Source organism: Melanerpes formicivorus, unplaced genomic scaffold, assembly GCF_026170545.1.
Source record: "Melanerpes formicivorus ecotype bairdi unplaced genomic scaffold, bMelFor1.0.p_v2 SCAF_99, whole genome shotgun sequence".
Taxonomy (NCBI): Eukaryota; Metazoa; Chordata; class Aves; order Piciformes; family Picidae; genus Melanerpes; species Melanerpes formicivorus.
The window spans coordinates 781,878-926,056 of NW_027142451.1; the positions used below are offsets into that span (position 1 = coordinate 781,878).

At 45.5% G+C, this 144,179-nt stretch overlaps 1 protein-coding gene across 5 annotated transcripts; it reads right to left on the reverse strand.

Annotated features, from left to right (window-relative positions):
• Positions 1–34,792: 34,792 nt before the first annotated feature.
• PTBP2 (polypyrimidine tract binding protein 2) lies at positions 34,793–105,133 on the reverse strand. Of its 5 annotated transcripts, none has more exons than XM_068166272.1 (14): positions 104,990–105,133; positions 103,294–103,324; positions 93,230–93,305; positions 68,383–68,555; positions 67,840–67,983; positions 63,073–63,237; positions 62,886–62,996; positions 52,442–52,637; positions 44,539–44,678; positions 42,963–42,996; positions 42,251–42,343; positions 40,239–40,455; positions 39,487–39,564; positions 34,793–39,350 (listed from the first exon to the last, which is right to left on the reverse strand). In XM_068166272.1, exons 1-14 carry the CDS (start codon positions 104,995–104,997, stop codon positions 39,218–39,220), a joined length of 1,599 nt encoding a protein of 532 aa, XP_068022373.1. In that variant the 5' UTR covers positions 104,998–105,133; the 3' UTR covers positions 34,793–39,217. The 5 variants fall into 5 exon arrangements, with proteins under 5 accessions (XP_068022373.1, XP_068022376.1, XP_068022375.1 ...); XM_068166275.1 differs by having other exon boundaries at positions 34,793–39,347; positions 104,990–105,073; XM_068166274.1 differs by having other exon boundaries at positions 34,793–39,347; positions 44,539–44,693; positions 104,990–105,073.
• Between the last annotated feature and the right edge of the window lie 39,046 nt (positions 105,134–144,179).

Consider the following 144,179-nt stretch of genomic DNA (forward strand, 5'->3'; position numbering starts at 1 on the left):
GGGAGAAGACAGGCTCTGCTCAGTTGCACCCTGGGATAGGACAAGGGGCAAAGGATAGAAACTACAGCACGGGAGGTCGAGGAAGAACTTCTTCCCTGGGATGGTCACAGAGCACTGGAACAGGCTGCCCAGAGAGGTTGTGGAGTCTCCTTCTCTGGAGACTGTCCAGCCCTGTCTGGATGTGTTCCTGTGTGAGCTGTGCTGGATTCTATGGTCCTGCTCTGGCAGGGGGGTTGGACTGGAAGATCTCCAGAGGTCCCTTCCAGCCCTTAACACCCTGTGCTCTTGCTGTGACTCCCATGACAACGATATGCTAAAATGCAAGCTGTGGGCACAGTATCTAGGGCAGAGACACAGACTTGCTTCACCACCTATATGTGGAGGTGTTCAGTATTCAGTATTCAGTATCACTAAGGTTGGAAGAGACCTCAAAGATCATCGAGTCCAACCTGTCAGCACAGACCTCATGACTAGTGTAGGGAGGACACTACTGCCCACGCAGGCTTGAACTCACGACCTTCCCATTAAGGGTCTTATGTGGCCAAGACATGTAAGTAACATTTACATTCCTGAACACCGTGCATATCTGTCTCCAGGTGCCAACTGGAGACTGGAAATCAAACCAGGAAGGGCATAGCAGTGCAGTCTGACATATTTAGCTAGCTGGAAACGCACAGGTAGGCTTTTGGCTCACACATAAGGCGAGCAGGGAAACTTTGCTAAAAGACAATGAGCCCTTTGTTAGTTTCCTCTGTGCAGATCAAACATTTCATTTTTTCAGGCACATGTCTGCAGTTAGGACACATTTGAAGAATAATCATTGTTCTCAGAGGCCTTCAAAACACATTCATCTTGCTGCACAGTCTGCTCTAGGGTGAGTTCATCAGGCAGCAGGATAAAAGCTGTCAGCTGCCTCAACGCTGCTGTGGCTATTTGAAACAAAGCCTTTCCCTGGTGTACAGCTCTGGCATTTAAGAGTGCAGTAGTGGTTTGGTGTGAGCAAAAGCTATGAGGATCCATGGAAAGCTGTGGGAAAGGCTGTTGTGGAAACAGGGAGGCAGCGTGGGGAAGGATATAGGTTCACAGAATCACAGAACGGGTTGGCTTGGAAAGGACCTTAAAGATCACCCAGTTCCAATCCCCCTTGCCTAGGGCAGGGACACCTCCCACCAGCCCAGGTTGCTCAAGGCTTCATCCCACCTGGCCTTGGACACCTCCAGGGAGGGGGCATCCACAGCCTCCCTGGGCAACCTGTTCCAGTGTCTCCCCACCCTCACTCTAAAGAATGTCTTCCTAATCATCTCCAGTCTAAACCTGCCCTCCTTACGCTTCAGTCCGTTTCCTCTCATCCTATCACTACCTCAGCCAAGGTCAGCTCTCTTTGCAGACAAGAACAGTTTCACTTACTTGCTCTTCCAGTTTTCCTTAACCAAATCAAACCAAACCAAACCAACCCAAACCAACCCAAACCAACCCAAACCAAACAACAAACCACAACAAAACCCAAGCAAACAAAAAGTTTACCGAAAGCAGGACTAGAAGTCAAAGAACAAGCTCTGGAGAAATAAAGAGGCAAAACCAAAACAACCAGGAAAAAAAAACCCAAACAAACACTCAACCCCCCAAAAAGCTGCCAAATGTCAAGGAATCTTTACAAAAAAATAAAGGAAAATCCAGAAACTAGTGTTGGGTATCCAGCCATGCTATCTTTTATCTCCCTATGCCATCAAGGACTCAGTGATACCTATTGTAGTGGCCTAAGATGCACTTGGGATGTAGGAAACCTTTTGAATCATTTGCAATAAATTCAAATGAAAAATAACCTGACAGAACAGATTTCCTTTTGAAGTGCTTATGATATGGAAAGCATCAGCACTTCAGCAAGAATCAAATCCATGAAGGGCTGCTGAAGGAGGCTATTTCACTTACTGAACGAGTGCATTATTCATTGAAAATAAAACAAATAGGAAAGTAGTTTACAGAACCACAGAACTGTCAGGCTTGGAAGGGACCTCAAGGATCAGCCAGTTCCAACCCCACCTGCCATGAGCAGGGACACCTCACACTTCAGCAGGCTGCTCACAGCCACATCCAGCCTGGCCTTCAAAACCTCCAGGGATGAGGCTTCCACCACCTCCCTGGGCAACCTGTGCCAGTGTCTCACCACCCTTGTGGGGAAGAACTTCTTCCTGACATACAATCTAAATCTCCTCTTCTCTAGCTTGGATCCATTCCCCTGAGTCCTATCATTCCCTGACACCATAAAACGTCCCTCCCCAGCTTTCTTGTAGCCCACTTCAGATACTGCAAGGCCACAAGAAGGTCTCCTGGGGGCCTTCTCTTCCCCAGATGGAACAGCCCCAACTTTCTCACTCTATCTCCATAGCAGAGCAGCTCCAGCCCTCTGCTCATCCTCCTGGCCCTTCTCTGGACACCTTCCAGCACCTCCAGATCCTTCTTGTAATAGGGGCTCCAGAACTGGGTGCAGCCCTCCAGGTGGAGTCTCACCAGAGCCATGTTGAGGGGGAGTTTGCAATGACTGGGATTTAATTCTAATGAATCTGTTCTCAACCACATATTTTCTTATTTCCATTCTGGAAAAAAAAAAAAAAAAAAACAAAAACAAAATAAAAGAGAAAAAAATAATGTTGTAGTCGTGTATAAAGGGACTGAGTGACTGGGGTGTTGCTGCCTTTTTTTTACCCTTCCTCTTTTTTTTTCCTTTTATTAAAAATGCCCTTGTGAAGATGATGAATGCACCAAGGCTCTTAAAATGCAGCACAGTACAAGCCTGTGAGAACATGATATGTCCAGGGTACCTGTGGCTATCACACTACCTGTCATGGTAGGGCCAAACCAGCCCCAGCACAAACCCAGACAGACCCTGACATGTCTAGACATGGTCCCCACCTTCCCCTCCTTCCTGAAGAAGTCAGGGCAATGTGGGAAAAGGAACAAAGGGGACAGGACCATGTGTGTCTGGTAAACAACCCTGTATCTGGGGTAAGGGCACCTGTGCTGGCACTGCTCCTGCCTGACCAGGCTATGTTGCTGCCTTCTATGGCCACAGCCTGGCAGTGTCCCTTCTCATTGGGTAACTATGTGCTGGCTTCAGTTGTCCTATTGGCCCAACTAAATCTGGGGCAAGATTTATATACAGGCTGATTGCTGGTTGCCTTGCCTTGCTGGAACCTGCTTGGACCTGTCTGGCTGGAAGTTGCCTCGAGATGCATTGCCTTGATTGCCTGGTCCAGAGCCTGGGATATAGCCATGAGCCTACACACTGCAAGCTATGAGAGAAGCCATGACCTTAGAATCAATCATAGAATCAATAAGGTTGGAAAAGAGCTCAAGGATCATCAAGTCCAACCTGTCACCCAACACCTCATGACTATTAAACCATGGCACCAAGTGCCACATGAAATCTCCTCTTGAACACCTCCAGGGACAGTGACTCCACCACCTCCCTGGGCAGCACATTCCAATGGCTAACAACTCTCTCTGGGAAGAACTTTCTCCTCACCTCAAGCCTAAACTTCCCCTGGCACAGCTTGAGACTGTGTCCTCTTGTTCTGGTGCTGGTTGCTTGGGAGAAGAGGCCAACTCCCTCCTGGCTACAGCCTCCCTTCAGGTAGTTGTAGAGGGCAATGAGGTCTCCCCTAATCCTCCTCTTCTCCAGGCTAAACAATCCCAGCTCCCTCAGCCTCTTCTCATATGGCTTATGCACGAGGCCTCTCTCCAGCCTCGTTGCCCTTCTCTGGACACGTTCAAGAGTCTCAATGTCCTTCTTAAATTGAGGGACCCAGAACTGGACATAGTACTCAAGATGTGGCCTAACCAGTGCTGAAAGGAGTCAGAGCCAAGCCAAGCCTGCTTCCCCTTGCAACCAGGATTTTGCTGTGCCTCAAAGCAAGCACCTGTTGCAAGAAGCATTGTAACCAGCCTGCCATCCGCTGAAGCCAGAGCAGCCATCAACTTTTGGGCCCCATGAAATGGCTTGTTAAGACAAGGTCACACAACTGACACAAACAGGGATGGATATAGGCAGGGATCTGGAAGTGTTCAATCTTCAAAGTTGCATACCTCTCCCCCTTCCTGTATAAGGTTTTGTCTCCCACAGCATCCTTGCAGCTAAACTGAGACAGTGTGGTCTGCATGACTGGGCAGAGAGGTGGATGGGAACTGGATGAAGGAAAGAAGTCAGAGAGTTGTGGTCAATGGGATGGAGTCTAGCTGGAGGCCTCTGTCTAGTGGAGTGCCTCAGGGGTCAGTACTGGGACCAGAGCTGTTCAGTGACCTGGATGAGGGCACGGGGAGTACTGTCAGCAAGTTTGCTGAGGACACCAAACTGGGAGGAGTGGCTGACACAGGAGGGTTGCACTGCCATTCAGCCAGATATGGACAGGCTTAGAGCTGGGAAGGGAGAGGCTGAATGAAATCCAGCAAGGGCAAGGGGAGAGTCTTGCACCTGGGAAATAACAACCTCATGGAGCAGTACAGGTCGGGGACTGACCTGTTGGAGAGCAGTGAAGGGGAAAAGGACCTGGGGGTCCTAATGGATGGTAGGTGAGCCAGCAATGTGCTCTTGTGGCCAAGAAGGCCAATGCCATCCTGGAGTGGATTAGACGGGCTGTGGTTAGTAGGTCGAGAGAGGTTCTCCTCCCTCTCTACTCTGCCCTAGTGAGGCTGCATCTGGAATATCGTGTCCAGTTCTGGGCTCCTCAGTTCAGAAAGGACCTCAGGGAACTGCTTGAGAGAGTCCAGTGATGAGCCACAAAGATGATGAAGACAGTGGAACATCTTCCGTACGGGGAGAGATTGAGGGAGCTGAAGGCTCTTCAGCTTGGAGAGGAGGAGCCTGAAGGGTGACCTCATTTATGTTGAGAAAGATGTGCAGGGTGAGTGCCAGGAGGATGGAGCAAGGCTCTGCTCTTCAATTCCTGTGTGATCTGCTCTAGGTGATGCTGCTCTGGCAGGGGGCTTGGACTGGATGAGCTTTCGAGGTCCCTTCCATCCCCTAATATTCTGTGAGTCTGTAATAGGTTTTAAAAGGTTTCAAACAGCAAAGTCTGACCAGCCCTTGTCCTGCAATGAAGGCTTACATGCAGGTGAAAGGCAAGTCTGGGGGAGATGTTACAGCATACCACACCTGCCCGTTCCTTTCCCTCCCTTCTACCCATCTGACACTGGAACCTTTCTGAGTACAGCAGGAGTCCAAGCAATTGTTTTGATTTGTGCTGTGCCATTTGTGAGACCTTTCCTAAGATTTTACCAGATAATGAGCTTTTATATTGCAAGCATTCTTCCCTGCAAAAATCACACATGAGTCACTCTGCATTATTTGGATTGGTTTCTTTTCATGGTCACTGTTGATTGCCACGCAAGCAGAGGGAGTTGGGGCTGTTAAGCCTGGAGAGGAAAAGGCTCCCAGGAGACATTATTGTGGCTATCCAGTATCTGAAGGGGGCTACAAGAAAGTTGGGGAGGGACTTTTGAGGGTGTCAGGGAGTGATAGGACTGGGGGGAATGGAGCAAAACTAGAAATGGGTAGATTCAGATGGGATGTGAGGAAGAAGTTGAAATGATCAGTCAAAAGGCTACTAGTGTCTGGTCATGCCCAACCAGGACAGAAGTTCTTCCCCATGAGGGTGGTGAGACACTGGCACAGGTTGCCCAGGGAGGTGGTGGAAGCCTCATCCCTGGAGGTTTTTAAGGCCAGGCTGCCTGTAACTGTGAGCAACCTGATGTAGTGTGAGGTGTCCCTGACCACAGTGGGGGGGTTGGAACTAGATGCCCCCTGAGGTCCCTTCCAACCCTAACCATTCTATGACTCTATATTTTGCCTAAAAAGCAGACAACCCCACCCAGTCCTGGTTTTGTCAAGGTATGTCTATGCACTTCCTGGAGTTGACATTTGCAGCTACACACTTTCAACTGCTTTGCTCTTCACTGTTGGGTTTATTGATCAAAATGCCATTTGTTCTGTGGAGATAAAAGCAACGTGGCTTGGCCTGTTTCTGCTTATTAAGATGTGGCCAAGCAGCAATTTCATTTCATTAAATGAAAAAAAAACCCTCAGATATCACTTTCCTTGCACTTGCTTCATAGATATACACTGTTTAAAATTCTGAAGAGGATCATTACATAATGCATTCATTCACCTTCTGCTTAGTGGAATCACTTCTATTAGCATAATGGCTTCTGCAACCCTCTGCTAATAATTATTCTGTTGTTTACACACTGTTTGCATGTGTGTAAGCTGTACTATTAGCTTTAACTAACTCCCCTAAGCAACAAAATGACAAAAAAAAAGAAGAATAAAGACAGCAGAAAATAGCAAAGCACAGGAAACTCAGGAATGTCAGAGGCTTTCAGGATGCAGGCCTTTACTCAACTCTAAACTCAATCAAAACCTCTTCAATTGCTCTGGGTAAATAGGATTCATCCCCCCCTTTAGGGACGGCAATAGAGGCTTCTACTCTTAATAGACAACAAAGTGGTTTGAAGTTCAGACTGCATGGCTTATAGCCATTAATAACTGGTGGTCAAGAGATCATTAAACCAAGAAATAAAGTCTGTATTTTAGTTGTTAAGGCAGAACTTCCCATATAGGGGAAGTATCCCAGGGACAAAACATTCCCAGCTGAGCAATAAGGCAGAATATCACAAACTCAAGAGGTGTGAGAAGCTGCTGAAATCACTTTCCCACTACCAGAAACTACTAACTTGAAGAGAGCTCTGGAGGATAGTGGGATAAATAACACCAGACAAGACCTGAGGCCATACCATGGTCAGTTTGGGCACCTACCAGACAAAAAAAGAGAGAGGAGCCAGAGGAGGGCCACGACAGTGAGAAAGGACTGGGCAGGCTGCTAGGTGAGAAGAGGCAGAGAGAATTGAGAATGAAGGCTTAGGGAAGCCCTTACCAACATGTCCCAGTACTTTTAAAGGATTGCTACAAAGAAGCTGGAGGGTTCCCTTGTTGAAGGGTGGTTGTAGACAGGAAGGGGTTGGCCTCTTCTCCCAGGCAACCAGCACCGGAACAGGAGGACACAGTCTCAAGCTGCGCCAGGGGAGGTTTAGACTCGAGGTGAGGAGGAAGTTCTTCACCGAGCAAGTCATTCGGCATTGGAACGGGTTGCCCAGGGAGGTGGTTGAGTCATTGACCCTGGAGGCGTTCAAGGGGAGATTGGACGTGGCACTTGGTGCCATGGTCTAGTCATGGGGTCTGTGTTGATAGGTTGGACTCGATGGTCCTCGAGGTCCTTTCCAACCTAAGTGATACTGTGATACTGTGATACCGTGAAAAGAGTCACCTGGAAAGGACAGGGAGCAGTGGGCACAAGTTACTGCTGGGGAGACTCTGGACTAGAGGAAAGATTTTCCTAGTAACAACAGTCAGCCACTGGAATAATCTCCCCAAGGAAGTGGTTCCTATTCCCCAAGGTTTACAGGCTCACAGGAAGTTAGGGGGTGGAAGGGTGCTCTGGAGATCTTCCAGTCCAACCCCCCTGCCAGAGCAGGACCATAGAATGCAGCACAGGTCACACAGGAACACATCCAGACAGGGATGGACAGTCTCCAGAGAAGGAGACTCCACAACCTCTCTGGGCAGACTACTCCAGTGCTCTGGGACCCTCAGGGTTGGACACTTAAGGTTCACCTGGAGAGGTGCTGGGCCAATTCGTCCAGAAGGTGCCTTTGCCAAGAGGGGTTGGACCAGATCATCTTTGAGGTTCCTTTCAGCTTTGGTGGCTCTCTGAATCAGGGCAGTAGAAGGCATTGTTTAAGCTGTTCTAAGTGTTAATATTGCTTTGACTTCAGAGGGATCAGTCAACAGCCATAACTGAGTTAAGAATGGACTGTGCTGTTTGTGTGTGCAGATCCATGACACTAGCTGTTGTGCTCCCCTACAAAAGGTGGTTCTGATCTTCAGTTTAACTCCAGTCAATGAGACAAATGACTGTCAGCCCCTAATCCTTTGGCAATGAAATGCAAATTTAAGTTAGCATAAAGCCTTTGTGATCCATCCACAATTAGAAGTTTGGAAGTGAGTGTTGCACACACATCCTTCCCCCCATTTGAATCTTCAGCCATCTGTGTAAGGACTCAATAAAGAAAGCTATTCATCCTCTTTTGTCAAGCAGTAGTCCTCCAGTCTCCAGCTATAAATGAACAGCACAATAAATTAAAGGTTTGACAGGGAAGATGTATGGCTTCACAATACTGCTTGATCTATGTTCTTAAGGAAAAAAAAGAAACAAACCAAAACCATTGAAACCCACAGCCCTGGCTGATGCCATTGATTCCTGTGGGGGGTGGGGTGGAAATATGTTTAAATGAAAAATACAGAATGTCTCTTTTTCTTTTTTCACTCAACCTTGGAAAGGATTTTAACTCACAAGGTGGTTGTAGCCAGGAGGGGGCTGGTCTCTTGCCCAGAGAGTGGTGGTGAATGGTGCCACATCCAGCTGGCAGCCAGTCACTAGTGGTGTGCCCCAGGGATCAGTGCTGGGCCCTGTGCTCTTTAACATCTTTATTGAAGATCTGGATGAGGGAATTGGGTCCCTCATCAGTAAATTTGCAGAAAACACCAAGCTGGGGGCAGGAGTTTACCTGCTGGAGGGTAGAGAGGCTCTGCAGAGGGACCTCAACAGGCTGGACAGATGGGCAGAGTCCAAGGGCATGAGATTGAACACATCCAAGTGCCAGGTTCTGCACATTGACCACAACAACCCCATGCAGTGCTACAGGATGGGGTCAGAGTGGCTGAGAGCGGCCAGGTAGAAAGGGACCTGGGGGTACTGGTTGATGGTAGGCTGAACATGAGCCTGCAGTGTGCCCAGGCAGCCAGGAGGGCCAATGGCATCCTGGCCTGCATCAAGAAGAGTGTGGCCAGCAGGAGCAGGGAGGTCATTCTGCCCCTGTACACTGCACTGGTTAGGCCACACCTCGAGTCCTGTGTCCAGTTCTGGGCCCCTCAGTTTAGGAAAGATGTTGACTTGCTGGAATGTGTTCAGAGAAGGCTGAGGAGGAGTTTGAAACACAGCCCTATGAGGAGAGACTGAGGGAGCTGGGGTTGCTTAGCCTGGAGAAGAGAATGCTCAGGGGAGACCTTACTGCTGTCTACAACTACCTGAAGGGAGGTTGCAGACAGGTGGAAGTTGGTCTCTTCTCCCAGGCAACCAGCACCGGAACAAGAGGACACAGTCTCAAGCTGTGCCAGGGGAAGTTTAGGCTGGAGGTGAGGAGAAAGTTCTTCACTGAGAGAGTTATTTGCCATTGGAATGTGCTGCCTAGGAATGTGGTGGAGTCACCATCCCTGGAGGTGTTCAAGAGGGTATTGGACATGACACTTGGTGCCATGGTCTAGTCATGGGGTCTGTGGTGACAGGTTGGACTTGATGATCTTTGAGGTCTCTTCCAACCTTGGTGATTCTGTGGAAATAAGAGGAAGCCATGCATATATATATATATGCACACACACATATATATACATACACACATATAACAGCATATATGCATACACACATAAAACACCATCAAATCCAGTTTGGTGCTACAGGTATCCCTTCAGGATAAAAAGGAAGGATATTGGTACCTCAAGTTGTCAAGATCCTTTTTGCAAGACCCAGCAAAACAGAAGCTTCCTTCACCTGCCTGTCCAAAGTCAGTAAATTAGGTCAGAACCAGTGGAGAGAAACAGTTACTGCAGACAAGACTTAACCTCCTATCTCTGCTAGAAACCTATCTTTACACAGGTCAGCCTGTCCTGTTGAGCTGCTTATCTCTGATGACTAATTTTGAGACTCCAGCAGATGACTGGTTCAGATGAGGTGGCTAATATCTAGGCAGCTGCGTTTAGAGGAGATGAATCACCCTGAAGAGCCTGCCTGGCTGCTGTTAAAAATAAATGGGAAGACAAATTTTCTGTGGTGGCGCAGTACAGAGCGGCCATTTCAGCAACTCACTCATGCTTCCATCTCGCTGGGATGTGCCACACCAAACCCTGCAATAACTGAGCTGTTTGAAACACTGCAGGATGCCTCTAATGCAGGTGAAGCAGAGCTGTCTGTACTTATCATCTGTGGGAAGTTCCAGCCCAGGAAACCATTGATGTGAGCAGTTTGACTGGGTTGGTAGAATGGCTTTCAGACACAGGAAAGTTTGTGGTTAGCCATTAAAAATCAGCAGAGCTGTAGAGTACAACCTGCATTTGGAGGAGCCTGTGTCCATGATGGATATAGAATCACAGAACGGGCTGGGTGGGAAGGGACCTCCAAAGCTCATCCAGTCCAATCCCTCTGCAGCCACCAGGGACATCCTCCACTAGGTCAGGTTGCCAGAGCCCTGTCCAGCCTCACCTTCAATATCTCCAGGGATTCGGCCTCAACCACCTCCCTGGGCAAACTCTTCTAGTGTTCCACCACTTTCATAACAAAGAGCTTGTTGCTCACATCCAATCTCAACCTGCTCTGCTCTAGTTTGGAGCCACTGCCCCTGCTCCTGTCACTGAACAGTCAGTTTGAGCAAACAGAGAGCTACTTTACCCTCCCCACCCCAAGAAAACTAAAACAAACATGCTCCACACAATTGGAAAGTGAAATGGAAATACAGTTCACAAGGGTACACAGCAGTACCAAATACACAAATCCATATTCAGCCTCAGCCCAGTCCTCCAACCTGAGCTTACCCAAACCTCACTACGCCACCACCTCCCAAAACCTTGCCCACAGCCAGGCCTCCGTGCCCCCAACTCTCCAGCCCACCAACCCCCATGCCTCCCTGCTTCCCTCCCAACCTAGCTGGGCCTGAAGTGTGCAGCTAAAAATTGGCTTTGCCAAGGCTGCAGAAGGCCTCAAACCTCCCCTGCAAGAGATAAGAGCCCTGCTGGGAGCAGCAGAGGGGGAGAATAGGGAAGAACAAACTGTGAACCTCCTTTAGATAGGGAAGATGCAGCAAGATGCAGCTACACAGTGAGGGGGATGGAGCCCTGCAGCAGGCTGCCCACAGACCTTGTGGAGTCTCCTCTCTGGAGACTTCCAAGCCCCACCTGGATGCATTCCTGTGTGGACTGCCCTGGGGGATCCTGCTCTGGCAGGGGGGTTGCACTGGGTGATCCCTGGAGGCCCCTTCCAACCCCTACCATTCTGTGATTCTGTGCTATGGAGCTGCTGCTATGGAAATGCTCTGGGTGAATGCTGCTGCTGCTGCTGCTATGGAAATGTTCTACCTTCAAGCTGCTGCTATGGCACTGCTCTACCTTACAGCACAGCTTGGTCCATAATAGAGAGCACTCTACTGCATGGTTGAGAGAAACCTGCCAATAATTGGCACTCAGGCATGAGCTCCACACCAGGAGATCAGGAAAAGTGCCCTGCAGGGCTCTTGCAACCTTCAGGTGGACTTCACCCTGCACTGGGCTTCAGTGTCCCAGGACAGGCAGGCCCAGACTGAGTGTTGTGTCCTTCTCCAGCAGCATCATCCAGTGCAGATTAAGCCAAGATGAGATCTGCACAAAAGGTGATCAATCCCCTCCACAGGGCAGCACAGGGATGTCTCTCCTAGGTGAATGTCTGCTGCAAAACGCTTCCTCTTCTCTCCATGTCCATCTTCTCCTGACATATGAACTTTCAGCAGCCAGTGCTGTGTGAAATAACTGTGATTTTCCTTCCAGCACCTCTCAAGAGTGATGAGCTGGCAGATGGGGAGCACGTGATCGGCCCACTCAGCTCCCTGCCTACCTGCCAAAGCAAGGCTGCCACAGAACAGAACCTGCCCTCAGCTTAGGATCCTTTCTGGAGAAGCTGCTGTGAAAACTCTTGGAACATGGGGAGAGCAATAAGGAGAACGGGTAGCAAACAACTGGGGAGGTGTCAGCAATCCCCTCTGCAGTCAGCAGGGACATCTCCAACTAGATCAGGTTGTTCAGAGCCCTGTCTAGCCTCACCTTGGATATCTCCAGGAATGGGGCTTCAAGCACCTCCTTGGGCAACCTGTTCCAGTGTTCCACCACCCTCATGTTGAAGAACTTCTTCCTAACATCCAATCTCAATCTGCTCTGCTCTAGTTTGAAGCCATTGTCCCTCATCCTGTTACTGCATGCCTTCTCATACAGCCTCTCTCCAGCCTTCTTGTAGCCTCCTTTAGGTACTGCAAGGTCAGTTAAGTAGGGAATCTGGTTTCAATGAGCTGACAGAGATGTTGTCTTAAAGTTAAAAAAATAAAAAGAAAATACAATCTCACTGCTAGTAAACAATGAAATCATTCATTGGTTGAGAGAAACAAGATCAGGCTTTGCTTTTGAGAGCTGTCCCTGCTGGGGAACAGCCTTGCAAGGCCAACAGCAAGTAGGTAACCCTGTCAGTCACACCACGTCAGGCTGAGATTGCCTAGGAAATTGTGTCAGAAACACCAGTCTGGGGCACAGAAGCCAGTAAAAATGGCCCCAGTGGGAGGAAAAGTCATCAGGGGCAGGTTGTTTATTTTGTGGGAAGAGGAAAGAAGGTCAAACTATGGGGAGAAGGATGCCAAGGCGTGCACAGCTCCTCCATCTCACTGCAAGAAGCAGGAATTGCCTGGAGGAGAAGAGCTGCAGGACGCAGCCAGAAAGGGTGAAGTTGGATGCAGGACTGAATATTCAGGAGTGAAAGTAACCTCATGGTTTGAGAGTTCAGGTTGAGTTTGCTTAAAAATTAGCACTGATCTTCTGGAGCTCTTGAACAAGCCATCAAGAAATTATCATATGATAAAGAAATAGTTTTCCAGAAGTTGCTTTCAGTGCAAGGACACTGCTGGCCCTGCTGGTTCTCGAGGTGCTCAAGAGGGGATTGGATGTGGCACTTGGTGCCATGGTTTAGTCATGAGGTCTTGGGTGGCAGGTTGGACTTGATGATCCTTGAGGTCTTTTCCAACCTTATTGATTCTATCATTCTATTCTATGATTCTAATAAGCAGCTGGCAGCAAGGGCAGCCTGACTGACACTGCCTGAGCTTCCCCAGAGCCTGCAGCTCCAGCCACTAGCACAGAACCAAAGAAGCACTCTCTCCCAGAAGGGCACTGAAGGGCTGGAGAAGGTCCAGAGAAGGGCAGCAAAGCTGGGCATGGATCTGGAGAACAGGGCTGGGGAGAAGCAGCCAAGGGACCTGTGACTGTTTCGTCTGGAGGGGATGACTCGTAGCTCCTTACAGCTCCCTGAAAGGAGGCTGGAGCCAGGTGGAGGTTGGGCTCCTCTCACTAGTATCCAGTGATAGAAGGCGAGTAAATGGCCTGGAATTGTGCAGGAGGATGGTTAGGTTGGATATTAGAAGAAGCTTCTTCACTGAAAGGTCTTTCTAACACTGGAACAGGTGGTTGAATCCCTATCCCTGGAGGTGTTTCAAAGAGGCAGAGATGTGGTGTTGAGGGACATGGGTTGCCATAATCCTTGGTAGAGTTAGAGAGTGGTTGGACTGGACGATCTCAAAGGTCTTTTTCAACCAAATGATTTTGTGACTGTGTGACACCACCTTGAAAGAGCAGTGAGAGACTGCAGAGTGGCAGGGGTAGAAGTAGCATGGGTCTTGCCCACAGATCCACCAGAGTCCAACCTCTTGCTTTTCCCTCTTCAGACAAGAGAACAGATCAGGCCAGTGCTCTTCATGAGCAGAAAGGGTCTGAACTATACTTTCAGTCACTGACTATCCCCGGAGGATTATTAGGATGATTGCAGGATCATTTGGTGCCTCTCTCTCATAAGGCACCTTTGAACCCAGACTGCCTTCATCTAGTTGTGAATAGAAGTTAATTTAGAGCTATTCAGAAGCTAATTTAGAGAGATTTCCTCAGCTTTCCTCAGAGGAGCAGTCTTTTAGGGCCCTATTTCGAAAGAGTGGTGGGTTTTTTTTCTCTTTTTACTGTGAGTTACAGGCTCTGCTTCAAGGAAAAATGCCTTGGTTGCAGCACTTCAGATGGTGGCTGCTTCATACCTTTTAAGCAGTGCTTAGTTCTTCTGAAAACACTAACAGGACCTTCACAGAGCACAAGGACAACTCACACCTGCCATATCTCTGTGGCTCTTGACCCCACCGGTGTAGGCAGATACCAACAGCAGGTTGGGGAGGACTCCTGGATTGCAGGAATCTCTACCGTTGCCACCCTGGTTACATACATCCCACCCATTGCCACCTTACTACCAAGCAAGCTCCTGAAGCCCAGGGATGCTGCTCACACAGACCCTTCACAGAATCACAGAGCATTAGAGGTTGGAAGGGAGCTCCAGACATCATCGAGTCCAAGCTCCCTGCCAAAGCAGCATCACCCAGGGAGATGTTTCCTCTCTCTTCCTCTTGCTCCTGCCCCTCACCTGCCCAATAGACCTTCTGCTGCTCCTGCTATTACCATGTGGTGAGACCTGCACCATGCTGCATCCAAACTCCTAGGGACTGCATCTAAAGAGAATCCACACTGCATACAGGGAAATCCTTTGCCACCTGGGCCTGGCTTTGTATATTTGAGACTTTGTCCTCTTGTTCAGGCAACCAGCACCAGAACAAGAGGACACAGTCTCAAGCTGCACCAAGGGAGGTTTAGGCTGGATGTTAGGAGGAAGTTCTTCATAGAAAGAGTGATTGGCCATTGGAATGTGCTGCCCAGGGAGGTGGTGGAGTCACCATCACTGGAGGTGTTTAGGAAGTGACTTGATGGGGTGCTTGGTGCCATGGTTTATCTGATTAGATGGTGTTGGGTGATAGCTTGGACTCGATGATCTTGAAGGTCTCTTCCAACCTGGTTAATTCTATTCTATTCTATTCTATTCTATTCTATTCTATTCTATTCTATTCTATTCTATTCTATTCTATTCTAGTCCAGTCCAGTCCAGTCCAGTCCAGTCCAGTCCAGTCCATTTCTTCATTTACCTTTCTTCGTTCATACCTTTGCACTTCCCTTTTACTCCAATGCCTTTTCTATTTTGTTAAACTTACCTTTTCACTTCCAAATTGATTCAAGACTGTTTCTTTTGTGATTTTACCTCTCTTTTCTTCTGCCTGCTTTTGTAGGGAAGGGAAGAAGGGGAGAGGGGGAAGGCAATCTAAATTGGTTCATTTGGGCTTTTGGGCTCCGAGAAATCTTAAACCACAACAGCCTGGGTCTGAGCTTGGCAGCATTCAGAACAAGAGGACACAGTCTCAAGCTGCACCAGGGGAAGTTTAGGCTGGAGGTGAGGAGAAAGTTCTTCACAGAAAGAGTAATTGGCCACTGGAATGTGCTGCCCAGGAAGGTGGTAGGGTCACCATCACTGGAGGTGTTCTAAAAGGGATTGGATGTGGCACTTGGAGCCATGGCTCTGTTGTCAGGAGGTGTTAAGTATTAGGTAATAGGTTGGACTTGATGATCTCTGAGGTCTTTTCCAACCTGTTTGATTTTGCAGGGAGTACATCAGCTGTAAGTACTGCATGAAGCAAGAGGTTACCCTGACCCAGTGCACTTCACTTGGTCACCACTTTCTTGATGGAGTTCAGGATGTTCTTGGGGGGGGGGGGGGGGGGGGGTGTGACAGGTGGGAGTTTGATTCTTGTCTCCAGCCAGAACCTTCTACAGACAAAAAAAAGAAAAGAAGAAGGATAAAAAAGCAGAGAAGTGAGGTTGGGCTGAGGTATTGTCTTTCTGTGTCACTTCCCTCCTCCCCTCAATCAGGTAACCAAATTGATTAAAAAGCTGTTTTTAAAACAGTGGATTACTCAGTCTTTTGTAGTTCCTTTGCAAGGGGGGAAAAAAAATAAACCAGCAGTGCCAAATAAAAGGGAACGTAAAGTTTCCAGTAGAGAGCTGAGCCTGTAATCTTTGTGTCTGTGTGTGGGAAGCACTTGAAAATTACCTCCTACAGACAGATTAGTGACTTGCTGGTGGAGGGAAGTTTCTTTAAAATTCTGCTTTGCATAAACTTTAAGTTGCAGAAAACATCTGCTTCCCTGAGAGCTTCATGCAGCAGGTACTACCTGGAAGAAATGCCAGGCTGACACCTCCCCAGTTGTTTGCTACCTGTTCTCCTTATTGCTCCCCCCATGTTCCAAGAGTTTTCACAGCAGCTTCTCCAGAAAGGATCCTAAGCTGAGGGCAGGTTCTGTTTTGTGGCAGCCTTGCTTTGGCAGGTAGGCAGGGAGCTGAGTGGGCCGATCACGTGCTCCCCATCTGCCAGCTCATCACTCTTGAGAGGTGCTGGAAGGAAAATCACAGTTATTTCACACAGCACTGGCTGCTGAAAGTTCATATGTCAGGAGAAGATGGACATGGAGAGAAGAGGAAGCGTTTTGCAGCAGACATTCACCTAGGAGAGACATTCCCTGTGCTGTCCTGTGGAGGGGATTGATCACCTTTTGTGCAGATCTCATCTTGGCTTAATCTGCACTGGGTGATGCTGCTGGAGAAGGACACAACACCCAGTCTGGGCCTGCCTGTCCTGGGACACTGAAGCCCAGTGCAGGGTGAAGTCCACCTGAAGGTTGCAAGAGCCCTGCAGGGCACTTTTCCTGATCTCCTGGTGTGGAGCTCATGCCTGAGTGCCAATTATTGGCAGGTTTCTCTCAACCATGCAGTAGAGTGCTCTCTATTATGGACCAAGCTGTGCTGTAAGGTGGAGCAGTGCCATAGCAGCAGCTTGAAGGTAGAACATTTCCATAGCAGCAGCAGCAGCAGCATTCACCCAGAGCACTTCCATAGCAGCAGCTCCATAGCACAGAATCACAGAATGGTAGGGGTTGGAAGGGGCCTCCAGGGATCACCCAGTGCAACCCCCCTGCCAGAGCAGGATCCCCCAGGGCAGTCCACACAGGAATGCATCCAGGTGGGGCTTGGAAGTCTCCAGAGAGGAGACTCCACAAGGTCTGTGGGCAGCCTGCTGCAGGGCTCCATCCCCCTCACTGTGTAGCTGCATCTTGCTGCATCTTCCCTATCTAAAGGAGGTTCACAGTTTGTTCTTCCCTATTCTCCCCCTCTGCTGCTCCCAGCAGGGCTCTTATCTCTTGCAGGGGAGGTTTGAGGCCTTCTGCAGCCTTGGCAAAGCCAATTTTTAGCTGCACACTTCAGGCCCAGCTAGGTTGGGAGGGAAGCAGGGAGGCATGGGGGTTGGTGGGCTGGAGAGTTGGGGGCACGGAGGCCTGGCTGTGGGCAAGGTTTTGGGAGGTGGTGGCGTAGTGAGGTTTGGGTAAGCTCAGGTTGGAGGACTGGGCTGAGGCTGAATATGGATTTGTGTATTTGGTACTGCTGTGTACCCTTGTGAATTGTATTTCCATTTCACTTTCCAATTGTGTGGAGCATGTTTGTTTTATTTTTCTTGGGGTGGGGAGGGTAAAGTAGCTCTCTGTTTGCTCAAACTGACTGTTCAGTGACAGGAGCAGGGGCAGTGGCTTCAAACTAGAGCAGAGCAGGTTGAGCTCTGGGTGGGATGTATGAGCTCTTTGTTATGAGAGTGGTGGAACACTAGAAGAGGTTGCCCAGGGAGGTGGTTGAGGCCCCATCCCTGGAGATATTGAAGGTGAGGCTGGACAGGGCTCTGGGCAACCTGACCTAGTGGAGGATGTCCCTGGTGGCTGCAGAGGGGTTGGACTGGATGAGCTTTGGAGGTCCCTTCCAACCCAGACCATTCTGTGGTTCTTACTGCATGACTGAGGCTTGACTTAAGGAAACACTGACTCCACACTCTACATTTGCTTAAGAAATGAGCACCTGTAGTGCTCAATATAAATCATGAAGGAGTAGCAATTATGATTAATGATCACTATTAAAAAACCTTCAGTTTTAGAAAGGCATTAAGGCAATAGCTTGTCCCCACAGAACACTGCCTTGGCGTGAATAGCATCCTGAATGGCTTACTCTCCTGCACTGATGTGAAGAGTTGTTACATGGAGATGGTCAAACCCTGCAGAAATGCAAACATTTTCATGACCATGTACTGCAATTCAAGGAAAGCTGGTTTTGTCCTGGGATAATATATCTCCTTTAGATACCTCGAGGATGATCAGAGGGCTGGAGCTCCTCTCCTGTGAGGACAGACTGAGGCAGTTGGGGTTGTTCAGTCTGGAGAAGAGAAGTCTCTGAGGAGACCTTATTCTGGCATTCCAGTATCTGAATGGGGCTACATGAAAGCTGAGGAGGGACTTTTCAGGATGTCAGGGAGTGATAGCACTGGGGGGAATGGAGCAAAACTAGAAATGGGTAGATTCAGATTGGATGTTAGGAAGAAGTTCTTCCCCATGAGGGTGGTGAGACACTGGAACAGGTTGCCCAGGGAGGTGGTTGAGGCCCCATCCTTGGAGATATTCAAGGTTGGCTGGAAAGGGGTGTGGGCCACCTGATTGAGTTGGGGATGTCCCTGCTGACTGCTGTTGGACTGGATGAGCTTTGGAGATCCCTTCCAACCCAGACCATTCTGTGATTCTATGCTAAGCACATTTACTCTTTTATTCCAAACACTGTGCTTAACACACATGAAAAGGGGAAAAAAAGAGCCAATCAGGCTTGTTTTCTGTGCAGGAACTCAGACACCAGCAGCCCTAAAGTTAATTCCAAAGACACTTGGGTGCGTTCCATGAGAAGAGGAAATACCTAGCAAACTTTCAGCCCGGGAGATTGAGGAACAAGTTCTGCAGAATGGTATTTTCAATTAGCACCTTACATGCTTCCCCTGTCCACCGCAGGCTGAAGCTAACGCCTGCTTCCTCGCACCCCTCTGCTGACTTACAGGAGCCAATCTTGACCAGGAGGAGAGGCAAACTGAGTAACTTCTTCCTCTCTATTAGAATAAACCTTTATTAGAATAAACCAAACCAGGTTGGAAGAGACCTTCAAGATCATCGTGTCCAACCCATCAACCAATCCAACCCACCCAAACAGCTAACCCATGGCACCAAGCACCCCATCAAGTCTCCTCCTGAACACCTTCAATGACGGCGACTCCACCACCTCCCCGGGCAGCCCATTCCATAGCGCAATCACTCTTTCTGTATAGAACTTCTTCCTTCTTCTCACCTTGGCACCAGCTGTAAATACCTCCAAGCAGAAATTCACTGAAGGCAAGCATTATGCGCTTGGAAGCGGCGCTGCTGTGCTGCTCCCACAATGATGCTCTAAGCCTCTGTGAATTTTCCGCTGCTCCTGACACGGGGTTTTGTTTAGTTTGGAACAATCCTTCCTGTGAACCTGAGCGCTGCAGCTGATTATTCTTTTCAGATGGCTTCCTGCACTAACGTCCCAAGACTTAATTCTTGTTACAGTACTCTCTCTACCCTGGGGAGCACATTTCCTATTGACCAATACTCTGCTCAATACCGATGGTAATTGTAAAGGCACTGCGCTGAGATTAAACCTCCTACTTCCACATCTCATGCGCAGCAATCTGAGAGGGTTATTAAAACAGACTCCCTTCTGATCATCTCTGTAGACATTTTAATCTTACATTCAGTGTTTTTATATCCAAACCTTGCTCCTCACACACAGAGGAGAGGGAATTAATTGAATTGAGTGGGAGGTTGATCTGGTGGAGTCTATTGGAACCGAGCAAAAGCCTATCTATTGAAAAGCACTTATCCTGAATTCTAACAAAATAAGCCCATTTTTAAACTGCTCACTTCAAAGGGAAGAGTGGGAATTGCTCATGCTCTGTTTTCCCCCACTGGTGGTTCTATTATCCTCTTTTTTTTTTCCTTTTCATGACAAACAAAACAGGCACCTGGGAAAGGATGATAGAATTGCAAGGTATGGAGTGGAGCACATCTGGGGGATACTGTTTTGCCTGTTGAAGTTACTTCTAATACAGAAACGTGGAAGGCCTTTCAGTGGAGTCACTCTAAGGGAGACAGTGAGCTAAGCAGTTAACAGCCGTTCACTTTCTCTCTCTGCTTCCTGTGTGAGGTCAAATGGTCTGGGTTCACTCAGTGATTTTCTCATGGCTTCCTGATTAGATGTAAAGGAGACAAAAAGCAGCAAAAGCAGGAAAAGGCATTTCTTAAAGCCTCCACTCAGATGTCAGTGCACAACCCCATGCGGTGCTACAGGCTGGGGTCAGAGTGGCTGGAGAGCAGCCAGACAGAAAGGGACCTGGGAGTACTGGTTGATAGTAGCTGAACATGAGCCAGCAGTGTGCCCAGGTGGCCAAGAAGGCCAATGGCATCCTGGCCTGCATCAGAAACAGTGTGGCCAGCAGGAGCAGGGAGGTCATTCTGCCCCTGTACTCATCACTGGTTAGGTCACACCTTGAGTCCTGTGTCCAGTTCTGGGCCACTCAGTTTAGGAAAGATGTTGAGATGCTGGAAGGTGTCCAGAGAAGGGCAACAAAGCTGGGGAGGGGTCTGGAGCACAGCCCTGTGAGGAGAGGCTGAGGGAGCTGGGGTTGCTTAGCCTGGAGAAGAGGAGGCTCAGGGCAGACCTTATTGCTGTCTACAACTCCCTGAAGGGAGGTTGTAGCCAGGTGGGGGTTGGCCTCTTCTCCCAGGCAAGCAGCACCAGAACAAGAGGACACAGTCTCAAGCTGCACCATCCACAGCCTTCCCCACATCCACCAGGCAGGTCACCTGATCAGAGAAGGAGATCAGGTACAGGGGGGCTGTGCTGTTGTTAAGCTGTCCATACAGATGTAACTACACCTTGTAGAGGCTTATTGGGGTTTTGTATACTTTTATATTTAGTCTCTTTTGTAAATACAATTCCATTTTCGCTTCCAAATTCTGAGCATGGTAAATTTGCTCTTCAGGGAAGGTTTAAAAATGTTAGTGTGTGTGTAATCCAATCCAATCTAACTCATGAGAAGATGGCACACTGGAAGGTAATGATTTTTGGGTTCAGCTTTAGATCTATTCACCCCTCACCAGGTCAGCCCTGGGAAGGGAAGACAAGAGGTTTCTGAAGCTTTGCCCAGCAGCTCCCACCATGCTTACATCTGCAGAGAGCCGATGGGGTTGCCAGAAGACCATGACACCTTCATTCAGCAAAGGGAGCCTGCTGTAAGTGCACAGAGACCGTGCATGGAAGGATGGTGCCCATAGGAAAAGGAGGCAGTGAAGCCAAGAGAACATAGGGCACAGTGAAGGGGCACTGGAGAGGGAGCAGATCCAGAGAGCGGCTTGCAGAAACATGCAGGGTGCAAACAGAGTAAGTGCTCTAAAATCAGGGCAATGAGAGGCAGCTGTAGTAAAGAGAAGCTGTCACTCTGCTTAAGGTTTGGTGCACTCAGCCTGAGCTAGATGGGAAAATGGAAAACCAGAGAACTCGAGATCAGGTGTAAACTGGCTCTAGCAGAACATTGTCCTGCTTTTAACATTCAGTCTTCTGGGCTCCCCAGTTCAAGAGGGACTGAGATCTACTGGAGAGAGTCCAAGAGAGGGCTACTAGGATGCTAAAGGGACTGGAGCACTGCTTGGTGAGGAGAGGCTGAGAGCCCTGGGGCTGTTTAGTCTGGAGAAGAGAAGACTGAGGGGATCTGATCAATCTGAGGGCTGGGGGTCAGGAAGGAAGGGACAGGGACAGGCTCTGCTCACTTGTGCCCTGAGATAGATAAAGGGGCAATGAATATAAACTACAACACAGGAGGTTTCACCTCAACATAAGGAAGAATTTCTTCACTGTGAGGGTCCCAGAGGCCTGGAACAGGCTGCCCAGAGAGGCTGTGGAGTCTCCTTCTCTGGAGCCTTTCCAGCCCTGTCTGGATGTGTTCCTGTGTGACCTGTGCTGGATTCTATAGAACTGCTCTGACTGGGGGGTTGGACTGGAAGATCTCCAGTGGTCCCTTCCAGCCCCTAACATCCTGTGATCATCCTGTGACTCTAAAGAACAGAGCTGTAAGTAACCTTCAGAAAGGTGGCACAGGAACCAGTCTAGGGTTAACTCTGCAGCGTGTAGCCAGCTGCATGACCTTGCTTATCAGCTGTTTTACTGGCTATAAACAGAAATACTTCACTCTGTTCCTTGAGAGCCTCCATTATTACAGCTTCTTAAAATACTTCCATGGTACTGACTCAGTTTGGTGCAACAGCTTTATTCTTGGCTCAGTTTCTTTGACGCCCAGATCCCAGATCCATGTTGATACACATGGCAATTATGTTCCAACTAGAAATGCCACAATATTGTACTTTCTTCATTACTACATAAATATGTAGATTCATGTGCATGGCTCCCAAGCAGTAAATATTACCATTATCTGTCACCATAAACCAGTAAAAGCCTGTCTCATGAAGTATCACTTCCTTGCCTTTCTCCTTTTACACTACAGTGAGGAAAAAACCCAACCCAACCAACCAAAAAAGCCAGAAAGCTCACCCAGTCCAACCCCCCTGCTACAGCAGGAGCACCTAGAGCAGATCACACAGGAATATACCCTGGTGGGTTTTGAGTATCTCCAGAGAGGGAGGCTCCACAACCCCCCTGGGCAGCCTGTTCCAGGGCTCTGTCACCCTCACAGGGAAAGAATTCTTCCTCCTGTTTCCATAGAACTTCCTATGCTCCAACTTCCACCACTGCCCCTTGTGCTGTCATTGGGCATCACCCAGCAGAGCCTGGCTCCAGCCTCTTGGCACTCACCCTGCACATCTTGATCAACAGGATTGAGGTCACCTCTCAGGCTCCTCTTTTCCAAGCTCCAGAGCCCTTAGCTCCCTCAGGCTCCCCTTGTGAGGAAGATGTTCCACTCCCTTCATCGTCTTTGTAGCTCTGTGCTGGACTCTTTCAAGCAGTTCCCTGAGGTCCTTCCTGAACTGAGGGGCCCAGAACTTGGCACAATACTCCAGGGATGTAAAAGAAAGCCTTTGCCCCATGAAACTTAGAAGCAGAAATATCAGCACAAGTCCACACTCCATTCACCTCATGATTAACAAGGAACACATTGTTTCAAGACACCACTTCTAAAAATGAAAGAAGAAGAAAATCCCACTGAGATGACCACCAGAGCTGTGCCTGAAAGCAGCCTGCTTGGACCAAGGGCACCCACAGCAGAAACACAACAAAAGTGGCCAAAAGTAGAGAAAAAAAACTCTGCAAACCCTATCCCCCATCCCCCCCCTTGCCCCCAAGCTCATGCAGAATAATCAGCATCTCAGAGATCAGCAGATGACACCAAGCTGGGGGGAGGAGTTGATCTGCTTGAGGGTAGGCGGGCTCTGCAGAGGGACCTTGACAGGCTGGACAGATGGGCAGAGTCCAAGGGCATGAGATTTAACACATCTGAGTGTCAGGTTCTACACATTTGCCACAGCAACCCCATGCAGTGCTACAGACTGGGGACAGAGAAGCCAGGCAGAAAGGGACCTGGGGGTACTGGTTGACATCAGCCAAACAAAAGCCAGCAGCATGCCCAGATAGCCAAGAAGGCCAATGGCATCCTGGCCTGGATCAGCAATAGTGTGGCCAGCAGGAGCAAGGAAGTCATTCTGCCCTGTGCTCAGCACTGGTTAGGCCACACCTTGAGTCCTGTGTCCAGTTCTGGGCCCCTCCATTTAAGAAAGATATTGAGATGCTGTGTCCAGAGAAGGGCAACAAGGCTGGGGAGGGGTTTGGAGCACAGCCCTGTGAGGAGAGGCTGAGGGAGCTGAAGGTGTTTAGCCTGGAGAAGAGGAGGCTCAGGGGAGACCTTATTGCTGTCTATAAGTACCTGAAGGGAGGTTGTAGCCAGGTGGGGGTTGGTTTCCCAGGCAACCAGCACCAGAACAAGAGGACACAGTCCCAAGCTGTGCCGGGGGAGGTTTAGGCTGGATGTGAGGAAGAAATTCTTCACAGCAAGAGAGACTGGCCATTGGAATGTGCTGCCCAGGGAGGTGGTGGAGTCATCATCCTTGGAAGTGTTTAAAACAGCCTTGATGAGGCACTTGGTGCCATGGTTTAGTTGATCAGATGGTGTTGGGTGGCAGGTTGGACTTGATGATCTCAAAGGTCTTTTCCAGCCTGGTTAATTCTGTGATTCTGTGATCATTAATCCATGCTTATATATATGTTTTCCTGTCTCCTTGAAGGAAAAAAACCCATGAAGAATTTAAATAACTGTACAGAAGCAAAACACTGAAGACCCTGAAGCTGCTGCAGTGCTGTAGCAGCTTGTGGCAAACCATTTCACAAGGTGCTGCTCCGAAGTGCTGTGTTTGTTACGTTCATTTACAGTGTGTTCTAGACACAATTACAGAAGCAAAGACATTTGTACAGACATTTAGATCAAGGTGTGTCATAGCTTCAGTCATAGAGCTGCTTTCTACCCGTGTTTAAAGTCCATTCCAGTTCAGCCTCAAGGGCTAGAATGATTATGGCACAGAGCTACAGGATCACAGAATGGGCTGGGTTGGAAGGGACCTCCAGCGGTCATCCAGTCCAACCCCCTCTGCGGGGACATCTTCAACTAGATCAGGTTGCCCTGAACCCTGTCCAGCCTCACCTTGAATATCTCCAGGGATGGGGCCTCAAGCACCTCCCTGGGCAACCTGTTCCAGTGTTCCACCACTCTCATGGTGCAGAGCTTGTTCCTCACATCCAATCTCAATCTGCTCTGCTCTAGTTTGAAGCCATTGTCCCTGGTCCTGTCACTGCAGGCTTTTGCAAACGATCTCTCTGCAGCCTTCCTGTAGCCCCCTTCAGGTACTGGAAGGCTGCTATTAGGTCTCCCTAGGAACACCCCCAGGTCCTTCAGTCTGTCCTCATAGCAGAGCTGCTCCAGCTCCCCGATCATTTCTGTGGCCCTCCTGTCAGCACGGACTGTTTGAGACCTGCTATTTCCTTACATTTTTACTGCCATTTGACTTCTGTTGAAGCAGGCAGTCCTGTTTCCTCCCCTTCCCCCAGGTGTATGCTCCATCTACTTTGGCATTTCTCTAACAGTTCAGTGACCAGGGTCAGTCTGCTCAAGATAGAAAGCTAATACCTAAAAGGGGAGAGAGAAAGAAGGGAGAAGTTTGACTGTTGTGATGCGGGGCCTGTCAGTTTAGCAGGCTGAATCATCCAGGTCTCTTCCAACCTTATTGATTCTATGATTCTAATAAAAAGAGAGGCATCAGAGATAGCAGAGGATCACTTAGCCAAGAATGGAAGGAGCAGGACTGATCCCTTCAACAGCATCAAGCTGTAAGAACAGCCCAAGCATAAACTGAAAGCACTTCCTGGACAATTCCTGGCTCCTGGAAGTGCGAGAAGAGCATTTAGGACACTTCCTGTCCTTGACAGCCACATTAACAAAGGGACAGGAGAGGTATTTAGGTCATGTTTTCAGTGTCAGTGTATTTCAAGTGTTCAGCCTCCTGTGTGCATCTAAAGCTTTCCTCTAACCATCACATCTGGTTTGAGGAATCAGGCAGCTGATGCGTTAGAGTCTTTCAAAATCCATTTACCATTTGGTAAGCATTAAGCATATTACTTATCCCTTCCTCTTACCTGTTCCTTACCAGAGCAGCCCTGGGGAGAAGGACCTGGCAGTCCTGATGGACAACAAGTTCTGCATGGGACAGCAATGTGCCCTTGTGGCCAAGAAGGCCAATGGGGTCCTGGGGTGCATTCAGAGGAGTGTGTCCAGCAGAGCCAGGGAGGTTCTCCTCGCCCTCTACTCTGCCCTGGTGAGACTTCACCTGGAATATTGCATCCAGTTCTGGGCTCCCCAGTTCAAAAGGGACAGGGATTTGTGAGAGAGAGTCCAAGGGAGGGCTACAAGGATGCTGAAGGGACTGGAGCACTGCTTGGTGAGGAGAGGCTGAGAGCCCTGGGGCTGTTTAGTCTGGAGAGAAGCCCGAGAGGGGATCTGATCTATGTCTATCACTATGTGAGGGCTGGGGGGCAGGAAGGAAGGGACAGGTACAGCCTCTGCTCACTTGTGCCCTGAGATAGATAAAGGGGCAATGAATAAAAATTACAACACAGGAGGTTTCACCTCAACATAAGGAAGAATTTCTTCACTGTGAGGGTCCCAGAGCACTGGAACAGGCTGCCCAGAGAGGTTGTGGAGTCTCCTTCTCTGGAGCCTTTCCAGCCCTGTCTGGATGTGTTCCTGTGTGACCTGTGCTGGATTCTAGGGTCTGGCAGGGGAGTTGGACTTGGAAGATCTCCAGAGGTCCTTTCCAACCTCTAACATCCTGTGATCCTGCAAAACTGTCAAATTCAGGGGAAGAATAATGAAATCAGTCAGGAAGCCCCATGAAGCAAACCCATCAGCTCTTTCTCTGTGGCAATACTTGTTAGTGCCTCTGAAGAGCAGAACAGCAGCTAGGAGGCATTCTGGCTCTTGATGCAGAAGCACTCAACAGTTACACAAAATACACTCTAGACCCTCGCAGCCCAAAGATCAGTTGTGACAACTAATGACAAGCATCAACTGGTTAAAGATTTGAGTCAGATCAACAGCCTGCAAAGCCTCAGCTCAGGTCACAGGGTTCTTAGATGCTCTCCACTTTTCCAAGTGAATTCCACCAGGCCCTGCAGTGATGCACAGCTCCTCTCCAGAGTGCTGCCTGGCAAATTTAAAGATTGTGCAACACTGCAATTAAAAACAAACCAACCAACCCCCCTGAAAATTCATTTCTGAAATTGAAAAGCAAGGGAGAGTTCTTATCAACAGAGCTGTGGTGTCACAGGGTGAAACTGGCTGCTCTAAGGCCACCTGCCCTGCAGAGAGTGACGTTTTGCTGGGTAGGTGTAGGCAGAGCTCTCAGCTACTCTCTCATCTGTGGAGAGCAATTTAGTATTTACACAAAATTCTCTCCAATGCCTTTTCCCACACATCCTCAGTCACTACATCTGGATGAACTTTTTCTTCTCCCTAGAGACATGGTTTTGGCAGGGCAGAGCAGATGTCTGCCAAAGTGAAAATCTCAGCCTCCAGCAGCAGTTGCTTAGACAGAAGTGCCTAAATGGCAGAATCACAGAAACATTCAGGTTGGAAAAGACCCTCAGGAACACCAAGTCCAACCCTGAACCCTACTCTAAAAGGGTCACCCCCAAACCATATCCCCAAGCAACACAACCAAACCACCTTGAAACACATCCAAGCTTGGGGACTCCACCACCTCCCTGGGCAGCACATTCCAATCCCTGACCACTCTTGATGGGAAAAAATTCTTCCTGCTATGCAGTCTAAACCTGCCCTGCTGCAGCTTGAGGCTGTTCCCTCTTCTTCTATCACTAATCACCTATGAGAAGAGACCAGCACCAATCTCTCCATGACCTCCTTTCAGGTAGCTGTAGACAGCCAGAGTCCAAGGGCAAGAAATTTAACACATCTGAGTGTCAGGTTCTATACTTTGGCCACAGCAATCCCATGCAGCGCTACAGGCTGGGGACAGAGTGGCTGAAGAACAACCAGGCAGAGAGGGACCTAGGGGGTGCTGGTTGGCAGTAAGCTGAACATAAGCCAGCAGTGTGCCCAGGTAGCCAAAAAGACCAATGGCATCCTAGCCTGCATCAGGAACAGTGTGGCCAGCAGGAGCAGGGAGGTCATTCTGCCCTGGACTCAGCACTGGTTAGGCCACACCTTGAGTCCTGTGTCCAGTTCTGGGCTCCTCAGTTTCAGAAAGATGTTGAGGTGTTGGAATGTGTCCAGAACAGGGCAACAAAGCTGGGGAGGGGTCTGGAGCACAGCCCTAGGAGGAGAGGCTGAGGGAGCTGGGGTTGCTTAGCCTGGAGAAGAGGAGGCTCAGGGGAGACCTTCTTGCTGTCTACAACTACCTGAAGGGAGGTTGTAGACAGGTGGGGGCTGGTCTCTTCCCCTGGGTGGCCAGCACCAGAACAAGAGGACTCAAGCTGTGCCAGGGGAGGTTTAGGCTGGGTGTGAGGAAGAAATTCTTCCCAGCAAGAGAGATTGGCCATTGGAAGGGGCTGCCCAGGGAGGTGGTGGAGTCATCATCCTTGGAAGTGTTTAAAACAGCCTGGATGAGGCACTTGGTGCCATGGTTTAGTTGCTTAGATGGTGTTGGGTGATAGGTTGGACTTGATGATCTCAAAGGTCTTTTCCAACCTGGTGAATTCTGTATTTTGTGTTAGAAGCATTTCAGCAGGACAGCTGGGATGGGCAAGGGCTGCTGCTGCAGTGCAAGGAACTGGAGGGGATGGGGTCAGCACAAAGGACACTGGAGCACCATTCCATGGAATACAGTTGGTCAGAAATTTCACAGCAGCCATCTTTTTCATCAGAAATCAGCAATTCTAACATGTGTCACTTCCCAGGACTCCTCTAGATGCCTCTAGCTCACTCTATCTCTTTGGCAAGCCATCAGTGTCAGTCATCCTAAGCCACCCTGACAGGCAACCTATCCTAGGGTGAGTGGCTGCAGGTTTCAGGCTTGCTGGCTTCCAAGGATGCCATCCTGGGAAAACCTCCTTCTGCTGCAGCCTGTGTGCAGCTGCTAAGATCTGCCAGCTCTGTACCTGTTTAGAAGTGACACCACCTCACACTTGCTGCTTGTGATCAGATTTGTCTGGCAATAATCATAGAATCACAGAATCAATAAGGTTGGAAAAGACCTCAGAGATCATCAAGTCCAACCTGTCACTCAACACCTCATGACTACTAAACCATGGCACCAAGTGCCACGTCCAGTCCCCTCTTGAACACCTCCAGGGATGGTGACTCCACCACCTCCCTGGGCAGCACATTCCAATGGCTAACAACTCTGTCTGTGAAGAACTTTCTCCTCACCTCCAGCCTAAACTTCCTCTGGTGCAGATGGAGACTCTGTCCTCTTGTTCTGGTGCTGGTTGCCTGGCAGAAGAGACCAACCCCCACCTGGCTACAACCTCCCTTCAGGTAGTTGTAGAGAGCAATGAGGTCTCCCCTGAGCCTCCTCTTCTCCAGGCTAAACAACCCCAGCTCCCTCAGCCTCTCCTCGTAGGGCTTGTGCTCAAGGCCTCTCCCCAGCCTCCTTGCCCTTCTCTGGACATGTTCAAGAGAATCCTCCAAGCAGAATTCAACCAGAGACTCCCTCAGCACCAATGATTTCTAAGAGCTCTTTGTCAACACAGCTTGGAGACACCTGCTGAGACTCCCTCAACGCTCCTCTGCTCCACACTGCTCCTGCTGCAGAGCTTTCCTCCCGTTTCTCATGCACTCCCCAGGCCCCATCCTGCTTTCCACCTGCTAGAGAGAACCACCTGCATGCCCATTGGATAATTCCTGCCAAAGTGAAACAACAAAAGGCAGCAGATTTGTTTCCTTTCCGTCTCCACAGCACTGAAATGTCTGTGCTAATGGCTAGTCCTGAGGCTTGACCTAGCAACTCTCCTGACTGATCACAAGCATAGAAATAGTAACACCTCCATACAAGAGACCTCTGTTCTCTCTGTCTGACAAGAAAGCAGCCAAAGGCTGCAGGACTCCAGGAGGGGCCAGGAGGGTCTCTAGGGAACAGGACATTTCCATGGAGACAGTGCAATTAATTATGTACATCTCATTTCCTAATGAAGCTGGGCTGAAACTCATAAAACCTGCAGAACTCTCCAATTCTAGCAATACTGTTTGCAGCTGGCTTTTTGTTTTGGTTTTTTCCAAGGGGTTGGGGCAGATCTATATATTAAAGCCAATCCACATAATTCTCCTTTTCCCAAGGAAAAGAGGTTCTGTGTTTTTCCTTTGCTGCCTGCACGCAGAACTAATCAGAACCTAGGTTTTAAACATGCCATGCAGTGAACTTCGAAGTGGGATAAACCCAAGCAACGTCATCCTTGCCCAAAGTCAGCTGCTTCATCAGAGGGAAGGGCAAGGAACACAGAAAACTACAACACAGGTGGATCATGCAGTGAAAATGAACTTTTTGAGGGTGAAGCAGGAGTTCACCAATTTCTTCTGACAACCATCACAGAATGTTAGGAACTAGGAGGGACCTCGAAAGCTCCTCCAGTCCAACCCCCCTGCCAGAGCAGGGTCACCTAGAGCAGGTCACACAGGAACACATCCAGGTGGGTCTTGAATATCTCCAGAGAGGGAGGCTCCACAACCCCCCTGGGCAGCCTGCTCCAGAGTTCTGTCACCTTCACAGGGAAAAAATTCTTCCTCATGTTCACAATGAGCTTCCTATGCCTCAGCTTCCACCACTGCTCCTTGTGCTGTCATTGGGCATCACCCAGCAGAGCCTGGCTCCAGCCTCTGGGCACTCACCCTGCACATCTTTATCAACATGAATGAGGTCACCTCTCAGGCTCCTCCTTTCCAAGCTCCAGAGCCCTCAGCTGCCTCAGGCTCAGCTTGTAAGACACCAAACACATGCACATGTGTGTAGATGTGCTGCAGTTTTCAAAGCTGAGGAGACTCAGGTTAGGCAACTCTAAATAGATTCTTTTATTGAAAGCAAAACAGCAGTTAAATTGTCTACAGTCTCATCGTTGTGGCACGCAGCTCCTCAGCAGCGCAGGCACCTTCTCACTGCTTCTGGCAAGCTAAGTGTGGACTAGCAGAGTAATTCTTAACAGATTATCACTCTCTGCAGATAGATTACTGCAGCCAATGACTAACTTTCCCAAGGCCCACTAAGCAGAAGACAGTACGCCAGATTCCACGGGGAGAGGAAGAGCAGTCTCTCCTTGTCCTCTCCATGGATCAGAACCTCACTGCAGGCTGCAACTGCTCCGCAAGGGAACCAGCAAGGTGAAGAGGATTGCAGATATTTTATGACCAAAATCTGGGTGAATTTGAGCTCATGACCTGCAAGGAGCACATAAGGGAGCTGGGGGTGTTCAGGCTGGAGAAGAGAAGGCTGAGGGGAGACCTCATGGCTCTCTACAGCTCCCTGAAGGGAGGTTGGAATGAGGAGGGGGCAGCCTCTGCTCCTTGGTGGCAAGAGACAGCACCAGAGGAAATGGTTCCAAGCTGCAGCAGGGGAGGCTCAGGCTGGATGCTAGGAAATACTTCTTCCCAGAGAGGGTTCTCAGCCATTGGAATGGTCTGCCCAGGGCCATGCTGGAGTCACCATCCCTGGGGGTGTTCAAGGAGCCTGTGGAGCTGGTACTTAGGGACATGGTGTAGCGTTGACCCTGCAGGGGTGGTTGGAAGGCTGGACTGGATGAGCCTGTGTGACCGTTTGAGGCTGTGCCTTTAAGAAAGGGATACTGTGACTGAATGTTTTAAACAAAAGACAGGTCTAAACTAATTTCATTGGTGGGTTGGTAGAGTGCAGCTTTAAGCTTTGAGCCCAGCAGAGACTTTTCTCACTTTGCACTTCCTCCTTTTCGCAGCTTGCGGCTTCTGGGCTCTCTACCAGACTGACCTTGGACTGATAAGCGTGAGGCCTGCAAACCTACTAACATTCTGCTCTAATTTACAACTGCTTTTAATTAACAACTGCTCCTTTTCTCTCTTTCTAACCCTCTCTGGGGAAAAAAGGGAGAGACGGGGGTACAGGGGGGGAACCCTCCTCCAATTAGGGGGAGGGGAGTTTCATTTCTGTGTTACTTTGCTGCATAGAATAGAATAAACCAAGTTGGAAGAGACCTTCAAGATCATCGCATCCAACCTATCATCCAACACCACCTAATCAACTAACCCATGGCACCAAGCACCCCATCAAGTCTCCTCCTGAACACCTTCAGTGATGGCGACTCCACCACCTTCCCAGGCAGCACATTCCAATGGGCAATCACTCTCTCTGTGTAGAACTTCTTCCTAACATCCAACCTGAGCCTCCCCTGGCGCAGCCTCAGATTGTGTCCTCTTGTTCTGGTATTGGCTGACTGGGAGAAGAGACCAACCTCTGCCTGTTTACAACCTCCCTTAAGGTAGTTGTAGAGAGCAATAAGGTCACCCCTGAGTCTCCTCCTCTCCAGGCTAAGCAACCACAGCTCCCTCAGCCTCTCCTCACAGGGCTGTGTTCCAAGCCTCTCACCAACTTTGTTGCCCTTCTCTGGACTCGTTCTAGCAAGTCAACCTCCTTCCTAAACTGAGGGGCCCAGAACTGGACACAGGACTCAAGGTGTGGCCTAACCAGTGCAGTGTACAGGGGCACAATGACCTCCCTGCTCCTGCTGGCCACACTGTTCCTGATCCAGGCCAGGATGCCATTGGCCCTCCTGGCTGCCTGGGCACACTGCAGGCTCATGTTCAGCCTACCATCAACCAGCACCCCCAGGTCCCTCTCTGCCTGGCTGCTCTCCAGCCACTCTGACCCCAGCCTGTAGCACTGCATGGGGTTGTTGTGGCCAATGTGCAGTACCTGGCACTTGGATATGTTCAATCTCATGCCCTTGGACTCTGCCCATCTGTCCAGCCTGTCGAGGTCCCTCTGCAGAGCCTCTCTACCCTCCAGCAGATCAACTCCTGTCCCCAGCTTGGTGTCATCAGCAAATTTACTGATGATGGACTCAATGCCCTCATCCAGATCATCAATAAAGATGTTAAAGAGGATGGGGCCCAGCACTGATCCCTGGGGGACTCCACTACTGACTGGCTGCCAGCTGGATGTGACACCATTCACCACCACTCTCTGGGCTCGGCCATCCAGCCAGTTCCTAACCCAGCTCAGAGTGCTGCTGTCCAAGCCTTGGGCTGACAGCTTGGCCAGGAGTTTGCTATGGGGGACAATGTCAAAGGCCTTGCTGAAGTCCAGGTAGACCACATCCACAGCCTGCCCCCATCCACCAGGCGGGTCACCTGCTCGTAGAAGGAGATCAGGTTGGTCAGGCAGGACCTGCCCTTCCTAAATCCATGCTGGCTGAGCCTGATCCCTTGGCCATCCTCTAAGCGCTGTGTGATTGCACTCAGGATGACCTGTTCCATGATCTTGCCTGGCACTGAGGTCAGGCTGACAGGCCTATAAATATTTCTGTGTATATCTTGTAAGTACTGTAAATTGTGTCTATCTACTTTGCATACCCTAAGCCTTTGTAAATACAGCAATTCTTTTGCTCATCCGGCTGGGGGTAGCTGTGGTAATTTTTTTTCCTTCACTTTGTGGGGGGGGAGAAGGCTGAGGTCCTCAACCCACGACAGCTTGGAGGGCTCTTCCAAGCAGATGTTTCATGTGACTACAATTGAAAGGCAATCTTGAGCACATTCCCAGCTTGTCCAGCCTCCTGCACACAGCCCAGGATGACAGGAGATGGGGCATTCTGTCCCATGACTGAAAAGTGTGTTCACCTCAGCAGAACTCCGAACTTTAGGCTGTATTTTCTTCCAGATACTGAGACAACCTAACAGCCTTGCCTTATTCCTATCTAACACAGTCTCTTTTTAAGAGCCCTTACTCCTTGTAAAACATTTAATACAGGGAAAACCATTTCTTGTGATAGGTGAGTGGACTGAGGTACCTGTTTGCAGAGGAAAAACAACCCAAACTAGTTTTTTGTAGTGTTTCAACAGAACTGCTCACTGTTGAAGCAGAGAACAGAACACATTATCTGGAGTAAACTGGGGTGTCAAATTGCAGCACCTTAAAACCTGCAAAGGGTACTAAATATAGGGCTACAGGGTCACAGTATGCCAGCTTGGAAGGGACCTCAAAGATCATCTGGTCCAACCCTTCCAGGAAACAGTCGAGTTGAAATGAGCTGGCCCAGGACCCTATCAAGCTGAGTCTTAAAACTGACCAATGTAGGGGATTCCACTTTTTCCCTTGGGAGATGATTCCAGGGTCCATCTGTTCTCATAGGGAAACATTTTCCTCTGGAGTCCAGTGGGAATCTCCCCAGCAGTAACCTATCCCCATCACCCCTTGTCTTTGCCATGGGGCTCCTTGTCAAAAGGGAATCTCCATTCCCTTGGTAGCCACCCTTTCTGTGCTTGTACATGGTTATGAGGCCTTTCCTGAGCCTTCCAGGCTGAACAAACCCGGCTCTCAGCCTTTCCTCACAGGGCAAAATGTGAGCCTGAGCAGCCCTGAGTCCCAGCTTGATATATCCTTAAAAAATGTGTTATGTTTATTATAGTCTATTGCAGCATGAAAACAAACACAAAGGAAACTTACAATCTACCAAAGGAACTTTTCCCTACGATGGCTCATGAAGCTGAAACTGATATAAAACACTCAACCCAGCAATCTACAAGTAGTCATAGAATCAATAAGGTTGGAAGAGACCTCAGAGATCATCAAGTTCAACCTGTCACCACAGACCTCATGACTACTACACCATGGCACCAAGTGCCACGTCCAATCCCCTCTTGAACACCTCCAGGGACGGTGACTCCACCACCTCCCTGGGCAGCACATTCCAATGGCTAACAACTCTCTCTGGGAAGAACTTTCTCCTCACCTTGAACCTAAACTTCCCCTGGTGCAGCTTGAGACTGTGTCCTATCAGCTACTATTCCTGCAGGGCCAAGGTGCCTTTTAGTAACAACACAAATATTTCCAAGTGCCTTCACTTGACTGTGAAGCTTTGCCACAATTTTGATGCAGAAGGCCAGCAGGTTTGGGATGACTTCATTTACGTATTTTATTTCCCAGTGGACACTGAAGGAAATCACAGGAACATGCAGATTGGAAAAGTCCCTCAGGATCACCAAGTCCAACCCAAAACCATACTGTGCAAGGGTCAGCCCTACACCATAGCCCCAAGCACCACATCCAAACCACCTTTAAAAACACATAAAGGCTTGGCGACTCCACCACCTCCCTGGGCAGCACCTCCCTCAAAGAATCATTTTTTGGACTTCAAAAAATTTCATTGCTCCATTAACAGAAAAAAAAATAAAATCTAATAACTCCCAAAGAAAAACAAATGAGCAACCACCTGCTGTCAAAAACAACCACCCACGACCCAGCAAATCAACCCTAGAATTACGTTAAAAACTGGGAACTTGAGTTTGGAGCAGCAGCTTGCCTATGGCAAAGGTAACCTGAAAGCTGACATTTGATGGGAGCGTAAGAAGTTATTCATAAATCTGATTTTTAGCAAAATTTTAATAATAAAAAGGATGCTTTGCATTTTGACAGTCTGAAAGACTAGAAGGAAAAAAAAAAACAAACTTATTTACAGTTCTTATAACAAAGGTGTACAAACTGCTATACAAAATGCAGTACCAAGAGGCAAAAAAAAAACCCAAAACCAAGCCTTTGAAAGTTCTAGCAGGTAGGATATCAAACCTGTATCCTCTGAGGAGATTCCACTTTAAGACTAAGTATCAATAACTGAAGAGTGGTGTTGTTTTTCCTTCTTCACTGAGTGGATCAGAAACAGCTTCCGTGACAATTATGACTCTCAGTGCTTTTAATTTTGGCTGATACAAATATAACCTCTGAGTAAAGGTACTGAATTCATAAACAAATCAAGTGCAACCCCAGAGGAAAGGTACTGAGTTTGCAACAAACCCCAGAGAACCTCAGAGGTACTGAGTTTGCAACAAACCACAGAGAACCCCAAAGGTACTGAGTTTGCAACAAACCACAGAGAACCCCAAAGGTACTGAGTTTGTCACAAACCACAGAGAACCCCAAAGGTACTGAGTTTGTCACAAACCCCAGAGAACCCCAAAGGTACTGAGTTTGTCACAAACCACAGAGAACCCCAAAGGTACTGAGTTTGCAACAAACCACAGAGAACCCCAGAGGTACTGAGTTTGCAACAAACCCCAGAGAACCCCAAAGGTACTGAGTTTGCAACAAACCACAGAGAACCCCAAAGGTACTGAGTTTGCAACAAACCACAGAGAACCTCAAAGGTACTGAGTTTGTCACAAACCACAGAGAACCCCAAAGGTACTGAGTTTGTCACAAACCACAGAGAACCCCAAAGGTACTGAGTTTGCAACAAACCCCAGAGAACCCCAAAGGTACTGAGTTTGTCACAAACCACAGAGAACCCCAAAGGTACTGAGTTTGCAACAAACCACAGAGAACCCCAGAGGTACTGAGTTTGCAACAAACCACAGAGAACCCCAAAGGTACTGAGTTTGCAACAAACCACAGAGAACCCCAAAGGTACTGAGTTTGCAACAAACCACAGAGAACCTCAAAGGTACTGAGTTTGTCACAAACCACAGAGAACCCCAAAGGTACTGAGTTTGCAACAAACCCCAGAGAACCCCAAAGGTACTGAGTTTGTCACAAACCACAGAGAACCCCAAAGGTACTGAGTTTGCAACAAACCACAGAGAACCCCAGAGGTACTGAGTTTGCAACAAACCACAGAGAACCCCAAAGGTACTGAGTTTGCAACAAACCCCAGAGAACCCCAGAGGTACTGAGTTTGTCACAAACCACAGAGAACCCCCAAGTAAAGGTAGTGAATTGATAACAAACCAAATCCAATGTACATTCTTTTTTCCCCTTGAGGGTTTTGCCACAGCTTTTCAAAACAAGAAAAGGAGCATAGAAACTTTTTTGTTGTTGTGGCAAGGAAATAAGCCTGGCAAGAAAGGATTAAGTTACAGTTTTACCAAAGCCTCTGTGTTTGTAAACAGTGAACACTGCAGATGGATAAAGTCCTCTCAGAACTAGACACAGAGCGATCACTGTAGGGCCATCAGATACAGATGCTGTCAACTGAAAGCAGATCAGCACAAGCTGAACCCAGGGAATGGTCGGTTGCAATTCACGTTTCTATGGGAAACATGCAAGCACATTCTGATATGCAACAGGAAATCAGACACATTTTCACTTCTAGAAGGCTGGAACAGGAAAATTGGCTCGGGTGGACCCTGAGCTACTGCTCAACTGGGAGACAGGCACAGCAGTGCATTTGGGTGCCTGAGTTGTAGAGAGGTGTTGACTTGTGAGTGTCATGTATGGATGAATGTGATACTACTAGAATCCCAGCCTGGGTGACCAGTGTGGTATCTGGAGTACAGCTGAAGTCATCTCTTGGCTTCATTTCTGACACAACAGGGGAAAACCTAACACACTTTATTTTATGTAGTGAAGACTAACACAAGCCTCCTATGCTATACTGTGACTTTTAAAGCTGACAGCTATTTATTGATTTGAACACCAACCCCCAAAGAACAGAAGTCATCTGACATCAGTAAAACTACAGTAGTTGTACTGGAGAAAAAAATGCTTCCAATTGAACAGTGACAGATTTTACCAAAGCCAATGCTTCAAGATCACAAAGTTACTCTTAAAAAGGGACTGTGTAGAAGTTTGAAGCCTGTTTCTGGTCAAGGTGGGGGGAAAAAAAGAAACAAAACCCACAGCAATCAGCTCAAATCAATATGGAAAACACACTATTAAAGTGCTCAAACTGGTTTTACATTCATTTGAACCCATGGCTCTGAAAAGATGAAACATCCTGGGCTGGCATATGGATGGTCCACTAACTAACTAACATTGAACACTTGGTTACTTTCAATCCAGGAAGATACTATATGATTAGTAGAAAAATCTTTAGCAGACAAAAAAAAATGAAAGATGAAACTGCAGCAAGAGAGCATGGCAAACCTGAGAGATCTATTAGTGCATAAAACTGCTTCAAAACTGAAAAGATAGAAAGAGAGAGCTAACAAACTACAATAAAAGTTATGTCTTTAAAGCAGTAAGTTACAACAGGGTGGGAAACGTTTAATATGCACACATATGCCTGCAAAGGGGTCACTAGCTTTCTGCAAATGAAGAGCTGGCATTTTTCACAGCACCAGATTCATGGTGAAAAAGACAAATTGTGGGTTTTTAATATTATGCTTTTCCCACCCTGGCAGAGAATAAACATGAATTTAGAAGCACAGTAGAAGAGAAAAAACAAAGGAGAGAAGAGATAGGAAGCAGCAGAGAAAGACAGAAAAGGTGAATACAGAGCTACAGAAGTGTTTATTGAGCATGCTACAGAGGTAAGCAGAGTACACACAAACAGAAATTAAACAACCATCAAACCTCCCAACTTTGTTAGAAAATTAATTTTTAATTGTGCCACTTTCAAACTATGCTGAACTTTACAATTCTAAAGATGTAAAAACTCAACTAATAGAAAATATACATGACCATTTGTTTGGTTTTCTTCTTTGTTTGTTTTTTTTTCTCCTCTACATAGTAACAGAATCTATGGATCTCCAAACTAAGTACATCAACTTCAAAAAGTATTGGTCATTCGAAACAGAAGCGAGGTAGCAGTTCACGCTGACAGAACTGCCTGCAAATTAACTGGATCTGTAGATTCTGAGTCATGTTCATAGTAAAGTCAGATCAGTTTTCTAAATACAAAATAGTCTGAAGAGATTTATTAAAACTGAATATTACAATGCAAGGTAAATTAAGACTAAAGGCACATAAACTTTGGTCCCACCTGGTTGTCAGTTTCAGAAAAACTGCCACAAAGTTTCCTGCAAGCACTTGCAGCCCGCTTCCTTCAGCACTGAAAAATACATGCACCATGTCCTCGACTAGCTTGACCGGTCTGTACATGCTCAGAAATCCACAACCATATTCCATATCTTAATTACAAACTAAAGATGCCAAGATATATTGAAATGCACGTAAGTCATGTCAACTTCAAAAAACATCTATGAAAAATATTCAGCCACAAACAAGGACATTACTTAGTGCTGACATTTATATGATACATCCCACAAGAGTGTGTACAAAAAGGTTAAGATTCCACAACGCTCTTCACGTAGGGCTCAAAGTCACAGAAGTCGCTTTCCGTCCTTGAAGAAATTAATGTTCTGTACCTTGTTAACTTGAACTAATGCCTACATTCAGAACTGAATCTAGACCAGAACCATGAAATACAAAAGGCTTTAAAAGAAAAACAAAAAAAAAAAAAACAAAAACAAAACAACAAAACCAAACCCAAAAAGAGCACAAAGCAAAAAAGTAGCAGAACTCAAACAGCCTCATTTCAATCCCTCGGCGGACCTTACTCCAAGAAAAATAAGTGACCAGCCAGCAGATAAAAGAAATCTATCAAGCAGGAGAAACAAAAGCTTAACCTTTTTACACACTCCTGCCTAAACATATTTAAATTATCGTGTAACAATGTGCCCCAGACAACCCAATTTGCTTTTTTTGTTTTTTCCACTAGTGATGCAATTCCAGCAGTACTAGTTTTCCTTTTTTTTTTAAGGCACGTTGAAAAACTGTGGTATCAACTTGAAAACTCTTTGAAACAAAACGATGGTGTACCTAAACAACAGCTGAGGAACAGCAGCTAGCATCGCTGCTGCTTCAGAGGTTTAATTCTATTTGTTAAAACCAAGGAATGGTAACGGAATGAAAAACAAAATAAAACCAGAACAAAACAGAAAAGGAAAAAAAAAAAAACCAAAAACCAAACAAACCCAAAAACAGAAGACAAACTCTGGTCCCCACTTTCCTGAACAGTCAATAGGTGACAACACCAAACAATGCAATAAACCCTCCTGTTCAATCCGCCTTTTTAAATAGTCGACTTGGAGAAAGAAACTCTCAGATGGTGATTTTCTCCCAGATCGTAATTGTGAAGATCAATCAAAGCCTGAATAGCTTCTTCCACTGTCGACATCTGAAGAAGAGCCATCTTGTGATCTCTTCTGAAACAAAAGAGTGCATTAGGAACTCTGAACGGTACAGGGGTGGTGCTTAACGATCGCTATCCTCTATGCGGGCTTCCTTCAGACGAGCGGCAAAGCCATTGCCTTAAAAGTTAAGGGCAGAAAGATTACTTACTGGAAAAATTTAAATGCTTTCACAGTGCCTCCAGTGTTAGCAAACAGTGTGCGGAGATCCTCTTCTGCTACCGATGGTCTACAGAAAGACAAAAGCATAAGCAAGGAACTGTCAGTCACAGAATGGTAGAGGGACCTCCAGATATGGTGAATAGAATAGAACAAAACAGGTTGGAAAAGACCTTTGAGATCAAGTCCAACCTATCATCCAACACCATCTAAATCAACTAAACCATGGCACCAAGCACCCCATCCAGTCTCTTCCTAAACACCTCCAGTGATGGTGACTCCGCCACCTCCCTGGGCAGCACATTCCAATGGTCAATCTCTCTTTCTATGAAGAACTTCTTCCTAACACCCAGCCTGAACCACCCCTGGTCCAGCTTGAGAATATCATCCAGTGCAACCTCCCTACCAGAGTAGAATCACCCAGGTAGTCCACACAGCAATGCAGTCTCCAGAGGAGACTCCACATCATCTCTGGGCAGCCTGTTTCAGTGCTCCATCACCTTCACTGTAAAGAAGTTTCTCCTCATGTAGAGGTGAAACCTTCCATGTTCAAGTTTGTGTGCATTGTTCCCTCTCTTACTACTGTGAACCACCCAAAAGAGCTTGGCCCCCTCCACTTGACACCCACCCCTCAGACACTTATAGACATTGATCAGATCCTCTCTCAAGCCTCCTCTTCCCAAGTCAGTTCCATGTGTTGCGGTTCACACTCATACCCCTGGCTCAGGAAGAGCCGACACTTACGGAATATTGGAGAGGTGCAGCGTTGCAGAAGGAGGGAATATGTTCTGAAAGTTTTTTGAGCCTGGCTTTTTGAAGCGATGCAGAGGTGAATTACCAAAATCTTTTGTCAGTCCTTGGTCGTCAAGCCCCTCCCGAGGTAGTTGCACTGTCTGGTGTTTAGAAAGGGTAACCCGAATAATCTTCCCGTACATCTTTTGTCCGTTCAGATGGCTCATGGCTGGAAAAGACAAGTTGTTCACTCCGTTCAGTCTCACTTCTGCCTAGTTTGTGGTGCACCACATGAGCAAACACAAGGACACCCACACAAAGAAAAGGGTCAAGGTGCTGAAAGACCGGAATCAAGAAACAGGTAGGTGCTGGCCTGTGCTCACGGTGCTGTGGTGGTGGGGATGGTGTGGCAGGGAAAAATGACACTTAAAAGGTCCAGGGAATGGACCAGGAAATTGTAACTTCGTTACTTATAGAATCAATACGGTTGGAAGAGACCTCAAGGATCATCAAGTCCAACTTGTCACCACAGACCTCATGACTACTAAACCATGGCATCAAGTGCCACGTCCAATCCCCTCTTGAACACCTCCAGGGATGGTGACTCCACCACCTCCCTGGGCAGCACATTCCAATGGCTAACAACTCTCTCTGGGAAGAACTTTCTCCTCACCTCCAGCCTAAACTTCCCCTGGCGCAGCTTGAGACTGTGTCCTCTTGTTCTGGTGCTGGTTGCCTGGGAGAAGAGACCAACCCCCACCTGGCTACAACCTCCCTTCAGGTAGTTGTAGGGAGCAATAAGGTCTCCCCTGAGCCTCCTCTTCTGCAGACTAAACAATGCTAGCTCCCTTAGTTTCTCCTCATAGGGCTTGTGCTCAAGGCCTCTCAGTCCCATTCAATCCCATAAATCCTGCATCTCTAGAAATTTGGTTGCAATGTTACTGTCTTTTTCTTCCCTTGCTTCTCCCTGGATGCAGTGAGCTACCTTAGCTGGTGTGGAGGAGGATGGTTCCAGTCTTACTGGTGGCCTTCAGGGCCTAACTAATTTTTACTGCACAATCTTGGCCTGTTTAGGTCTAATGCCAGGGACCAAGGGGAGGCAGTTTCAGCCCTGGCCAGCCTGAATCCAGCCTAGCAATGGGGAGGAGAAGAAAAAGCCCTGGGGCGGTATGTTAGAGGTGAGGAGAAATGAGCAACTGAAGATTTGTGGTTTAGCCTGCTCGGGAGAAGGTTTTTTGGGGGTTTCCATGTATCCTGCACACGGATTAGGTGTTAAGGATTCACGCATTCTGTATTTTCCTGCATATTTTTGAATACAACTTCTGTATTTCTCTCCAATTCAACAAGAGCCTCTTTATTCTACTTCCTTTGGGAGTAAAAGTATTTCTGTCCGCTCTTTGAACTCAGAGACAAGTGCAAGGTGATGAGGTTTTGGATCTGGTGAGCAACAAGGACACAAGACAAAAGCACCAAATAGAACCACCATTAAGTTCACCTGAATGTTGCAGTTTCAGCTGGGTGCTCCCCTGCAGTGTTTACTTCCTGTGTCCAGAAGTCCAGCCCAGAGGGGTGGACACAGGAAATTATGTAGTATTTCCTACCACAATCCTTTGCACCACTATAAGATGCAGTGCGGAGTCTAGCACGCTCTCTTCTCTTCCTCCTCCGTCAGACAGTAACTGGGGGAGATGTCTCCTGACTTTGGGCCTGGCTAGGCCCAAGGCCATGGGGGGATGGGCAGTCTCAGACCTGGCCAGCTGAGACTAGCCTAGCAGTGGGAGGGGGAAGAAGGAGCCCTGGGGGTCTTGGGTGTACCCTCAGGTGGGGATGAGATCTCTCTGGGTCTGTTTTGGGATTTTTCTTTGTCACTGTGCTTTTGGCTTTCTTTAAATAGAAAGCAGTGAACTTTTACACTTTCCATCACTTTTGCAATCCATTTGTCTGAGTGTTTATTGTTGCCAGGGGTGGGGAAGGGGGCCGCCTCAACCCAGCACACAGGAGCACAAAAAGAAAACGAATCTTACCCAGCTGCGACTGGTTTCCATCAGCCATCTGTATAAGAGCACTGTCTTTCTTATTGTACAAAATCTTCACACGCTGCACATCACCATAAACACCTTTTCAAAGCCAAAGGTAACCCAAAAGAAAAAGTGCATTTTAAAGCTGGTCATCTAAGCAACGTCTCTTCTGACATATCAATGGAACACTCAGACGGCAACGAGATCACTCGCTCAAACTCAACACTCTCACAAATGAATAAAGGAGATAAAGATTTCGAATAGTGAATTTTGAAAAGAATAATTTCTGATAAACCCTCAAAGCTATGTGAATGATATTAAATTAACAACCATGCAAAAATATATTAGCATGCATTAGAAGAAAAAAAAAACAAACAAACCAACCAACCAAAACCAACAAAACAAACCAACAAAACAACCAAACCAAAAAAAAACTGTGTCTATGGAGAGTTTTAAACAGCAAAAAGAAAAACAGCAACAGATTTACTATTCAACTTTAAGCCAAAGTGCTAGCTACAAGTAAGAATTAAGATGAAACAAAATAAAAGCAAACAAAAAAACCAAAACAAAACAACAACTAAACAACCAAGGAAAAAAAAAAATAGAACAACCAAAAAAAAAATAAAAGAACCAAAAAAACCAAAGAAAACCAAAATCAAAGCAAACCAAAAACCAAAGCCAAATCAATAATAAAAGTATAGTGCTAACAATAACATACCGAAGAGGGTAAACAGACTTTGGGGCGTAACCATCTTTAGAAGGAGAGAAGAGCAAGCAGCGTAAGACAAGAAGAGAGAAGAGTCGAGGAAGAGCGGAGATGAACAGATCATCCATAACGAAGGGTGGTTCCCGCAGAATGGTGAGGTGGTCATGGATCATGGTTTCAAGGCGGTTAATTGGGGCAAGTTGGTCCGAGGAACATTTTGTTCAAGCACAGAAGCATGAACATAGGGAATGAAAGACAGGGAACGTAGACAAAGACGAGGAGAAGGGTAAGACAGGGAAGGGCATGGGAATTCGGGTAAAGACAAGGAAAGGGAAGTTGAACACAAAGGGAAAAGGATGAAATGGGGAAGGGAATACAGCAATGCAGAAGAAAAAAAAATAAGGAAGTGGGGAACAAAAAAACAAAATAAAATATAGGTCAGTACATAGGAAATGCAGGAATTTGGTCAGAAAATGGTTGGTTTATGTACTGTACAAGAAAAACTGAGTAAAATGTAGTCACCCAAGACAAATATGGGTAAAGTACATTCATATAAAGAGTCAACTACAGCATTTCATCTCAACGTGAACATAAATTAAAAAAAGCATGCAGTAGAAATTTTCAACTCAGAACTTTAAACTGCGTAAGCGTGGCTGGTTATGAAATGCAGGCAAAAAAATCTTCCAGTGGCACTCTGACCCCAAACATTTTCACATGCAAGACCGTGGATGACGAAATAGTACCGGACCATAAAGAACCAAAAAAAACAATAAAAAGGCAAAAAAAAAATAAAAGCTTCATGATTTACAGTGACAGAGGCCAGTTAAAAATGGAACAGCTTGACTGATACAAACTTCCCACATTTCATACCAGCGTTCACAGCCATCGAAATAACGTAAAGGACGGTAAAAATGCACAACTAAATAAACCCCTTTAGACTGCCCAGTTAGCAGGAAAGACATAGTTAACTCGAAAAGGCTTTGCCAATAGTTTTCTCAATTGCACACCCCCCCCCACACCCCCCTTTTTTTCTATTTTCAAAGATAAATGAGTAACTGCAAAGACAAAAAAAAAATCCTAAGGGAGACTGGGGGAGCGGCTTGTCAAGATCATTAGGAGAACCTTCAAAGAAAAATGCGTTAGAGCAGTTCACGTAAATTAAGACCTCAAAATGGGAGATACAAGCATGAAATGAAATAGCAAACAATCAGAAGAAACTAAACAGAAGTTCTACTTGACATGATTCTAATTACAACAAAGAGTTGTTGGGGTGGGGGGGGGGGTGGGGGGGAAGAAATAAAGCTTTCAATTCAAATGTCAAACGAGCAGTTACCACATTTTTCTGAGAAAAATCAGGTAGCTGACTGTCAAAGGGCATTTACAGCTGCCAGCTACCTGGGAAAACAAAAGTATTTAACAATAATGGCTTGGAAATTATTAAAAACAACCAAAAAAAAAAAAAGGGAAAAAACCTACTCTGATCATAAAAATCCAGAAGTAACGAGGCCAAACAGAAAGAAATTATAAAATACTGACAAATGAAGTGTGACTAAAGGGAGAGGGATGGACACTAAGTTGTTTCACTGACCTCTTCATTTAAATTGCTAACCAGGAGGACAGTATTGCCACCAGCTGAAACTCCAGGCATTCCCACACGGCCGGCAGCAGCAGCTGCAGCAGCGGCAGCAGCGTTTGGAATAGCCAAAGGACTCAGAGCTCCTGGAACAGCTGCAACAGGAAGCCCTAATTTTAAAATAAAGCATATTTTACGAAACACACACAAGTCGTCTAAAAACAAATACAAACTGCACCTATCTCAGCACAAGTGCTGCATACAGCGCTCTACAAAGCACACCAAGCTGTCCAAAGGCTTGTGAAATGGGTTGTCAAATCAACATCAGGAAATGGGAAGTTTGGGGTGTTTTTTGTTTTTTCAATTCATGTAAAGTCTTCAGAGAAATGATGAGGTGTAAAATGTTCTATGCAAATAAACACTCCTGTGCAGCAAAACTCTTCCCAGCGTACTGCAACTACACTTCAAGTGCTTCATCAAAATGATCTAGAGTAAATGTTGATCAGATCGGTAAGGATAAACACTAACTGTGCTCTCCCCCATCATTCAGATCCTTCTTTTCCATTACACTGTGAGAGGCATTCCCTACTTCAGTTTGATGCTCCTAACTAAATGTACAATGCTGGAATTGGTCACGTGAAAAGGCCTCAGAGCCGTAGCATAAATAAGGGGAGGAGGCAAACTTCTAAATTCAAGATTCAAGAAACACTGCTGGTTATGCCCAATGGCTTTCCTAAGCCAATTCCCTGAGAAAATCATTGTTATGCCACTCAAATTTTCAGCTGTGGTTTGTTTTTTTCCCCACTTCCAAGGAAAGTCCTGTTGAGACCTGCTGGTTCTGCCTGTTCAAGTCAGTGGGGTACAAGGCAAATGCGTTATTCCCAGGATCTGTCAAAAAGTCCTTGGGATAAATATGCACTCTGTATAGTTTGTATAGCCACAGTTTTACAACATTTGATCAAAACCTTGCATTTTACAGAATTCAGTGAAAGGACACCAAACATTTTTCACATGAACAAACAAAACCAACCCAAACCCCCAAACACACATACACAAACCCCAAAGAAAATAAAACACGGACATTCTATTTCTTTTCCTGCAATTGAGTTCTCAGATTTCACTATCTTGGCAAAGATTCTAATGCTTATATGAGATTAAATCTTATGAAAAGCGACTGAAGAAGCAGAGGCTGATTAAAAATCATCTGAGAAGTCTCACTGGGAAGGCTTATTTGCCAGCAGGAGCAGAGAGGGAATCGTCCCTCTGTACTCAGTGTTGGTGAGGCAACACCTTAATGCTGTGCTCAGAGTTGGGCACTGCAGTACAGGAATGACATAGAGGGGCTAGAGTGGGGACGAAGAAGGGAGACTCGGGTGGTGAGGGGCTGGAGAACAAGGCTGTGAGGAGAGGTTGAGGGAGCTGGGGCAGGTTAGTCTACAAAAGAGAAGGCTAAGCAGAGACCTCATTGCTGTCTGCAACTACCTGAAAGGAGGCTGCTGAGAGGTTGGTGCTGGTCTCTTCTCACAGGTAATTAGTGATAGAACAAGAGGAACAGCCTCAAGCTGGAGCAGGGCAAGTTTACACTGGCCAGTAGAGATTTTTTTTCCCAGCATCACCATGCCTGGATGTGTTTAAAGGTGGTCTGGATGTGGTGCTTGGGGCTATGGTTTAGGGGTGATGCTTGTAGAGCAGGGTTGTGGATTGGACTTGGTGATCCTGAGGGTCTGTTCCAACCCAAGTGTTTCTGTGATTCTGTGGTGATCATGCAAAAGTAACACAACTTTAGGCCAATCTTCCAGTATGCCAGTATCTCCAGTATTTCAGGTTGGACTTGATCTTTGAGGTCTCTTCCAACCTTGGTGATACTGTGATGCCCAGCAGACAGTCTAGCTATAACCTTTACACTATGAACCTATGACTACTTTCCTTACCACATTAAGTTTTATTTCAAAGGAAGTCAGAAGAGAAAAATATTTCAGTTTCAGTCAATTCCCAAATAGATAACAGCAAATATATTCAAACATTCTTCCCCCCCCCCCCCCCCTTTCTTTTAGTATCATGCCCTTTTTAGTATCAGAGAGGGACTGAAGGGGGGAAGTAAGCCAGATTATTTTATTTCCCAGCAGACATTTCTTTCCTCATTCCAAGTCTCTGGTTATGTTTTGGTACAATTCCACATTTGTGAAAAACAAGTCATTAAAAACAAATAAAAGTGAGACACATTTTGCTGGGTTGGACAAATGATCCATCAAAGGGAACAGGACATCCATCACTTTGCTGCAATAGTGCTTATCACTACTACTAATCAAGCATAGCAAAAGATTTTTCTGGTCATTTCCTGTCAAAGCACATCCAGAAGGAAGGACAATATATATGTTCTAATAAAGGAAATTAAAGATATGGAATGCTTTCCAATAAAGTGAAAAGATGGAAAGTGTTAGTGTTCATTGGTCAACCCCCTGAAATATAAAGTTGTGAGTAATGGTAATTCCAGTCATCACCAATATCAGAAGATAAAGGGAAAAAAATCTACTTGGATCAGAAGGCAATGAATATGATCTTTTTATTACATTGTAGGTGGTATTTGTGTGACTGGCGGCGACACATAAAGAAGCAAAAACCCTGTCTTGCCTTTCTCCCTTCCATCCTGCACAAGCACTTCAGATTTGAGACTACTGGATGGCCTATGGAAACAATAGCCAGTTACACTAACCAGGCAACAAAATGATACAAATTATGCTTCATCACAAGCCAAGCACTAGCTAGCTGGGGGTTAGAAAAGTAGTGCCCTCAGCTATGCTACTGTCTGAGTATCCATTGTAAGAGCTGCTTTAGGTCTTCCATCAAAGAAGCCAGAAGTAACACCAGCTCTCAGAGAAAGGACAGGAAATTAGGCAGGCCACTCCAAGTGTAGAAATTGTATCTCAAAATCCATCCTGTGTGAAAGGAAATTGCAATACCATATACTGACACATGCTAATGCCAAGGCAAAAATCTAACCTAAATATGATGTTTTGCTCTAAAAACAATTTGGTTTGGAAACCTGTTGAGTGCTTTGTATTGCACTTGCTGTTTTTTTATACTCAGCTACTGTAGAGGTCACACAGACAGAACTGTCAAGAGTGACAGTAAGGTGCGACAGATGTCCACGTGAAGGGAAAACACTTATGTTCCACTAGACCAAAAGCAATCATTTAGCCACTGGAAAACATCAAGACACTAGAGCACTTCAAATCTCCCAGTGTGTCTAGGCACCTCTCCCTAACCTTTGAAACTTTAAGCCAGCTCAGCATTTTCAGGGCTAAAGGGTTCTAAAAGATGACTAATCAAGCTTTGAGGGCGCTGTCCATAGTTAGGCGAAGCGCAGCCAAGGAATTCACACTTAAAAAACAAAGTTCATCACAGCGCCAAAATCTCTATAGGATATACTTTGGTTCCACTAAAGAAGTTAAAAACCAAATATTAATTCAACACCATTCATGCAAAAATATTTTCAATAATTGTCCTCTGAAATAAATTAGTTTAATAAGTAATTTAAGCAGCATTAGGGGAACGTGCTCAAGAAAGGCAGCAAATGCGAAAGCTGTGGGAGCCCTAACCACACCAAGGTATTTCCAGCTGTAACATGAAACAATTATCTAAATCAAAGTATTATTACATACTGGTATTTGCAATTTTAAGCAGCCCTTAAACTCTTTTGTTTGCTTCAGTTCAGTAAAATACAGTTGCTACTCATTCAAAAGTTGGTTTTCTTTCCGTAAGTTAATCTTCTGTGACTTTGGTTGGGCAAGAGAGGAAGCCAGGGAGACTGTGTGTGTATGTAAAACTCAATTATCTGCTCCTGATAATTTATTTGAAACCAGCCCATTCTGTCCATTAGTAATTTTCTCCTCCTTTGAGAAGGTAACAAGACTCATTGGGAAGATGTCCGATTTACAGTCCCAACAATTTCTGACACCTGATTTCAGCGCAGCTGAGGATGCAGTAGATGAAACAATGAAGCCCGTGGGCTAAGATCACCTGCATGATCTGCACTCTGCTTACCCATTCTCATTTCAGCATGTTTTAAATAAACAGGAACAACTTGCATGATGATGATTAGTTATTGTGCCATACACTAGCTAAAATTGGAGGACTTATCTGCAACTATTTAGAAATATGATCAACTGGTATTACAGAGCTGTGTCCTGGGCTTTATTTTAGCTTCCAACAATTACAGCTAACAGCGTTCTGCAGGTATTAATGAAAATATTATAGAGAATCAGGAAATTGCGAGGGTTGGAAGGGATATCATGGATCAGCCAGTTCCAACCCCCCTGTCATGGGCATGGACACCTCACACTACACATCAGGTTGCTTACAGCCACATCCAGCCTGGCCTTCAAAACCTCCAGGGATGAGGCCTCCACCACCTCTCTGGGAAACCTGTGCCAGTGTCTCACCACCCTCATAGGGAAGAGCTTCTTTCCAGTCTGAATCTATCCATTTCTAGTTTTGCTCCATTTCCCCCAGTCCTACCACTCCCTAACAATCTAAAAAGTCCCTTCCCAGCTTTCTTGTAGCCCCCCTTCAGATACTGGAAGGCCACAGGAAGGTCTCCTTGGAGCCTTCTCTTTTCCAGACTGAATAGCCCCAGCTCTCTCAGTCTGTCCTCATAGGAGAGCATCTCCAGCCATCTGGACCATCCTCATGGCCCTTCTCTGGATGCATTCCAGCACATCCAGCTCTTTCTTGCAAAAGGTACATCTTTTCCCTAGGTTTTGAGGTCTTTTTCCCCAATGAAATTTAACCACAGCAGGTCACATTATTTAGTCCCCTCAGCACCATTTTGCATGACTTCAGAAATGCAATTAGAATATTTAATTAGCTAATATGACTGTCACCTCTGCAATTTTACTAGCCCCCAAAAAGGTTTAATATACAAAAAAGATTAATAAGCACTATAAAAATGAAAAGATTAGAAAATTCATGTAGCTTTGTAGACACCCATCACAAAAGTATCCAATTGGCTTTCAAGCCTAAAATGCTGGAACATTTTGCCTGCTCAAACTGAAGCCATTTGGATAACTACATGAAACATGGTAACCCCAAATATCAGACACTCCAAAATGATGCAGTGATCCAGGCATCCTCAGAGCATGATTCCACTATGCCAAGCAGATTAAACCTGTTGATCTGATGCATCCTACAAGCAAGTTAGTAAGCCTGAGACTGGAAAGCAACTTCTCTGGATTCAAGAAAATGGCAGAATTAGTTAGCTAAGTTATGCTGCACTTGGCACACTTTCAATGAATCTTTACTCTCTCCTTCTCTAAATCCTTGCCTTACAACATCTAGTATGACGACTCTCATCAATAAGCAGCTTCTCTACTTTGTTTTTGTCTCACTACTCATACTGCAGCTCAGCTGCACTGACAAAAGTATTACTTCCTGCCTCCAGGGTGTTTCTACAGCATTCACCTAAATTTCTGCAGGGAAGATGGAGGAGTGTTTGTGAACAATCCATTAAATGAGAGACTTGCATTTTTAAATGATGGGAAGTTAAAAAGGAAAGAAAAGGAAAAACAAACAAATAACACCGCCAAAAGCAAGAGACCAAACAACAGCAAAAAGCTTTATGGTGGTTCTTTAGAGAAAGTAAGATTCTTTCCATCTTTGGACTTTCTGAAACTTCTGCTGCAGCTACAAGTGAAACACCACTTCATAAATCATACTGGAGGATGTGAAGTCAAGCACTCCAAAATGTGTGGGAGGTGAGTGGGCATGGAATTTACAACTAGATATAAAATGCATCTTTCAAGTAATTTGATTCTGGAAAATGGTAGATACAGTTCCTTAACTATAATATTCACCCTTGTCCTGGGCTCACTGAGTGCCTTCTAACATATGCAACATAGACCAGGGACTCCTCTTTACTGTATAAGCCCTGCCATTAGCTTCATGCATCCTGTACAAAAAATGACAGCCATGAAGCCTATCACATAATCACAGAATGTTAGGGGCTGGAAGGGACCTTGACAGCTCGTCCAGTCCAACCCCCCTGCCAGAGCGGGATCACCCAGAGCAGGTCACACAGGAATGCATCCAGGCGGGTCTTGAGTATCTCCAGAGAGGAAGACTCCACAACCCCCGGGGCAGCCTGTTCCACTGTTCTGTCACCCTCCCAGGGAAAAAGTTCTTCCTCCTGTTTCCATGGAGCTTCCTATGCCTCAGCTTCCACCATTGCCCCTGGTGCTGTCACTGGGCATCACGCAGCAGAGCCTGGCTCCAGCCTCTGGGCACTCATCCTGCACATCTTTATGAACATGAATGAGGTCTCCTCTCAGTCTCCTCCTCTCCAAGCTAAACAGCCTTAGCTCCCTCATTTTCTGCTCATAAGGAAGATGTTCCGCTGCTTCAATCATTTTTGTGCCTCTGTTGTTCTTAAAGTTTCTTTAGAAGAAAAAAGAGAAATGATGGGAAAAAAATGCTAAGCAGAAGAACAAGGATCACAGCATAATGTTGGATAAAAGCTAGGAGATTAAGTCTGAGTGCTATTAAATTTTGAAGAGTGAAGGGTGATCACAGGAAAGAGCAGAAACTTGACAGAAGAGGTAAACTTCTGCAATGAAATGTAAACAAAAAAGCCACTGCAGATTTCTCCCAAAGCATGCACTCATCATTTTGCTAGTAGTCAGAAGCTACATCCATCTATGTATTTCACAGAGCCTTGCCTGTGTATTTCACAGAGCCTGATGAACTCAAAAGCTGGGAGGATTTTATAACTCATGGACCACAGCAGTCCAAGTACAGAGGTTGGGGTACTTTTTTCCCTTTTATTTACAGAAACCACAGACTATTACTTCTTCCTTTTTCTAAGCAAGTATCATTCCTCACTGAAGGAAATCAGCAAAATTGTTTTCATCATCTGATGTTGCACGCGTTAGAATGAATTCCAACTGTAAACCATGTTAAGTCCCATAAACTTTGGTGGGAGAGTGGGCAGCAGCAGCCAACAAGAACCATGTAAAAGAGAGGACGACTTATTTGGGAATAAAAGTAAAGCTAACTTAACTTTCCATATACTTTGTGCATTTCATGTTTTATCACACATTCATTCATGGATGCAGGATTTCTAAAGACAATGTACTAGTGTTACTTCAATTGAGGTCACAGGATGTTAGGGGTTGGAAGGGACCTCAGCAGATCCTCCAGTCCACCCCCCCCTGCAAAAGCAGGACCATAGGTAGAATCCAGCACAGGTCACACAGGAACACATCAAGACAGGGCTGGAAAGTCTCCAGAGAAGGAGACTCTACAGCCTCTCTGGGCAGCCTGTTCCAGTGCTCTGGAACCCATACAGGAAAGAAGTTCTTCCTCATGTTGAGGTGGAACTTCCTGTGCTGTAGTTTCCACCCACTGCCCCTTGTCCTTGTCACAAGTGAGCAGAGGCTGTCCCTGTCCCTTCCTTCCTGACCTCCAGCCCTCAGGTATTTCTAAAGATTGATCAGATCCCCTCACAGCCTTCTCCTCTCCAGAATAAACAGCTCCAGGGCTCTCAGCCTCTCCTCATCAGGCAGTGCTCCAGTCCTCTCAGCATCCTCGCAACCCTCCCTTGGAGTCTCTCCAGCAGATCCCTGTCCCTCTTGAACTGGGGAGCCCAGAACTGGATGCAATATTCCAGGTGGGGCCTCACCAAAGCAGAATAGAGATGGAGGAGAACCTCCCTGGATCTGCTGGACACACTCCTCTTAAGGCACCCCAAGATCCCATTGGCCTTCCTGGCCTAGATCACAGTGGAGAGTGAACCCTGACACCCTCTTTGGACACTGCCACAATTTAAAGATCTTTAATTGTCAGAGGGATCAAAAACCCATTTTCACCAAGCAACTGCAACACCAAATGAACAATATCAGGTTCTGACATTCTGAAACCGTACCTAGAAGAGAGGTCTCCTTTGCAAACGCTGCAGCAATAGCTGGGTCCAGGGCTGGCTGTCCGTCACCCGAAGGCAGATCAGGCCGAGTGTAGTCCCTGCTTTTATCGTTGTTGTACTTGACATTCAAATTCACCAGTTTGGAAAAGTCAATCCGCAGGGTGCAGCAAGCATTGTAAATATTTTGACCATCTAAGGCCTGGAAAAGGGAGGCAATTTATTTTACAAATACCCAAACACAGGTCAGTTGAACTTCTTTTTATCATCATCATTAATGCTTTTTATTTCAAACAAGGTCAGTGTATAGATATTGATCTGTCTTACTGCCGCCTTAAAACCAATTCAGATTAAAATCCATCCACCTCTCAACATTATTCCAGGAAGCTCGATGTTTACTTGTACCTAGAAGCTTTTCAGGCACCAAAGCAGCAAGAGACATTTTCATGCAGTCAAACTTGAAAGTTAACTTTGTCAAACAGAGTTAATAAACCTGGTGTTTCACAGTAGAGCTTTGATTCAGACAATGCCAAATAAATGTCTCAAACCAAAAAATAAAATCAATCACACAGGGACTCTAAGGAAAGTTGACCTAAAAAAGAATCAGTGTAGACTTCAATACCTTGTTAGACAGCTCACTGTTAAAGCATATTATTTACATTGTTCCTGCAGGTTTGTCTTCTCCCCTTGAAGGCAATTAGTGTCAAAACTGAAAGCAAAGCAGCTTTATTTGCTAACTTAATAGAACACTTCTTTAAGTAATAAAACCCCAAAAATGAGTCCTGTTGTCACAATTTATTGCTACTTCTGAAGCAGTGGCAACATCAACTCTTAAGGTGATGCCACTCAGAACTCTGAAAACACTCTCTCAAAAGGCCTACTCATGCCTTTTGTACATCTTCATTATGGATCAAGCAAATTGGTATACCTGGATTTTATTCTATTTAGCTTCAGCATTCCTTCCCTTCACTTAAAGCACTAACTGCTAAATACAAGAGATTAAAAACACTGAGACTTGTTGATTAGAGTAGTAGAGTGTAGAGTGGAGTAGAAACCAACTTAGTGGTTTCTCTTAAGAAATGCTGGGAGGTGAAGACAGACCTCATCTTAGAAACGGATCTGTTCAACCAAGTCGTTATGCCAAATACTAAACTACCACACATAGAGAGAGATGGTGAGAAAACCCAAACAAATCACACTTCCAAAAAGAAAAATCACATCTTTTGGTACCTCTGATTAATACTGGGCTGCAATGTATCACTCTAGACCTCTTCTCAACACATGTATAGTCAAAGCAACTAAAAAGGAAACTCCTCTGCTTGAAACTCAGCCTAAACAATGCTTTCTACCACCCTGATTCAGAGAGTCAATGAAGCTGGAAGGGACCTCAAAGATCATCTGGTCCAACCCTTCTTGGAAAACGCATCTCCTAGACAAAATGGCTCAGCACCTGTTCAGGTGAATCTTAAGTGTCCAACCTTGGGGAATTGGAACCACTTCCTTGGGGAGATTATTCCAGTGGCTGACTGTTGTCACTGGAAAAATCTTTCCTCTAGTCCAGAGTCTCTCCAGCAGTAACTTGTGCCCATTGCTCCTTGTCCTTTCCAGGTGACTCTTTGCAACAAGGGAACCCTCCAGCTTCTTTGTAGCAATCCTTTAAAAGTACTGGAATATGTTGGTAAGGGCTCCCCTAAGCCTTCATTCTCAATTCTCTCTGCCTCTTCTCACCTAGCAGCCTGCCCAGTCCTTTCTCACTACCGTGACCTTTCTCTGGCTCCTCTCTCTTTTTTTTGTCTGGTGGGTACCAAAACTGACCATGGTATGGCCTGAGGAGTGCCCAGTACCATCCTGTGCTGCTTCTTACACAAGAACAAAAGCATGTAGAACAGAACCTCACACCTGCTCCTCTCAGACATCCTGGAGAAAGTGCTAAGACAGACACAGTCTCAAAGGACTCTAATGACTGCTAAGAAACTTCTTTTTCTTTGAGCATTTATCTATAGATATATGGACTGGTGACACAGCACCGCACCACACACCTGCCAAAGTCACAAGTGTATCATTCTTTACCTTGCCTGTGCCGGCAAACCCATTATTACTTAAGCCTCAATGACAGAAGAATCCGAACTTTTCTCATCGTGCAACAGTAAGAGTGAAATGATACTGAACAATCAACAGGCCCTTGGCAGCCTTCCCTTGTTACTAAAAAGTACCCTACTCCTCCTCCAAGGAGTGCCCCCTGGACCTTCTTAGGGGAGTAATTATTCTGATGCACTGATGAGAACATGCTCACTTGCCAGCATGAGCTTGTCAGCCAGATCCCTGAGATAATGCATGGTGAATAGAACAGAACAGGCTGGAAAAGACCTTTGAGATCATCGAGTCCAACCTATCAACCAACACCATCTAATCAACTAAACCATGGCACCAAACACCCCATCCAGTCTCTTCCTAAACACCTCCAGTGATGGTGACTCCACCACCTCCCTGGGCAGCACATTCCAATGGCCAATCTCTCTTTCTATGAAGAACTTCTTCCTAACATCCAGCCTGAACCTCCCCGGTCTAGCTTGAGACTGTGTTGCCTTGTTCTGGACCAACCCCCACCTGGCATACAAACAAGAGAGCTAGTAAGGACATGTGGAAGACCAAAAGAAAACAGGCAAGAGAGACCAAAAAAACCTCTTACTCGATTCAGGCTGACAGACAGCCCAAGGAGAGGGCCTCAACTCCACAGTGCAGACACATGATTATCCACACCACTTTCTCTGTGACCTCGTAAGTTTTTTTTCCAGGAGGCAAAAACACCACCACTGACAAAACCAAACAAGCCCACCCCCACAGCAACCAACCAACAACTAAGTATGCTGCATGGTTATATGCCATAGAAACACAGAACAGTTTAGGCTGGAGGAGACCTTAGAGATCGTCTAACCAACCCAACCTCTCTGCCACAGGCAGGAATGCCTATCAAATAGCCCAAGTCACTCAAGGCCCCATCCATCCTGGTCTTGAACATCTGCAGGCAGGGGGCATCCACAACCTTTCTGGACAATCCAGTCCAGAGCCTTGCCACCCTCAGAGTGAAGAATTTCTTCCTCAGATCCAATCTGACACTCTTGTAAAAAGTGCCTCTGCAGCCTTCCTGTAGGATAACTTCAGGTATAGGAAGGTAGCTCTAAGGTCCCTCCAGAGCCTTCACCAGGCTGAACAATCCCAGTTCCCTTAGCCTATCCTTATAGCAGAGGTCTTCCAACCCCTGGGATGATTTCTGTGGCCCTCCTCTGGACTTGTTCCAAAAGCTCTATGTCCTTCTTATACCGGGGACACCAGAACTGTATGCAGCATTCAAGGTGGGGTCTCACAAGGGGAGAGCCACAGAAGTTAAGAGGAAACCAGAAAGAAAATCACAGTTCCAAATACTACTAAAAGATGCAAAGCAGTGGAGTTGGCAGGAAACAAGCCAGTATTCCTAGACAACTACTACAAAAGAAAACAACCAGAGTTACATTCACAAAGAATCTGAAGTCTGCTCCTGTGTCAGGGCAGCACCCTTAACTGAAGGCAAGAATAAACAAGCAAGGCCTAACAATACAGGAAACAGCAGAAATAGCCTGGGAAGTCAGCAGGACCCAGAACAGAGAGCTATGACTGGCCTCAGCCAGTAAAAATGACCATACAGGGAATACCAATGAAATTAAGGTCCACACCATAAAACACAACATTCCCTAATTTATTAAAAATAACATCAAATTGCCCTCTCTTTTTGTTCATAGCAGCCAGGAAGACAAAGGGATAAAAACTGCTGATTGAGGAAGGATCCCAGAGATTAAAAAGTGAGACAACAGATTGTTCCTAAGGGGTGGGGGGGGGGAGGGGGGCAGAACAGAGATAAAAGAAAAGAAAAAAAGAAAAAAAAAAAGAGGGCCTTGTCAAGCCTTACCTTGAGTATCTCCAGGGAAGGAGTCTCAACCACCTCCCTGGACAACCTGTTCCAGTGTTCCACCACCCTCATAGTAAAGAACTTGTTCCCAACATCCAGTCTAAATCTGCCTTTCTTCAGCTTAAAGCTATTGTCCCTCAACCTGTCACTGCAGGCCCTTGCAAACAGACCCTCCCCATCCTTCTTGTAGCCCCCTTCAGGTACTGGCAGGCTGCCATTAGGACTCCCCAGAGCCTCCTTTTCTCCAAGCTGAACACCCCCAGATCCCTCAACCTGTCCTTGCAGCAGAGCTGCTCCAACTCCCTGATCATTTTCATGGCCTTCCTCTGGGCCTGCTCCCTGTACTGAGGGCTCCTGACCTACAGTATTACATGACACTCAAGAATCTCGTTTTCCAGTGTGATTGTGGATGTTCAGAGAGGTGATGACAAGAGCAAAGGCCATCTCAGATGGCAAATATAGTCTGTGGTTACCACTGTTGTAACACCTGATTGACTGATGCAGCTCTCTGATGCAGTTTCACGCAGATTAGAGTCAGATCTATCAATAGGCTCTGAAGCGGAGGATGAACATGACTAGAACAATTTCTTCTCTCAGGCTTTCATCATCTGCATGAAGGGCTTTCTGATGTCATGGACAGAAGTCACAGCTATTAGTTTCAGGGTTCAAGATGCCTGCAATTCCTTGTGAAAGAAGAGTCCCTTGAAAAGTGCCGTGATTAAAAGGAACTATGCTTTGATGGGTGCCTCGTAAGACCTGTACAGACCCACATATCTCTGGAATGATTCCCTCCCTTCAACAAGAGACAGCCAAGACAGCCCTCTAGAAAGCAGGAAGGGATATGCCACATTAAATATTCTTTAGCTATTTTACATCCAGCACCCAGAAGACAGACAAGAACAGAGTTTGGAAGACGTAACATGATTTGACGCTTTGATACTTTCATTTCCCAGTTCAGAAAGAGAGCTCAGAGATTTAGCTAGCAGGTATTTCTGGAGACACATAGCTTCAAGCCACAACAAATAGTCTGTCTCTCTCTTTGTCAAGCACTGTAGGCACCTAAGATGATCATCCAAGACAGGAAATGGATCTCTTGCAGGACGAGGATAGCTTGAATGCATTTACTAAGGTCCAATAAAGAAAAATCAAATTAAAGTAGAGAGAAAAGCCTGGCAGAGAGTGGCAACATGACAAAACCCATGCCTTCTCTCCAAATTTATAAGGTGAAAACAAAAGGAATGTAGTCCCTTTTCTCTCTCTCTTCCTGCACACAAAGCAGGAGAACCTAGAAACAAGATCTTTAGAAGGGAGTAACAGCATAACGCATTAAAAAGAGAAACCCTTACAAAACACACTCCAGAACAAGTAAGTACCTGAAAGCAGCTGACAATCACATGGTGAGTATCTGCTGGGAGAGAGGGTGTCTGCATGCAGCACAGCCACATATTTGAATTCATTTTTTTTCAGACAATTGTCTTGGAGCAGGTTCTGCGGCTAAGTGTCTGCAGAACACATTCTGTTCTCTAAAACTACGACCGAGGGCTTTTTGTGGAGTTCCATGACCAGTTCCCTATCTTTTTTTCTTCTACAAAATTGGAAATCCCAGAACACAAACGTTGTTTTCTGATACAATGGATATGAATCCAGCACTTTTCTGTTCACCTGTACACTACTTACCATGGCCAAGTACAAACTATGCTCCTCGGGATTCAAGACGCCTCAATACCTTATAATGTAATAATCACGGACAATTGCCCTGAAGCTTAATACCTGGTATCTGGGGATGTCATCATAGTATCAGTCAGGGTTGGAAGGGATCACAAGGATCATCTAGTTCCAACCCCCCTGCCATGGGCAGGGACATCCCACACCAGAGCAGGCAGGCCAGAGCCTCATCCAGCCTGGGCTTAAACACCTCCAGGGACGGGGCCTCAACTACCTCCCTGGACAATCCATTCCAGGGCTTCTCCACTCCCATGAGTAAGAACTTCCTCCTCACATCCAGCCTGAATCTCTCCACCTCCAGCTTCATTCCATTCCCCCTAGTCCTATCACTACCTGAGATCCTGAGCAGTCCCTCCCCAGCCTTCCTGTAGGCCCCTTCAGATACTGGAAGGCCACAATTAGGTCGCCTGGGAGCCTTCTCTTCTGCAGACTGAACAGCCCCAACTCCTTCAGTCTGTCCTCACAGGAGAGGTGCTCCAGCCCTCTGATCATCCTTGTGGCCCTTCTCTGGACACCTTCCAGCACCTCCACATCCCTCTTGTAATAGGGGCTCCAGAACTGGAGGCAGTACTCCAGGTGGGGTCTCACCAGAGCTGAGTAGAGGGGGAGAATCACCTCCCTTGCCCTGCTGGCCACACTTCTCCTGATGCAGCCCAGGATCTGATTGGCTTTGCGGGCTGCAAGTGCACACTGAGAGCTCCTGTTGAGCTTCTTGTCCACCAGCACCCCCAAGTCTCTCTCCTCAGGGCTGCTTTCCAGCCAGTCACTGCCCAGCCTGGATTTGTGCCTGGGATTGCCCCGACCCAGATGCAGGACCCTGCACTTGCTCTTGTTGAAGCTCATGAGGTTGGCTTGTGCCCACCTCTCCAGCCTGTCAAGGTCCCTCTGGATGGCCTCCCTTCCCTCCAGCTGTCTGCTGCACCACACAGCTTGGTGTCATCAGCAAACCTGCTGAGGGTGCACTCAATGCCACTGTCCATGTCCCCCACAAAGATGTTGAACAAGCCTGGTCCCAGGACTGATCCCTGAGGGACTCTGCTTGTCCTTGGTCTCCACTGGGACATGGAGCCATTGACAGCCACTCTTTGGGTGCGGCCATCAAGCCAGTTCCGTATCCATCTAGTGGTCACCCATCACACCCATGTGTCACCAGTTTGGAGACCAGGATGTGGTGCAGGACAGTGTTGAAGGCTTTGCTCAGGTATGTCCTTGGCTTCCCCTTTGGCAATCACTACCTGAAATTCCTGTTACAGATTTTAGGGCAACAGGGTACAGCAGAGGTATTTTGCAGACTGCTAGCAGTGCAGAGCCACCCTGAAGCTGTCACACAAAACAACGAGGAAGAAGGTATTTTCAGTGTAGAGCCAAATCTCGTGACAACTGCTGCAGAGGCACTCTGCATCACCTATGGGCCAAATAAGGACTAACTGGCCAACTGTAATAGAAACTCTCAGTTAGACTTGTGATTTTTTTCTTAACCCATGTTGGGTCCAGATTACTGTCATAGGCTAGACAGGAGCCTCGGTTAATCCTCCATAGATGAGACATTAAGAAGTGTCAATATGCAAGCTCTAGCAAGAGTCCTTTAGGTGCACTTACAGCAAGACACCAGCCTGGCTTAGTGAGCTGTTCAGACAGAAGCAGCAGCACTCTCATCTTCCTAAAACAGGCTCAATAGGCTACTCAAATATTTCAATTTCCTGCTTCTGCTGAGGGTACTGCTCATTCACTACGGTGCTCAGAGTCTACCTCCTCATGCACATCCATCTCCAGGACACCACCTTCTGTCTCACTAGAAGCAGAGTAGCTCAGTGTGCTCTATTGTTGCACACTATCAGCTCTTTCTCCAACCACGGCACGACTGCTGCATTGCACAGCAGCTGACATTTGCTGTCTCCACCTTCACTTGCTCCTCTAATGACTATCTGGTCTGAGGGTGGTGATGAGACACGACTCAGGGTAGTTACACTCTTGCAGGAGAGGAGCTCCTCAAAAAGCAAGTGGAGCAATGCCATTTTTCACTACTTGCTCATTCAAACAGCAAAAGTGCTCCCACAAGGCTAGAGGCTTTGTACTATACACTCTTGTCAGTGTCCCTATTTTCTCAGAACCTTCAAATGAACAGCATCTCTCCTTGGTACTTACATCACTCGAGTTTTTCAAATTGCTCTTTAACTTCCTTAATAATCTTCAATTTCTATTAAGGTCACATTCTGATTTCCTGTGAAGAGTGCCAGTGGAAAATTAAATTTCCCCGTTATCTTCTAGAGTAAGAACTGATGGAAAACAAATTGAAAACTTCTTTACTCTTTTACCATGCTTTCAATTTTGAACTCCATGCAACTTAAGTGCAGCCACCACATCCTCTTGCTCTCATTTCCACATGTGTTTAAAACTAGGGGTTTTGTTTTTTTTTTCCTGCCACCTGAATGTTTCTTTCCTTTGTTTTTGCTTCTTTCCTTTGTTTTTGCTTCTTTCCTTCGTTTTTGTTTTAGTGGCACTTCATGTTTTACCACAGTGACTGAAACAGAAGAACTGTACATATTTACCTCTGTTTGGTTTGGGAGGGTAGCCAGGAAACCAAACCTTCCTCCAAATTCAGCCTTCTTCAACACCTGCAGTTGGTGCTATCCTCAGCAGGTGGTGGTCTTGTGTATAAAGAGGTTCAAATATGAAACTAGCAAACCTAAACCCATCTCAATTTGTCACTAAGGCTCCAAGTTCACTCTGACAATGGTTGTACATGCAGGAGTCGTTGTTATTCAATGAAGTTTAGTCATTCCCATGAGCTACCACCAGCACACAGCTACCCTAATCAAAACATGCAAAACTAAAGAAACAAACACATGCTTTAAAAGAGCAAAACAAAAACCAAACAAAATCTGAGTCCAACACAGTACCCAACAAGCTTGTACCAGTTTGTCACAAGTCAACATCAGCAAGAGAGTCTCAGGTTTCTTTCTTACTTTTACATACCTCATCCTTCTGTTATTTTGTCATTTCTTTCTAAAACATTCCTAGAATTACACTGATCATTTTCAAATCACTACAGTCCATTTCACAGATGTCATCTTCCCATTAAGTCTTCTGATAATATATGCAAGACTCAAAAAATGAAGTCAAAAAACTCATCACTTGATGTCATACTTTGCTTTTAAAATGCACTTTTAAAAGCAACATTAACATCTAGTACTGAGAAACAACTTTCCACACACAAATCAAGACTGAATGGCAACACTCTGCAAACATGTTAGCACCCAACTGTCTATGACATATTTCAAGCACAATCCTCATGACTACAGTTGATTTCTGCAGCAGTTGTACATTAGAGACCTAGCTGCCCTATTACTATTTTAAACCTGCTTAGAAGGCAAAAGGTATCTCACACAACCCAACTGTTATGTAGCACAGTGACGTTATTTACATCCCCTCCTCTACTCTGAGACACCATCTAGTATTTGACAACTCAAAAAGGATATCCTTGATTTAAATTATACTCCAAATCTATAAATATTTCCTGACTGATTTGCAGGTGAATATCTTCTTAAAGCAGACCTTCATAAACCCAGCTGAAGATCCTGTCTCTGGCTAACTTGAGTTCTCACTGAAATGAAAGATTACACTCTGCATTTTGAACATTTCTCATTTCCTGCTAATTCCCTGTGCCTATCACCTCCAGGTTTTTTAATCAATGCCCAATATTTGTTAAGGAGGGCAAAAACTACTATCTTCCACCACTTAATGTAGGACTTTATTTTGTCATCATTCTTTAAAACAGAAAACTAAGCCTATTTCTTCTTTCCTCCTCTAAGAGATATTCCTTGCCAACTTCATCTGACATGCAAGCTTTTCACTTTTTCTTGAAGTTCTCAACTCTTCTGTCATCTCTGGGCAATAAGCACCTACTATGCTGCCAAGCAACACTTCACCAGCACATCAATTTTAATCAGCCTTCTGCAAACCCACACTGCATGGTGAAGGTCTGAATGTAAAAATTTATTCCATTTATCTCTTGAAAACAGAATTAAAAATCTAGCCTTCCCCTTTGGTTCAAAGTCCCTACTGCCACAGACCTGAACATGTCCCATTTGGCTGATTCAAAACATCAACTCTAGATGATGTGTTGTTTATCTTTGTCATAATTAATCCATAGGCTCTCTCCTGCTAATAGGAAGTTCTTCCTATTCCTACTAAGGATAGCAGAGTTTCCAAAAACCAGAAGTAAGATTCTGCTCTCATCTCTCACTGCTGCACAGCTTCTTCAGAGTCTGGTCCTATCAGTAAGGCTGCACTCTCCTGGGCATTTCCTGTGTAACAAAGTCTGGGTATTGCTTTTAGGATACTAAACATACATCCAATCCACAAACCCCATCTTTGTTTTGATGCTTAGAAAGTACTTATCAAAAACAATCCAATGGGCTCACTAAGTTTGCTGCTTACACAGTGAATTAATCAACATCACATCCAACACTTTTACTTCTGGTTGGCATTTTCACTTGCAGTCCTGCCTGTTATTTCATCTCATTGCAGTCTTATCTATTCAGAATCAAGAGTTGTATGCAATTCTTCAAACATAGAATCCTTAAACACAGCATCTTTGAGCACTGATTTCACTCAATATAACAACATTATGTAATAACTCTTATCTGCTGGGTTTTTTTTTTCAACTTGAAAAATTCACACAAGTGCTAGAGGAGTATGACATATTACTGTGGGCTGTCACATTAACATTTTACACAAGCTTAGACTACAGGAAGGTCTCCAGCCTTAAAAGATACTTACTAGTTTTGCTTGCTGTGCATTAACTGGATCTCCATATTGCAGTAAAGCTTGGAACTGGTTATTCTTTGTGAATGTGATTATCTTCAATACAGCACCAAATTTGGAGAATATCTGCCAAAAACATTGCAGAGTGTTACACACCAGCTCCTCCTAATCATAGCTCGAGTTGAAACAAAATCCAGCTTACCTGATGAAGGACATCCAGGGTTACTGGATAGTACATATTGTCAATGATTATTCTAAGGACTGGACTCTGAGCTGGAGTCACTGCACTCTCACTAACAGTGGTCCCGCTGATGGGAGCGTTCGTTGCCTGCACAGCCGTCACTGCTTGAAGAACAGCCTGAGCCCGCTTCAGCAAAACAAAAACAAAGCCAACCAGAAGACAATTTAACACAAAGAGAAGTATTTCAGGATGATAGTTAAAATTAATCAGCAATATTGAAACAGTTAACTTCAGGAACATCAAACAGTGAAATGGTCCACTGGTTTAAAACTTCGAGCTACAGACAGAACACAATGTAAGTGTGGTGCAGTCTGACTCTGTGAGAAGAGACAAGAACAATTAAAACATCAATTCATCCCTATGCCACAGTAAGGAGGGGCTTTAAAAGGCACCATTATCAACCTTCCTAGCAGCAAATTTGTTGTTCCACTAGCAATGAGGGGTTGCTAGGTTTCAAGACTCTTCAGACTTTTTCCTTTTCTTGAAAGAAAAAAACAAAACCAAAAACAACCAACAAAAAAAATCACACCAAACCAAACCAAAAATACCCTCAACCAATCAAAAAAGGCAAGGACAACAACAACAAAAAAGGCAAAATACCAACAACACATAAAGCCCAAAAAAAATTCCATCCTACTGAAACCTGCTTTTCTAGCAATTGTATTCCAGTTAACATTTCACTGCCATTTGAACTATGTAGAAGGCTCTGATAGGAAGGGACAGCAACTCAGTGAAAGACATTGACACACTTGAACGTGCAACAAGGCTGGTGAGAGGCCTTGAGCACAAGCACTGTGAGGAGGGGCTGAGGGAGCTGGGGTTGTTTAGCCTGGAGAAAAGGAGGCTCAGGGGAGACCTCATTGCTCTCTACAACTACCTGAAAGGTGGTTGTAGCCAGGAGGGATTTGGTCTCTTCTCTCTAGCAACCAGCACCAGAACAAAAGGGCACAGTCTCAAGCTGCATCAGGGGAAGTTTAGGCTCGAGGTGAGGAGAAAGTTCTTCACCGAGAGAATTGTTAGCCATTGGAGTGTGCTGCCCAGGGAGGTGGTCGAGTCACCATCCCTGGATGTGTTCAAGAAGGGACTGGACGTGGCACTTGATGCCGTGGTTTAGTCATGGGGTCTGTGGTGACAGGTTGGACTTGATGATCTTTGAGGTCTCTTCCAACCTTGGTGATACTGTGATACTGTGTGAACACACAAGACTGACAAATGTGAGGAAGCAGTATGCAAAGAGAGGTAAACCAACTGGTGTCTGTTACCCACCCTCTTTCATTAAAAATAGTACTCTCCATGCATGGGGATCTCTTTTTTTTTTAAACACAAGTAGGGGTGTAAAAACTCAAGAGTGACCACATGATGACATCACAGGAAAATGCATCTATGCAACTACTTTCACTGCCAAAATTGACAGTATTAGCAAGATTAGATATCTTTTTCCCAAGAAAAAGTGCAGAAAAATGGGTTTCCATTTAATACTTTCATTACAGTAGCCTTACAAAGCAAAATGATACAAAACAGAGACAAGTGAGCATGCCAGGTAAAAAAAAACAAACCAAACCAAACCCACTGTATTAATGCATACTGCATATTTGAAAGCGATTAGAGCTACTACACGATTTCATGTCTCACAACTTACATGATACTCCTCATACTGAAACGAATCAATGAGTAAGGAAAGTGGGGGAGGAAGGGGAGGGAAGGAAAAAAAGAAGACCTGGTGAACACTAGTTGGGAAAACAAAATGTATCTCTGTGTTTTACTTTAAGTATTGTTACTCTGTAAAGACAACCTTTGATAAGAACACAGTATTTTTGATTTATTTTTGGGTTCTGCCCCTAGAGGCACCAATTTCTAGCTGGCTGAGTATTTGGCTGAGTTGTATAATCACCTCCTACTCATTCTTTTAGGACAGAAACAGCACAGATCAATTAAAACTCAGTTCTTTAAGTGACTGGTAAAAGTTCAAGCTCTGTAACCCAAAGAACCAAAGCTTGAGAGGTCAGTTTTCACATGTGGCCCTTTCCAGGACTATCCACCTATGCTCATGTATCCTGTTTCATTCCAGTCGAGTTCACGTGAACACATGATGGAGTACAGGACCTAACACTGCCACATGTATCAAATTATGACAGTGAACATTTTGTCAAACAAATTCCAAATAATATTTAGAACCTTAAATAGTCCCTTTTGAAGGCATCTGAATGGTATGCACAGCTTTGATTTTTGCCAAATTACACAGCTGCACCGTTCCAAAAGCGTAACATTTATTGCTAAATGTTGTGATGTCTGTACAGTAAGACTAAACCCATGCATTTCCAACACACTGATGATAAAAGTACAGTCACAGAGATCAACCTGTCCTCAATTTTTTTTGAGTCTGGATACAGGAGGATTGTTGGGTTTAAATCTGAGTTTGAATGCTCCTCTCACAAGGAAAGAAACTTCAGGTGTATAAAGTGGAGATGAAAACGTCAAATGGTCCCTTTGAAACTGTTTATTCATTTTAAGTGCAAAACTAGAAATAAACTTGGAAGCTACTACTTTTGAGAAGTGCAGAATAATAGCATAGTTTAATGGGTCTTTTCTTGCTTTCATTATTTCTACAGGCCTGGCTGTTTAAAGTGTTTTTTGACTCAGTATTTTCTTCCTCTCTCTTCTTTATAGCTAAGATACTTGCACCTTTCTCCAAATTTTTAACCTATCATTCCAGTTGCAGGTACTAACATCCTGGCCCCTCTTTATATTCCTGCCTGAATACCCAGAAAACAAATGACAATTTCAAAATGAGCTTGGCTGGATGAAAAGGCTTTCAAATAGAGATTAAAAGCTTAATGAGTATAAAAACCAAATAAATCTACAAAAGTAGACTATAAACAGTCTGTACCTGTAGCACCTTTATTTTTCCTTACAGGAAAAAAGAGTAATCAACCATCCCATGTTTACACAATAGCTATAGAATATTTACTAAGCATCTATTGATACCATTTAATTCTGAAACAAAGAAATGGAGACCTGAAAGACTGGGAACACATTTAAATTTGGTATTAATAAGCATGGTGGCATAAAAGTTAGCACAAAGAATCAGAGAATTGTCAGGGTTGAAAGGGACCTCAAGGATCATCCAGTTCCAACCACTGTGCCATGGGCAGGGAAACCTCACACTACAGCAGGTGGCTTGCAAGCCACATCCAGCCTGGCATTAAACACCTCCAGGGATGAGGCTTCCACCACCTCCCTGGGCAACCTATTCCAGTGTCTCACCACCCTCATGGGGAAGAACTTCTTCCTAACACCCTATCTAAATCTACCCATTTCTAGTTTTGCTCCATTCCCCCCACTTCTACCCCTACCTGACACCCTAAAACATCCTTCCCCAGCTTTCTTGCAGCCCCCTTCAGATACTGGACAGCCACAAGGAGGTCTCCTGGCAGCCTTCTCTTCTCCAGACTGAGCAACCCCAACTCCCTCAGTCTGTCCTCATAGGAGAGGTGCTCCAGCCCCCTGATCATCCTCGTGGCCCTTCTCTGGACACACACCTATATGTGGTGGACACAGGAAGTACAAGCTTTTACTAAGTATCTATATATATCATTTAGAAAGAGAGACCTAAAAGACTGGGAATGCGTTAAAATTTGGTATTAACAAGCATCGTGTTATAAAATTTAGCACATCCTATACATGGTGGACATAGGAAACAAAACCAGTATCAGCACAGAAGCCAGAGGACAATGCATGAGACAGCTCCTTAAGGAAGCATGCCCATCCACTATATGTGCAGACAGAATTCATCCTCTTTTCACTTCTGTTCAAAAAGAAATGAAGCTACTTATTTTTTATGTATAACTGACATTTTGGATTAAAAAAAGTTAAAAAAAGGAAAATCTCCATTTTTAATAATAGAATGATTCTGAGGAACTGGAAAGTTTAGAAAGCTCAACAGGAAAATCAACAGCATACGTGATCTGAACCCAAGATGTCTTTCAACAGATTATCCTGAAATGGGTTTTAAAAGCCATGTTAGTAGCTACACATTATACCTAAGACACAACAGAAGACACAGAAACTGTAACTTGGAACTTATGTTGTCTTTGTAATATCAAAAAGAAAACCCAAGAAATTAACCTTAAATTTGTGGGCTCACTAGAGGTCAACTGATCTCCTGTAATTTGCATGCAATGGTCACCATGTTGGTTTTGCTAATTTCCCTGTTCAGCAAAAATCACACTGTATCTGTATTGGATGTGAAACAGGTTCTGCAGAGGCAAAAGATTTGTTTCTGTTAAGCATATTCACCTCTACAGTGATCATTAAGGTATTTTTCTCCAGGAACAGATCACATAATAATCTGAGGCTATCAGAGCTATACAAAGCACTGCAACATCAGCATTGGCATTAGTTATGATCACTAGGGAAGTTCAGGTGTCAGAAGTCCCTTTTTTCATCCTACAGTCTCCAAGATGGAAATTTTATGAAAAAAACTCAAGTTCATGTACAAAAAGAAAAGATTCTGAATTGTCTTTTAAAGCAACATTAAGGAAATTTATTGTAGTGGAATGATTACACAGAAAGCAAAAACCCTTTAATGTCACAGAATAGAACGCTCAAGAGGTATGACCACAGTGGAGTCAAAACGTGGACAATGCCAACTGATTTCAATGTCTGTCCCAGAAGCTAAGCAAGCTGTGACTCACTTTGGTTTGTAATACTACAGAAGAGGAAACATACCTGGTTAAGTGTGTTATCAGTCTTCAGTTCCTTATGATTGGAATACTGGATATAGATCGGTTGGTTACGAAGATGAGGTGTGACTGCAGAGTAGTAATTGACCATAGTGATAGCTGCTTCTTCTGTAGCAAGTTCCAGAAAGGCCTGCAATTAAAGTTAGCTTTCAGTATTCACAAAGCCCAGGATCTTTGTATTAGTAGCATACACAAACAAAAGGGTCAATAGCACCTTTTAACAAATATCAGTCTTCAGAAGATGTCATCCTCTTAAATATCAATTTTGTCTGCTAAGATACAACTCTGAAAACTCATCTCTTGGTTTCTGTAGCTGCCGGCCACCCCCTGCTGTTCTCCCCACCCCCACTCCCCATTTACTAAAAGACACTATGATTTGATTTAAAATACTCAAGTAACAAAGCTGTCTTGTTAGGTTGCTGGGTTTGTCCATAAATATTTACTGCAGTATGACTTATTTCTAGAGTATTTTAATAACATCTTTTGAAATTACAGTAAGCAAACTGAAAAACAGAAAGCAAAAAATTACCTGATTCTTCCCTTTTAGCATCAGGATGTTGGTTACCTTACCAAAAGGTAAACCTAAAGCAATAACTTCTGTCTCTGTCACTTCCCCAGGCAATTTCCTGATATGAAGAACACGAGAAGGAGCCCCATCCATTTTATCATCACTTTTGAATTTCTTGTTGTCATTACCATTGGCTGAAAGAGATGGTCAGAGTCTATTTGAACAGTTCACTGACATTAGTGCTTTCCTAGAAAATGCTTTCAATCACAAAGATGAGAGAATTTTTAAGTCATCTCTTAGTTTGATCTAAGTAAAAATCAGGGGTTCAGAACAAATTCTGAGGAGGTAATTGTTACTTAGTTTTATGAAAGTTGAACTGTTTAAGACTAATTCAAGAACCCTCTGTGGTAAGTCGTTTTCTAAACAAGAAAAAAGCAAATCCCTTTTCATAACACCTCACATAACACCATGTAAGTATTATGACAGAAGGGCTTGCATGAAGAAGTCTGAAATATATCTTTTAAAAAGATAGGCTATCCAGAATTGCTTCTGAAAGGAGAAAAATGGTGGTGAATAATTACCTGATGAGCTGCTAAAGGAAACTTTCAAAGATTGTTTGCGCTAACGAGCCAGACACAAAAAGCAGAAAAGCATCAAAGCAGGACAGGAAGAATTATTGATGCTAAGAAGTATGACCCAGAGTGCTGACATCACAGAAGTCTGATGAAATCTACAGCCTCAGAATTTAAGGATCAAGTACAAAAATCTCTATTATGTTCACAGGATGTTAGGGGTTGGAAGGGACCTCTGGAAATCTTCTAGTCCAACCCCCCTGCCAGAGCAGCACCATAGAATCCAGCACAGGTCACACAGGAACACATCCAGACAGGGTTTCTCTGCGGAGAAGGAGATACCACAACCTATCTGGGGAGCCTGTTCCAGTGTGCTGTGACCCTTACACTAAAAGTTCCTCCTCAGATATTTCTAGACACTTATTACCAAATTGGGGGGGGGGGGTGGGGGGTGGGGGGGTGTTGAGGAGGAGGGAAACAAACGAGCCAGGCAAGATTCTCCTCGCAAAAGAGGGAAGAATTAACAGTATTGTGTAAAGCACCAGAAAGATACTCTTCTTGTACAACAAAATTCCATCTTGAGTTCCTTGATCTTGAACACATGCAATAAAATCTAGCCACTTGAATAGAACACGTTTTGGTTTGGAAGGAATGCCAGGAAAAAAAAAAAAAAACAAACAATTATTTACTTTGGTTAACTACAGAGCAATACTGCCATAAGATCCATGACAATTAATTCTGGGAATCAGAATGCTTTCAGACACAAAAACAAAGTTAAGGCCTTCTCTTTTACTATTTCTGGCTATAAAACAGGCAAGTCAGTGTGTGAGCCTTTCAGTCTCTGATTTCATGTTAGAAGAGCAGTCCAATAGTTACCTGTATTTCAAAGAGAGACCACAAACTGTGAGCAGTAGAAAGATATTTGTAATTATTAGGGGTCAAAGTCAAAGGCTGAAGGCTTATAACAAAAGATTTTAAAAAATGTAAAATAGATAAGACTGCTTCTGTTTACTCACTAAAACAGCAGTAATAATAAATGGAGGGTGAGGGGAATCAATAGGAAGCACTCATGTATGTTAAATCCTCCAAAAACTTGATCTTCATAAGAAAGTTGATGCCTAGTTTCCAGAGGAAAGAGAATAAAGTCCTCAATTATCACACAGCAGTAACTACAGCATATAATTCTGAATTTCAGCCAAGAAATTCATTTACACCTCATCTGATTCCCTGCATACAATTACTGCACTAATTTCTGACCAACTCGAGCATTTGAAGTTTTGATAAGGGTGTGTCTAAATAATAATCTGTAATTCCATTTGTTAACCCAGTTTGTCTAAACCAAGCCAACTTACTCAAAATTGCAGTTTTACAAGTCAAGTACTGCCACACTTCAGAGCTGGATTTGAAAAGCCAACCAGGTATGACATTTAACTGTGTCATGGCAAACTCAAGGGGGTCTGACCAAACCTAGCAACATACTTTTTACTGTGTCAAGGTAAGTTCATTCTCCATGCTTCCACTGAGGGAACTGATGGAAAAAGAATAAATCTATACATCAAGAACTGTTTACATCACTCCCTTAGACTTTTTTTTTTTTTTTTAAACAGCTAAACTTCTTTCATTTGAATGTTTTTATGTTCCACTTCAGATTTAGCTGTGTATAAAAGTGCAGATATTCTCCCATCGTTAAAACTAGCATGACTTGGAGACAGGTCACCATTTAACTTCCCCTTTCCCAACTGACCCTCCCCCCAGTAAAGAAAAGAAAACAAATAATTACATTTCAGAACTCAGAACAGAGCCTTTAGCAGACAGAAAAGAACAGAATTTGTTTAGAATAAACCAAACCAGGTTGGAAGAGACCTTCAAGATCATTGCATCCAACCCATCAACCAATCCAACCCACCAAAACAGCTAACCCATGGCACCAAGTACCCCATCAAGTCTCCTCCAGCAGCTGAAACTGGTGAAAATTCAGCTAGCAGTATCTCCAACTGACAGTTTTAGAGGTGAGCAAATCACACTATAGCACATATTTTGTTTTGGACTGCTGCACAAAAGGTAAATTCTGAAGGAGCACAAAGAGTTAAACCTCAAAAACACACAGAGAACTAGGACCTGAACTCTGTCCTTAAACCTACAGAAGGCTTCCATCTGAATCTGTTCAGAAAACCTGGTAAAATTTGGCTTCCAGGTAGCCAGATTTTGCCTGCTGAAAAAATCACTCAGTATAGCACTTCATCCTGAAAGTGACAACCAAAGTTTGTGAAAAGGCGTATTCATTATTCAACTGCAGCTCAGTGCACAACAGCCTTCCTTACTTCTCCATTTAAATCTCTAAAGAAAACCTAGAAGCAAACATCATGAAGTATGACAGGCTTAACAATTCATTACAAACACGTTACAAACTTTCAAAGAAGAGAATTACAGTGGCACTGACACTAGATTTCCAAGGGCTTTCATATTTCAGCTTGCTAAATAATTTCTCTTCATTACAAATTTCAAAAGCTATATATGAAACTTTAACAACATCAAATGTGAAAGTGAAAACAACAGGTTTTAAACTCAGATCTTCAGCACCTTCATAAATGACAGTGTTGAGGGGTCTGTTCAGCCAGATGTGAAACTGGGAAGCTTAGCTGATAGAGCTGATGGTTGTGTGGCCATTCAGCAAGACATGGACAGACTGAGAGCTGGACAAAAAGGAAGCTAATGAGGTTCGACAAGGATACATGCAGAGCCCATCATCTGGGAAGGAATAATAAACTGCATTAGTTTATTATTTTGAGAGGTGATCTGCTATTTATTATTATATTTATTAACTGGGAGGTGATCGGCTAGAGAGCAGCCCTGGAGAGAAGGACCTGGGAGTGCTGGTAGATAACAAGTCCTGCACGGGAAAGCAATGTGCTCCGGCGACTGAGACAGCCAATGGGATCCTAGGGTGCATTCAGAGGAGTGTGTCCAGCAGATTGAGGGAGGTTCTCTTACCCCTCTACTCTGGGCTGGTGAGACCTCACCTGGAATACTACATCCAGTTCTGGGCTCCCCAGTTCAAGAGGGACAAGGATCTTCTGGAGAGAGTCCAAGGGTGGGCTATGAGGATGACGACAGGACTGAAGTACTGCCTGATGAGGAGAGGCTGAGAGCCCTGGGGCTGTTTAGGCTGGAGAGAAGACTAAGAGGGGATCTGATCATTGTCTATAAATATCTAAGGGCTGGGGGATGAAGAGGAAGGGGACAGTCTCCGCTCACTTGCACCCTGGGACAGGACAAGGGGCAATGGGTATCAACTACAGCACACAGCAAACTCCTCATATTGAGGTGTAACTTCTTTACTGTAAGGGTCACAGAGCACTGGAATAGGCTCCCCAGAGAGGCTGTGTAGTCTCCTTCTCTGGAGACTTTCCAACCCTGTCTGGATGTGTCCTGTGTGACCTGCTCTGGCAGGGGGTTGGACTCGATGATCTCCTTAAGATCCTGCTATCCTGTGAAGTATTTTGTGAAAGTGGTGAGAAATCCCTGCTTTCATCACATCAGCAGAAAAGTATATGCCATGAATCCTCAGATCAGTACTTAGGGGCTCTGTCTTTTGTGGGTGGTTTTCAACATATAATTTCAACATATTACCTTTTCCACAGTATTTTATTTTTTTAAATAAAGCTTGTGTTAGAATTGCACCTTTGGCAATCCTAATGTTAGCAACGAAAGTACCACTGGACAGTTAAAAAAACAAAAGAATCACTCACATATTTGCAGAGAAATGTTCCTTTAATAATTATTGCATTACTTGACTAAATTGGTTTTCCATTGCTGTCTAATATTTGCATTTTATAGCGTTTCAGCTTTTGATGCAGAAAGTTTAAGGACCAATACTGTGAATCACATGAGGTTCTACAAGACCAAATGCAAGGTCCTGCATCTTGGCTAGGGCAATCCCAATCACCAATATAGGCTGGGCAGGGACTGGCTTGAGAGCAGCCCTGAAGAAAAGGCCTTGGGGGTGCTGGGGGATGAGAAGCTCAGCATGAGCCAGCAGTGTGCACTTGCAGCCCAGGAAGCAAAACACATCCTGGGCTGCATCAAGAGAAACATAGCCAGCAGGTCAAGGAAGGTGATTCTCCCCGTCTACTCTGCTCTGGTGAGGCCCCACCTGGAGCACTGTGTCCAGTTCTGGGGCCCCTGGAGGTGCTGGAATGTGTCCAGAGAAGGGCCACGAGGATGACCAGAGGGCTGGAGCTCCTCTCCTATGAGGACAGACTGAGGGAGTAGGGGCTATTCAGTCTGGAGAAGAGAAGGCTGTGAGGAGACCTAATTGGTGGCCTTCCAGTATCTTAAGGGGGCCTATAAGAAAGCTGGAGAGGGACTTTTTAGGGCATCAGGTATGGATAGGACTTGGGGGCAATGGAACAAAACTAGAAATGGATAGATTCAGATTGGATGTTAGGAAGAAGTTCTTCCCCATGAGGGTGGTGAGACACTGGAGCAGGTTGCCCAGGGAGGTGGTAGAAGCCTCATCCCTGGAGGTTTATAAGGCCAGGCTGGATGTGGCTGCAAGCAACCTGCTGTAGTGTGAGGTGTCCCTACCCATGGATCCCTGAAGGATCCCTGAGGTCCCTTCCAAACCTGACAATTCTATGATTCTACAGATTCTACGAACGTGAAAGAAATATTTTGTTGTACTATGTACCTTTTCCTAAATAGCAGTTACCAGCTTTAACTTAACTGCTGTATACAAGGTGCTCTCTCAATTTTATTTAAAAAAACCAAAAACCCTTAAACTAAACATCTATTAAACTATTTTTTTTAAACTTACTGTAAAAAAAGAGCTCTAAGTGCTAAACTGTTGAAGTGAAAAAGAGTATGTGCATATATATCTTTTTAAATAGTACAAAGATAGGTACTTAGGCACTACAGCTGTATGCATGGCAATAAGAAACAGGGCAGGACAGAATGGATGGGAGGCCAGCAGCAAGACACTGCCAGCGCTCCCAAAATTCCCAAAGCAAGATTTCAGCAGCAGGACATGCAACTATGACAGAAGTTATTTATGAATTATTGGCAGAAGCGTACTTTGCACATTTGGGGGATGGGGGGGGAGAAGAATGAAGCCCACCTTCTTAAACTAAAATTTACCCCAAAATGCTTGACATTGCATTTTAAGAAGGCAGTTGAAATTAGCACAATATTGGTGGTGCCAGGGGAAGTTTAGGGTCAAGGTGAGGAGAAAGTTCTTCACAGACAGAGCTGTTAGCCCTTGGAATGGGCTGTCCAGGGAGGTGGTGGAGTCACCATCCCTGGAGGTGTTCAAGAGGGGATTGGACATGGCACTTGGTGCCATCGTTTAGTAGTCATGAGGTGTTGGGTGACAGGTTGGACTTGATGATCTTTGAGGTCTTTTCCAACCTTATTGATTCTATGATTCTATTACAGCTTTTCTTGAAAGCCACGAGGGCACGGACTTTTTCCGATTATCCAGTCAGCATAGCCTAATACTACCTTACTATTTAAATAATGGCAGTAATAGTGTGTCATATAATAAATATGCATTCACACACACAAGTGAGCTTTTCAAAGCATCTGTGTAACAAAGGAAATTTAGCCTTTGGAGCAATTATTAAAGAGACAGTAGCACTGTCTGTAATCTCTCTCTGACTTTGGTCTCTGTTTTAGGGTACTTCTCACCTGGAGACACACCACTAAACCAGAACAGAACAGCCACATGGAACAGAAAAGCCACATTTAAAACATGCGAACCCAACATGTTCAGCCCCCCTGAAATGTCAACTGAATGGCTAAGAAAATGACAACTTTGTTGTCTAACAAATTGTATTGGCATAATCCATCTCTATAAGGTGCAAAGGTAAGGGAAGAAAAGCAAGTATTGAAAACAATACTGTGTTATGGTAGAGATGCACTCTAGGGAGACAAAGAAGCAACCCTAAAGGTATTTCCCCTACATAGCAGGAGAAAGATAAAACTGCAGAAAATTAGGGGGGCAATGGAATGTTGGAGAGGGAAGCCTCACAAGCCAACGAAGAACTACTGCTGATGAGCTACTATTAAACTGGAAGTTTATTGGGAAGAAGTAATTTTATCAAGTAGTTTGACATTTCACCAGACTTGAGAAGCCTGGTGCAACTTGAAACTTTGGTCACTAATGCTTTTACAAATATAAAGATGCACTGAAGAGCATAATGCCATAATATCAACATGAGGGGGGTGCGAAATAATTGAATCATCATGAGAGTCGCATGACTAAACCACAGTGTTAGCCTCAGTTCATTCAGTAATCAAGTTACAACCTTAAATACATCAGTTATTAAAAAAGGGGGGAGGGGAGGGGAAGGAACAAATCTAACCCTGCATATTTGTTACATTTTGTTCAAACAACCAAAAAAACCCTTTGCCAATGCACTGATATAAAAAGCACTCTTTGACTCTCCACCAAAAAGAAAAATCCAGTTTCCACGTGACATCAGTTGTCTATTTGTAAATAAACCTCTCCTTTCTACAAATGGCAATCAAAGCATTATCCTCTTATCTAAATAGGACACTACTCTCTAAATGTAAATGATACATAAACCACATCCCTGTTGCAGAGCTGCTTCAGTTTAGCATAAATCAAGTTGTTGAAATGGAATGCTTAAGAGTTGACAAAACCTATAAATGGCCATTATGGAAATAACTTCAGTCCCTGGCATTTTTAGCTAGAAAATCCTATTTCATTAAATACAGAAAGAGAAACCTACATAAGCAAGAGAATGAGGCGCAATGTACACAAGACACACTGTAAGTACACAGCATTCAATTGTTTGACTCATGGAGATTCAACACTCCCAAGCAGTTTTTGTTGACAGCTTGATCTTTAAAGTTCAGCATAATTCCTAGCAAACAGTGAAGAGCTTCCTACTGCTAACCACTTTTGAAAACATATTTTAACAAAATTTCACCCTACAGTTTTTCTCTGCATGAGTTCTTATTTTTCAAGAAATACAGAGACAACCTAAAGTGTTCTGAGGCCAAAAATATACAATTTACCTTGAAAATATCTGGAGTCTTTATTTTAGATATGCAATTTTACTTCACAGTAACCTTCTCTCATATTCACACAATCTAACACGGATATGTAACTATGTTGCTGTGGACAATGATATTGCACACAATAAAAAGTTGCTTTCACCTATTATTTCCTTGAAAGACAGAGGAGAAAAATGGTAAAACTTCATCACAAGATGCAAAGTGCAAATCCTTGCATATCTATGGTAATAATTGCTAACTAGACATCAGTTCTGCAGGAGTCAATCTGTTTCACAGCTGTCAGTATACACCAGTAACTACCCTCAAAACAAAACATACTTAGCCTTTTCCGGGAATACTTATTTTATCCTCTAGTCAGTTTAGTACACGTTAAAGACAAAAAGCTAACTGTAGCAGTATTACCCAGTGTTGCAGCTCATGTGGAGGGTACTTCTAACTAAACGTGCAATTTGATGTCATCAACAATTAGAAGACAGGACACTCACCCACACAGGAAATAGCTGGCCAAGGGAAAGGCGATGGAAATACCTAGCTTACAGCGGGGGATTACAATCAGACAGAAATTCTGATTAAATATTGCACTGGTTAACAAACACAGAATCACAGAACTGTCAGGGTTGGAAGTGACCTCAAGGATCATCCAGCTCCAACCCCCTGCCATGGGCAGGGACACTTTCCACTAGATCAGGATGCCCAGAGCCACATCCAGCCTGGCCTTAAAACCTCAAGGTACAAAGGATCCCTCTCTTTTCCAGACTGAACAGCCCCAACTCCCTCAGTCTGTCCTCAGGAGAGGAGCTCCAGCCTTCTGATCATCCTCATGGCCCTTCTCTGAACACCTTCCAGCACCTCCCAATCCTTCCTGTAACAGGCACCCCACAAGTGAACACACTGCTCCAGGTGGGGTTTCACGAGCACAGTGTAGAGGGGGAGAATCATCTCTTCTGACCTGATGGCCACACTTCTCTTGATGCAGCCCAGGCTCTGGCTGGCTCTCTGGGCTGCAAGTGCACACTGGTGGCTCATGTTGAGCTTCTCGTCCACCAGCAGCCCCAAGTCCCTTTCTTCACAGTTGCTCTCAAGCCAGGCCCTGCCCAGTTTGTATCAGTACCTAAAACAACCAGCAAAGGAAACTGCAGACAGCTACAAACTGGAAGGGTGTAACAGAGACCAGCGTGGATTCATTTCTGAGGTTCTTTGCCTTCGTGTGTGTGTATATATATATAGCTTCATGTCACAGATAGTATGTAGGAAGAGGAGACCTTTGGTCTGATCCAGTGACAAACTGTTCCACAAGTGCAATGGAAGTTTCTCAAAACAAGAAACCCAGGACATTGGTTAGAAAATGATTGAAGAAACAAACAACAAGAACAAAACAAAATGATAAACCATGAAGAATATGAGGGTCTCTGAAATTTGTTAATCTTAAAAGTGAAGTTTATATGTTCAGTGTTAATTATGTTTGCTTGGTGAGTGGGTGGTTTTTTTGGTTGTTTTTTGTTGTTATTTTGGGGCTTTAGGGATGAGTGTTCTGCAAGACTTCAATCTGCAAAGTACTTTAATATCTCATTATCCTTGCCTTGCTAGGCCACTACTATATGCCACTTCCCCTGCTCGGGTGAGACCTCACCTGGAACACTGCACCCAGCTCTGGAGCCCTCAATGCAGGAAGGACATAGACCTGACCAAGCAGGTCCAAATGAGGGCCACAAAAATGATCAGGGGGTTGGAGCAGCTCTGCTATGATGACAAGCTGAGAGTCCTCCTCTGCTATGAGGACAGGGGGGGTTCAGCCCGGAGAAGGCTCCAGGGACACTTAATAACCTTACAGTACCTGAAGGGGGCCTATAAGAAGGCTGGAGAGAGATTGTTAGCAAAGGTCTGCAGTGACTGGACAAGGGGCAATGGCTTCAAACCAGAGAAGAGAAGATTGAGATTGGATGTGAGGAACAAATTCTGCACCATGAGGTTAGTGCAACACTGGAACAGGATGCCCAGGAAGGTGGTTGGGGCCCCAGCCCTGGAGATATGAAGGTGAGGCTGGACAGGGCTCTGGGCAACCTGATCTAGCTGGGGATGTCCCAGCTGACTGCAGAGTCTGGATGACCTTTGGAGGTCCCTTCTGGGCCAGACCATTCTGTGATGCTATGATTGTATACTGCGCAAGTCTTACTGCTTCACCTAAAACATTAACCAGTAGGAAGAGCTGTGTATTTTTAATCATGGACATGGACTATGCACAAAGGACAATCCTGATCAGTCAGAAAGAAAACTCATTGTGCCTATCAGGAATTAGGGCTTCTAGAGCTAAACACTGTTAAACAATTTGAAAATTAACCACATAGCTTTTAACTGCCACACCTGAACAGAGGCTGCACCTCTGTTTCAAAATGCACTGAGGACTGTGTAAGTTTTCTTACAACCATGTTATACAACATGGTAACGTGGCTGTTCAACGCTGCACAAGCCTAGAAGTAATGCATAATGCTGCACATGTATAAAAATAATGTACTTCCCATTAGCCCTTACAACATGTAAAAACAGGGCAGTTAGAGTGAAATGCCATTAAAGTGGAACAAAAAAATTACTATAGTATGGTGATGCAGGCAGAAACAAAGTAAATTAATAACATTCACCAAACCCCAAGGTTTTATTTCCAGAAGTTTGGCTTTTTGGTAATCTTTTTGTTTGATTGTGGGGTTTTGTGTTTTGGTTTGGGGGGGAAGGGGTTGGTTGGTTTGGGTTTTTTTAAAAGCTTCTCAATTTACAAAAAGAGCATTAATACTGAGTCCATCCATATGCACATGTCCATGTATATCACCAGAAAACTGGAAGTCATAGCCTATTATTACACTTTCCAATCACATGTGCTGCACTTCAAATCTATCCAATTACTATTAAGTGTAATCAATTTGCAAACTTCAGAAGTAAATTACCTATGTTTAGGCATCGTTAATGTTAACTAATAACCAATTTTCCTTAATGTGCTATCATAACCAGCATATCTATGTTTATACCCTGAAATAAACACAGCACTTGAAATATTATTAGCTCCTATGCCTCATAGTGCAAGGCATTCTGTTAATACAATCTATTACCTACCAAAGCCGCTGCTAACATTCTCGGCTAATGAAATAAAACCAAGATCAAGATTAATGGCATCATTTAAAGCTCCAGGAGTTTGGTGAGCTCAGTTGCAAAATTATTTCTGAAGTATTTTTACTAACTGACCTTAAATACACAAAGGTGAACAAGGAAAATAGTGGCAGCTATAGTAACAACAACAACAACAACTGCCAATTCTGTTTCACTCCCCAGTCTTTGACAAGACAGTTTTCAGGAAAATGTCATCAGTATCTTTTGCTCTTACATCTCTTAAATGTTTTAAGTTTTTGTTGTGGATTTCAGTAACACATTCATGGTATATATGTAACTGTTCATATGTTCTTCATATACATAACTGTTCCTAAAACTTCCATTAAGCTGTTCTCCATCTGACAAAAAGCCTCGCAAGAAGTTCAACACAGAAGTAACTCGACACAGAGAAAATGTCTTTTCTAGTCTTAATGAGAAGTGACATTTTTACTTAGATTTAAAAGCCACAAAACAAGCAATTGCATTTACTGGATATACAGCACTCCAAGGTGAAAAAGGTTTGCATATTGGTGTACAACCCTTTATAATGTGTCTTTAAAAACAAAACAGTCAAAAATATTTCTCAAATATCCTTATTTCAGCTCTGTTTTCTTAGAAACCTGTTACCAAACCACATTTCAGTTTAAACTGACATCTTAATCACTATGTATCAACACAAACAAATGCAAATTTGGATGGAATAATAATAATAATAATGGAATGAAGCTGGAGGTGGGGAGATTCAGGCTGGAGGTGAGGATGAAGTTCTTCACCATGAGAGTGGTGAAGCCCTGGAATGGGTTGTCCAGGGAGGTGGCTGGGGCCCTGTCCCTGGAGGTGTTTAAGCCCAGGCTGGATGAGGCTCTGGCCAGCCTGATCTAGTGTGAGGTGTCCCTGCCCATGGCAGGGGGGTTGGAACTAGATGATCCTTGTGGTCTCTTCCAACCCTGACTGATACTATGATACTATACTATGAAATTCACAGATTTTTTTATGAGTGGGCTATGCTCTCCAAAGAGATCAGAACCAAGCAATATTCTGGTAGAAAACAAGAACAGACTGTCAGTATTTTCAGAAAAGGACACTGAAAACACTAGTGGTAGCAGCTCAATGTATAGTAGAAGGCCTAACAATACAACTTCAATATTTTGATGTCACCTGGTGCTAAAAAAAGCTCAGAAACTTAAAAATCTAACATCAAAACCAGAACAATTTCATAAAAGAGGTGGGGGTTGGTCTCTTCTTCCTAGTATCAGGTGACAGAACAAGAGGAAATGGCCTGAAATTCTGATAGGGGAGGTTTTGGGTTGAGATTAGGAAAAATTTCTTTGCTGCAGGATTGGCCAGGGATTGGAACAGGCTGTCCAGGGAGGTGGTGAAATCACCGTCCCTGCAAGTGTTCAAGAAACATGTGGCCATGGCACTTTGAGACATGGTTTAATGGTCATGGTGGTGCTAGGCTGAAGGTTGGACTCCGTGATCTTAAAAGGTCTTTTTCAACCAAAACAATTCTATGATGATTTGCTAACCCGGAAGCTTAAAACCTCTTCTCCCTTGAAACAGATTCTCATCTAGTAAATGGGATTCTTCCCTAAATGTTGATAGGATGATGCTTTGTCATATTGCTCATAAACTAATTCAAGAGGGTGGGGGGGAAGAATTTCTTGTCTACTGAAATACAAAAGCTTAACTGAAATTAAATTCCACAACAGTAATGACAGTAATCAAATTATGTCTAAACAGGAGATACCAGGGTTCATAATTAACTGGTAGATGCTTAACTCATCCTCAATTATCAAAGTGTAAGTTTCTTTTGTAAAAAAGGCAGTATCTTAACTTGTAGTCAATGTTACTATAACATAATATCAATTTCCTTTCATCTACACAGTCTCCAAGATGGATACTGACAGCAAAGCTGTTTAGGAAATGCTCAAAGATCAGGCCTTGTATTTTGAGCAATGTCCTTTGGACAGCAGTCCAACATTCTAGCGTTTTCCTTAATTCCACATTGTTTATCAAATTGCTAGTGGTTCAAACAATCAATAACAATGCAAGCCAAATGTTTATTCAACAATTTTTCCTTTCACAAAAGAACCAAGAGGGACTCATATGTATGAACTACAGGTATCCTTCATGCCTTTCTCCCAGAAAGATAATTAGAGCATTACAGTACTACAGTACTCTGAATGGCAGTTGAGTAACAAAAAAATCCTTGTGGAACTGTTACCACAACAAAAGGGTAGGATGATCATCTTTGAAAAAGATCATCTCCAGCCTCACTGCTAAAGACACAGCCCCTAGTTCTACCAAACAAAAAAACAAGTCAAACAAAAAACAGGATGTCAGGGGTTGGAAGGACCCAACCTCCCTGCCAGAGCAAGACCATACAATCTAGCACAGATCACACAGGAATGTATCCAGACGGGCCTTGAAAGTCTCCAGAGAAGGAGATTCCAAAACCTCTCTGGTGAGCCTGTTCCAGGGCTGTGTGTACAGCAAAGAAGTTTCCCCCTTGTGTTGAGATGGAAGCTCCTGTGCTGCAGCTTACATCCTTTGCTCCTACCACAGTAGGACAAGGACAGGGAGGAAGTGAGCAGAGCCTGTCCCCTTTTTTCAAAAAGCAAACAAACACTTTCATGAAAAAGCAATTTTTTTTGCACAGCTTAGGCAGTTTGGTTTAGGTTAATATGTCTAGGGCAGAGATTCAGAAAGAAATAAGGCTGTGATTCTCAAATTTTTCCTATAAGTTTAGGCCTCCCAGCAACATCTGGTGTTTTGATTGTGTATACTTTTACCAATGAGGAGCAAACTTGTCTCTTCTGTCCATTGTGGCCGGTTGACGTTGCCCCCTTAAGAAAGGGAATATGGTGGACGGAAGTTGGTAAACGGAAGGAATAGTCTAAACTAATTTCATTGGACGAGTGGGAGGAAGCACTTCTGAGCTGGGACTATACTGGACATTTCCAGCACTTCTCAGTCAGTCTTGCTTCCGCCTCTTCTTCAGGCAACAGCTTTCTGTCCTGGGCTTTCTGCCAAGGCTTCGGCCTTGAGGCCGATAAGATACCAGGCCTGTATATTAACTCCTTTCCAATTAACACGAACTGCTTCTAACTTTTTTTTCCTCTCTTCTCTTTCTCTTTCTATCCCATTCTGGGGAAAGGGGGGGAAGAGAGGGGAGAGCGGAGGTGGGGGACCCCTCTCTGCCGAGGGGGGCACTCTCATTTCTGTGTTACTCTGTTGTATATCTTTGTATATATTGTAGATATTGTAAATTTGTAAATAATTCCCTGCAAACCCTACATCGCTTTGTAAATATAGCTCCACTGCTTTGCTAATTCAGCTTGCGAGTTTTTTTTCCTTTCCCTTCAATTTTTTTTTTCCCTTTTACTTTACAAGGGGGAAGGGAGGAGGCTTCTCAGCCTTATCCTTCCAAACCCACTACATTTTTTTTATTGGCGTACCCAACGTGTGGCAGATAATTAGTTTAATTTATTATTTGATTGATTTAGTGTTTTCTAGCTGAATTAGCAAACATGAAGGTATTGTGGTTTGTGGAGCGATTGTTCTTTTCAATTTTTGGGGCTCTGGTTTACAGATATTGTTTGGGTTTGATTTTGGATTACCTGGGTAAATATTTGGTGCGGACAATTTATATGTGGGTTATGTATAGAGTTAAATTATGGTATGGAAAATGTATTAATTTATTATGGCCAGTGAGATACAGGAATGTTACCTCCACCACTCTCCCAATTGAGATAAAGAGTTTTAAGATTCCGCCTGAGGAGACAGTAACTTTAGGTGATGCCTGGGATCCAAAGGTGATTTATCTCATGTCTATAATTCTGCTGCTGGTGATAATTATCGTGTATCTCCTGATTTCTTTACGGCGAGAGAGAAAAGTGTCCAGAGCTTGTTTTGTTATTAAAACTAGATCAAAAAGAAAACGCCGTGGCTCTCGGTCAGTCCCAGAGTCATCTAGTGACGAGGACTGTGGAGAACCCGTGTCAGTCAAAAAGAAGGCTAAAAAGTTAATTAGTAAAGCAGCTCTAAATGACTTTGCTGATTCTGGCAAGCAGCCAAGGGCATCGGCTGTTATCAACATGGCGCCTACTCCTTCTCCCACTTCTCCTTCTTCTTCTTCTCCGTCGGCCATTAATGGAGCAACGTCACTTCCACCCACTTCCTCAGTGGGACCGGAAGTCACTGCCCCAGCAGCTGATTTATCTCAGGACCTATCAGCTTCCATTAAGGTGGCTGTAAATGCAAACACAGCTCCAGTCAAGATGGCTCCTTTAAAGACTAGAGCTGGAAAGGGCAAAGATGGAGAAGAAGAGGAGGAGACTGATCCTGGTGAGGGGCCCTCTACTCTAAAAGATCCTGCTCAGGAGGAAGAGAAGGTTTGTTTTAAAGATCTAGCTAACCTAGTGAGATCAAAGCAGGATAGAGATGAAGCTAGGAAAGCAGCTGGCAAAGGTGGTTCTCAGCTTAAAGAGATCCTTAGGAGAATGACAGCAGGATTTTATGGGCAAAGAATTCAGGGAGATGAAGATGAAGATGATATTACGGACTGTTCGTCACCACGGGAGGAATTGCGTAATATCCGTAAAGATTTCACCAGAGCAGATAAGGAGCCAGTTCTAGCTTGGCTTAGTAGGTGTTATGATACAGGTGCTTCAGCTCTAACAGTTGGAGACAAGTCAGCAGCTCAGTTAGGAACTCTCTCAAGGGACAATGGAATAGATAGACATCTAGGCGAAGCTCTCGGTAAGGTTAATCTGTGGATACGCCTTTTAATAGCGGTTGCCCTGAGATACCCTTCCCGAGATGATCTTCCATGGAATCCTAAACCCTGGACTACCATAGATGAGGGAATTAAGCGCTTGAGAGAATTTGCTGTTAGAGAGCTACTCTATGGTGAACATGAAACTCTGAATCCTGATGACGTTCCTGTGGGTATTGGTCTTGCTAAAAAGATCATCAAACTTGCTCCTTCTAATTATGCAAACATTCTGGCAAGCAGAATTGTGTCAAGAAGTTATGGTGGAGCTTCTCCTACGGTTGGCCAATTCAGTGATCAAATGAGACAATTGGAGGATAGCATGACACGTGGTTCTTTGGTTTCAGCCATTGAAACTCTGTCTGGAAAAATTGAGAATTGCATGAGAGAGTTAAAAGATGAATTTAGAAATTCCATATCCCAATTGGCACAAAGGGATAGTTTCAATTCTCCCTCCAGATGGGTACAAGTTTCATCTGTGAGGAATACACGTCCTCCAAGGAGGTCATTCCAAAACAGGACATTCCAAAACAGGTCGTTCCAAAACAGACCACCAAGGCAATCACGTAGAACTATTTGGATAACTCTGCGTGATCAGTTCGGTGAGAACATGAACCGCTGGGATGGCCAACCAACTTCTAATCTTTTCAAGAGACTGAGGGAATTGCAAAGTGGCAGAACCCAAGGTAGCAATACCAGAAGGGTAGCTGTTACTTCCACAGTTCCCCAGAACGACTCTTATGGCTCCAACAGTGGCTCCAGTTATAACATGCAGAGTTATAACCCTGCACAATATGTGCAATGCACATGTGCGCATGTTCCCCATAACTAGGGGTGCCCTGCCTCCCGCCAGGGGGAGGAGAGGGATAACAGAGATAACAGAATCTATTGGGATGTGTACATCCAGTGGCCTGGCACTTCACAGTTTCGGAAGTACAGGGCCTTGGTTGACACAGGAGCTCAGTGCACCATAATACCATCAAATTATCAGGGATCAGAGTCTATAACTATTCTGGGAGTCACTGGTGGATCTCAAGAGTTAAGTAAGGTAGAGGTTAATATAAGTTTAACTGGTAAACAATGGAGGAAGCATACAGTTGTGACCGGACCTGACGCACCTTGTATTTTGGGAATTGATTTTCTGAGAGAAGGGCGTTTCAAAGACCCTAGAGGTTACAAATGGGCTTTTGGAGTAGCTTCAATAGAAATTGATGGACAAAAATTGAAGCTGTCTGCCAGACCTGAACTTTCTGATGAATCTGCAGTTGTGGGACAACATAAGATACAGGACATTAAATTGCCGGTTGCTTCTCAGACTGTGCACCACAGACAATACAGAACCAACCGTGACTCTTTGTTGCCCATTCAGAATCTGATTCGTCAGTTGGAGAGTCAGAAAGTCGTCAGCAAAACTCATTCACCTTTCAACAGTCCAGTGTGGCCTGTGCGGAAGCAGAATGGAAACTGGCGTCTGACGGTAGACTACCGAGCCCTGAATGAAGTAACACCACCTATGAGTGCAGCAGTACCAGACATGATGGAGCTACAGTATGAGCTGGAATCCAAAGAGGCCAAATGGTATGCTACCATAGACATTGCTAATGCATTTTTCTCTATTCCCATAGCAGAGGAATGCAGGCCTCAGTTTGCTTTCACCTGGAGAGGAATCCAGTACACTTTCAACAGGCTGCCAATGGGCTGGATCCACAGCTCAAGCATCTGTCATGCAGTGATCCACGATGCTCTGGAGAAAGGAGGTGCTCCAGAACACATCCAGTTCATCGATGATATCATCGTCTGGGGTAAAACTGCTGAGGAAGTCTTCAAGAAAGGTAACAAAATCATTGACATTCTTCTGAATGCAGGTTTTGCCATCAAGCGAGACAAGGTGAAAGGACCTACCACAGAGATTCAATTTCTGGGAGTGCGCTGGCAGGATGGACGTCGACACATTCCAGTGGATGTGGTAAATAGAGTCTCTACCATGGCAAGTCCCACCAACAAGCAAGAGACCCTACGTTTCTTGGGGATAGTGGGATTTTGGAGACTACACATTCCTGGATACAGTCAGATTGTGAAACCTCTGTATGATGTGACTCGAAAGAGAAACCATTTCCACTGGGGACCTGAACAACAAGCAGCCTTTGACCAGATAAAGCAAGAGGTAGTTCAAGCAATGGGTCTGGGACCTGTCCGAGATGGTCCAGACATTAAGAACATTTTGTACACGGCTGCAAGTGACAATGGTCCAACCTGGTGCTTGTGGCAAAAAGCTCCAGGTGAGACACGTGGACGACCTCTTGGTTTCTGGAGTCGAGGTTACAGAGGTTCAGAGGCTAACTATACTCCAACAGAGAAAGAAATCTTAGCTGCCTATGAAGGAGTAAAAGCATCTTCTGAAGTGATTGGAACTGAATCACAACTTCTTCTAGCTCCCAGATTACCAGTTTTGAATTGGATGTTCAAAGGCAAAGGATCCACACCACATCATGCCACAGACTCAACATGGTCCAAGTGGATGGCTCTGATAACACAGAGAGCTCGAATGGGAAATCTTGAAAGACCTGGTCTAGTGGAGGTGATCTCAAGTTGGCCTGAAGGTATCAACTGTGCTAAACCTCCAGAGGAGAAAGTTACTCGTGCTGAGGAAGCTCCTCCTTACAATGACCTTTCTGATGATGAAAAGAAATATGCTCTGTTCACAGACGGTTCCTGTCGTCTTGTTGGAAACAAGCGAAGGTGGAAGTCTGCAGTGTGGAGTCCAACACGCCGAGTTGCAGAGGCGAAAGATGGAGAAGGAGAATCCAGTCAGTTTGCAGAGGTAAAAGCTGTCCAGCTAGCTCTCGACGTAGCTGAACGTGAGAGATGGCCAAAGCTTTATCTCTACACCGACTCATGGATGGTAGCCAATGCTCTATGGGGTTGGCTAAAGAACTGGAAGAAGAGTGGTTGGCAGAGAAAAGGAAAACCCATTTGGGCAGCCAACCTATGGCAGGACATTGCTGATCGAATCGAGAGAATTCCAGTGAAAGTGAGACACATCGATGCTCACATTCCTAAGAGCAAAGCTACTGAGGAACAGCAACACAACCATCAGGCAGATCTAGCTGCCAGAGTTTCTCAAGTAGACATGGACTCTAATCTTGATCTCGACTGGAAACACCGAGGTGAGATATTCTTAGCTCGGTGGGCTCACGATTCGTCAGGACATCAAGGCAGAGATGCAACATACCAATGGGCTCGTGACAGATCCATAGACATTTCCATGGATGCTATCACGCAAGTCATCCATGACTGTGACATTTGTGCTGCTATTAAGCAGGCAAAACGACTTAAGCCCTTGTGGTATGGTGACAGATGGTCCAAGTACAAGTATGGTGAAGCTTGGCAGATTGACTACATCACTCTACCACGTTCTCGTTCTGGTAAGCAATACGTGCTTACTATGGTAGAGGCAAACACTGGATGGTTGGAAACTTATCCAGTTCCACATGCAACTGCACGCAACACCATTCTTGGTCTGGAGAGACAGATCCTGTGGAGACACGGAACTCCGGAGAGGATCGAGTCAGACAACGGAACTCATTTCAAGAACAACCTTGTAAAGAACTGGGCAAAAGAGCACGGTATTGAGTGGATATTCCACATTCCCTACTATGCACCAGCTTCAGGGAAGATTGAACGCTACAACGGTTTGTTGAAGACCACTCTCAAAGCCATGGGAGGTGGATCTTTGAAAAACTGGGAAAAACATTTAGCACAAGCAACCTGGCTGGTAAATAGTAGAGGTTCAGTGAACCGAGCTGGACCTGCACATTCAGATTTGTTACGGAAAGTAGAAGGTGATAGAGTTCCTGTTGTTAGAGAAAAGAATCTGTTGGGTAAAACTGTTTGGGTATTTTCACCCTCAGGAGAGGCTAAGCCTGTCCGAGGGGTGGTTTCAGCTGAAGGTCCGGGTCACACTTATTGGGTAATGCAAGAGAATGGTGAAATTCAGTGTATTCCACAAAGAAATTTAACTTTAGCTGAAAGAGGTTAATTTCAAACTGTTGTACAGCTACATCGCGTCCAAAGGAAGAATCAACGAGGAATCTACGGTGCATGAACCCTGAGATCCCTGAGAGCCCTGAGTCAACTAAGAGACCCTGAGAATCCCTGTTTCCCTTTTCTTCGCTTCGTCGGTGAAGAAATGAACTGTTTTCCATTTTTCTCATTTTCTGATTTCCTTGGACTTTTGAATCATCTACATCTGAGCATAGCCGGAATGGACTATGAACTTTACTCACGAACTGTAAATATCGTTTTGGATTGGATGGACAGTATGAACAGCCAATGAAATTGTTTAGAAGGGGTGGACTGTGGCCGGTTGACGTTGCCCCCTTAAGAAAGGGAATACGGTGGACGCAAGTTGGTAAACGGAAGGAATAGTCTAAACTAATTTCATTGGACGAGTGGGAGGAAGCACTTCTGAGCTGGGACTATACTGGACATTTCCAGCACTTCTCAGTCAGTCTTGCTTCCGCCTCTTCTTCAGGCAACAGCTTTCTGTCCTGGGCTTTCTGCCAAGGCTTCGGCCTTGAGGCCGATAAGATACCAGGCCTGTATATTAACTCCTTTCCAATTAACACGAACTGCTTCTAACTTTTTTTTCCTCTCTTCTCTTTCTCTTTCTATCCCATTCTGGGGAAAGGGGGGGAAGAGAGGGGAGAGCGGAGGTGGGGGACCCCTCTCTGCCGAGGGGGGCACTCTCATTTCTGTGTTACTCTGTTGTATATCTTTGTATATATTGTAGATATTGTAAATTTGTAAATAATTCCCTGCAAACCCTACATCGCTTTGTAAATATAGCTCCACTGCTTTGCTAATTCAGCTTGCGAGTTTTTTTTCCTTTCCCTTCAATTTTTTTTTTCCCTTTTACTTTACAAGGGGGAAGGGAGGAGGCTTCTCAGCCTTATCCTTCCAAACCCACTACATCCATCTACATACCCGGAAAAATATCATGGGATCAGATAATGAAAACATCAAGGTCAAAACCAGAAAACAATGGATCAGGTCTCAAAGTCATGACACTTCCAAACACCAAGAATGAAAGTTTTTAAGCGCTACAGAGTAAGCCACTTCCTACGTCTCCTTACAAAGCACTTAATGAATGATTACAGATCCTTTCAAGCTCTAGAAAATTTGAAAGATCCACCATTACCAGGCCCCAGCTACAGCAAAAAAAATAAAGGTTTTAAATTCTTCTGAAGATAAAAGTAAGCACAGAACCAAAGCAAAAGAAGGCCATTAATTCACATAGTAAGGATACTTGAAACAATCTAGCTTCAGGAGATGGGTACTGAAAAATTAACACACTTGTTTCCATTTCAGATCTAAGTACTCCTGAGTCTACAAACTAAACTTGAAAACTGCACCTATCCAAGAAAAGCAATTCCAAGCTCACCAAGGCAAAAGACATCCATGGGAGGATCTATTCAGAAATAACACCAAACTGTGGATTCAGTACACTGTACAGGGTGGGATTAGCGCTATTTAACAAAAGCTAGCAGGTGAGAAATTTGAGCACAATCCCAAGAAACTACTTAAAAATAAATAGAATAGAATAGACCAGGTTGGAAAAGACCTTTGAGATCGAGTCTAACCTATCCTCCAACACTATCTAATCAACTAAACCCTGGCACCAAGTGCCCCATCCAGTCTCTTACTAAACACCAAACTAGCCTTTCCATTGACCTCTACATTCAGCTTGGGATTTTTTTGTGTTTGCGATCATTTTTCTACCAACAAACAAATGAGAAGGCTGAGGTACACAGTAACATTGTTGCCTCAGTCTTCACGAGCAATCTCGCTCCTCACCCCTCCAGAACTGATTGGCCACTAGGTGAGGACCACAGGGGGTAAAGTCCCCCCCACTCTAAAAGGAGGATCAGGTTTGGGACCACCTGAGGAACCTGAACATACATAAACCTATGGGACCTAATGAGATGCATATTTGAAAAGCCCTGGCAGCCAGGTGAAGTCTCTGGAGACTGGAAGAAAAACTTTATACCCATTTTATAAAGGGTGAAAAAAGAGGACCCTGGACATTAGCAACCCCTGAGAAGTGGGCTCAGATGAACCACATGAGGTTAAATAAGGTGAAATGCAAGGTCCCACATCTGGGTAGGGGCAATCCTCAGAACAGGCTGGGGGATGACGAGATCAAGAGCAGCCCTGTGGAAAAGGACTTGGGAATACTGGTGTACAAGAAGATTGACATGAGCCAGTAATGTGCACCTGCAACCTAGGTGGCCAGCCATATCCTGGGCTGCATCAGGAGAAGCAGAACCAGTAGGTTGAGAGAGGAGATTCTGCCACTCTGCTCTGGTGAGACCTCACCTGGAATACTGTGTCCAACTGTGGAGTTGTCAAGACAGGAAGGACATGGATCTGCTGGAGTGGATCCAGGAGGGCTGTGAAGAGTATCAGAGGGCTGGAGCACCTCTCCTACAAAGACAGGCTGAGAGATTTGTGTTTGTTCAGCCTGGAGAAGAAAGGGTTCTGGGGATACCTTATAGTGGCCTCCCAGTACCTGAAGGGAGCCTACAGAAAAGCTGGAGAGAAGCTTTTTATAAGAGCACATAGTGACAGGACAAGGTGCAATCATCTTAAACTAGAGCAGATTAGGTTTAGGTAAGACATTAGTAAGAAGCTCTTTACAATCAGGGTTGGTGAGACAGGCTGCCCAAAGAAGTTGTGGATGCCTCTTCCCTGGAAGTTTTTAAGCTCAGGCTGGTTGAGGCTTTGAGCAACCTGGTCTGGTGTGAGGTACTTCTGCCCATGGCAGAATGGTTGGAAGTAGAAGAACTTTGTGGTCCCTTCCAACTTAAGCCATTCTATGACTCTATTATACATATATATACACTATAGATAGTGTATAACAAGCAACTAATACTAGAGTAGCCAGGCCATTAACCAGAACACTGCTGCTTGTTAATGAGATCGTTTCTGAAAAGTCATTTATAGTTCTGGATGCCTACAGACATATCAAGAGGTGTTAGGTATAAAATGTAAAGAATCAGTTAACTGGAAAACTGTCCCACAAACACTTATCCTCTGGTAACAAAAAAACAAAACAACCAAAGGGCAACAAATAAAACAACAAAACTCAAACCCTAAATCAGTTTTAAAGGGTGGGATACAAAAAAGAAGGTGGGGAGGAGAATCTAAATAAGCGCATGCTAAATGATAAGCTCCCAAGTCTACAAGAATCAAAACACTTTTCTTCCATTTTAAGAACTTTTTTGAGGCAAAAGGAATTTCTATTTAAAGTTTGAGGCTTCTTAGACAAATCTCTGCATTTTCTCTTCTGAACACTCAAAATTACAGTAATTCTTATTTCAGACTTTTCCCCTTTAGCTCTTGGGGGTTTTATTTGTTGTTGGTTTTGTGTTTTGTGTTTGTTTTTTGTGATAAATTAACTTGCATTTAGTTTTCCCAAACTAATGTCTCTTTGAAGACAAAGAAAAATTGGTTAATATTCGGGACTTTGTCCTTGTAAGTGTTCTCTCTCCCACTTCCCAAATCCAAGCCCCCACACAAATACCCCAAACTCCTTTTCCTTCTAGTTTCTCACTTAAGCAAAGCAAGCTACCAAGGCACCAACACCCAGGACTGAAAGAAGAGGGACCTCTTTCAGAATCAGATGAAGTAAGGAAAGCAGAGGAGGCACATAAATATTCTGGGGTTCTAAAATGGCTGTGAATTGCCACATTGCATTTTTTACATATTCCAAAGAAGTATCTCTTCACCTGTGGTTATGGAACTGCAAATGGAAGTGGCTCTCCTCTCTTCTGCCTCCACTCCTCCACCCAATGCTGCACGAGATCTACCAACTGCACCACGGAAAAACTACTTTTTGGCAGCAAAGTTTAGCACTGGATTAGCTCATTCTGCAAAAGTGTAGTAGTCATAGGCTATGCCTTTAAAATGTTTCACAGATCTTGAGCAGAAAAGTAGTAAAATGTAAATAAATCACTATCAGGTATAAAAAGGAAAACAAAGATAATTCTAAAACTTCCATTGGAGAGATAAGGAACTTAAACTGGGAGTACCAAAACAACTTTCTCTTCTTGCCTCTTCACTCTGGGGAGAGATACCAACTTGCTTCTGCTTGACCTTGGCTGCATTGTTTTGGTGTTAACATTCCTCTGCTCCTTTCTCCCTTCTTTTATACAGGGGGGTGTGGGGAGGCAGGGAAGGAGAAGCTGGTAGCTTCCCTTGGTCTTAGATCAAGGGGGGTTCTTGTGCTGTTTGTGAATTGTAAATACTGTACATTTTGTATATATTCATTGCAGTTCATTATAGATTGTACTTCTGGCTTGTAAATACAGCTTTCATTTGCTTCCAACTGGGTTGATCTGGCAAAGTTAATGTTGGGGGGGAAATTTCAACCCACCACAAAGAGTATGAGCACTCCAACATAGGCAGTGGAGCAGGGCACTGCTTAGTACATAGGAAGAGAAAGCACAAAACTACCCATTCTGGCAACAGGTGCCACCACAGCACCCTAAATGTAACATGAAGTAACATCCTGAATCCCCATCTTTTACTATTAAAGGAAAGAGTCTGCTAATTCTAGTGACCACACTGCTCAGCACCTAAATACAGAAAGAGTGATCAGGCACATTAGAGGGAGACACAAAGGAAAGAAAAAGAGAAAAGCATGACCTCAGGAGTGAGCTCTCCAAGGGAACTCAATGCACATTCAACACACAGAAGCATTAACCAGAATAGAAGGGCATTTGATTATGTGCCAATCCATGAAATGCTTTTCCATCTAGCATCACCAGGAATTTGACTAAGCCACTACACACACTTTGCACTGATACGCTGCGATTCTACAGCTATCATCTCAAACTTCAGTAGGGAAGCAAAGTTTCCTGCTTTAGCAATCTAAAGCACGATAGAGTAAAACTCTGCCTTCCTGATTTGGTACTGTATGATGAAACTGGCACAGTGTTCTTGCGTGTAATGCCCAAATTCACAGATGTCTGTGTTAGGCTGGAGTTAGGCTGTTTACCCTTGCTTGGTAAATTGTGATCATTTTGAAGGCAGATGCACAAGACAAGTGTAATTTTTCATCCCATCATCCACCCACAATCTGAAAGTTGCTATTTATTTTATGGGATTATTCCTCTCAAATACCCAAGATTTGTGAGTGACAAGGTGACTACAGTAATTCATGCTAACAGTTTATCCCTCTATAGCACAATGGATTCTTGTTTCAGCGTTGTCCCCTTGTAAACAGGAAAAGAGTCCAAGTATAAATGATAGATTTCTTCTTTGAAAGGGCATCACTTACCAGTAACTACCATGCTGCTCATGTTAGAGTTCGGGCTATTGAGTACACTGCCTGAAAGAAGTTCGTCAGATCCTCTCTAAAAAGAAAGAGACAGTAAGAGATTTTTTTTTTCCTCTATTATGTGATTTTTTTTTAGAAAAAAGATGATATTAAAAATGTCAGTTTGACAGGGAAAACTTCTAGAAGAACTTAAGCAAACATAATGAAACCTATTCAGATTTGGCAGAATTCCTTTATTTCAGGAAAGTGCAACAAATTGAAATCTAAGCAAAGCAGTATATTTACCTAGCAGTCTTTGAAATAAGAACAGCTCAAGCACAGCTGTTTCACCCACCACTGAAGGTAAGCTACCTCTAGACACAATGAGAACTGCTGAACAACAAATTCATCCAGCATTTCAAATTAGAGTACAACTCTATTTCAGTAACATTTAAATAACTGCTATAACATTTCAATATATATTAAGTTATATCTACATGAAACTATAAGGAAAAGCCATAAAAATAGAAATGTAGTATTTAGCTCAATTCTAACAATTTATTTATTCAAAACAAAAAAAAAAAAAAAAAAAAAGAGACATTTTTCCATAAGAAATTATCACTTTTCATTTGGAGGATGTTCATTTGTCCTGCAAAATACAATTTAGGGTAGAAAATGACATCTTCACTGTAGTTCTTAAACATAACGAGTATCAGGCAAATGCTCCAAATTGGGCTGCAAAAAATCAGCTAAGGTTTATATTAAAAACATACAAGACAATCTTTTCCTCTCAAATTATTTGAAAGGTGGGCATGTGACAAAGCTAAAGAGGCTTCTGCTTCCTTCCACACCTTCCCCCCCCCCCCCCCCCCCCCTTTTTTCTTTTACATACTCCATTCCTCAAGACTTCATCTTTCAAGAAGCCCCCAAAATATCTAGGTCATCTTTCTTTGTAATTCTTTTAAAGAGAATAAACCTGACATCCTTTGAAGACTCTTTAATTTCTTATTGGTTCTTTCCCCACTTCAGAATTACTTCCCCAGCACTCTTAACGCAGCTAAAATGGAAATGAGGAAAGATAATAGTTCCTATCCATCTTTATCAAAATAAATGTTTTTCATTCTGTTGTGGATACTATAGTAGAATCTCAAGAATACTTAGCAGGCATGTTTTACAGGGCACCTCAATATTGCTTACTGAGTTAACATCTTCCTAGACAGCACAGTTACAAGATGCAGAAAATCAAGCCTTTACTGTTTTGGCATAGTGCACTGTGTGTGTCCATACATAGCATGGTAGGTTGAAAGTTTGAACCATTCAATAGTATGCACACACAGAGCCATTCAAACTTATGCTAAAGCATGAAAGAGTTTTCAACACCAGCTCTGAGGAATATTTTATACATATTATTAAGTACTCTTAAATTCTTATGAGTACACAGCAAACAAAGCTCTGCCTATCAAACCAACAGATTGCCTTTAAAATTGAGCAAAGCTTAATGCTAAGATTAGGTAGGACTCTGGAAGGACCACATCTTCTCAGAGGGACAGACCTCTAATCAGATATAGCTAAGGAAAAGTTTAGGTGGACAAAATGGAGAAACATGTTACAGCAGTTATGGAAACTGCCCATTATCCAAACTACATTGTTATCTACTCTAAACATAATACAATAATCCAGGTACTCAGTACAAGCTGAAACAAACATTCCTTCTTTCTCTTTACTGGTCTGATTTTCTGACAAAATATTTACATGGCTCAAATATTGCAGAGCTCAAGATTACTAGGAGTATCAGATCACAGTGATAACTGCAGTTATTTCTGCTCATAGCCACCTACCTAGCCTGGCTTGAAAGCCCTTGCCTATAGCCTGGACAGCTCAATCACATCAGCAGAAGGAACAGCAGATAGTGAATCAGTTTGTAGTCAGGTGTATTACAATAATTCAGCAGCCTTTGTATTTTTGCCTCCTTAACACACCAAACATTAATTTTTCAATGGTACAACAGGTATGACAAACAGCTGAAGCACCCCCAGTACTAAATGAACGCTCTCCTAAAACCTGCAGGAACTTTACAGTTCTGAAATAGCTCAGATTTGAGCAGTCCTCAGCTTCAAAAAGTTACTTACATCAGCAACTGCTGACTAGCACAGCACAAAAGTGATTACATAAACTTCTAGTTCCTAGTAAATCAAAAAGCTGTAAATTTCTTAATCCACAGCAGTAAGGTCCAAAAAGGAGCACACATTACTCAGAGTGGACATTCATTCACTGTATTTCTGGAAAATGAACAGTTAAGAGTTTTCATTATGAAAGTGAGTCAACCGTAAGATTTTGTCACTTCTTTTGAAAAAGTTGTAACAATTTTTGCTTCAGAAGAACAAGTACATGTGAATTCCTTGTAGTGGCATGTATCATAAAAGTCTACATTTGTTGTGTTCTTGTGCTGACAAGTCTGACTCACAGATGTACAGGTTCATATGTGGAACATTCTTCCAGTTCACCATGACATCACAGACAGAGCAAACCTCTACTAACTCACTCCCATATATACTTGCCAAGACTAGTAATAGACAAAGGTATCTCTTAACATGTGAGTAATCATCTTATGATTGTTTTTGCTTATGAGTTCTTGAGTTGCCTAGACACCTCTGCGCTGCATCAGTTACGCAGCAAGACACACAATGTACTTGGTCAGAGCATGGGTACATTACAAAATCAGAAACACTAACTGCCTGGTAATGCTCATTTACTTCAAGAGTTATCTTAAGATGGCAGTTGTCAAGTCAAGCAATTTACTATAAGCATTTCAAGTAAGCCAATGCTTACTCTTTAGACTGCACTACTATGTGACACAAGCACCACTGAATTACAGCACAGACAAACATTTTATTTATCTCAGAGACAAGACTTTATTCAATGTGTGGTTTGGGGTGCATGGCTTGCTTTCTATGTGCACCTTCTTTTAGAAGATGCTAAGCCAAAAAGGACTGGCAACTTGTTCCAAGGGCAAATCTCTCTGTTGCTCTGCCATTTCACAGACAAATTACAGAATTATAACCCATTCCCAAGCATCTTAAATATTCACTCTTCTTATTCTCAAGTACACCAGCTCTGCTACTCAAATCCTGCAAAGCAAAGAAACCTTTAAGCTAGTGTAGGAAATTTCTACCAAGTGTTTCAGAGAAAACTAAATTAAATACAGATCTTTGAAGAATATAGCAAGTCAGATTCAACAAAGAATGGAAAAATCAAAGAGTTCACTAACTCTTTTCCCCATCTGTGCTAACCACTGTGTTCTAAAGAATCAAGCCAGGTTGAGAGTGTATAAGATCACAAATGCATAGATCACAGAAATGTCCAAGTTAAAATAACAAAAAAATTATTTCATCATAGACTGTGAAGGAAAGTTCCTACAGTAGCAAGATGGTGGCAGCTAACTGAATGTTCATTTCAGCATGAGAAAAGCAAGTTATAAAGGGCAACAGAAGCACAAACTGTCATTATGCTATTAACAGGTCATCTCCTGACATCTAGTCCTCAACAGCACAAATTTCCAATGCCAAATTTATATTCCAACCAATGTCAAGAACATGACTCTATATTAAATTTCCATAAAAGCTAAAGCCCTAACTATTCAGATCAGATATCTGGAACACTTTACATTGAATCATGAAACTGCCAGACTAAATTCTTGCAGAGTCAATACTGTCCATTCAATGAAGCCCATGTTACCACAGCCTTGGCTACCTGACAGTATGTCTATCCATGGTGTGAAAGCAACACGTTAAAGTATAGCTTAAAGCAACGGAGTCCTGTAAAACTTACATGTAGGACTGCTCTCAGAAAAAGCTCAAAAATACACCAACTCAGACTTCAAATGTATTTTTGAGATGGTCAAAAATCATATATACAAAAAAAATGTTATATACTGTAAGCTGAAGACACCACTTCAATATTTCCATTGATTTCTGTAAGTCTGTCTCTTCTACAGTTAAAAATAAAAATCAATTGTAGGTTAAAAAAAAAAAAGCCCCTAGCTTCACAAATTCATTTCCTAGCTCCTTGCTTTAACCATCATAGATAACTCCGAATCCCTCACTACACAAACTGGATTTACATAGTAGGATTTCAGACCTCCCCCACAGACTACTATAAAGCTTAATTCTATCACAGGTTATATTAAGTAGCTGCACAATTTCAGGAAGTCATTTCAGTCATACTGTCCTTCCAGGCTAATAAAAATCATACTATTTTTAAGTCTTTGCCAACTAGTTTCATCACATTCCAGACTTTATTACATTTAAGAGGGAAAAAAACCCAAAAGAACCAAACAAAAAAAACCACACAAAAAAAAACCCCAACCAAACAAACCAACCACCACCACAAGCAACAAAGAGTAACATCTATGGATTGAAAGTTATTAAAGAGGTTGTCTTTAAGTATCGAAGTAGTTTCTGACAACTGTTTATGAGCAACAAACAGTAACAGATCTTTCCCTAAGATTCCAGGACTGTAGAGAGACTGATCAGAAGTTATGCCTAAACCTAACATACCAAACCATGTGCATTACAGAAGGCTTATTAGAAGCGTGGGTAGATGCACTATGATACCACAAGAACACTAAAACAATGCTAGAAGAAACAGTAATCAAGTGACAAAAGCACACTCCAAAAAAAAAGTCATCTATCTTTTCTAGTGGGAATTTCACAAATTATTTTGAAGAATACACTCAAAGATCTTGAAAAAGCCATTTTCTGATAAATCCCCTCATTCGTGGTGTTACAAACCTCCCTAAGAAACAAGATGCTTTTGCCACCCCATCCCTTCCTTCTCGCCTCCATTCCTTTCCCAGGTGCAAGCAAAAAAAGGAAAACCTTAGCTGCACTGCACATTTACCACAGTCATTCTCAGCCTACAGGCATGAATTTCCCAAGGGGTATGACAAGCCAGGAGATGGATCTCATGATTTAAAGAGATCTAACATCACTGTAAAAGACTTCATTTCTGAGAACACCTGGGAACAATTTGAAAGAAAAAGGCAGTAGCATAAGAAAGGAATAACTGCATGTTTAAAAGATTTCCAACCCACACTTTAAACATTATTCTCTAACTTGTATACACACTGCTTCAATAGTAATTGTGTGAACTAACTTTGGCGCCTGGATGCTGGAAACAACAGGCAACACGCTTTAAGCTCCCAAACACAGCATTTATAACCTTTGTTCAGTTTACATGCCGTGGATCAGAATTCAATGAATGCCTCACTGTTAATAGAATACATATTTAATGAAACTTTGTATAAATACACCCTCACATGCTCTTTAGTGAAGAAATACTTGATCTGCGTGATGCTCTGACTATACACACTATCCTGTCATCAGCCGAATTACCCAACTGATAGACTAGTTATAACTCTCTCATGCACAGGATCAAGAAGATTCATTCAGGACAGAACAAAACCAAGCTGAAACACAAACACACAACCTAAAAGAAATTCCATGCAGGTTCATAGATAGTTTACAAAGCACACAGTTTAAACTGTAAGCTTGCTATCACTTCATCAGAACCTTACATACAAGTATGTGCACTTGACTCATTGGGCTTTTTTAGGATGATGCTATTTAACTACATTAGCATGAAATCTAGTCTAAGACCATGAATTCCATGGGTGCTTAATAAAGGAAAAGTGATGTTATAAAGCAATCTAATGCATGCAGTTAACTGGGTACAATATGATAACCTTTCCATACTTACTCTCTGTATTCTCTTTCTTCAATTATTTTTCATGCTGCCTTTAGCCAACCATGTATTGTTCATATAGCCTAACAATTAGCTTCACCATTTTTACTTTTTTTTGGTAAGGAAATATACAGGAGAATTTTTTTTTTCACCCCCCAACTGTATGCATGCCCTGGACCTAATTGATGAAAACACACCTAGTCTGGATAAACTGCTAGAGTGATCAAGGGAACATGAAAAGTCCTTAAGACCAGAAGGAGACAAGTCTCAATTCCACTGAAAAGCCTTGAAGATATCAAAATACTATGTGGAAAAGTCAATTTTCTCCAAGCATCTGAAGATCACAATGGGCTATTAAACAAGAAACCTGAAGAGGAAAGACTCAAATCTCCAATTAAACCCTATCACCCAGCCTCATTTGGAAAATTTCAATTGTAATGAAAAATTGCAAGAAAGGATCCAGTCCCATACCAGACGTCTCTTCATACATCCATGAGGAAGTAACACAAAGATTAATTCATTCCAGCATTTCACACTTTCTATTTCACTTCTACCAGGAAAAAAGTGTTACTCTGAAGCAGCTGTATGTAACTAGTAGTAAATCAAAATGGGTGGGAACTATTTGCTGGAAATACCATCTGGATGCGTTCTTAACTTTCTGGTCAGACAATCAAGGCACAACGACGGACAGACTAAGTCCTCCAGCAGCAGTTTCCACATCTCAAAATAAAATCCATGAATAAAGTATTTTCGACTCAATTTTCTGCTATTTTGCTATAACAACTGAAAAGGGCTAGTGTTACTTTTGTCTGTAACTCAATACTCATGTTACACATTCATAGAAAAACCTAAAAATGGCTGTATGTACTTGCAGTTAAACAAAACCAAACAAACCAAAAGCCACCACCACCAAACATCCAAACCCCTACAAACATCATAGTCTCAGAGTGGTGGCAGAACAAGCACTTTAAAAAAAAATTTACAAAATAAAAGTAATTGGAGTAGACTGTTCTAGGAATAAATACAAAACTAATTTCAAAAAGGGTCAATTTACAGAAGTTACTGTTAAAAAGAGGGGAGATGTCTTTCACTGTAAGAAGGTACTTTTAGCACCAAGGACGTGTCCCCCATGCACCGCTGAAAGGACAAATCCAGATGCTGGTTCTGAACATGGTAACGCTTCACTTACACTCCACTGCCAGAACGTTCTGTGCATTATTTGCTGTCTACTGTTGCTATGACTAAGTACCATCAAAAATAAAAGTTGATTTTAAAGCATTATTCTAGCTAACACAAAGTTAAACAAGTGCCTCCAATTCACAATAGGTTTTTCCTCTTATCTTCTGCTTTTATCAGACTCTCTGCATAATCTACTAGCAATCTACTAGTGATCTGCATGCAAAGACAGCTCAAAACTAGCTTTCTTTTAACTATAATAAAACAGACCATTACATGTCATTTTCTGTATGAATGAGTCATAGTTATCCTACCACTCCATTTATCTAGAATGATGACGGAAGACAAAGTAGGTTTCAGAAAAAGAAACAAACAAAAAAGCTACTTAAATACATTTTCTTAAGTTTAGTCTAAACTTATCTTCAGACAACTTGCTAGAATTTCTGAGGGGTTTTTCTGCACCCTTTCATTGTGTAGTGTACAGTTTAAACAAAAAGTCATGCTACATCCACATTATCTTTCCCCACCACAGGAAAACTGTTATCTCAATAAAGGTCAGTGCTCTGTAATTTTGTAAGACAAGAGATTAACCCTCAAAACTTGAGTTTAAAAAGTGGGAAATGCTTCAGGGGTACTTACACTGATACTTTATGCTCTCTTCCTTTTCTCCATCAGCTCATCTTTTTTCTGGTTCCAGCTACTGCCCTTCCTCCACACTGTTATATTCCCCCATGTTAAGTTTCAGCAACGAGGGAAAAAGGGGCTTAGTGACACTGCTGTTTAGAAAACTATCAGCAAGGACTAGCATAACCAAGTAAACCCACACTTTTCTTAAGCACACTATAAAGCCTGATGCCCCGACTTTTGGGGGAAAAGGCCAATCCCACATCTTTAAACATTACAAATCTTTTTAGGAAGATAAGCATTTTCGCTCGTGGGTGTCACTGGGGCTGTCCACACCTAGCAGATGAAACTCAGATTTTGGCCAAAGTTGCATCGACAACATCACAAATTCCCAAATGCTGCACCAAATAATGTATTCATGAAGCAAGGACTGCTTCTTTTCTCTCACCACATAGATGAAAACCTCAGCCATTCTGCTATGTGCAATGCAGGAACACAAAATGAGTCACTCAGTTGTTTAGGCCCCATTTACTGCACTGCTATGCATGCCATCCAGGAAAAAGACAATAAATTACACTGAAGTGGCACATACTGAAACAGTAAGATAGAACTATCTTCAGCATGCACTAAAAAGCCTGCTTAGATTATCCCCCGTACCTGCGTGAACATTTTATGCCCCTACAAAGACTTTTATTTACTTCAAAGGTAAATTATATGCTTAATATATTCAATGGTTGAAAAAGGCTCTACCCCTGCAAGTCACAAATCAGTTTACTTATCCAGATTAAAGCATTGTAAGTGTAAAGAGAACACAAGACAGCAGTTCAAATTACAGCTATTAGATTACTCACACCGATATAGCCAGTGAGCAACAAGAAGTTTGAGACTAATGCAGGCCATTTCACTTTTCCTGACCTCATGCAATTAAAACAAGGCGACTGAAATGTACCTTTTCAAAGCAAAAAAGCCAACATTTTACATAACATGGCCATTTTTAAAACTATTCATAAAGAAATTTTACACATTTAAAATGTACATACTTTCAAGAAACTGCAATTTAAAAAAAGAAATTAAAAAGTAACCTGTTCTATTCAAGAATACACAAGTGGCTGACATACAACAGAAGTTCACAAAGTAACACCAGACAAGAGCAACTGAACACATCACCAGAAATGCTGTGTAACTGATTATCAGACATACAGTAGCTGCAAAATCTCAAGAAAGCATCAGGTCAAACAACCTCCTGGATAAGTTGATTTAACACAGGTAAATCCCTGCCTACTTCCAAGGGCTATGCAACCTAATTTATAAGTTGTTTTGCATCCACGCTATTCATCTGGGTCAGTTTACTTCTGAAAAGACTTGAACTTTCTTAGGTATTCCTTCAAACTGCTAAATGCATTCCTGAAGTATTAATCAGTTAACACTTTTTCCTCTCAGGCAACAGAGAGACAATCAGGCCAGTTTATATTTCTGAATGTGATTAGCTCCTACAGAAGTACTTTAGCAACTACACTTTCCTCTTGCTCCAGAGTGATTTTAATCTTGCCTACCATACTGCAGGAACATTCAGAGAGAGATGGGACCAGAATGCATGTAACTGACTCCATACAGCTCTTCCCACAAGTAATCTTGTTCAGAAATGTAACACAGGCACACCTGACAGAATAGCTGCTCTATCAACAGGCTAGCTGTGTTACACAAACTAGTTCAAATCCAACAAGACAAATACTGAATCTGTGCCAGAGTGCTTTACTAGAGGAAACCTGGCTTACTAAGCAGCTACTACAGATCAGCTTCAGGTGAAAAGGCAACTACATAGCATAGCTGAAAAGCCCCTGGACAAATATGGAGACTTAACTGTATGCACTAGGAAACCACCATGAAATGGCATTGCTTGAGTGCATTCATTAACATAACCTAAAGTTCCCTTGTCCCATTATCTTTGTATTCCCATTTCTCAGTCTGCTTCTGCGAAGTACTAATTCCTGCAACAGATTTGAGTACAAAACTGAAATAAATACTAAATGAAACATTCAGAAGCTTTCATTGTTATAACAAATATGATGAATTCGTAACTCAACTTGAGAAATAAAAACTAAAGTAAAGAAAACACTCATTTTGCTGTCTGTGCAAATGCTACCTCACGTATTTTTGTATCTTATTACAGCCACTTCTTTTTTACCTCAGTAGTAACTGTTCTGAAAAACTTATGGGGGTGGGGGAAGAGAAGAGAAGATGTCTGTTACAGTCATCATGCAAAAATGAGAAAGTTCTGTTTTGAAAAAAGTCTGCAAAAATCAAGCTTTAAAATAAGCAGCTGGCCCTACTACTTGAATCTAGGACTGTTTACAGCTCAGTACCTGAGTCTTTTGTGTAGTACCTCTAATTTATCTCTAGGGAAGCGTAATAAAACATACTGTTGACTAACTATCAGGTGGCAAAGACTAGTTAAAAATTCTACCCCTTGCAATTACCAATGCTCAAAGTAGTTCATTTTGTACCAACAATTTGCCCGCTTATTTGCTAAGTGTGCATCCTACCTTCACACCAACTGCAACATCAGTGACAATGCTGTAAAGAAAGAAAGAAACAAGAACACAAGTCAACCAATTAATCCCCATAAAGCCAACTCTTCAAATGCATTGCAACACCAAAATAACGAGCAATCCAAATAGCCAACAAATTCCCCCATCAAGACAACATGTTTCAAGAACACAGCAGGACTGAGGGGAAGTACAAAAGAACCCTATGAAAGCCACTAAGCTTCCCTAGCTTACAGACTCTTCCAAGAGAGTCCAAAGTTTCAAGCACACCTTACTCCAAATCATCACTGCCAAAAAAAGGAAGATGGGGAAAAAGAAAAATCAATTCAGGAAACTCAAGTTTCTGGGCTACATAAGAGTGAAGTAAAATAATTTGGAAGTAAATAGAGACCTTCTCACACACACCTAGTAATTAGATAACTAGTTCAGCAACATGGCATACACCAAAGGCCTTCTTAAAGCAGAAGGTAATGAACAGGTTTCCAAATGAGCTTTGGGAAAAAAAAGAGCATGCTGGCAGGTGCACCTATAGGAAAAGTCATCAGGTCCACCTATGTAAAACTTGGCAAGAGGTATGTCAACACACATCTTTTTTGGTAGAGGCTGTGACATTGGTAACTCACAGGGGACAACACGATCCCCAAACACACCTGAGTCCCCATCCAAAAAAAAACACACACCCCAAAAAAAAGCCACCAAAAACGAAAGCAAAACGTGAACTTGTGAAAGTATTCTACAACGTGAACCTAATTAATGAGGAGACATCTCAGACAGGATTTGCAACTCCCAACGTTATAATCACAACTAACCATAAAAGGCCTCTGGAACTCACAGAGTTGAAAGGTTGCAATGCTTAAAGCATACCAAAGTGATTGCTTCTCTGTTTGAAGTGGAGCAAACAACTTAATAGGAAATTTGGAAGCTGGAAGAGGTTTTATTTACACTACCACCAGCAACCAGCATCGTTTCCCAGGTCCAGCAGAAAGGAGGCCTTGTGTCTGGGGACTGCCCACCCCAGCTCCCCGCCAGGACCGCGGGCCCTCGCTGTCCCGTATGGCTGACTCCAAAACCTTCCCTTCCTTAGCTTTTACAGACAGTCTCCAGCATACACAAAGGCATCCTTCCACCTGGGAAGGCGGGGGGGAGAAGCCAGAGGGCTTATCAAGCAGTTTCTGAAAACAAAAGATCTCGACATCTGGCTCCCGCTGGTATTGCTCCTCCTCTCCACACAGCTCCAAAACAAACCCCAGACCGACAGAGCGCCTCTCCCAACCCCACAGCTCGAGGGAGGAGGAAGTGGGGGAGAAGGCAAATGCAGGGAATAAGAGAACAAGAGCCTCTGGAAGGGACGGATGGGGGTAGATCCCGCTCCCTCTTTCCAGAGAGGTCTGGCGTCTCGGAGACTACGTTAAGTAAGGGACGGCCCAAAGCCCTCGGTCTCCCACCGAGAAGCCGGCGCTACGGAGAGGCCGTCTCCTCTTCCCTTCCCCCCACTCCGAACTGGGCCTCAGGCTCCAGCTGTCCCGCGGCGGGAAGTCTGCCTCTCCCCACTGCCGCCAGGGCAGCGGCCGCTCCCCACAGCCTCGGCGACACCCGCCCGCCGACAGCGGCGGCAAACCAGCCCCCGGCTCTGGGACAAACCCCCCCACCGACCGGCGGCCCAACCACCTCCAGCAGCCTGGCCATTACTCACCCGTCCATGGCCGAGCAGAACAAAGCGCGGATAACCGGGACAGACAGCCACGCAGGCAACGCGCACGGGGAGGATGTAAGAAAATGGCGGCCTGGCCTGCACGAAAACCGCCGAACGTTGCCGACTGCCGGACTTCCCAAGTCGTCCCCCGCCGCTATAGCGCATGCGCCAGCCGCCCGCGCAGGCGCAGTCGGTGCCGCTGAAGTTTTTGCCATCAGCTGCCTGAGTCGGTCTGGCCCAGTCCGCGTCGCGTCGGGCTGTGGTAGAGGGGGCCGGCCCCGCCTGGGCTGGGCCGGGCCGGGCCGGGCCGGGCCGTGAGTCTCTGACACGGCGCACCCCTCTCCCCCCTCTCGCCGCCGTGCGGCAGGGCGGAGTTCCCGCTTCTCCTGCCCCAGCGCAGCGCTGCGGGAGCGCGCGCGTGTGTGTGTGCGAGGGAGAGAGGTCGCGTCAAAGAAGCTCGGCTCACAGATCCTGCTCAGGGAGAGCGCCCGAGGCCGCTGGAGCGGCGGGGGCAGGCCCCCGGTGGGGCTCCTCAGTCAATCTCTCTCTCTGCCGCCCCGCCCGCGGCTCCGGTTCAGCCGTCGGACCCTACCTGTTGCGCGGAGGACACTCCGTACTTGATGCTAGCAAGTTCCCGGCGCTGGGAACCTGTGCCTTCCCATCCTGGGAAGCGTCCGGAGGAGCCCGGGCGCGCCAGTCCCTACAGAGATCGCGACCCCGACAGGGAGCCGCTCGCTCCCTTCGGCTGCGCAGCCGTTTGTAAGGAAACGACCTGTTGACCGTAGAGCTGACCGCTGCTCCCCTCGGAGAAGTGATTAGAATGGGCGTGCATTTGAGCTGTTGCAGCGAGTTACTGCGCTTCTTCCCAGCAGTGCGTGTAGCCACGGTGGTCGGGGAGCTACCACACCAGGGGACCAGCTCTGCCTTCTCCGTGGCCACTAGGAAACAGGCCTCTCCATCCCTTATTTTTGGCCAGATCTCAGTACTTCATCACAAACCATGCAGTTTCCTAGAAAGGGTTGGTCGTGGGACGAGCCTGGATTGCATTCAAACAAAAACTCACGCTGAAGAGTTTATTTTACCTGTGAAGGAAAGTTTGTAAATCTCATCCAGGTGTTCCTGAGAGTCAGCAATCTCAGAAGAGCATTTAAAAAGTATGTAAAACATCCTTGGTATTTTGAGTGTTCTGATCTGGTGGTACTGGTTTCAAAAACGGGTTAAGGAAGTAGCTTCCACAGGCTGGTGAAAGTCACACAGAATCACAAAATGTTAGGGGCTGGAAAGGAACTCAAAAGCTCATCCAGTCCAACCCCCTTTCCAGAGCAGGAGCACCTAGAGCAGATCACGCAGGAACACATCCAGGTGGGTCTTGAGTATCTCCACAGAGGGAAATTCCACAACCCCCCTGGGCAGCCTGTTCCAGGGCTCTGTCACCCCCACAGGGCAAAAATCCTTCTTCCTGTTTCCATGCCTCAGCTTCCACCATTGCCCCTTGTGCTGTCATTTGGCAGCACCCAGCAGAGCCTGGCTCCATCCTCTGGGCACTCACCCTGCACATCTTTATCAACATGAATGAGGTCACCTCTCAGGTTCCTACTCTCCAAGCTACAGAGCCCTCAGCATCCTCACGCTCTCCTCATAAAGAAGACGTTCTGCACCCTTCATTTTTTGTGGCTCTGTACTGGACTCACTCAAGCAGTTCCCTGAGGTCCTTCTTGAACTGAGGGGCCCAGAACTCCAGATGTGGCCTCACCATGGCAGAGTATAGGGGGAGGAGAACCTTTCTTGACCTAACCACAGGCCTTCTCATCCACCCCAGAATGGCATTGGCCTACTTGGCCACAAGAGCACATTGCTGGCTCATGGTCAACCTTCCATTCACTAGGACTACAAGGTTCTTTTCCCCTTCACTGCTCTCCCTCAGGTCAGTCCACAACCTATACTCATAGACAGGATTGTTTTTTCTCAGGTGTAAGCCCTTTGGAGTCTGACACTGAAACTGTTGCAATGATAACGAGTTTAGGAGCCACAAAACTCTGCATCTCCCCTAGCTTGAAAATCTTCACTATGCTTAACTACATCTGTCTTCCACTCCTCTGAGTGACCCCATGAGTAGCAGAGTAGCTAACTTACATACTATGCTTGAAATAACATTGAGAACTTCAGAGATTTAGAACTGCTTATAACCATCTCCACAAATCCAGTGCATGTTTAGCAGGCTTTGAGCCACTGAAGGCTGCTGGTTTGGTTTGTTTCTCTCAGTTGCCATTACCTTCATTCCTGTTCATAGCCACTGTACAATGGGTATTTTTTTGCCTTTCCCCTACAACTCCCCCAATAAATCTCAATATATCCTGTTCAGATGTGTGTTGGTAGAAGTACTGATCCTTCCACTTAGCAATTAGTAGAGAAGCTATCTTTGCATCTGACTTGTCTATCTGCCTGCCTGTTTGGCTTACTTTGCCAGTATAGCAATGCCATCTTCAAACCCCTGTTTCTCTTTTGTAATATTCCCATTTTCTCTTTCTTTCATGACACTGAGCAGAATTAATCTCATTAAGTAAGCTAATACTCTTTTGGTTTATCTTCTGAGTGAGAGGCTCTTCCATATAAGGGAGACTGAGGACTGTGTCTCGAGTGTTTATAGCAGTAAAGACACTGCATCTGAGTTTGCAGGATTAGATGGATACAGCTTCATGGAGAGCAAAACTCTGCTCATCCTGAAACCAGCAATACAAGTGATAATTTGTCAGTATTTTACCTAAAGCATTTCATTTTAGAAGGGAAAAAAACTGCTAACAGTTTTACTCGTGGAATGCCATAGCATCCTCTTGCCTATTTGCTTGTTCAGCACAGTATCCACTTTCCTCTTCACCCAGCTTTGCCATTTTTATGCTGCTAGATTGTTTGTAGCATGCTTTTGGATGCCTTGTAAAATGTCTACCATATTTTGGGCATTGTGATAGTACAAGCAATGACTTCATCACTTGTTTTGTTTGGTTGCTGCAGAATGTCTTTGCTTTATTTTCATCATGGTTTAGAAAGACAGAAAAAAACTCTTGCCAAAACCACCTCCTTGTCCTCAGAACGTGTCAGCTTTCTGCATAAGTCTTCCATCACCTGTTTCAGAAGGCAGCTAAAATGTCTACGAATGGGCAACCCATCAGTAAAACACCTCTTCCAAAATGCTTCCCATTCAGTTGTAATACTGTGAAACATTAGGACTCAATATCCTCTACCCATTTTATTGTAAACAAAATATAAGTGTAGGATCACAGGATGTTAGGGGTTGGAAGGGACCTATGGAGATCTTGGGAGCCCAAGCTCCCTGTCAGAGCAGCACCAGCACAGGTCACACAGGAACACATCCAGACAGGGCTGGGAAGTCTCCAGAGGAGACTCCACAACCTCTCTGGGCAGCCTGCTTCAGTGCTCTGGGACCCTTACAGTGAAGAAGTTCTTCCTCATATTGAGGTGGAACCTCCTGTGCTGCAGTTTACATCCATTGCTCCTTGTCCTATCACAGGGTGCAAGTGAGCAGAGCCTGTCCCTTCCTTCCTGATACCCAGCTCTGAGATATAGACATTTCCTCATAAAATTCTCATTAGCTGTACAAAAGATCCATGCTTTTTAACTCCCAGTAATCTTATTGCTGTAATAATATTTTGTTTTCCAAGACAATTTGATTGTTGACATATTCAGATTATAGAATAGAATCATAGAATCAACCAAGCTAGAAAAGACCTCAGAGATCATCAAGTCCAACTTATTACCTAGTACCTAACATCTCATGACAACTAAACCATGGCTTCAAGTGCCACATCTCATCCTTTTTTGAACACCTCCAGGGACAGGGACTCCTCCACCTTCCTGAGCAGCACGTTACAAGGGCCAATTACTCTTTATGGACAGATTGAGAGATGGGCAAAGAGGACCCTGAGGAGGTTCAACAAGGCCAAATGGAGAGTCCTGCACCTGGGAAGGAATAATAAACTGCACCAGTACAGGTTAGGAGGTAAGATCTGCTGGAGTGCAGACCTATGGAGAAGGGCCTGGGAGTCCTGCTGGATAACAACTTATTCCAGGGACAGCAAAGTGCCCTTGTGGCCAAGAAGGCTAATGGGATCCTGGGGTGCATTCAGAGGAGTGTGTCCAGCAGAGCCAGGGGGGGTGTCCTCTCTCTCTACTCTGCCCTGGTGAGACCTCACCTGGAATATCGCATCCAGTTCTGGGCTCCCCAGTTCAAAAGGGACAGGGATCTGCTGGAGAGAGTCCAGAGGAGGGCCATAAAGATGATGAAGGGCCTGGAGCACTGCCTGGTGAGGAGAGGCTGAGAGCCCTGGGGCTGTTTAGTCTGGAGAGGAGAAGACTTGAGAGGCGATCTGATTGATGTCTATCAATATCTGAGGGCTGGGGGTCAGGGAGGAAGGGACAGGGACAGCCTCTGCTTACTTGTGCCCTGAGATAGGACAAGGGGCAATGGATGGAAACTACAGCACAGGAGGTTCCACCTCAACATGAGGAAGAACTTTACTATGAGGGTCCCAGAGCCCTGGAGCAGGCTGCCCAGAGAGGTTGTGGAGTCTCCTTTTCTGTGTCCAGTTCTGGACCCCTCAATTTAAGAAGGACATTGAGGCACTTGAATGTGTCCAGAGAAGGGCAACGAGGCTGGGGAGAGGTCTCGAGCACAAGCCCTCTGAGGAGAGGCTGAGGGAGCTGGGGGTGTTTAGCCTGGAGGAGGCTCAGAGGAGACCTTATTGCTCTCTACAACTACCTGAAGGGAGGTTGTAGACAAGAGGGGGCTGGTCTCTTCTCCCAAGCAACCAGCACCAGAACAAGAGGACACAGTCTCAAGCTGCACCAGGGGAGGTTTAGGCTGGATGTGAGGAAGAAATTCTTCACAGAAAGAGAGATATTGGCCATTGGAATGTGCTGCCCAGGGAGGTGGTGGAGTCACTGTCCCTGGAAGTGTTCAAGAGGGGATTGGATGTGGCACTTGAAGCCATGGCTTAGTTGGTCATGAGGTGATGGGTGACAGGTTGGACTTGATGATCTCTGAGGTCTTTTCCAACCTTGTTGATTCTATGATTCTATGACCTGCACTAGGATTCTATGGTCCTGCTCTACCAGGGGGGTTGGACTTGAAGATTTCCAGAGGTCCCTTCCATTTGCTTCCATCTGAGCTGGTCTGGCAAAGCTAATGTTGGGGGGAAATCTCAACCCACCACACCAACCCTTAACATCCTGTGATGCTGTGATCCAGAACATTGCAGGGCATCAAGTTATACAAGCTTATTGCCTGTTCATTTCCTTCAATACCCATCAGTTGCTTTCTTAATAAAACAGGTGGACAGTTATCCCTGTTCAGCTAACCATGCCATTCATGAGTGCACATGCCTTCAGCACGTCATCTTCAGTTAGATTTCAAGAGTCCTGGTAAATTTAATATCTCCTCTGTCATTCCTTATTTTCTATGCTTTGTTTTATCTTTTTGTACATGTTGTGGTTCGAGCCTTAACTGGAATTTAAGAGCTCAGGTAGCAGCAAGACTGAGAACTCCTCCCCTGCTCCCGTTCCTCTTTCCTGATGGACAAAAAAAAGGGAAGGGGAAAGGGTAGGAAAAAATAAGGGAAGGGAAAAAGGGAAAGAAAGGGCCACAAGGAAAAAGGGGAGGAGGTAAATCTGTAGAGAAATAACTTAAAGTTGGTTTGGAAGCAGAGAAGTAAATAAATTTCTTCCTTTAAATAATATATATATATGTGTGTGTGTGTATATATATATATATAAAAAACACCATAACAGGAAGGGTTCACAAGGGTAAGGAGGGTAAGGAACAAGGATGGATAGTGAGATATACAAAACCAACAGTCCTTTGGGGACAGGTGGATGCAGAAGGGAGAAAAAGCCAGGCCTGACCACGTGGCAGAACCAGGAAAGGCAGCAGTGAGGCTTGGTCCTCTCGCACAGGTGAGGCAGGAGCAAAAGAGAGGGGAAACGTTTGCTGTACCCTCCCCTTTATAGTTTTGCTAGACAGAGAGGGGGAAATGGAACAGACTAACTCAGTTTTCTGGGGTGGGGACCCCCCTCTGGGGTGGGGGGAAGGAAGGAACCAAGTCCACCTGGATCAGGTTTCCTTAATTCCCGGGGGAGAGCAGGGCTCTCACAACCCTCCCCCCTCCCAGGAAGGGTGTCAACCCCAGCACAGTACACTTTTCCTCATCTCATTCTAGAAGGCCACAGTAGTCTGTGGTATTTAAGATACTCCAAAGGCTTTATGTAGATGCATGGCCACAGTAGTCTTCAGTATTTCAGTTACAAATCTAGTGGCTTTAGGTAGGTGCATAATGAATGCTCTCTGGTTTACTTCTGCTGTGAGTTTCGGAGGTGTCGGGTTTGGTGCTCTGTTGTTTGGTTTTTTTCCTGATAATATCAGTCTTGTGTGTATGTTTGAATGCTGATAAACCCTGAGCTGAGGCTTTCACACACACACACACAAGTCAAGCATTCTTTGCTGTGTGAGGGCATTCATTTCAATTCCATGATCTTGCATCTGTAGTGGGGCTTGCTTTCTCGCTTGTGTATTGCTTCCGTTTCTCAGCAGAGGATTTAACTTGCCATTTTATCATTCAGTCACACAGTATCATGAGAGCTTTCCACCATTCTTCATGGTCAGCTTTTGTTTTTATTACCATGAATAATTCAGCATCATCAGCAAACCTGGTCACCTTGATAATCACTCTTTTTTTCCAGATCATTTAAGAATATGCTGAACAGTGCAGATCCCTGTGGGACACTACCAGTGACCTCCCTCGCCTGTGAAAAAACACAGGCCATTTCTTCTTACCCTTCATTTAACACCTTTAAATGATTCAGTATTAATAAATAACAATTAGAATGTTATTAGTATATCAAATAATATACCTTTTAATCCTGTATCAGCTTAGCTTCTCTCGGGAGCTTTGGGGAGAGAATTTCACCCACTTTTAGTTTTTTTCATTAGATGACATCATTTCTACTAGACAATGCTAAACTCAAACTTACTGACTCCTTCAGACAATATGATAATCTTTACTATAAGATGTAGAACAGAATAGAATAGAATAGAATAGAATAGAATAGAATAGAATAGAATAGAATAGAATAGAATAGAATTAACCAGGTTGGAAGAGACCTTCAAGATCATCGCATCCAACTATCATCCAACACCACCTAATCAACTAAACCATGCAACCAAGCACCCCATCAAGTCTCCTCCTAAAGACCTCCAATGATGGTGACTCCACCACCTCCCTGGGCAGCCCATTCCAATGGGCAATCACTCTCTCTGTGAAGAATTTCTTCCTCACATCCAGTCTAAACCTCCCCTGGTGCAGCTTGAGAGTGTGTCCTCCTGTTCTGGTGCTGGCTGCCTGGGAGAAGAGACCAATCCCCACCTGGCTACAGCCTCCCTTCAGGTAGTTGTAGACACCAATAAGGTCTCCCCTGAGGCTCCTCTGCTCCACGCTAAGCAACCCCAGCTCCCTCAGTCTCTCCTCATAGGACTTGTGTTCCAAACCCCTCCCCAGCTTTGTTGCCCTTCTCTGGACATCCTTCCTAAGCTGAGGGGCCCAGAACTGGACACGCAGCTTGGTGTCATCAGCAAACTTGCTGAGGGTGCACTCAATGCCACTGTCCATGGCACCCACAAAGATGTTGAACAAGCCTGGTCCCAGGACTGATCCCTGAGGGACTCCGCTTGTCCCTGGCCTCCACTGGGACATGGAGCCATTGACAGCCACTCTTTGGGTGCAGCCATCAAGCCAGTTCCTTATCCATCTAGTGGTCCACCCATCAAACACATGTGACACCAGTTTGGAGACCAGGATGTGGTGCAGGACAGTGTCAAAGGCTTTGCTCAAGTCCAGGTAAATGACATCAGTTGCTCGCCCCTCATCTATTAATTTCATCACCTGCCCATAGAAGGGAACCAGGTTGGTCAGGCAGGATTTGCCCTTGGCTGACTGTTCCAAATCACCTCTTCACTATTCTTCTGAGTCAGTAGTGCCTCCAGGAGGATCTGCTCCATGATCTTTCCGGGCACAGAGGTGAGACTGACTGGCCTGTAGTTCCCTGGTTCCTCCTTCTTACCCTTTTTGAAGGTGGGGGCAATGTTTCCCCTTTTCCAGTCTGTGGGGACTGCCCCAGACTGCCATGACTTTTGGAATAGAATAGAGAGGGGTTTAGAAACCTCATCTGACAGTTCTCTCAGTACCTGTGGGTGTATACATGCTGGAGGGAAGGGATGCCATCCAGAGGGACCTTGACAAGCTGGAGAAGTGGGCACAAGCCAACCTCATGAGGTGAAACAAGACCAAGTACAGGGTCCTGCATCTGGGTTGAGGCAATCCCATGCACAAATCCAGGCTGGGCACTGAGTGGCTGGAAAGCAGCCCTGAGGAGAGAGACTTGGGGGTGGTGGTGGACAAGGAGCTCAACATGAGCACTCAATTTGCAGCCCAGAAAGCCAATCAGATCCTGGGCTGCATCAAGAGAAGTGTGGCCAGCAGGTCAAGGGAGGTGATTCTCCCCCTCTACTCAGCTCTGGTGAGACCCCACCTGGAGTACTGCCTTCAGTTCTGGAGCCCCTATTACAAGAGGGATGTGGAGGTGCTGGAAGGTGTCCAGAGAAGGGCCACAAGGATGATCAGAGGGCTGGAGCACCTCTCCTATGGAGTCAGACTGAATGAGTTGGGGCTGTTCAGTCTGGAGAAGAGAAGGCTCTGAGGTGACCTAATTGTGGCCTTCCAGTATCTGAAGGGGGCCTACAAGAAGGCTGGGGAGGGACTTCTCAGGATCTCAGGGAGTGATAGGACTAGGGGGAATGGAATGAAGCTGGAGGTGGGGAGATTCAGGCTGGAGGGGAGGAGGAAGTTCTTCCCCATGAGAGGGGTGAAGCCCTGGAATGGGTTGTCGAGGGAGGTGGATGGGGCCCTGTCCCTGGGGGTGTTTAAGCCCAGGCTGGATGAGGCTCTGGGTAGCCTGATCTAGTGTGGGGTGTCCCTGCCCATGGCAGGGGGGGTGGAACTGGATGATTTTTGTGGTCCCTTCCAACCCTGACTGATACTATGACTCGAGGTGTGGCCTAACCAGCACAATGTACAAGCCGTACAATGAGAGGCTGAGGGAGATGGGATGTTTGGCCTTGAGAGGAGGAGGCTCAGGGGTGACCTAATCGCTGTCTGCAGATACCTGGAGGGGGGTTGTGGCCAGGAGGGAGTTGGTTTCTTCTCTCAAGCAACTGGTGCCAGAACAGGAGGACACAGTCTCAAGCTGCACCAGGGGAAGTTTGGGCTGGAGGTGAGGAGAAAGTTTTTCACTGAGAGAGTTGTTAGCCATCGGAATGTGCTGCCCAGGGAGGTGGTGGAGTTGCTGCCCCTGGAGGGGTTCAGGAGCAGATTGGATGTGGCACTTGGTGCCATGGTCTGGTCGTGAGGTCTGTGGTGACAGGTTGGACTTGATGATCTTTGATGTCTCTTCCAGCCTTGGTGATACTGTGATACTGTGAATGCACAGGGGCAGAATGACCTCCCTGCTGCTGCTGGCCACACAGTTCCTGATCTAGGCCAGGATGCCATTGGCCCTCTTGGCCACCTGGGCACACTGCTGGCTCAACTCACACAGTACCAGCTCTTCCTCTTGTTCCTACCATCAGCTCAGACTCTTTAGTTTCCTCATATTATCGCCAGTAGTGTCATTGATTGGTGGGGCTTAGTATGGAAGATCCTCTGGATATGAGGGGAATGGTTGATCGTTCCGTTTACCACTCTTTATTACGTTAACCCACATTATTCGATCTTAAGCCAGTTCTAATCAACTTCATAAATTCCCCAGATGCCTTTGAGCAAAGTCCCAACGTTTATTAGTAGCTATTCATCTTTCTGTGCTCCTGTAAACAATATCCTTAACATTTCTTCCCAGCAGTCTGTGTTGATTTGCTTTGTTTTGTTGAACAAAGTTTGGAAGCCACAGAATAGTTCCTACAAGCACAGTGCCCTAAATAAAGTTCCAAGTTCAGGTCAGGACTTGTCTATCTGATCTGAATCCCACAGGTTTCTCTCCAGCACTGCTGGTCCACAGAAGGGCCATGAGGATGATCAGAGGGCTGGAGCTCCTCTCCTGTGAGGACAGGCTGGGAGAGTTGGGGTTGTTCAGTCTGGAGAGGGCTCCGAGGAGACCTTATTGTGGTGTTCAAGTATCTGAAAGGGGCTACAAGAAAGCTGGGGAGGGACTTTTTAGGGTGTCAGGGAGTGATAGGACTGGGGAGGAATGGATCCAAGCTAGAGGAGGGGAGAGGTAGATTAGACATTAGGAAGAAATTTTTCCCCATGAAGGTGGTGAGACACTGGAGGTGGTGGCAGCCTCATTCCTGGAGGTTTTTAAGGCCAGGCTGGATGTGGCTCTGAGCAACCTGATCTAGTGTGAGGTGTCCCTGCCCATGGCAGGGGGGTTGGAACTGGATGATCCTTGAGGGCCTTTCCAAGCCTGACAATTCTGTGATTTCTAGCATCCTTGCCAGAAAGACAAGCATATCTTGAGCTGGGAGTGTTACTGCTCTCTACCACCTCAAACACCAAACCATATGGCACAGTTCATACTGTACATCAGTGAGCATCCATGTGGGTCCAAAGGTCCATTCTTGACAGCTGGATTATTTGCCTGGACACTCTCCCTCTCTTGCTTATAATATATCCACCTGGAAATTCATCTTCTGGGGCAAATTCTCCTTTTTAGCACTGTAGATAAATACACATACATTTACTTTCTTCAGTTTTATTTTATTGTACAAGCATTCTATGACAGTGGTGATTACAAACATCTCTCTATTACAGCCTTTTCTTGGATGGGAGGTGTGCAGCCAGGGGCTCAGCTCTGGGCAGAGTGCTGTATTTTGTCAAGGAAGAGAATAAAGGGGTGGTGAGGCACTGGAGCAGGTTGCTCAGAAAGGTTGTGGATGAGCCCTCACTGGAAGTGTCCACAGTCAGATTGCATGGGGCTTTGAGCAGCCTGGTCAAGTGGAAGGTGTCCCTGCCCATGGGCAGGGAGGTTGGAGCTAGATGATCTTTAAGGCCCCTTCCAAACCATATCAATCTAGCATTCTCTGACTGATTTATGTTCTTTTTCTGAATGTAAAGATCTCTGTTGAGGTTATAAGACAAAGAGTAGGAAGTTCTCTGCTTCTCTGACCACCAAAACCCCCAAAATAGACCTGTCTGTTGTCACAAACAGGTGTCTTAAATGCTGGCCTGGCACTCTACAAGGCACAGGTGAAATGTTCCAACACTGAAGCTATGATTGCTCTCCAATTGTGTCAATAAAGTTAATCAGTTGTGAGAACATAGCTTTCAGCCCCAACTTTCTCCATCTGTCTTCACAGGAGAGGTGCTCCAGCCCTCTGCTCATCCTCAACATTCTATAGATAGGTTAGAAAGGAAACAATGAAAAGACAATGTGTGGTTCTGTGCCATGCTGAAAATTCGTGGTCTTCAAAGTGTGTCCAACAGCTCTAAGGAGGTTCCCCGCCCCCTATTCTGCCCTGGTGACACCACACCTGGAATTCTGTGTCCAGTTTTGGGCTCCCCAATTCAAGAGAGTCTGGTGTCTGCTGGAGATAGTCCAACAGAGAGCTATGAGGATGACTGCAGGACTTGAACATCTCTCCTATGAAGAAAGACAGAGAACCCTGGGGCTGTTCAGTCTGGAGATGAGAAGGCTGAGAGGGGATCTTACTAATGTCTCTGAATACCTGAGGGGTGGGTGTCAAGATGAAGGTGACAGTCTCTTTTTGGTGGTGCCCAGTAATAGGATAAGAAACAAGGGGGACAAGCTAAATCACAGGAGGTTCCACCACAACATGAGGAGAAGCTTCTTTACAGTGAGGGTGATGGAGCCCTGGAACAGGCTGCCCAGAGAGATAATGGAGTCTCCTTCTCTGGAGACTTTCAAAACCTGCCTGGATGCATTCCAGTGTGGTCTGCCCTGGCTGATCCTGCTCTGACAGGGGGCGTTGGTCTGGATGATCTCTGGAGGTCACACAGAATCACCAAGGTTGGAAGAGACCTCAAAGATCATCAAGTCCAACCTGTCACCACAGACCTCATGACTAAACCATGGCACCAAGTGCCACATCCAATCCCCTCTTGAACACCTCCAGGGATGGTGACTCCACCACCTCCCTGGGCAGCACATTCCAATGGCCAACAACTCTCTCAGTGAAGAACTTTCTCCTCACCTCGAGCCTAAACTTCCCCTGGTGCAGCTTGAGACTGTGTCCTCTTGTTCTGGTGCTGGTTGCCTGGGAGAAGAGACCAACCCCCTCCTGGCTACAGTCTCCCTTCAGGTAGTTGTAGAGAGCAATGAGGTCTTCCCTGAGCCTCCTCTTCTCCAGGCTAAACACCCCCAGCTCCCTCAGCCTCTCCTCATAGGGCTTGTGCTCGAGGCCTCTCCCCAGCTTCGTTGTCCTTCTCTGGTCCCTCCCTACCCCAAACAGTCTATGATTCTATCATTAAGATGTCTGCTGTTGAGGCATTCCTTTGAGCAACTGTTATGGATTTGACTCAGGCAGCAGCTAAGTTCTAACCCAGTCATTCTCATGAGGGTGCTCATTTGCTACCACAGTCTTTTCAATCACTGAATAAATACAGTCTGTGCAGCTGGCAATGCTTGAGAACTTCAGCAGAAGCTACAAATACCTTGTGAGGCCATTTGAAAACAATCTACCCAAAATAGCTGCACATAAAAAGCTTTCTGTAGTACTGCCTCTCAAAACACCAAAACTCAGGAACGAGGCTGCAGGCTTCCTCTGCCACCCATGAAGCCATCAGAGACACAGCACCCTGCTTTTGTGGGCACTGAAGCAGAAAGCATCCATGCTGGCAGTGTTCTCCCACCTTCTAAAGCTGATTCTATGGTCCTGCTCTGGCAAGGGGGTTGAACTTGATGATCTCCAAGGTCCCTTCCAACCCCTAACATCCTGTGATCCTATGGCCCCCAGACAGCCCCCAGAGCTGCCATATTCTGGGTTCTTACCTGCAGCCACTGTTGAGCTTTTTTGCCTCCTAGTACTGTACCCAGTGCTTTACAGCAATCCAGGAGAAAATACCAAAGCCTCTTCCTAGTCTCTTGCTCAGGCTTGAGCTGGTAAACAACAATGTCCCAAACAGCATTTTTGGAGAGGGGAGTGCCCATGCTGCTCTGGTGTGACACAGCTGGTCTGGTGAGCATGGAGCTGTGGTGTCCTGAACATGGATGCCTGAGGAATTTTAAGATGAGACTTCACTATAACAAGTAGAAATAGTGACTTCTGCTGTGCTTTAGGCTACAAGACTGAAAAGGCACCAGAAGGCTATCCATAAGCTCTGCAGCTCCCTGAAGGGAGGTGGTGAGCGACAGTACCAGAGAATATGGTTCCACGCTATGCCAGGGGAGGTTCAGGCTGGATGCTAGGAAATATTTCTTCCCAGAGAGGGTTCTCAGACTTTGGACTGATCTGCCCAGGGCAGTGCTGGAGTCACCACCCCTGGAGGTGTTCAAGCAGCCTGTGGAGCTGGTGCTTAGGGACGTGGTTTAGTGTTGACCCTGCAGTGCTGGGTGGAGGATTGGATTGGATTGGATTGGATTGGATTGGATTGGATTGGATTGGATTGGATTGGATTGGATTGGATTGGATTGGATGAGCTTGGAGGCATCTTCCAACCAGCTTTTTCTGTGGTTCTGGTATCTTGGGTATGTTTGGGGTTTGGTTTTGTTTTTCTCTTTCTCATGCTCCACAGGAATTTCATCCTGCGTTAGCTGCAGTTTGAAGCTGACCTGCTACAGGAGAGGAAAATCTCACTCGTGGTGAATTAGGGGCAACAAATTAGGGGCACCTCAGTAATTTGCATTGTCAAACGTAATTCTTCATGTCTTTGTAATTTGGAAATGATAGAAAGATCCAAATGTTCCTGAGGCTGCAAATATTCCCCTCTAGACCAAATGTTATTTTCCATTTAGGAATTTCAATTTGCTGTATTAACTGTATAAAGCAGGTACATTTTCCTTGCTCCCTTCCTTCCCCCTCTACACCACTCTGGTGAGACCCCACCTGGAGCACTGTGTCCAGTTCTGGAGCCTCTATCACAGGAATGATTCTAGAGGTACTGGAACATGTCCAGAGAAGGGCCACAAGGATGATCAGAGGGCTGGAGCTCCTCTCCTATGAGGACAGACTGAGGGAGTTGGGGTTGTCCAGTGTGGAGAAGAGAAGGCTCCAAGGAGACCTAATTGTGGCCTTCCAGTACCTGAAGGGGGCTACAAGAAAGCTGGGGAGAGACTTTTTAGAGTGTCAGGTAATGATAGGACTGGGGGGAATGGAGCAAAACTGGGAATGGGTAGATTCAGATTGGATGTTAGGAAGAAGTTCTTCCCCATGAGGGTGGTGAGACACTGGAACAGGTTGCCCAGGGAAGTGGTGGAAGCCTCATCCCTGGAGGTTTTTAAGGCCAGGCTGGATGTGGCTGTGAACAACCTGCTGTAGTGTGAGGTGTCCCTGCCCATGGCAGGAGGTTGGAACTGGATCATCTTTGAGGTCTCTTCCAAGCCTGAAGATTCTGTGATTCTTGCATGGCATAACCTGTTTCAGAAACATCCTGTGGTAAAAGGCACATCAGCTCACTCTGGAAATCTTCAAATTGGTGCCAAGTAGGAGAGCGACAGAGCAGAGATGAAAATCAGCTATCCTCTGCTCTCAAATTCATGATGTTTCCAGGATGGGCATTTATCTTTCAGAACACTGGCAATTTGACACCCCCAAAAATAATACACTTCACAAGTTAAAGAGCAATCTTCTGTGCAGCCTGCTGTCCCTTAGGAGTGCTGCTGTAGCTAGAGAACAAGAGCAGCTTGTCAGGCTGCCTTGCTAACCATCTGCTTGCAAACTACAGAGAATTTCTGGCCACGTGTGACACAATATCTCATTAACCTTCTGTAGTCTCTGAACCCAGCAAAGGAATCTGCATTTGGAGAAGAAACAGCAGCTATCATCTCAACTCCCTCTCATGAGCTGCAGCAACTTCAAACAATCAGCAGTATGAGACACACTCCAGTGGGATGTTGACTTGGCCCATAGCAAACATCTTTATGTTTTATTTGCATGTCTGCTGTTCTTTGCTTACTTTTTAGCTCAGCTATCACTCCAATTCTGTGCTTGTTGTCTAACTGTGGTGACTTAGCAGATGGAAAATACAATTTCCAGAAGGTCTAGGGAGGTTCTTCTCTCCCTCCACTCTGCCCTAGTGAGAGCACACCTGCAATACTGTGTCCAGTTTTGGGCTCCCCAGTTCAAGAGAGACAGAGACCTGCTGGAGAGAATCCAAGGGAGAGCCATGAGGATGATTAGGGGACTTGAGGCTCCCCTGTGAAGAGAGACTGAGAGCCCTGGGGCTGTTTAGTCTGGAGAATAGAAGGCTGACAGTGGATCTGATCAATGTCTATCAATATCTGAGGGGTGGGTGTCAAGTGGAGGGGGCCAAGCTTTTTTGGGTGGTGCACAGAAATAAGCCAAGGAACAATGAATACAAGCTTGAACCTAGAAGGTTTCACCTCAACACGAGGAGAAACTTCTTTACAGTGAGGGTGGCAGAGCCCTGGAGCAGGCTGCCCAGAAGGCATGTGGAGTCTCCTTCTCTGGACACATTCAAACCTGCCTGGATGCATTCCTGTGTGGACTACCCTGGCAGGAGGTTGGACTCGATGGTCTCTGGAGGTCCCTTCCAACGTCTCCCATTCTGTGATTCTGTGATTTTAAAAGGGCAAAACTGAACATTTACAACATTCTGTGCAGAGAATGTGTAAAGTAGAAGTCCTTACCCTATGATAAGTAACCAAAATACTGTATTGCTGAGCTCCTGGAACAGGTTTTCAAAGGGACTTGGAGTGTCAGGATATTCATATCCCTCCTGCCTTCTGCACAAGGGCAGGCCGAGTTAAGCCTTGGCCTAGAGGCAAGTTAAGTGCTGTGAGTGAGAAAGAATCAAGGCCACTGACACAGAAGTGTTCCTCAGGACCAGCTGGGTATTCAGAGGCATAAAATATCTCACAGCTCCAACCCAACCTGAAGCAATGCAGCTCCCTCCAATTAAAGACATAGACTGCTGAGCAAAATAAGGCTCTGCACAAACATGGTCCTAGAAGGGGAGAGATTTTGTTTACATATCTCTAGACTCCTTTTCCAGCTCTGTAACATTATTTTAGTTCAGACACAACTGATCTTCATTCTTAATTGTCTTTGTATTTCAAAACAGGGGATGGGGCACTTGGTGCCATGGTTTAGTTGATTAGATGGTGTTGGATGATTGGTTGGACTTGATGATCTCGAAGGTCTTTTCCAACCTGGCTAATTCTATTCTATTTAACAATATCCTATTCTATTTAACATTGCTGATATCTTCCCAGCCCTAAAGCTTAGGGACAGTAAAAACTCCATCTTTGATTGTCCAACAGTGCTAAAGGCATGTTCTTAATGAGAGAGAAACAGCAGGCATATGTGCTGGGTTGGAAAGGAAAAGTTTGAGCGTACCTCACTTTCTTATTCTAACCCCTCATGTTTTTATTACTGGTAAACAGTACAATAAACCACCAGACTCTTCTTACAGCATGCAAGGTGTGACTGCTCCTCAGCTTGTGCCTTACTTGCAGCATGCTTCCTCAGCCTGTCCCTTCTGGAATTAGATGTGACACCCTCTCACAGAATCACAGAATTGTTGAGGCTGGAATAGACCTCTGAGATCATCAAGTCCAGCCTGTGACCCAGTGCTACCACACTGACCAGACCATGGCAGTGAGTGCCACATCCTGGGATGGCAACTCCACCACCTCCCTGGGCAGTCCATCCCAGTGTCTGATCCCCCTTTCTGTCAGGAAGTGCTTCCTAACATCCAACCTAACTCAAGGGGAGGCCTCACCAGTTCCCAGCACAGGGCAGAATTCCATCCCTAGTCCTGCTGGCCACACCAGGATGATCCAGGCCAGGATGACATTGGCCTTCTGCACCCCCTGGGTGCTCTGCTGGCTCATGTTCAGCTGTTGTCACCCAGCTCTGCCACGCTGCTCTCCAGCCACTCACCCCCAGTCTGTAGCCTGCATGGGGTTGTTGTGGCCAAAGGGTAGGAGCCTGCACTTGGCCTTGTTAAACCACACCCCGTTGGCCTCAGCCCATTGACCCACCTTGTCCAAGTCTCTCTGTAGTGTCTTCCTACCTTCCAGCAGATCCACACTCCCCGACAGCTTGGTGTCACCTGCCAGTTTACTAATGGTAGACTCAATCCCCTCATCCAAGTCAACAGTAAAGATCTTGAATAGAACTGGGTGCCCTGTTGCAGTGCTCAGCTGGACACAGATTAAGAGTAGTGAAGACACAAAGTCAATAACAGCTTCAGAACTGATTTACAGCATTCTTCAGCATTTCTGGCTTCCAGTTCGTTTTGCTTCATTTTTCTTGCGAGGACACAAGTAAAACAAAGCAGACTGGGGTTCCCCAGAATTAACAAGTTGCTGGCACTCATGTGTTAGGGCTCATTCTTCTCACAACCCAGTATCATAGAATCACCAAGGTCGGAAGAGACCTCAAAGATCATCAAGTCCAACCTGTCACCACAGACTTCATGACTAGACCATGGCACCAAGTGCCACATCCAATCCCCTCTTGAACACCTCCAGAGACGGTGACTCCACCACCTCCCTGGGCAGCACATTCCAATGGCTAACAACTCTCTCTGGGAAGAACTTTCTCCTCACCTGAAGTCTAAACTTCCCCTGGTGCAGCTTGAGATTGTGTCCTCTTGTTCTAGTGCTGGTTGCACTAGAGTTCATGAAGAGACCAACTCCCTCCTGGCTACAACCTCCCTTCAGGTAGTTATAGAGAGCAATGAAGTCTTCCCTGAGTCTCCTCTTCTCCAGGCTAAACAATCCCAGCTCCCTCAGCCTCTCCTCACAGGGCTGTGCTCGAGGCCTCTCACCAGCTTCGTTGCCCTTCTCTGGACACGTTCAAGTGTCTCGATGTCCTTCCTAAACTGAGGGGCCCAGAACTGGACACAGGACTCAAGGTGTGGCCTAACCAATGCTGAGTACAGGGGTACAATGACTTCCCTGCTCCTGCTGGCCACACTATTCTTGATGCAGGCCAGGATGCCATTGGCCTTCTTGGCCACCTGGGCACACTGCTGGCTCATGTTTAGGTGGCTGTCAATCAGCACCCCCCAGGTCCCTTTCTGTTTGGCAGCTCTCCAGCCACTCCAACCCCAGCCTGTAGCTCTGCATGGGGTTGTTGTGGCCAAAGTGCAGCACCTGGCACTTGGACTTGTTGAATGGCATCCTGTTGGACTCTGCCCATCTGTCCAGTCGGTCGAGGTCCCTCTGCAGAGTCCTTCTGCCCTGTAACAGATCAACATCTGCAGATTTGCTGATGACTGACTACATCCCCTCTAATGCCTCTCCCACTGCCTCACCACATCTTCCCATTAACTTTCTCCATTTACTTGCAAGGGCAAACCAAACAAGGAGTAGTGAGAAGCCTCCACAAATCAGTGGGAGTGCTAGCTAATGTCCAGGTGCTGAGGCACACAGAGGGAAGGCTTAAATGAAGCACTCTGTTCTGGAGAGGTTTGCAACGAGAAGCGAAGATTTAATGACAGGTTGCACTTAGATGCCATAAGCACCTTTCATGCAAAGACCACACATGCTAGACCAGTATAAACAGAAGCCTCACAAGTCCTCTGCAATACATATAATAATAATTATTGTATGTTTTTGTCATTCAACTGATCCCTTTCAAGTTACGGAGCAGCAATGTGCGTGGTAGTGCAGGGAGGAAAAGCAGTTTAGGGTTGAGTCCCGAGTCTCTCATTGTAACCACAAGGGTAACTTCAAACCTGCAATAGTCACAGTGGGATTCTTTGGTAACAGGGCAGTCATACCTTTGAGTTTCATATCTGCAACAATAAAATACTCCATAAAGAAACAAATTAAAATGGAAATTTTATGGGACTTACAAAAATTGTGTGTTGAACTCCCGAGTATTCAAGAATGCCTAGATTCTGATCAGATACAGCCTCCTTCCTCTGTGGGGGTATAAACTCTATGTGCTCAGCTCTCAGTCAAAAATATGATCCCAACTGCTATGGCCAGGAAGATAATCTTTAAACCATTTCCCTCCTGGAGGTGCAGCCAGCCTGTCAGATTAGCTATCGGAGGTGCGCGAGCTGCCTTGCTCAAGTGAAGATGAACATCAGCTTAGTGAAACAACTATCAAGATTTCAGAGTGCTCTGAGAGACTATCAGAGTATCTGTAGAGTAGCATGTGAAGTCAGACACCCCAGATCTGAGATTATCCCCCTGAAAGGCTTGGTTACTATTATGCATAGTGTCTGTCAAGAGGCAGTAATCAGCCGCAGGCACTGATCTCCTTTACAGGCTTCTAGAAGCATGACACATTTGTAGGTTCAGTGCAGATGCAGACATTGTCTTACTAAGCAAGTCTATCACTTCTCAGTGGGCAATGGTTTTTTAAGAAGTCTCACAAAGCACGGGGGATTTGGGTGCCAAGCCTACCAAAGGGAAGTAAGTGTCTCTGAAAAAAGCAGGGCCCCTGAATCACACAGAAGGAGAACTGAAATTGCCTCCTAAATTAGCTGAGAATCAATAATTGTGAGGCAGAGCACAGGGAAGAGAAGATTCGATTTTGAATGATCCACTGGGCAATCCACAAGCCAGGGAAGAAAAGGAATATAGCAGGTGGGTGTCTCAGCTGGTGGCTCTCAGCCATCCTGGGGACTGAGAAAGGGAATTTCCTTAGAGTGTGGATTTGTTAGCCATCCACAGCCACATAGAGAGAAGAGAGGATAAGAAGGACAAGCTATTAAATTTCATTTTCAGGTAAGTCTACTTCTCTTGCTATGGTTGCCATTATAATTTGTTCTGTATTGGATTTTGGAAAGAAATACTTCATTCTAACATGGCTTCAGTGAAGGGTGAGGTTTCAAGGTTAGTGGCTAAAATCACACCATTCCATCTCCATAACTGTAATGATCCATAAATCCAGGTTACTGGAAACCATTTGAAGTGCCCACTCTCCCCTTCCCTAGGTATTGAAAGGCAAGCTGCACAGTTTAGGTGGTGGTGATGCAAGAAGTACCTTTGGACAACATGCATGAGCCCTGCAGACAGCAGGACGTGCAGAAAGGAGAGAGAAGAGTGTTGGGCGATAACTATGTTCTGGTTTATTCTCTATGCTTGCAATGGCTTCTTAACAAAAGCATGCAGGTTTTAGTTTAGCTGAGAGCAGTGCAGAATTTCCAGAAGAGCAGCACCAACTCCACAGGCCTAGCACCACGATGTAAGTTGTTCTTAATTCTGGATAGAATCATAGAAGGAATCATAGAATTGTCTGGGCAGAAAGGGACCTCCAAAGCTCATCCAGTCCAACCTCACTGCAGTCAGCAGGGACATCCCCAACTAGATCAGGCTGCCCAGGGCCTCATCCAGCTTCACCTTGAATATCTGCAGGGAAGGAGCTTCAACCACCTCTCTGGGCAACCTGTTCCAGTGTTCCACTAGCCTCATAGTAAAGAACTTCATCCTGATATCCAATCTCAATCTGCTCTTCTCTAGTTTGAAGCCATTGCCCCTCAACCTGTCACTACAGGCCTTTGCAAACAGTCTCTCTCCAGCCTTCTTGTAGCCACTTTCAGGTACTGGCAGGCTGCTATTAGGTCTCCCTGGAGCCTTCTCGTCTCCAGGCTGAACACTCCCAGCTTCCTCAGCCTGTCCTCATAGCAGAGCAGCTCCAACCCCCTGATCATTTTCATGGCCTCCTCTGGACCCTCTTAATCAGGTCCACATCCTTCCTATATACAGTCTCAAGCTGCACCAGGGCAGGTTTAGACTGGAATTTGGAAGAAGTTCTTCATAAAAAGAGTGATTGGCCATTGGAATGTGCTGCCCAGGGAGGTGGTGGAGTCACCATCATTGGAGGTGTTTAAGAAGAGACTGGATGGGGTGCTTGGTGCCATGGTTTAGTTGATTAGATGGTGCTGGGTGATAGGTTGGACTCGATGATCTCAAAGGTCTGTTCCAACCTGGTTAATTCAGTTCTATTCTATTCTACTCTACTCTATGCTATTCTATTCTACCCCATACACAGGGCCTTTGTCAAATGTGACAAGAATCTCCTTCTCTCTGAAGTCTTTCAAAACCTGCCTGGATGCATTCCTGTGTGGACTACCCTGGGTGATGCTGCTTTGGAAGAGGGATTGGACTCGATGACCTCTGGAGCTCCCTTCCAAACTCTAACATTCTGTAATCCTGTGAGTTTAAATGTAATTGGTCCAGCAGAACTTCTGACATTAGTTGTAACTGGAAAAAAAATACCCAAAACACAACATTTTACACTCTATTCATTCACCCTTCATGAAAATTTTAACCAATAAATAGAAAGCAGCACTTCTGAAAAGACCAAGAAGGAAAACAACTACAGGAGCCCCTCTGTGAAACTGCTACACCTAAGCAATGAAATTTCTGCTCAGATGAAGTGGAAAAGCTGGGGAACAAAAACTTTCTGCAGTATTGTTCTTCCACAGCCTGACAGAGCTGCCAGAAAAAATTCCTGGCGGGTGTAATGCTGACCATATCCTGGCTGCAGCAAGCTTTTAGCTGCATGCTTATCCCCTGAGTCATGCTCTGTGGCATTCTTTCACATTGCTGCCTTGCCCCAGCCCTAACCCTTATAAAGAAAGAAGCAGTACTGAAGTGTATCAGCATAGAATTGTCAGGGTTGGAAGGGACCTCAAGGCTCAGCCAGTTCCAAGCCCGCTGCCATGGGCAGGGACGCCTCACACTACAGCAGGTTGCTCACAGCCACATCCAGCCTGGCCTTAAAAACTTCCAGGGATGAGGCTTCCACCACCTCCCTGGGCAACCTGTGCCAGTCTCTCATTACCCTCACGGGGAAGAACTTCTTCCTAACATCCAATCTCAATCTACCCGTTTCTAGTTTTATTCCATTCCCCCCAGTCCTATCACTCTCTGACAACCTAAAAAGTCCCTCCCCAGCTTTCTTGTAGCCCCCTTCAGATACTGGAAGGTCACAATTAGGTCTCCTGGGAGCCTTCTCTTCTCCAGACTGAACAGTCCCAACTCTCTCAGTCTGTCCTCATAGCAGAGCAACTCCAGCCCTCTCTCTGATCATCCTTGTGGCCCTTCTCTGGACATGTTCCAGTACCTCTAGAATCTTTCCTGTAATAGAGGCTCCAGAACTGGACACAGTGCTCCAGGTGGGGTCTCACCAGAGTGGTATAGAGGGGGAGAATCACCTCCCTTGACCTTCTGGCTGTGCTTCACTTGATGCAGCCCAGGATGTGATTGGCTTTCTGGGCTGCAAATGCACACTGCTGACTCCTGTTGAGCTTCTCATCCACTAGCACCTCCAAGGCCTTTTCTTCAGGGCTTCTCATCAATAGCAGCACAACATTAGGAGGATCACTCCTTACACAAGTGTTTGTTTTTCTCTCAGCACCCTTCCTTTAACATGTTGTAAAGAAAAGGGAATAGATTGTGTACCTGATGTATCAGTTAGCAGAGTGAGTGTGCATGGATGAGGACAGAAGCAAATGGATATTTATTTTGTCTTTTCTTATACCACCCCTCCCCCTCCATATCTTTAAACAAATCAGTGCTGATTTCATAACAGCCAGGATATTAGAAGCCAGAGTCTAGAATACCATTTGTATGAGAGGAAGAAAAATGAGGAAAAAACTTTTTCCAGTCAAACAAAGCAGTTTGTGACCTGCATAGAATGAAACTATTGACAAAGTAGCATAGGCTAGGAGTGTGTGTTACCCATCCTTGCCTCAGAAACAGCAGCTGGAGTTGCAGTGACAGTACAGGGTGCAGCTCAGACTCAGCCCTGGAAGAGGGGTCCTTCAAAACCCTTTGGCACAGGAAGGAAGCAGTCAACATTGGAGAGCTGAAGTGACTCATTCAGGGGAGTCTGGAGCCCAGCTATGAGAACAGTCACTCCAAGGCTCTGAGAAGAGTGGTTCCCTGGCTTGGAATAAACAGCCTGCTTACTTAGTATCTGAATTCTCCTCAGCCAGTGGAGAATCTCCCTGCAACTGGTGCTTGACCCAGCAGCAGGTCTGGAAGACGCTGCCTTCCCTACTACCGCTGCTTCTCTCTGTGACCGATGCTGTGCCTAGCAAGACATCTTTCTTTTAGCTCTGATTCAATAGGCTGCCAAGAGAGATTCTCCTAACTCTCCACAAGCTGTTTCAATGCACATTACAAGCTCTGAAAGGGCAGAAAGTGTGATTTACTGGCAGCACTGGTCAGTCCATGGGGTACTTCTGTAAGCATTGTTTATTGCAGCCTCCATAACATCAGAAAGCAAACAGGGAGCTGCTTTTCCCCCCCCCCCCCGCTTTAACCAAATTCAAGGACGGGAAAATGTTACTGATTGTTCATTTCTGAACCTCCAGCCACTTCAGGGAGGACACAGCTTTTGTTTGAGACAGCAGCTTGCTGAGGCTGTGCTATGGTGCTTGCTTTGAGAGCTGTATCTTGCAGACAGCTGCTCCTGCCTTCAAGCAGCGGTGACTTTTTCATCCACCTCAAGCAATTCTTTGGGATGTCACACATCAAAACACGGCTCTGCTCCGTGCGTCCTAATAGGTAGCAAAGAGTTCAGGGTTTTTAGGTTCAGAAGCTGATGTAGTCTTGTTCTGACCTTTCTCAACATGCTGAATGCCCTCCAGTACTCAGCACTAGAGTGTGGCAAGCACGGCAGAATCCCCATCAATCTCACAAAGAGAGGCAGCAGGGCTGAACTGCACCACAGCTGAAGAGCATTGCCCTTATATATTCAAATCTGGTGTTGCAGCTCATTTGCTGCAGTGCCTTGATGCCTGCACTTAGCTTTCCTGAATATTCAGCAGCAGCTCTGTGTTCTCCAGCAGTATTTAATATCTTTTAATTAAGAGCAGGAGGTAATAAACAGTATACCTTAACCAAGTGTTAGCAATAAAGAATGGTTGGTTGGTTTTGTTTGGTTTTGTTTGTTTGTAGTGAGAAACCTCTTTTCTAGCCACTTCTTTCTCTGCTTAGGATTTCCAAAGTGGCACACAGCAATACACTTTCAAGCCTGCACAGCCAGCAGCACTTCCCTGGGGTCAGAAGCTTCACCTAATGCCAGGTGCTAAATCCATGCACTAGATCAGTGTAATGCTTTGGCTTTATTTATAGTGTTGTTCTCCTCCTAGCACTTGACAGAGGTACAGATCATTACCAGCATTTGGGAGCTGAAGTTGAGACAGGGTAAGCTGTTGTGACTGGCTCGCTGTCACAGCACAGGGATTTGGAGGAATGGAGCTTTTTTCATACCATCTTAAGCTTTTTGGGTCAAAACCCAAATAAAGCATATGTTATACTTCCAGCTCACTGGGAGATTTTTCAAGGGCCTGCCACTTTGAGGCATGACAAACCTCAGGCAGAAGAATAAGAAGTGAGAAGTCAAATGAAGAGTTCATGAAGAGCAATCTGAATAACAAATGTAAAGCGTTCATAGATTCACAAATGTGTTAGAAGACCTCTAAGGAAAGTACTCACATCATCTGTTTTAGATGACTTCTGTCCTCCAAAACCAGGTGTGACAGCCCACAGCTTGGGCAGTAGCACTCTGTACCTGGTTAGGAGCTGGCTGGATGGCCGAGCCCAGAGAGTGGTGGTGAATGGTGCCACATCCAGCTGGCAGCCAGGCACCAGTGGTGTCCCCCAGGGATCAGTGCTGGGCCCCATCCTGTTCAATATATTTATTGATAATCTGGATAAGGGGATTAAGTCCATCATCAGTAAGTTTGCAGATGACACCAAGCTGGGGGCAGTTGTTGATCTATTAAGAGGGTAGGAGAGATCTGCAGAGGGACCCTGACAGGCTGGACAGATGGGCAGAGTCCAAGGGCAATGGATTTAATAAGGCTAAGTGCAGGGTTCTACACTTTGGCGACAACAACCCCATGCAGAGCTACAGGATGGGGACAGAGTGGCTGGAAAGCAGCCAGGCAGAAAAGGACCTGGGGGTACTGGTTGACAGCAGCTAAACATGAGCCAGCAGTGTGCCCAGGCAGCCAAGAAGGCCAATGGCATCCTGGCCTGGATCAGCAATAGTGTGGCCAGCAGGAGCAGGGAGGTCATTCTGCCCCTGTACACTGCACTGGTTAGGCCACACCTTGAGTCCTGTGTCCAGTTCTGGGCTCCTCAGTTTCAGAAAGATGTTGAGGTGCTGGAAGGTGTCCAGAGAAGGGCAACAAGGCTGGGGAGGGGTTTGGAGTACAAGCCCTATGAGGAGAGGCTGAGGGAGCTGGAGGTTTTTAGCCTGGCAAACAGGAGGCTCAGGGGAGAACTTCCTGCTCTCTAGAACTACCTGAAGGGAGGTTGTAGCCAGGTGGGGGTTGGTCTCTTCTCCCAGGCAACCAGCACCAGAACAAGAGGACACAGTCTCAAGCTGTGCCAGGGGAGGTTTAGGCTGGATGTTAGGAAGGAATTCTTCACAGCAAGAGAGATTGGCCTTATCCCTTATTGCCTTTTACACTTTGATATTTACTTCACCTTTTATAAATGTAGCTTTGGTTTGCTTCCAAACTTCTGAGCTAGCCTGGTGACTTATTCTCTGGGGGTAAATCTCCATTCTTGGGGGTGAATCTCTGATCGTTGGGAGGGGCAACTTTAACCCCACAACAATTGGGCAGAGAATTCTCTCAGCTGAGCTTCAGCAAACCAGGCTGCAGGCTGGGCTGCTCCCATTTGTGTCATACAAAACAGAACTCAGAATTAACCAGGTTGGAAAAGACCTTTGAGATCATCAAGTCTAACCTATCACCCAACAACATGTAATCACCTAAACCATGGCACCAAGTGCCTCATCCAGTCTGCTTTTAACAACTTCCAGGGATGGTGACTCCACCACCTCCCTGGGCAGCAATTCTAGTGGCCAATTCCTCTTGCTGGGAAGAACTTTCTCCTAACATCCAGCCTAAACCTCCCCTGGCATAGCTTGAGACTGTGTCCTCTTGTTCTGGTGCTGGTTGCCTGGGAGAAGAGGCCAGCCACCACCTGGCTACAACCTCCCTTCAGGGAGTTGTAGAGAGCAATGAGGTCTCCCCTGAGCCTCCTCTTCTCCAGGCTAAGCAACCCCAGCTCCCTCAGCCTCTCCTCATAGGGTTTGTGCTCCAAACCCCTCCCCAGCTTTGTTGCCCTTCTCTGGACACATTCCAGCACCTCAACATCTTTCCAAAACTGAGGAGCCCAGAACTGGACACAGGACTCAAGGTGTGGCCTAACCAGTGCTGAGTCCAGGGCAGAATGACCTCCCTGCTCCTGCTGGCCACACTATTGCTGATCCAGGCCAGGATGCCATTGGCCTTCTTGGCCCCCTGGGCACACTGCTGGCTCATGTTCAGCTGCTGTCAATCACCACCCCCAGCATTCAGCATTTGCTCATGCAGCAAAGAGCACAGGGCCTGCAAATGCAGTCCAGGCCCAGACAGGATGGAGGCCATGGCAGGGTGACTGAACAGCTGGGTGACTTGCAGCAGGGCTGAGATATCACAACCACAGACATTATTGCTAAATAGTCAGCAAAACATGACTGCAATGTACCTGACAGTTACTCCTTCAGAGCTCTGGATTGTTGCATGAAGAGAAGCTACAATTACTCTTTATGATAAAGGTAATGGTGTAGAGTTTGTAAGTTAGTTATAACAACACCTCAAGCATTTCCACAAGACATAATTTAATATTCCAACTCATTAAAAATCTTATTCTAGGAGCCACTCACAGGCTTTATAAATGCATTTTCATGTTATTAGGGAAGGGTCTCAATAAACAACAGTGTGAATGAAAATTGCATCACATAGGGTAAAATGCTTATAGTAAAACCAGCTAGAAGAAGTTTTGCAGGAGCACAGAATCATGTGGGGCTGGAAGCAACCTCAAAAGCTCATCCATTCCAACTCCCCTGCCAGAGCAGGGTCACCTACAGTAGATCCAGGTAGGGTTTTAGTATCTCCAGAGAGGGAGACTCCCTGGGCAACCTGTTCCAGTGTTCTGTCACCCTCACAGGGAAAAAACTTTTCCTCATGTTCACATGGAACTTGCTCTGCCTCACCTTCCACCACTGCCCTTGTGCTGGCATTGGGCATCACCCAGCAGAGCCTGGCTCCATCTTCTTGGCATTCACCCTGTACATCTTGATCAACATGAATGAGGTCAGCCCTCAGGCTCCTCCTCTCCCTCCATTGCTCCTTGTCCTACCACAGGGTGCAACTAAGCAGAGCCTGTCCCCTCCCTCTTAACCCCCAGCCCTCAGATATTGATAGACATACTGTCTCCAGACTAAACAGCCCCAGGGCTCTCAGCCTCTCCTCACCAGGCAGTGCTCCAGTCCCTTCAGCATCCTTATGGCCATGTCTTGGACTCTCTCCAGCAGATCCCTGTCCCTCTTGAACTGGGGAGCCCCAAACTGGATGCAATATTCCAGGTGAAGTCTCACCAGGGCAGAGTAGAGGGGGAGGAGAACCTCCCTGGATCTGCTGGACACACTCTTCTTAATGCATCCCAGGATCCCATTAGCCTTCTTGGCCACAGGGGCACACTGCTGACTCCTGGAGAACTTGCTACCCAGCAGGACTCCCAGGTCCTTCTCCACATACAAAAGTGAACTTAAGGAGGCAGGCTCTGGGAAGTGGAACTGTAACATTCCTGTCCATGTCAATAAATAGTCACTGGCTCTGCAGGTCTTAGCCAGTTGGCTCACCTTGTGGCCATGGTGCTGCTCGGTTGGTCTGGGAGTCTGTATGTGAGCTCACCGTGGTGGCACTGCTGAGGCTGGGACCACTATGTTTTTCACAATTCTCCAACAGCACCACACACTACCCAGGAAATTTGTTCCTCAAGGTGTAGCAATTCTTTTATAGTGACAATGAGAAGTTCTATTGAATCTTGTTAGGCCACACCTTGAGTCCTGTGTTCAATTCTGGGTCCCTCAGTTTAAGAAGGACATCTAGACACTTGAATGTGTCCAGAGAAGGGCAACAAGGCTGGGGAGAGGCCTTGAGTACAGCCCTATGTGGAGAGGCTGAGGGAGCTGGGGTTGCTTAGCCTGGAGAAGAGGAGGCTCAGGGGAGACCTCATTGCTGTCTACCATTACCTGAAGGGAGGCTGTAGCCAGGAGGGAGTTGGTCTCTTCTCTCAAGCAACCAGCACCAGAACAAGAGGACACAGTCTCAAGCTGCACCAGGGGAAATTTAGGCTGGAGGTGAGGAGAAAGTTCTTCCCAGAGAGAGTTGTTAGCCATTGGAATGTGCTGCCCAGGGAGGTGGTGGAGTCACCATCCCTGGAGGTGTTCAAGAGGGGATTGGACGTGGCACTTGATGCCATGGTTTAGTCATGAGGTCTGTGGTGACAGGTTGGACTTGATGATCTTTGAGCTGTCTTCCAAACTTGGTGATAATGTGATACTGTGATCTTAGGACAAGGCTCTATGGTAGCACTAGTGGAAATCATAGAATCATAGATTGCTAGGGTTAGAAGGGACCTCAAGGATCATCCAGTTTCAACCCCCCTGCCATGGGCAGGGACACCTCACACTAGATCAGGTTGCTCACAGCCACATCCAGCCTTAAAATCTTCCAGGGATGAGGCTTCCACCAACTCCCTGGGCAACCTGTGCCAGTGTCTCACCACCCTCATGGGGAAGAATTTCTTCCTAACATCCAATCTGAATCTACCCATTTCTAGTTTTGCTCCATCCCCCCCAGTCCTATCACTCCCTGACACCCTAAAAAGTCCCTCCCCAGCTTTCTTGTAGCCTCCTTCAGATGCTGGAATGCTACAAGAAGGTTTCCTCAGAGCCTTCTCTTCTCCAGACTGAACAGCCCCAACTCCCTCAGTCTGTCCTCACAGGAGAGGTGCTCCAGCCCTCTAATCATCCTTAGAATGCTCAGTGTTATGTTTAGGTACTAAAGAAGCTACCATTTGTTCTTTTATTGACTACCATTTTGGTGATGTATCAAGGGAATTATTCATTAAAAGAATGACCTAAAAGTGCTTCATCTACGAGGCTGATTTTCACATGAAGCAATGGACTAATGGTGATTAATGGATGAGTTATCACCAGAGCAGAAACCAGTAGCAGTTTCCATCATCTGTATTTCTCACTGACATTATTTGTTGCTGCTACTCAGAGCTTCTCAGTTTCAGGAAGCTGTAACATTCAAATCCTGCATGACATGTCCATGCTTGTGTTTCAAATTCTGTCTGCTACCAGGTTCAAGTGGGTTGCATTTTAAATCTTGAGGAGAAAAGAATTTGTTTCTCCCTTTACGCACTTAAAATGTTAATCTGCAGATGTGTCTCTTAATGGATTATTTGTGTTTCCTGTGTACCAAGTAAAAGCAAAAGGTCAGATAATTATCCCTCAAAACTACTTTGAAGTCAGCAGAGGATTCATTTGGTTATTCTGCTGAAGCTGCATGCAATCACCCAGGGTCATACAGGTGAAGTATTATTATTAAGTTCTGCTCACTGACACATCGTGCAGTGCACAGAGTAAGAGCGAAGAACTGCAGGCCACTGAAATTACTCCTGGGTGCAATCTCATTGCTATTTAAAACCAGCTTCTTTTTGGGTACTTTGACAGCAGCTCTGCAGACATGGCCAATGCTCCATGGCAGCTCCCTGTTTCTTCTGGCAGCTCACTCCAGCAGTGCCCCTCTAGTCCACAGATAGCTCCTGCACAGCGGGATCCACCTTAGTATTTTACACTTGGTTGTGAGCAAGCCATCTGGACCAAACAAGCAATGTGAGCTGGCCCCTAGTTTATAGTATCATAGTATCATATTATCACTCAGGGTTGGAAGGGACCACAAGGATCATCTATTTCCAACCCCCCTGCCATGGGCCGGGACACCCCACACTAGATCAGGCTGGACAGAGCCTCATCCAGCCTGGGCTTAAACACCTCCAGGGATGGGGCCCCAACCACCTCCCTGGACAACTCATTCTGGGGCTTCACCACTCTCATGGGGAACAACCTCCTCCTCACATCCAGCCTGAATCTCCCCACCTCCAGCTTCATTCCATTCCCCCTAGTCCTACCACTAATTGTAAATAGGCAACCTCCAGAGACTTTGAGATCAAGAGTAATATATATAATTGAGTATATATTATATACTCATATATACATATATATACTGTGTGTGTGTATATATATATATATATAGAGTATATTTATAGAGAGATTAATATATAAATAATATTAGAGATTGGACACAGAATGATGGAGGTGGGGAGATTCAGGCTGGATGTGAGGAGGAGGTTCTTCACCATGAGAGTGGTGAAGCCCTGGAATGGGTTGTCCAGGGAGGTGGTTGAGGCCCCATCCCTGGAGGTGTTTAAGCCCAGGCTGGATGAGGCTCTGGCCAGCCTGATCTAGTGTGGGGTGTCCCTGCCCATGGCAGGGGGGTTGGAACTAGATGATCTTTGTGGTCCCTTCCAACCCTGACTGATACTATGATACTATGATAACAACCAGTTAATATCATCCCATTGGTGTATTGAAAACCTTATATTTTGCAGCTCAGTTTGTTTGCTCTCTGTTTGTTGCTCCCTCCTGCTGCTTTGGTAGGGTTTCAGGCTGTGCTGTACTCCCTCTGACCTCAGCAGCTTCTCTATTTTGGTCTCTAAGTGGGGTGGAGAGGGAACACATGTGGATGTATAGCCTTCTGGTGCCCTTTGTCCCCAGGAGGGGATAAAAGAGCTGAATTAAGGTCCAGGGAGACCTGTGCTGTTGTTAATCTGTGCATATAGATGTAACTACACTCTGTACATGGCTAGTGCCTTTTATCTTTTTTATTTAGTCTCTTTTGTAAATACAATTCTGGTTTTATTTCCAAAATCTGAGTGTAGTGAATTTGCTCTGGGGGGGCAGATTCTAAGCAAAGTTACTGGGGGGAGCCACTCCAACCCATAACAGGACTAGAGAGAGGAAAGAACATATTCTATCTTGCATGGTAGCAGGAAGGGGTGGCCAGCCAGGCTTGCAGGACCCCAGGTAGGGCAAGCAGTGTAATATATAGTCATCAATACACTGCTGTTACTGCTGCAAATACCATCCCAGACAGCAACACAGGCACCCTTTTCCCAGGGAACCTTTGGGCAAAGCCAGACCAAGTTAGCCAGCTGCACTGGCTTAAAATTCCATAGTTTAAACTTCCTTGACATGATTTCTCATGGCTTCCTCATAATACCCTGGCAGCTCATGTGGCTTAGATGGGCACAGGCTCTGCTGGGGTCAGCATTGGCTGGCTGGGTCCAGAGAGGAGTGGTCAGTGGAGTTAAATCCACCTGGAGGCCAGTCACAAGAGGTGTTCCCCCAGGCTCAGTATTGGGACCAGCCCTGTTCAATTTTTTTATCAATGGCTTGGGTGCGGGGATCAAGGCACCCTCAGTAAGTCTGAAGATGACACAAAATTAGGTTGGTCTGTTTGAGGGTTGGGAGGCTCTACAGAGGGACCTGGATAGATTGGAGCCATGGGCTGAGGTCAACTGTATGAGTTTCAACAAGGCCAAGTGCCAGGTCCTGCACCTGGGCCACAACAACCCCATGCAATGCTACAGGCTTGGGGAAGAATGTCTGGAGAGCTGTGTGGGGCAAAAGGACCTGGGGGTGCTGAGGGACAGGAGGATGAAGATGAGCTAGCAGTGTGCCCAGGTGGCCAAGAGGGCAAACAGCATCCTGGCCTGGGTTAGAAACAGAGTGGCCAGCAGGAGCAGGGAGGGGATTGTCCCTCTGCACTCAGTGGTGGTGAGGCCACACCTTGAGTGCTGTGCTCAGGCACAGGAAGGACATCGAGGAGCTGGAGCAGGCACAGAGAAGGGAAACTGAGCTGGTGACGGCCTGATGTACAAGGCTGTGAGGAGAGGCTGAGGGAGCTGGGGCAGGTTAGTCTACAAAAGAGGAGGCTGAGGGAAGACCTCATTTCCCTCTACAGCCACCTGAAAGGAGAGTGCGGAGAGGTAGGCAGTGGTCTCTTCTCACACGTAACCAACAATGGCACAAGAGAGAATGGCCCCAAGCTGTGCCAGGGGAGGCTTAGGCTGGACATTAGGAAACATTTTTTCATGGAAAGGGTTGTGAGGCACTGGAACAGCTGCCCAGGGAGGTGGTGGAGTCACCATCCCTGGAGGAGTTTAAGAGCCATCCAGACTTGGTGCCTGGGGACATGGTGTAGTGGGTGACCTGGTGACTGGGTGCAGTGGGCAGGGGGGTTGGGCTGGGCTGGGTGGGCTCTGAGGGCCTGTCCAGCCTGCACGGTTCTGTGATTCTAAACCAACTTTGGAAAGTCAGTCCTGTATTTTGAACACCTATGCTATTTCCTCACCCTCTGGTGCATTTTCTCACAGCCCTTTCCTTTATCCCAGCAATAGGTCTCTCATTCACAAGCATGGAGCACTCAAACAGAGCAGGTGGTTTTTTTTTGCTCTCCTCTTCAATATCTGCTCTGTTGATGCTGCCCTTGTGGGCTTTCTACTGCTGTACCTCTCTCCCAATGCAAATATCATCAGGTAAAAATAAACTTTAAGACTACCTTAAAAAGTAGCTTTGTTTGCCTTTAGCAATTTAATACAGCTTTGGCATAAAAGTTTGCCCAGATGTAGATGAAAAAGCTTCAGTGCATCTGTGTGCACTCCAGAGCTGACTTTTCTCTCCTGGGGGCCCGTGGGCTGAACTGGTTTAAAGGTGCCTGATCATCTTTTAAGTACAAAGCCACAAAGTTCAGCTGGTGCTTTGTGATCAGACCTTAGATGAGGAGCCAAAAAGCTGAAGAGGTGGCTCTGAGCCTACAACCAAAGCACTGTTCAGCTGTTCTGTTGTGTGGAAACTGTCGACAGGGAGTCCAAGAAAAGAGGGTGCAAAAACGTGGTTATCTTGTGATTACGACCCTGCCCCCACAGTTTGGTAAATGCTTTATATTTCAGCATCAACTGGGTTAAGCTCGGCCCAGGTTGGGGGTGGGCTGGAAACCTGACCCCCGGAGGGCAAAGTAACCTGGCCCCTCCCAGGAGAAGTGGGCTGGAAACCTGACCCCAGGTGGGTAGGGAGACCTGGCCCTTCCCCCGGGGCAAAGTTTATTCTAGTCCCACTGCCTGTCCACAGCCCTATTTAAGAAAGAGCCAACTTCCTGCCTCTCTTTCTCCTGCCTTTGCCTTGCCTTCACCTTCTGTCTGTCTGCTGTGGTCCTGCCTCTCTCCATGTGTCTTGGGGCCTGCATCCAGAGACTCTGCCGTCGCTGAGAGAATCCATTTCCATCTGGTTCTGTGCATAGCTGTATATCCCCCTATCCCTTACACCTCTGTAACCTTCCTTTTACTTCAATACCTTTTATCTTTTTGCTAACACTACCTTTTTTCCCTTCACTTTTGGGCCTGCTCCATGTGGTGGGACTTACACCCAAGGGAATCCATTGCCAGCTGCCTCTGGCTTTGTATCTATATTTGTATTTATCCCTTCCCTTAGACCTCTGTAACTTTCCTTTCTCTTAATTGCTGTTTAGCTCTGTTAGGACATTCCATTTTTATTTCTAAAGTCAATGCAAGTCCATTCTTGTTTTACCTGTTCCTTTTCTCCTGCCTTTTTCTCCCTACCAATAAAAGGGAGAAGGGAAAGGGAAGGCAACCTGAATTCTGTTCCCTTTAAGTGTTTTGCCCTGGTAAAACTTAAAACAGCTGCACAGCAAAACAACAAATATTTCTTCACTAGCAGGACTCACTGATGCAAGCTGGAAACAGAGTGGAATGTTCAGTGTTAGGCTATCCCACGGCAAACCACAGCAGGTTCTGAGACACAACTTCTCCACTGTATCTGCTGTGTTATCAGTCAGGATTGGAAGGGACCACAAGGATCATCTAGTTCCAACCCCCCTGCCATGGGCAGGGACACCCCACACTAGATCAGCCTGGCCAGAGCCTCATCCAGCCTGGGCTTAAACACCTCCAGGGATGGGGCCTCAACCACCTCCCTGGACAATCAATTCCAGGGCTTCACCAGTCTCATGGGGAAGAACTTCATCCTCACATCCAGCCTGAATCTCCCCACCTCCAGCTTCATTCCATTCCCCTTAGTCCTATCACTACCTGAGATCCTGAGAAGTCCTTCCCCGGCCTTCTTGTAGGCCTCCTTCAGATACTGGAAGGCCACAATTAGGTCACCTCAGAGCCTTCTCTTCTGCAGACTGAACAGCCCCAACTCATTCAGTCTGTCTCATAGGAGAGGTGCTCCAGCCCTGTGATCATCCTCGTGGCCCTTCTCTGGACACGTTCCAGCACCTCCACATCCCTCTTGTAATAGGGGCTCCAGAACTGGAGGCAGTACTCCAGGTGGGGTCTCACCAGAGCTGAGTAGAGGGGGAGGATCACCTCCCTCGACCTGCTGGCCACACTTCTCCTGATGCAGCCCAGGATCTGATTGGCTTTCTGGACTGCAAGTGCACACTGAGAGCTCATGTTGAGCTTCTTGTCCACCAGCACCCCCAAGTCTCTCTCCTCAGGGCTGCTTTCCAGCCAGTCACTGCCCAGCCTGTATTTGTGCCTGGGATTGCCTCAACCCAGATGCAGGACCCTGCAGGACAGGCTGCTGTGATCCCAGCCCTTGCTGTGACACGGCAGCCAAACTGGGTTTGTATCACTTCTGAGTTCCATAACAGGATGTTATTCACTGCTAATGTATTTTGGTTCATATAAATGCAGAAAGAATCTGTGACAGGTCATAGTGTACGACCCTATTATTTTTAGTCCATGTACATAATTTACCTTACTCATTGCTACAGGGGGCCTCCACAGCTGATTCAGGGTTGTGATAGAGGCTCAAATCAGGTTAGAAGAAGAACATTAGCATTACAAGCTCTACAAAGTACGAACCAGAGGACTCAGATTCAATTTAGGGGATGAAAATACGCTGGAGATGCTTCACCTGCTCCCCATAATGTCATGAGTGCTACACAACCAGATATGTTAGATAAGGATTTCCTGGCTTAATGGTGAGCATAAATAAAGAGGAAGAGTACTCTGATGATGCAAAATTACATAACCCTGTTGAAATAATGGAGCTGGGATGATCTTGCAGAGTGTCTGGAGACAGTTTAAAGACACTGCTTTCATGAAACTTGGCAGGACCACTCAAATCAGTGAGACCAGAAAGATGAGATTGCAAATAACAAGAGAACATTTCCCCTGTCAGAATTCAGAGCTCCCATTTCTGGGGTTGGGTTTCTGAAAAGCAAAGGATGGGCAGATGGGTGGGGAGGGCTCCACCCTTTAATTCTACCAGCTGAATAGCCAACCAAGGTGCTTACAGTTACCACGTCTTGACATGAGAACTGATATTTTCTTCTTTCATGACATTGATATATTAAATAGTGGGGATCAGGTTTTATTTACTTTTGCTCCCTTTCTGTAAGCCAAGCAAATGAATCTTCCCAGCTACCCTTAAAGCAAAATAAATCTCCTTCTCTAAACCAATTGTAAACAAATCCTCAGAGCTCATTGTCAGGTACTTTACCTGACCACAAACACATCACTGTCAGCAGGAAAATCAGATGGAGCATCATGAAATATTTTCAGTCATATTGCAACAGGCAGCTGTACATAGACTCACAGAATGGTCTGGGCCAGAAGGGACCTCCACAGCTCATCCAGTCCAACCTCCCTGCAGTCAGCAGGGACATCGCCAGCTAGATCAGGCTGCCCAGAGCCCTGTCCGGTCGCACCTTGAATATCTCCAGAATGGGGCCTCAACCACCTCCCTGGGTAACTTGTTCCAGTGCTCCACCATCCTCATAGTGAAGAACTTGTTCCTAACATCCAATCTCAACCTGCTCTTCTCCAGTTTGAAGCCATTGCCCCCCATTCTGTCACTGCAGGCCTTTGCAAACAGTCTCTCTCCACCCTGCTTGCAGCCCCCTTCAGGTACGAGCAGGAGCTTTCTTTTCTCCAGGCTGAGCACTTCCAGCTCTCTCAGCCTGTCCTCGTAGCAGAGCTGCTCCAACTTCCTGGTCATTTTCATGGCCCTCCTCTGGACCTGCTCCATCAGGTCCATGTCCTTCCTATATTGGTGGCTCCAGAGCTGTACACAGTACTGCAGGTGAAGTCTCAGCAGAGCAAAGAAAAGTGTCAGAATCACCTCTCTGGATCTGCTGGCAACACGTCTTTTGATGCAGTACAGGCTGCCACTGGCCTTCTGTGTTGCAAGCTCACCCTGCCTGCTCATGTCCAGCTTCTTATCCATCAGCACCCCTAAGTCCTTTTCCCCAGGGCTGCTTTCCATCACCTCCTCCCCCTGGTCTGTATTGATAGTGAGGATCGTTCTGGCCCAGGTGCAGGACCCTGCACTTGCTCTTGTTGAAGTTAGAATAAACCTTTATTAGAATAAACCAAACCAGGTTGGAAGAGACCTTCAAGATCATCGTGTCCAACCCATCAACCAATCCAACCCACCCAAACAGCTATCCCATGGCACCAAGCACCCCGTCAAGTCTCCTTCTGAACACCTTCAATGACGGCGACTCCACCACCTCCCCGGGCAGCCCATTCCAATGGGCAATCACTCTTTCTGTATAGAACTTCTTCCTAACATCCAACCTGAACCTCCCCTGGCGCAGCCTGAGACTGTGTCCTCTTGTTCTGGTACTGGGTGCCTGGGAGAAGAGACCATCATCAGCCTGTCTACAACCTCCCTTCAGGTAGTTGTAGAGAGTGATAAGGTCACCCCTAAGTCTCCTCTTCTCCAGGCTAAGCAGCCCCAGCTCCCTCAGCCTCTCCTCATAGGGCTTGTGTTCCAAACCCCTCACCAACTTTGTTGCTCTTCTCTGGACTCGTTCCAGCAAGTCAACCTCCTTCCTAAACTGAGGGGCCCAGAACTGGACACAGTACTCGAGGTGTGGCCTAACCAGTGCAGTGTACAGGGGCAGAATGACCTCCCTGCTCCTGCTGGCCACACTGTTCTTGATGCAGGCCAGGATGCCATTGGCCCTCTTGGCTGCCTGGGCACACTGCAGGCTCATGTTAAGCCTACCATCAACCAGCACCCCCAGGTCCCTCTCTGCCTGGCTGCTCTCTAGCCACTCTGACCCCAGCCTGTAGCACTGCATGGGGTTGTTGTGGCCAATGTGCAGAACCCGGCATTTGGATATGTTCAATCTCATGCCGTTGGACTCTGCCCATCTGTCCAGCCTGTCGAGGTCTCTCTGCAGAGCCTCTCCACCCTCCAGCAGATCAACTCCTGCCCCCAGCTTGGTGTCGTCAGCAAATTTACTGATGATGGACTCAATGCCCTCATCCAGATCATCAATAAAGATGTTAAAGAGCACAGGGCCCAGCACTGATCCTTGGGGCACACCACTAGTGACTGGCTGCCAGCTGGCTGTGGCACCATTCACCACCACTCTCTGGGCTTGGCCCTCCAGCCAGTTCCTAACCCATCGCAGTGTGCTCCCGTCCAAGCCATGGGCTGACAGCTTGGCCAGCAGTTTGCTATGGGGGACGGTGTCAAAGGCCTTGCTGAGGTCCAGGTAGACTACATCAACAGGCCTCCCCACATCCACCAGGCGGGTCACCTGATCATAGAAGGAGATCAGGTTGGTCAGGCAGGACCTGCCCTTCCTAAATCCATGCTGGCTAGGCCTGATCCCTTGGCCATCCTCTAAGTGTTGTGTTATTGAACTCAGGATGACCTGTTCCATGATCTTGCCTGGCACTGAGGTCAGGCTGACAGGCCTGTAATTCCCTGGCTCATCCAACCGGCCCTTCTTATGGATGGGCACCACATTGGCCAGCTTCCAGTCCTCTGGGACCTCTCCAGTGAGCCAGGACTGCGGGAAAATTATGGAGAGTGGCTTGGCCAGCTCATCTGCCAGCTCTCTCAGCACCCTAGGATGAATCCCATCTGGTCCCTGGGCACCACCTCTCTAGCCTGTCCATGTCCCTCTGGATGCTATCCTGTCCCTCTGGTGTATCAACAGCACCACTCCCCCTGGTGTCATCTGCACACTGCGATGGTGCCCTCGACTCTGCTGTCTACAGCACTGATAAAAATATTAACCAGCGCAGGTCCCAGTATGGACCCCTGAGGGACACCGCTGTCACTGTTCTCCATCTGGACCTCAAGCCATTGAGCACCACCCTTTGGAGGTGACCATCCAGCCAATTCCTTATCCACTGAACAGTCCACCCAGCAAACCCCTCTGTCTCCAACTTGGTGAGCAGGATGTACATGAATACGATGCTTTTTTGAAGCAGAGAAATCCTCGCACTAAGCCCTCACATCCAGTCCACATAGTATATTCCAGGCATGTGGCTGAAGTCACATACTAGGGAAGCTACAACATATAACTAATAATTTCACTCCTCCTCAAAACCATGTTCTTTCCCATGAAATCAGACCTATTTCCTGCTCAAGCTAAAGTTCTGCTTGGAAAAAAAAAATAAACACTAATGAAAAAGTTAAAGTCTTGCTTTGCTCTCACTCCAAGGACCTGAGATCATGCTTCATAAACTTTAATGAAGCTGCCTATATCCCTATGACACAAGGAAAGATTACTTCCTGTGCTTTATAACCAAGTGACAGCAAGAGAAACGCAGAGGCAAAGCCTGCCCTGAAGCAAATGGTCATGGTGTCCTCACTGCCTTCCCAGTACAGTGCTGCTGTGTGCATGGTGTCCTCACTGCCTTACCAGTACAGTGCTGCTGTGTGCATGGTGTCCTCACTGCCTTCCCAGTACAGTGCTGCTGTGTGCATGGTGTCCTCCCTGCCTTCCCAGTACAGTGCTGCTGTGTGCATGGTGTCCTCCCTGCCTTACCAGTACAGTGCTGCTGTGTGCATGGTGTCCTCACTGCCTTCCCAGTACAGTGCTGCTGTGTGCATGGTGTCCTCACTGCCTTACCAGTACAGCGCTGCTGTGTGCATGGTGTCCTCCCTGCCTTACCAGTACAGTGCTGCTGTGTGCATGGTGTCCTCCCTGCCTTACCAGTACAGTGCTGCTGTGTGCATGGTGTCCTCACTGCCTTACCAGTACAG

Coding starts and splice junctions, on each gene's coding strand:
- PTBP2 (XM_068166273.1), bottom strand. Junction 93,306..103,293: donor ATGTTGCAGTTGGTGTGAAG/GTAGGATGCACA, acceptor CTTTCTTTTTAG/AGAGGATCTGACGAACTTCT. Junction 63,238..67,839: donor CTGATAACACACTTAACCAG/GTATGTTTCCTC, acceptor GTTTTGCTGAAG/CGGGCTCAGGCTGTTCTTCA.